The 144,179-nt window shown below is 40.2% G+C and overlaps 3 protein-coding genes, 1 long non-coding RNA gene and 2 pseudogenes across 4 annotated transcripts; 4 read left to right on the top strand and 2 right to left on the bottom strand.

The window, feature by feature from the left end:
• Positions 1 to 144: 144 nt before the first annotated feature.
• LOC123829873 lies at positions 145 to 4,860 on the bottom strand. The gene is made up of 4 exons (XR_006787672.1): positions 4,764 to 4,860; positions 2,334 to 2,402; positions 2,104 to 2,251; positions 145 to 280 (listed from the first exon to the last, which is right to left on the bottom strand). It is a non-coding gene; the product is annotated as an uncharacterized LOC123829873 (long non-coding RNA).
• A 187-nt stretch (positions 4,861 to 5,047) lies between these two features.
• Positions 5,048 to 49,351, top strand: MBTPS2 (membrane bound transcription factor peptidase, site 2). Its single transcript, XM_045855946.1, has 11 exons — positions 5,048 to 5,243; positions 14,148 to 14,296; positions 16,176 to 16,395; positions 24,905 to 25,008; positions 26,657 to 26,784; positions 34,303 to 34,421; positions 35,320 to 35,500; positions 42,317 to 42,411; positions 42,767 to 42,962; positions 44,888 to 44,963; positions 46,410 to 49,351. The coding sequence occupies exons 1-11, from the start codon at positions 5,169 to 5,171 to the stop codon at positions 46,630 to 46,632; spliced, it is 1,566 nt and encodes a 521-aa protein (XP_045711902.1). The 5' UTR covers positions 5,048 to 5,168; the 3' UTR covers positions 46,633 to 49,351.
• Positions 28,484 to 30,732, top strand: YY2 (YY2 transcription factor). The gene has a single exon (XM_045855947.1). It carries the CDS (start codon positions 28,747 to 28,749, stop codon positions 30,262 to 30,264), a length of 1,518 nt encoding a protein of 505 aa, XP_045711903.1. The 5' UTR covers positions 28,484 to 28,746; the 3' UTR covers positions 30,265 to 30,732.
• A 34,519-nt stretch (positions 49,352 to 83,870) lies between the features above and the next one.
• Positions 83,871 to 98,533, bottom strand: LOC123829952 (annotated as a pseudogene).
• Positions 98,370 to 143,185, top strand: SMS (spermine synthase). Its single transcript, XM_045855999.1, has 11 exons — positions 98,370 to 98,630; positions 117,869 to 117,989; positions 121,255 to 121,345; positions 122,332 to 122,396; positions 126,668 to 126,843; positions 127,720 to 127,874; positions 128,562 to 128,651; positions 134,914 to 135,028; positions 136,102 to 136,181; positions 140,593 to 140,708; positions 142,663 to 143,185. The coding sequence occupies exons 1-11, from the start codon at positions 98,582 to 98,584 to the stop codon at positions 142,700 to 142,702; spliced, it is 1,098 nt and encodes a 365-aa protein (XP_045711955.1). The 5' UTR covers positions 98,370 to 98,581; the 3' UTR covers positions 142,703 to 143,185.
• Positions 137,189 to 139,722, top strand: LOC123829885 (annotated as a pseudogene).
• Positions 143,186 to 144,179: the final 994 nt, after the last annotated feature.

Here is a 144,179-nt window from a genome sequence, read left to right as displayed (position 1 = left end):
GCAGGTGGAAAAACTAAGATGATTGGTTTCTTGAAAGCCACATTTTTAGAACCACAGTTTAAAGACAAATTTTATTCATGTGATTGTGTAAAAACAGCAACTACAGGCAAAACACAAATTTATTAGGAATAAAAATGTAAGCAAGGACAATACTTTCAGAAAAGATTTAGAAAATATTTTCTTCAACGAGTACCAGAAGCTTCTATTTGAGGGACTGCTTCAACCAAACTGCACCATCATCAACAACCAAAATGGATATCAATTTTACTTTAATTGGTTCCTATTAAAGAGAAAGGAAAGTTTAATAATTTTGTGGCAGCATCAACAATAGCAGTATCCCATAATGGCAGCACTGACCAAACATTATCTGCTCTTCTACCCTCTTTAGGTGAAAGTGTGGAGGAGGAAGAAATTTTCCTCTATCCTTCTAGGTTCTTTTGGCTTATCTAATAATCAACATGAAACAGATTAACAAGAGGAAATAACCAAATTTAATTACACATATATGTACGGGAACCCCACATACTTGAGAGTTTTAGGGATGAAAAGTAAAGTGTGGATATATGGCATCCCAAGCTAAGGATGAGGTAAGATGCCCTGAGGCTTCAGAGGGGAGGAGGGTCACTTGAAGATAGGTAAGAAGAGCAGATGTTTGGTAATGAGAAATTTGCCCTGGTCATAAAAAGTTATGTGTGGTAATAACTCTTATTATGGGCAAGGCCCTTAATTTAAATTCTTTAAGGGAGAAGTAAAAGTTTCTCTGAGCCCACAGGGTCTCACTCGATTGCCTTCAGCTCAAAATAATCCACATGCCAAAGTAGCACATCTTGGGGAGGCCTCTTCTGAACCCCTTCAAAAGAGAACATCTATTTATGTGGTAGACAACACTACTGTTTATTTCCAGGTATATTCTTCTCTATACATAGGTATAAAGAATTATACGCCTTCTGCCCTGGCTGGCGTAGCTCAGTGGATTGAGCGCGGGCTGCGAACCAAGCATCGCAGGTTCGATTCCCAGTCAGGGCACATGCCTAGGTTGCAGGCCACGGCCCCCAGCAACCACACGTTGATCTTTCTCTCTCTCCCTCTCTCTCTCTCTCTCTCTCTCTCTCTCCCTCCCTCCCTTCCCTCTCTAAAAATAAATAAATTTTTAAAAATCTTAAAAAAAAAAAAGAATTATACTCCTTCTGACCTTAAAGTTAGGCACAGCTATCTGACTACTTTGGGCTCATGAAACATGAGTGAAAGTAACTGAATATCTGGGCCATAGCATTTTGCTGCCAGTGGTAAACACTCTAGTCCTCTCCTTCTCTGCTACAGTGTATGAACCCTGAGCCTCATTTTAAGATATGGGCATAATAAAAAGGGGGAGTCTCCATCAGTCTGCCAGCCCCTGATGGATACATACCATAAACAAAAAAATAAATCTTTGTTTTTTTAAAACTACAGGGATTTTAGGGTTTGTTTCCTAAATATGACCTAGCTTATCCAAACTGGTGTAATTTACTCATAATGTCATAATGTAGAGTAGAATGACCCCAGAAACTACTAGCTTATATCAATGAGAAATGAATATTCCTGAAGGAAATGTCAAACTTTAAAAATCTGAATATTAATATTTTAATAGTAAAAGTGTAATAGTTTTAAAATTAATATCTAATTTTAATATTTCATGTTGATTCTGATATTTTAGAAGTTTATTATAAGATACTGATATTCTGCTTCAGCCAAATACTGATTTTTAACAAATAGCTATTTTGCATTCAGCTAAAATATATATTTGTTGCCCATCTAAAAAAATTCTAAATAAAAGTAATATGAATAAAAACTTGTCTATGTAACCTTTACTTAAAATTGTTACCTGAGGCCTGGCTGATGTAGCTCAGTGGATTGAGTGCCAGCCTGTGAACCAGAGGGTTGCTGGTTCAATTCCCAGTCAGGGCACATGCCTGGGTTGTGGGCCAGGTCCGCCCCCCTCCTGTCGGGGTACTCTAGAGGCAACCACATTGATGTTTCTCTCCCTGTCTTTCTCTCTCCCTTCCCCTCTCTAAAGGTAAATAAATAAAATCTTTTTCTTAAAAATCATTACTCGAGGAAAAATACCTTGATCTTATGGAATTCAGGCATGTTTTTGCTGCCATCTTGCATCCTCTATCTTTTCTCTTCTGCTGCCACCAGCTGGCTTTCACTACTGATAAGTTCCAGAAACCAGCAGGATTCAATTCAATGTTCTGTTTTAACTGCTGGGTCCCTGATGAGAACACCAAGTCAGATGAATAAGTAGATTTTTAGGTTTGGAAGAGAAAAACCCAATCAACTTATTTCCTACATACTTTGGGTAATCAGATAGCCACACAGCATCTGGTACTTGTCCCAGCAAGTAGTCCAGGCAAGGATTCAGGCTAACAAAAGAGAAGACATTTCAATTCTTAAGTTAATATTCTCCTCTCAGTGGAAAACAGTATTAAAAACAATGGGAATTATATAAGAACAAAGATCAGTTCAAATACAATAGTGCACCAGTAGTCTTAATGTAGTTTTAGGCTTTAATAACTTCAGAAGTATAAATTCTACAAACATGCAAAACATCATTGGAAAGTAAAATTATTTAAATTTCTTTCACGCTTATTTGATCTTAGAAATTTTTGAACAGTAAACATATATAAATTTTTATTTCATTCAATGTTTAACATCGTCAATAAGAGGGACTCAGTCTTTGAAATTTAAAATTATTCAGAATTTGCCCTGGCTGGTGTGGCTCAGTGGATTGAGTGCCAGCCCGTGAACCAAAGGGTCACTGGTTGGATTCCCAGTCAGGGCACAAGCCTGGGTTAAAGACCAGGTCCCCAGGAGGGGGGCATGCAAGAGGCAACCACACACTGATGTTTCCCTCCCTCTCTTTCTCCCTTCCTTCCCCCCTCTCTAAAATAAATCAATAAAATTTTTAAAAATGTAATTATTCAAAATTCACAAAATGACTAAGTATAGTCATATAATTTAAGTAAACATAATTTCAGTAAACATTCAGGTGATGCTTTTTGTAAGTATTTAGCATTTATACTTCTGAAATTATCAAAGCCTAAAACTGCACTAAGACTTTTGGGACACCTGTACATGGAAAACTGTGGAGTCATAGGATACTTGAACATAAACTCTTATAATTTCTGCCAAGCTATGTTCAAAATAAATTAGAACATTTCATAATAACACATATACACACGTATACAATAAGATATATCATAAGGGTTCTTGGAGCTAGAGTTACGGTGCTAAATTATTAAAACTCTAGGAAAAATATGGAAAGTGAAGCAAATTAGTAGCAATATCTATAATACAGGTCTCTAGTATTACACTTTATTTTTACTTTAGAGGGTGTTTTGGAAGTGCAGTTTTATTTGGGATACTTGTTCTGAAGATAGTATTATGTTTTCAGTATTTGGATATTTGTATTTTTATTGATGATGCTTTTCCAGAAAAGTTAAAACAAATAACTTTTGAAGACTCGAACATTAAAAGAATGCACAAAAACACTCCATAAATATTACTTTTCCTTCCTATTGGAGACCATCTAGTTCAGTGGTTTTCAGTCTTGGCTGCACAGTAAAATGACATAAGGAGTTTTAAAAACATACTAGTGCTTGGGGAGAAAAAATACTAATGTGTGGGTTCCATGCTTCTATTTTAATTCAATTGCTCTAGGCTACAAAATTTTAGAAATTTTAAAATTCTCCCTAGTGATCCTAATGTACAGCCAAGGTTAAGACCCACTACTCCAAGTCAATATATAATCAGGTATATGTCAACATAAAAACATATTAAGATGTTCGGAGCTCCATTTTTTTTTTTACCATAACACCAATCTTAAATTTTGTAATAGAAGAGGTTGAGAAAAGACCCTAATTTGATTGATAACATGAAATTTTTCTCCCGGTCAAGGAGGAAAATTTTTTCCTCTTTTCTTCTAGATTTCTCTGGCTGGTCAAAGAATTAAATTGACCTGAGACAGAACAATAGGAGCAAAACAACCAAAGTTTAATAACCTGCAGACCCAAGAAAACTAAGTCCCCAAAATAGCTGGAGCCACCACCTTAAACACCACCTCCAGCTGAAAACAAAAGATGTTGGACAAGAAGAGGAGGCCAGTTACGCAAGGCACAGTAAAGGGTAAGGTTGTTATGCAGATTTGTCTTTGCCTTCTCCACTGATAAGAGTTTCCAGAGATGTATTCATCCTACTCTTCCTGGCACAGAGAGAGAGATGCTTTTGCAAATGAAGATGCCCTTTATAAATGTAAATGTCTCTTACAAAAGAGTAACTTCTACTTGGTGTTCAGAGCTCCTCTTATTTCTGTTTATTTTTTTTAATAGTTTAAAATCATATGCCAAAAAAATCGTATTTTAGAGTCGCAAATTCTGCTCCCCTACAGCTCTAAAATACAGGGTTGGGCAAAAGTAGTTTACAGTTGTGAGTACGCTAAAGTTTATTCTTGTACTACTTATTAATTATTGTATTATTTCCATACAAACAACTGTAAAATAAGCAAAAAAGGGCATACACAAAAAGAGTACCTATTGTATGATGCTATTTACATAAAGAAGGGGGGATTGACCAGGAGCGAAATTAATAAGATGGAAATTTTCTTTATTTTGTTTAGAGTACACAGATAGTTATTATGGAAATGAACGGTTGAGATCTGTATTATGATTTCTCTATATGTAAACTACACTTCAATAAAAAGAATAAAAGAAATTAAACCTGGATACCTATTACAATGTATGGGAGGCGCAGACATTTATCTTCAGCAGATTATAAAAACAACAGCAAACCCCCGACCAGAACCGACGAGAATGGAGAACAAACAGCAGGGAGGGACAAAGCCTAAGAAATCGCTAGAGGGCTGGCAGCTTCAGCTGAACCGGTGCTGGAACGACGACGAATCAGTGCCCCACAAAAATAAGCCCCCGCCTCCCGTTCCGGCGCGTACACGTCCGTCTGTGTTTAACCGGAAACGTCCGGTGGGAAACGGCACCACCTCGAGAAAGGAGCCGATAACAGCTTTGTTCCTGCGCAGATGGTGTGATTGTAGGCACCGAGCGGTCGGCTTGTTGCACGGCTCGCCGGGAGGAGGACGCCGTGGCTCGCCTTTCTTCCGCTCCTCCGCTGCTACCATGATTCCGGTGTCGCTGGTAGTAGTGGTGGTGGGCGGCTGGACTGCGGTCTACCTGACCGACTTGGTGCTGAAGGTGAGGGCGACAAGTTGACGGCCAAAGCCCCGCGCTACCCAGGGCCGGGGCTCAAGGCCGGAGGCCATTTCTCTTCTCCTACCTCGCGCCTTCCGGGCTGGAAGCCGTGCGGCCGGAGCCCACGTGCGGCCGTCCGCGTGGCGCGCGGGCCCTTGGAGTAATTTTGGCAGGCCGCGGGAGGGGTGTGGCGGTCTGAGCGGGAGCCGCCGTCGCATTGCGGGGCGGTGCACGGTCCGTAGCCTTCGGGTCTGGCCGGAGAGGCTACGGTAGTGGTCTTGGGAGGGACTGGGTCCTGCCATAGTCCGCGACGGTCCCCCAGGGAGGAAAATAAAATGTCCGCCTAGGAAGGGCATTGTTTCCCCTTCATTGTCTTTAAAGCCACGACCCTGTAGAGACTCTGGCATGGGAATGAACCTAAATCGAGTCGTAATTTAGATCGGTGGTCTCAAACTTTAAAGTACACATGACCATATGGGGTTCCGGTTAAAATGCACCTTCTCTGATACATCGGGTCAGGGCGGAGCCTAAGATACTATGTTCCTAACCGGTTCCTAAGTGCTCCCAATGCTGTTCGCTAGTCTACAGCCCGTACTTAAAAACAGTAAATACTTAGTAGCAAAGGTCTGAATAACTTGTTTCTGACTTCTCGAATTCTAACTTGCACCCTACACTCCTTTTTCATATTAACTCCCCCCACCCACACACACTCTCTGGGTGCACGATAAACTCTCCAGTTATTTAAGAAGAGTAGAAAAAACTATGAACGTTTGACCACATGCTTCATGCAGCTTTTGGAATTGAATATTGGAGGGTGAGGGTAACTGTGTGGAATAAAGTCATACACATTCTCAAATGTTTAATAAAAATTTCAATTATGGATTGAGCACGGGCTGGGAACCAGTGTCCCAGGTTCGATTCCCAGCCAGGGTACATTCCTGGGTTGCAGGCCATAACCCCCAGCAACCGCACATTGATGTTTTTCTCTCCCTCTCTCCCTCTCTCCCTCCCTCTCCCTCTCCCTCTCCCTCTCCCCCCTCCCCCCTCCCCTTCCGCCCCCCCTCTCTCCCCTCCCCTCCCCCCTCCCCCCTCCCCCCTCTCTCCCTCTCCCTCTCTCCCTCCCTTCCCTCCCTAAAAATAAATAAATAAAATCTTAAAAAGAAGAAAGAAAAAAAGAAACGACTTTATAAAAAAAAGTTTCAATTATGAGTAGTAGAACCATGTTGTGAATACTGCTTTAAATACTTTAAATTGTGTGTTTTAGGTTTAATAGTAAAATGAAATGATCCTTTTGGTTCCTTGTTACATTTGAACTTGGAAAGCAAGGGCTGGCTTCTTCCCACTTCCTAGTGGTTGTGACCTTGGGCAAATTACTCTCTTGTGCCTCAGTTTCTTCGTCTTTAATATAGGGATAATAATAGCAAGGACTTCCTGATATTGTAGAGAAGATTACATTAGTTCATCTCTCTATATAAAGCCTTGCTATTCAACCTGAGGTTCAAGGACTAGCAGCACTTGCATCATCTGGAAGCTTCTCAGAAATGTAGCATCTCAGTCCTCATTCCTGGACTACAGAATCAGAATCTTGGATCTTCATAAGATTCCCCACGTGCTTCCTCCACACTTGGCATAGTGCTTAGCCTGTCATAAGCAATACAGGCCACTGCTTTAAACAGTGATTTTGTTTAGAAAACACAAAGCCACATGATTTCTTCATTTTGCATGTGTGACAAAAGTCCAGGATAAAAAGTTTTTTTAAAACCTCTGTAGTCTCTAGTCAAGTGTGTGAGGTGATCAGGACGGCACTTTAGTTTCAGTAACAGCCCCTGGCTCCCTAAGATAGCAGTATTACTTGAGTGAAAAACCTAACTCTCATTCAGTCTGCCTGGGGAATGCAGAGTTTTCAGAGCCTGCACCTTCACCTCCTCTGTTTCCTACATGGTCTGCTGTCCTACTCTTGGTTCTTTTATGCCAGGGGTGTCAAACCCATTTTCACCGGGGGCCACATCAGCCTGGGGGTTGCTTTCAAAAGGCCGAATGTAATTTCAACTCCTTAACAGTTAAGGAGTAGTTACATTTATACAGTCCTAAAATTATTTCGGCCCTTTGAAGGCAGCCACAAGGCTAATGTGGCCCCCGGTGAAAATGAGTTTGACACCGCTGTTTTAGGATTTCCTCAGTAGACATCTGCTGAGTGGGTTTGTTGCTCTCATTTTCCAAGTCTTAGAAACCAAGCAGGTTTCAAAAACTTCACCTGAAGTTTGAGAGCAGAGAACATTACAGGTCCAAAGGCAAACGAATACCTATATTGACTCAAGTCATTTTTTAGGGCTGTGATAGGGGTGAAATATTCTTCTAGAGATGGATAAGTTTCTCAAACGGATGGACATTGATATGACAAAATACTTATTGTACTTTCTGTAACTGAGGTAATAGGGGTCAGTGTCAGTGTATATTAAACAGCCTTACGTTATTTGTAATTTTTACTCAAGGACTTCAAACTTCCCTAAAGATAAAGCTCTTGTGAGGCTGTATATAAGTACTATCCCTCCAACCTTGAAGAAGGTAAGAGAAGTTACTGAGACCAAGATGGCTTTTGATAAGTCTTGTACTTTTACATGATTTAAGTCAGCCTAATTTCTTAGGGTTGCTCAGAAAAGAATAGAAAGCACTGATTCCAACTAACCTGTCCCCTCTTGGATTGATTTGGGTCTTTTAAAATTATAACACAAAACCTTTCTGTGGTAACAAGGCTTCTAGACCTCTCTGTCCGATGTGGTATCCACTAACTTCATGTGGCCGTCAAGTATTTGAAATAGGGCTAGTCTGAATTGAGATGGGCTGTAAGTGTAAAGTTCATACTGAATTTCAAAGACTTAGTACATAAATAAATCAATAGAATTGTAAATTTTATTTTTATTAAATTTATTGGGCTGACATTGGTTAATAAGACTATATAGGTTTCAAGCATAGATTTCTGATACATGATCTGTATATGGCATTGTGTGCCCACCACTCAAAGTCAAATAATCTTGCATCACTATATATTTGATCCCTTACAGTTTACTGCTCCCCCATCCCCTTCCCTCCACTAACCACCATACTGTTGTCTGTGTCTGTGAGTTTCAGTTTTATATCCCACTTACAAGTGAAATCATATGGTTCTTAGCTTTCTCTGCCTGACTTACTCTACTTAGCATAATATTCTCAAGATCCATCCATGTTATTGCAAAAGGCAGTATTTCATCTTATGGCTGAGTAGTATCTCATAGTATACGAGGTCTGTCTGGGAAAAGTCTAGCCATTGTTAATGTAATTAGAACAGTGCACGACATCCATGTTAGCTGATAGCCAAGGAGAGCGGGCTAGAATGTTCATGTGTGAACAATGACAACTTCACTGTACTAGTCAGTGGGGGCTGTTTTGGTGAAACATCAAATCCCCCAGGTGAGTCAGCCCCTCTACGGCCCAGATTTGGTGCCCTGTGACTTCTGGCTTTTCCCAAAACTAAAATCGCTTTTGAAAGGAAATAGATTTCAGACCTTCAACGAGACTCAGGAAAAGACGATGGGGCAGCTGATGGCAATCGGAGAACTGTGTGAGGTCCCAAGGTGGCCTGCTTTGAAGGGAACTGAAGCGTCATCCTATGTACAATATTTCTTGTACCTTGTATCTTCAATAAATGTCTCTATTTTTCATATCATATGGCTGGATACCTTATGGACAGGCCTCATATTTTACCACATCTTTATCTATTCATCTACTGAAGAACATTTTGGTTGTTTCAATATCTTGGCCACTGCGAATAGTGCAGCAATGAAAACAGGGGTGAAAATATCTTTGCAAATAAATTTTTCAAATTTTTCAGGTAGATACCCAGAAGAGAGATTGTTGGTCATATGGTAATGCTATCCTTAATTTTTGGAGGAATCTCCATAGTGGCTGTACCAGTTTACATTCCTACCAGCAGTGAATGAGGGTTTCCTTTTTCTCTACAACTTCTGTGACACTTATTACTTATCTTGTTGATAATGGCCATTCTAATAGATGTGAGGTGGTATCTCATTGTAGCTTTGATTTGCATTTCCCTAATAGCTAGTGAAGTTGAGCATCTTTTAATATATCTATTGGCCATTTGTACATCTTCTAGGGAGAAGGGTCTGTTCAAGTTCTCTGCTCATTTTTTAATTGGATGTTTGGTGTTGAGTTGAATGACTTCTTTATATATTTTGGATATGAACCAGAGCTGTTGTTTGCAAATACTATCTTCCATTCATTTGGTTGCCTTTTTGTTTTGTTGGCAGTTTCTTTTGCTGTGCAGAAACTTTTTAGTTTGATATAATCGTATTCATTTATTTTTGCCTTTACTTCCCTTGCCTTTGGTGTCAAATTTATAAAATCTTCTCTAAGACCAAGGTCCATGAGTTTAGTATCTTATGTTTTCTTATATGTAATTTATTGTTTCAGATCTTATATTTAGGTTTTTGATCCATTTTGAATTATTTTTGTACATGGGTACAAACTGTAGTCTAGTTTCATTATTTTGCATGTGGCTCTCCAATTTTCCCAGCACCATTTTTTGAAGAGGCTTTCTTCTCTCCTTTGTCAAAACTTAATTTGCCCATATAAGTAGTTTTATTTCTGGGCTCTCAATTCTGTACCATTGGTCTGTGTGTCTGTTTTTCTGCCAGTGCCATGCTGTTTTGATTATGACTGCTCTATAGTATAATTTGAAGTCAGGTAGTACACCTTCAGCTTTGTTCTTTTTTTTTTCCCTCAGGATTGCTTTGGCTGTTCTTTTGTCATTCCATAAACATCTGATGATTTTTTTGTTTTATTTCTTTAAAAAATGACATTGGGATTTTGATGGGGATTGCATTAAATCTGTACATTGCTTTGGGTACTATAGCCATTTTAACTATGTATTTCCAATCTATGAACACAGAGTATCATTCCATTTCATTGAGTCTTTTTCAATCTTTTTAGATAATGCTTTGTAGTTTTCAGTATATAGGTTCTTCACATCCTTTGTTAAGTTTATTACTAGATATTTTCTTTTTGTTGTAATTACAAAGGAATTGTTTTTCATTTCTTTTTTGAAAGTTATTTGTTAGTATAGGAATTCAGTGGATTTTTGTACATTGATTTTTGTATCTTGCAACTTTAGTGTATTTGTTTATTGTTTCTAATAGTTTTTAGATGGAAGCTTTAGGATATTCTATAGAATATATATAGAATCATGTCATCTGCAAAAAGTGATGCTTTTACTACTTCTTCATTCCCAATTTGGATACCTTTTATTTCTGTTTCTTGACTGATTGTTCTGGCTAGGACTTCTAGTACTATATTGAATAAGAGTAGTGAGTGTGGACATTCTTGTATTTTTCCTGATTTGGGGGAAAACTTTTAAGTTTTTCACCATTGAGTATATTAGCTGAGGGTTTGTCATATATGGACTTTATTATGTTGAGGTTCTTTCCTTCTATACCCATTTTATTGAGGTTTTTATCATAAATGCATGTTGTATTTTATCAAATGTTTTTTCTACGTCTATTGATAAGGTCATACAACTCTTTTGTTAATGATGTATACATTGATTGATTTGCATATATTGAACTACCCTTGTGCCCCCAGAATGAACCCCACTTGATCATAATGTATTATTTTTTAAATGTATTGTTGTGTTCCATTTGCTAGTATTTTGTTTAGGACTTTTGCATCCGCATTCATCAGAGACACTTGTTTGTAGTTTTCTTTTTGTCTGTTATCCTTGCCAGGTTTTGCTATGAGGGTTGTGTTGACCTCATAAAATGTGTTAGGGTACATTGCCCCTTCTTCAGTTTTTTGGAAGAGTTTAAGAAGGATAGGTGTCAAATCTATGAGTGTTTGGTAGAATTCACTACCAAAGCCATCTGCCCCTGCACTTTTATTTTGGGGGAGGTTTTTGATAGTTGTGTCAATTTCCTTACTGTTGATTGGACTATTTAGATCTTCCAATTCTTCATGATTCAGTTTAGGAAGGTTATGTATTTCTAGGAACATATCCATTTCTTCTAACTTACTGAATTTAATGGCATATAGTCTTTTGTGATATTCTAATGTAATTCTTTGTATACTTGTGCAGTCTGTAGTAACTTTTTTCATTTCCAGTTTTGTTTTTATGAGTCTTTTCTCTTTTTTCCTTAGCAAGTCTAGCCAGGGGTTTGTCAATTTTATGTTTCTAACTTTTAAAAATTTGAGATCGAAACATTGATTTGTTGTTCTACTTACTTATGCATTCATTAGCTGCTTCTTCTGTGTGCCGTGACCTGAGAAGGAACCTGCAACCTTGGCATACCAGGACAATGCTCTAACCAGCTGAACTACCTGGCTAGGGTCTTTGTCAATTTTATTAATCTTTTCAAAGAACCAACTCTTCGTTGTATTAATTTTTTATAGTCTTTTTGTTCTCCATTTCATTCAATTCTGCTTTAATTTTTATTATTTCTTTCTGCTGAGTTTGGGTTGCTTTTTTTCTTTCTTTTTTTTTTTTTAGTTCCTTAAGCTGTAATATTAGATTGTTTACTTGAGATTCCTATTGTTTCTTGAGACAGGCCTCTAATGATATAAATGTCCCTCTTACTACTGCTTTTGCTGCATCCCAGAAGTTTTGATATGTTGTATTGTCATTCTCACTTGTCGCTATATGTCAATCAATCTCACCTTCTATTTCTTTGACCCAGTCAGTTTTTAACAATACATTGTTTAAACTCCACATATTTGTAGGTCTTTTTACTTCGTTTTTGCAGTTGATCTCTAATTTGAAAGCATTGTGGACAGAGAATATGGTTGGTATGATTTCAATCTTAAATTTGTTGAGGCTGGTTTTGTGTTTCAGCATTCAGTCTATTGTTGATAATGTGCTGTGTGCACTGCATAAGAATGTATAATTTGATTGGGATGAAAGGTTCTGTAAGTGGCAATTTTGTTCATTTGGTCTAATATGTCATTTAAGGCTGATATTTCTTTATTAATTTTCTGTTTGGATGATCTTCTGTAATTGTCAATGGGGTATTTACATCCCCTACTGTGATTGTGTTTTTGTCAGTTTCTCCCTTTACTTCTGTTAGTAGTTGCTTTATATATATTCCGGTGTTCCCAGATTGAGTGTGTATATATATTGAGAAGTATTATGTCTTCTTGATGTAGTGTCCTTTTTATCATTATAACATGTCCACCTTTGTCTCTTGTTACCTTTATTATTTTGAAATCTATTTTGTCAGATATGAGTATGGCTACACCTGCTTTTTGCACTTCTTTGGCTTTTCAGATCTCTACAGGGAGGTGGAAAATGACCTGTGTTCCCTGGAAAGGCAGGTGCCTCCCCTGTGATTGGTCACCCCAGTCCCAGGGGACCAGCCCTGCAGGAGAACTCAGTGGGCAATGTGACTCCTAATGTGTGAGAACCCAGTGCTGTCCCTGCAGCCAGATGCAGCTGGCAGTATAGCTGTGAATGCGTGGGGGTGAGGTGAGCTGGGGGAACCCAGCCTTCTCTTTTGCTGCTTTGCCTTCCTGGCAATGGCAACCAGTGGACCTTTGTGGTGTCCCCCATGTGCCTCCATTTGAACCTGAGATTAGTCACAGAATGAGCCTGTCACTCAGGGAAAATGTGATTCTTAGTACCAGTTCTTGGGTTTGCAGATAATGTGCTCTGCAAACCCACACAAAGGGTGAGGGGAAGCGAGCTCTGGCAGGTTAAGGGGAAGCCTGGCTCCAGGGCTTTGTTTCTCTGTGGAACGCTGATTGCCAGATAACTGAGGCCACACCTTTGTGCTTTGTCTCTGCCCCGGGTACTGGGCTCTGCTGCAGCTCTTACTGCCCACTCCTGTAGAAATGCTCATTAAATCTCTTTGCTCCTCCTGGCTGAAGGGAATGCCAGTCACAGCCTGATTCCTTCTCTCTCTGGCTGAAAATCACACTGAGCTCCCGGCTGTAGGGATGCATCTGTGGCTCATCTTAGCTTTTCACCCTTTTGCCTCCCTGGTTCAATCCCACTTACCCGCCTTTACATGTTGGAATTTGTAGATCTCTCAGACATTTTGGTGCATTGAGCAGGTAGTTTTTTGTTAAATTGTTGAAACTTCAAGGGGCGAGACCAAGGGGATCTCTTCATGCCCCAGTTCCTCTGATGTCACCTATTACAATATTTTTATATTGATTTGAGTTGAAAATATATTTAAATTAATCTGTTTCTGTTTACTTTGTAAAATTTGACTACCTAAAAATTTAAAATTATATATGTGGCTGGTATTTGTGGCTCATATTTCTATTGGACAATGCCATTCTAAGCAGAGGTCAGCAGACTTTTCTGTAAAGGGTGAGATATTTTAGGCTTTGTGGGCCACACAGCGTCTGTCACATATTCTTGTTTTTCTATTGTCTTTCTGCAGTCTCTTAAAAATAAAAACCATCCTTAGTTCATAAGCAGTACAAAAATAAGCTGTAGGCTGAATTTGGCCCATGGGCCATTGTTTGCCGGACCCTAACTTCAGCAGACTAGCTAGTCTGAGGCCTTGACTTGAATATACTGAGGAATGAACGTAAAGCAGGGGTGTCAAACTCATTTTCACCGCAGGCCACATCAGCCTTATGGTTGCCTTCAAAGGGCCGAAACAATTTTAGGAATGTATAAATGTAACTGCTCCTTAACTGTTAAGGAGTTGAAATTACATTTGGCCCTTTGAAGGCAGCTGCAAGGCTACATGGCCCCCAGTGAAAATGAGTTTGACACCCCTGGCATAAAGCTTTAAAATTATGAGCATTTGGGCAGTCAGTATCTTGCTTTCCTACAGAAAAGACTATTTTTTCGTTTTCTTAAACATAAATTATTCAAAATTGAATGGTATGAAACTTCCCTTTCTCTTGTAGTCATCTGTGTATTTTAAGCACTCTTATGAAGACTGGCTAGAAAACAATGGATTGAGCATCTCCCCTTTCCACATAAGATGGCAAACTGCTGTTTTCAATCGTGCCTTTTACAGTTGGGGACGGCGGAAAGCAAGGATGCTTTATCAATGGTATGCTTCATTTTTTCTTTTTGGTTTAAATTAAGTCATTGTGATCATGAGAAATGCTCGTTAACTGAACTGTTTCCATCATTTTCCAATGCACTGAGTTTTAAAATGTTGACAGTATAAAAACTTTCTGGATTTATGTAAGCTTATGGGACTGTGTCATTGTGCTTTTGCACACATTAAAAATCAAGGTTCTGTATCTTGATCTGGGTGATAGACACATGGGTGCACATTTGTAGAAATTCAGTGAGCTGTACACTTCAGACATGTGCACTTTATTCTGTATGTTATATACTAGTAGAAAAGCAAAACAAATGTGGAATATTTTCATCAAGAAAATAGCCCTAGAGAATTCTCTCCTCCATCATCACACATAGGAACAAGGTTCTGGGAGTCAAAGGATGCCCACAAATCTGCAGGATTTTCCCTATATTTCTTTTTGGATACTCCTCCAGGGGAAGGATTTTTTAAATATTTAACAACCAGTCAGGCATATGTGCAAACCAAGTGGGAAAATGGCAGCCAGATTGCAGTGCCAGGGTCCTGGAGGTTGTGTAGTTGAGAGAATTTCTAATGTGGAAGTAGGGAGCTCCTTTTGGTCAAAAATTTAGCTCCAAATGAAGCAGAGCTAAATGTAAGGAGTCAGCTCATCAAAAAGTAGTAAATACACCTGCAAATCAAAGCAAAGCAAATCATCCCTGGCTGGCGTAGCTCAGTGAATTGATCGCGGACTGTGAACCAAAGCATCACAGGTTCGATTCCCAGTTAGGGCACATGCCTGGGTTGCAGGCCCCAGCCCCCAGCAACCGCACATAGATGTTTCTCTCTCTCTCTCTTTCTCCCTCCCTTCCCTCTCTAAAAATAAATAAATAAATAAAATCTTTTAAAAAAATTTTTTTTAAAGCAAAAAAAATAATAAAGAGCAGAAATCAGTGAAATAGAAAGTACATAGTAGATAAAATCAGCAAAGCCCAAAGTTGGTTCTTTGACAGTATTAATAAATTGATAAACCCCTACTTTGATCGAGAAAAAAGAAAATACACATACCTAAAGATCAGAATTGAAAAAGGTAACATTAATACAGATTCTACAGGCATTTTAAAAAATGAAACTATTTGAACAGTTCTGTGCCTGTAAATTCAATAATTTAGATGAAATGGACAAGTTCCTTGGAAAACAACTTATCAAAAAGTTAGAAAATGTAATAGGAGGATACCTTCTAATTATTAAAACAGTTAAAGAAAAAAACTCATTAAATTCTACCATGTTAGCCCTGACTGGCGTGGCTCAGTGGGTTGGGCATCATTCCACAAAGCAAAAGGTTGCTGGTTCAATTCCTGGTCAGGGCACGTGCCTGGGTTGTGGGCTGGGGCCCAGGTTGGGTGTGTGTGAGAGGCAACCAGTTGATGTTTCTCTCCCTGTCTCCCTCCCTTCTTCTCTCTCTAAAAATAAATAAATCTTTAAAAAAATTTTTACCATGTTAGTATTTAAACTCAAAATACAGCTAAAATAAGATACAAATAGACTTGGTAGGTGAAAAAGAGTGGATGACTGTAATGTCAAAAGAACTTTGGTAACTAACTGTATGAGAACAAGATCAAAACAATGCTACATAAATGAGAAAAAAGCAGAGGAAGCAAACTTTTTATTGGGAAGCATATTCAGCTGCCAGTTATGAGAGAATTGTAAGTTATTAGAACAGCTTAAAGAGATTAGTGCCATGTGCTTCAGTCACAGATCCGAAGTTCAGGTAGGAGAAAAAACAGAGGGTTATTAGAAGTTTTATACATTTTAAAGCTATGAAATGTGGCTGGTTGCAGAATTTTTTTAGTCCATGAATTGCAAGGAATTGTACATTTGTGCAATTTTTTTCTCTTAACAGGTTCAATTTTGGAATGGTGTTTGGTGTAATTGCCATGTTTAGCTCTTTTTTTCTCCTGGGGAAAACACTGATGCAGACTTTAGCACAAATGATGGCTGATTCTTCTGCTTCTTATTCTTCCTCCTCTTCTTCCTCTTCTTCCTCCTCTTCCTCTTCCTCCTCTTCTTCCTCCTCTTCTTCCTCCTCCTCACTTCACAACGAACAGGTGCTACAAGTTGTGGTAAGTGGCTTCTTTTTGCTTTTAAGTAACTATCGAACAATAGATATAAAATATTTCTTTTGGATTGCATAACTCCTATCTATAATATAAATATGAAAATATATGAAAGGTCACATGATTTTTCAAATTACCTGCTAAACAAAAATATTAGTAAGAATATAGCAAGGAATTGTTGCATTATGTACTAGTAGTAGCAGTAGCAATAATAGTGGTAATAGAAGAAATGGATCGTAATTAAGACTGTTGACAATTGAATGGATTTTGATTTAATATCTGTTGTCGTCTTAAGAGGTTAAATGATTGTTACTATAAAAGAATAAGCATTATTTAAGATCTTTATAATGTTTAAATTTTGTTTTTATCCTGTGCAAAGTGTTCCCTTCCCCTTTCCTCTTCATGGCTTTCCTCCTCTAACCAATAATATCCTTTTAATTAAAGGCGTAAGACCTTTTTGATTGGTTCCTGTGATTTTTTGATGTGAAGAGTAATATACTGAGTTGTACTCTTTTGACTGTGAGCTATTTATAATAATTCTTACTTTAAGGCACATGTGTAGACCCATACCTTATCAAATCATGTCTCCAGGGTTTGGAAGGGGACTCTACTGTTGGCTTTTATTTCTTATTTTTTACAATTTATAGTTTTCATTTCTATGAATCGTGGATGTTATGTTTTTAATCATATTCTTATTAATGGAATAGATTATTTAAGAGTTAGTGACAAGCCTGGCCAGTGTGGCTCACTTGGTTAGAGTATCATCCTGTAAACCAAAAGGTCATGGATTCTATTTCTGATAGGGGCACATGCCTAGGTTGCAGGTTCAGTCCCCAGTCCAGGCTGCATGTGAGAGGCAACTGATCAATGTTTCTCTCCCTCTCTCTTTCCCTCCCTTCCCCTCTCTTTAAAATCAATAAGCATGCCCTTGGGTGAGGATTAAAAAAGATAAAAACTGAAAAAAATTAGTGACATCTTTCTTAACTCATCTGTTTGTGGCTTTTACTATAGGATGGGTCACTAAGGAAAAATTTAGAAATCATTTGGAGAGAATGGTAATAGCTCTTTCTTAGAGGTTAAAGGGATTCTCCAGGTGAGGCCTCAGAGAGTTGATTTGTTTCTTCAGCAAATATTTAATGAATGTATTCTGTGTATTGGCCCTGTGTTAAGGCCTTATACAATGAAATCCAATTCTAGCAATCACGGAGCTTTTAGTCTAGAGGGAGAGCTGCTATGATAGTACTACAGGTGGAGAGAACATAAGGTGCTGTGGGAACAGGGAGAGAAGGTGTGCTGAGATGAGCCTGGCATTGGGGAGAAAGTAGAGTGGCGCTTCAAGGGAGGGGGAGGAGGATCTGCATAGCCTGGGAAAGGAAAATGGCAACTGAGCATCCGTCTCACAGAGGGGACCATATAAAATGGAAAGGCAAAGGAAATAATAATAATATAATAAGACCTAGTTAATATACAATGCTCTGTGAGGTTTCTGTGCCCATTTTATTTTATTCTTACAATAATCTGGAGATAAGATTGACAAATGGGAAAACCAAGGCACAGAAATGTTAAGTCATTTGCCTGTGGTTACAGTTAGTAAATGGGGTGGGGGAGAAGGTCCATCGCTCATCCACCATTGACCTCAGAGCCATTATGCTCTACTCCCTTAAAAAAGACCAATAATTCTTCAACTATAAAGTGGTGTAACTTTGGCCCATGTCTAGGAAGTATATGGTACAAGAGATAAGATGGTAGATATATATAGGTAGGGTCTAGGTTATGAAGGGCCATTCTAAATAGTTCTGGTTTTACCTGCCGGTGACAGGTCTGTGTACACAAAATGAACCAGAGTAGGGTTACATGTAAGATGGGGAGACCATTTAAGAGGGCGGTTGTAATCATTTATTTTATAAGTGATAAAAGATCTAAACTAAATTAGTGGTAAGAAAAATAAAGAGGGTAAATTTAAGGGATCTTTTGGATTGGAGTTCTCAGGCCCTGAAAATTAATTGAATGTGAGGCTGGAGGAAGAAGGAAAAGTTTAGGATAACTTTCAGGCTATTCAATTAGTTATTGTTTGCTAAGAAAAAGTACAGTAGAGACAGGAGCATATGTGGAGGAAATATGATCAATGTCCTGTATGCCTGCTGGGATTAGAATGGCAAAATGTTGTGCCATGAAGAAATTATTTCTTCTTTTGCTTCTCACTTTATTCATAGAACTCACAAAAATACTGACTCTCTTAGGAGAGAGAGTCATGTTTTAGAACCATCAAGTAGTCAACTGCCCTCTGTAGTCCACTGTGTATATTTATGTATATGTTTAAAAATATCATTATTGCCCTGGCCAATGTGGCACGGTGGCTTAGAACATCGCCCCATAGACAGAAGGGTCATGGTTTGATTCCCAGTCAATGCACATACCCAGGTTGCTAGTACAGTCCCTGTTCAGGGTATGTACGAGAAGGCATCCAATCAATGTTTTTTTCTTTCTCCCGCTTTCCTGTCCCTCCCTCCCTTCCCTCCCTTCCTCTATTTCTCAAAGCAATGAAAAAAAAAGTCCTCAGGTGAGAATTTTTTAAAAAAGGACTGTTATTATCTCCTGACCTTGATATGAGCTCTGGTAGCTTGGAAAACGTACTTTTTATTTACTCTATAATTCCCTACAGTCTGATTCAGTATTAATTCCCAAAAACCTGGCACTCTGTTGTTGAGATATTAATATTTTGGTACATCTAATACCCTGTGTGATTATGTCCAAGACAGATGGGCAGTTGCATACTGCTGCCAGCAAATGAGGCCATCTGTTGGTATAGTCACATGTTCAAATCCTTACCTTGTCTCATTATTACATTTATAAAATAATAAACAGAAAGAAACCATGTCCTTTTGCAGCAATTTTCAATGTTTTTCATCCCATAGCACACAAACTCATTACTAAAATTCTGCAGCACACCAAAAAATATATTTTTTGCCAATTTGACGAAAAAGTATATTTTTAATTGATTTACAAAGAAAATCATCCCTGGCTGGCGTAGCTCAGTGGATTGAGCGCGGGCTGGGAACCAAAGTGTCCCAGGTTTGATTCCCAGCCAGGGCACATCTCTGGGTTGCAGACCAGAACCCCCAGCAACCGCACATTGATGTTTCTCTCTCTCTCTCTCTCTCTCTCTCTCTCTCTCTCTCTCTCTCTCTCTCTCTCCCCCTCTCCCCCTCCTCTCTCTCCTCTCTCTCCTCTCTCTCTCCTCTCTCTCTCTCCCTCCCCCCTCCCTTCCCTCTCTAAAAAAATAAATAAATAAAATCTTTAAAAAAGAAAGAAAATCATAATAGTAATTACCTACCCTTTTTGCTCCAAAGTGACTTTTAAAAAATCAGATGCTGTCCCAGCTGGTGTGGCTCAGTGGATTGAGCTCTGGACTGTGAACCAAAGGGTCTCCAGTTCAATTCCTAGTCAGGGCACATGCCTGGGTTGCAGGCCAGGTCCCTGGTAGGGGGCTTATAGATAAGGATTTCTGGTTCCAAGAATTAACCAATCAGACACAACTTTATTATGCAACATGACTGATAAAAAGCAACTCTGTGTTGTGACCTATATATTTATGGTTCAAGACAGGGCATTCACACCAGATGGCTATTGTTGTGTTGGCTGTTGTCATTTTTCCTTTGACAGTCTGAGGGGAAATATGTCAGTACCCCTGACTAAATATCAGGTTTGCATGTTTTAAAATTTCTTGTGGCACACCAGTTGAAAACCACTGTCCTGTTGTATCGAGCCTGTTGATTTATTGACATAAAAGTAACCAGGATACTTTGTGACACAGAATGAATGTATGAGAATTAATCTTGAGTATGTAAATTTAGAGAGGGGTCAGAGAAAAGGAAACTCCTAATCTGAACAGAAAGATGCCTTGCCACTTGGGAATGGAGTATGGTGAAAAAGATATACTGATGTTCTTGAAAAGAGTTGCTTAGAGAGTTCCAGCCAAGATGGAGGCATAGGTGGAAACACTTAGCTTCCTTGCACAACCAAAAAGGATAACAGCTAATCTAAAATCAATAAACAACCAGAAGTGCTGGAAAATCAAACTGCGTGGAATTCCAACAACCAAGGAATTAAAGAAATATTCACCCATACCAGTGCACCAAGACAAAGAAATATGGCCCAAATGAAAGAACAGATCAAAACTCCAGGAAAGGAGCCAAGTGACAAGGAGATAGCCAGCTTATCTGCTGCAGAGTTCAAAACACTGGTAATCAGGATGCTCACAGAACTGATTGAGCTCGGCCACAAAGTGAAGGAACAAATGAAGGCTACCTACAAAGTGAGATAAAACAAAATATACAGGAAACCTGCAGTGATGGGAAGGAAACCGGGACTCAAATCAACAATTTGGAACAAAAGGGGGAAAAAATAAACACCCAACCAGAACAGAATGAAGAAACGAGAATTCAAAAAAATGAGAGGCGTAGGAAACTCGGGGACAACTTTAAATGCTCTAACATCAGAACTATAGGGGTGCCAGAAGGAGAAGAACAAGAGCAAGAAGTTGAAAACTTATTTGAACAAATAATGAAGGAAAACTTCCCCAATCTGGCAAAGGAAATAGACTTCTAGGAAGCCCAAAGAGTCCCAAAGAGGAACACACCAAGGCACATCATTATTAAGTTACCCAAGATTAAAGAGAGCATCTTAAAAGCAGCAAGAGGAAAGGAGAGAGTTACTTAAAAAGGAATGCCCATAAGGCTATCAGCTGATTTCTCAAAAGAAACCTTGAAGGCAAGAAAGGGCTGAAAAGAAGTATTCCAAGTCCTGAAAGGCAAGGACCTACATCCAAGGTTACTCTACCCAGCAAAGCTATCATTTAGAATGGAAAGTGCTTCCCAGATAAGGTCAAGTTCAAGGTGTTCATCATTACCAAGCCCTTATTATATGAAATGTTAAAGGAACTTATCTAAGAAAAAGATGGTCGAAATATGAAGAGTAAAATGACAACAAACTCACAACTATCAACAACTGAACCTACAAAAACTAAGCAAACAACGAGAACAGGAACAGAACCAGAGAAATGGACAGCACATGGAGGGTTTTCAGTGAGGAGAGGGGAAGGGGAAGAATAGTGGGAAGGAAGTACAGGGAATAAAAAGCATAATTGGTAGGCATAAAATAGATGGAGAGCTGTTAAGAGTGGTATAGGAAACAGAGAAGTCAAAGAATTTACATGTACAATCCATGGACATGAACTAAGGGGGGGATGCTGGAGGGTTGAGGGTTACAGAGTGGAAGGGGGATAAAAGAGGGGGAAATTGGGAAGACTGTAATAGCTTAATCAGTAACATACTTAAAGAGTTGCTTAGTTGAGTGTGGGTAAAGAGAATTTCACATAATGAGCATCATAAAAGTGTCTCAAATATAGGAGAGAAATGGTATTAATCAAGGTCTTTTCCCTAACATTATTGTTATAAAGAATTAGAAACAATCACAATAGGCAATTTATAAGTGGCTAAATTATGGGATTTTCATTCAATGAAATATTATGTCTAAATTAAAAATGATGATTATGAAAACTAGGGAAAGGACACTTGGAATTACTAATGAATTTAGAAAGCTGGCCAAGCAGCATGATTTGAATCTCCTCTCCAGTTACTAAAGAGGGCTTAAAAGTAAAATTCCTCTGTTGTGTATAAAAATAAATTCCAGTTGAATTAAAGTTAAAACATGTAATCATAATAGACTTCAAAAGAAAAAAAAAAAAACAGGCTTCTGTTTATATGAACACAGAATGAGGACGACATAAGCCTTGGCTAGTGTTGCTCAGTGGATTGAGCCACTAGCCTTTGAACCAAAGGGTCCCCAGTTTGATTCCCAGTCAGGGCACATGCGGGGTTGCAGGCCAGGTCCCCAGTAGGGGGTGCACGAGAGGCAACCACACATTGATGTTTCTTCCTCTCTTTTTCCCTGCCTTCCCCTCTCTCTAAAAATAAATAAATAAAATCTTTTTTTTTAAGGAAGGCATAAGCATAAAACTAATGGCAGAAACCATGAATATTGATATATTTGACTACATAAAATTTTAAGTATCAAAAAAACTAACAAAAATAAAATTAAAAGGCAACAAAACTTGGAAATACATCTGTGATGTGTATTACAGAGGACTGATCATCAATATTTGAAGTGATCTTACAGATCAATAAGGAAAATATGAACACGCTAGGAGGAAAAAATAGACAAGTCATGAGTAGGCTACTCTTAAAGGACCTATCAGTGGTCAAAAATATGGAGAAAGTTCAGCTTTAATAGTGATCAAAGAAGTATAAATCAAATAATGAGGTTCTTTTTATTTCTCTCAAATTGCAGATTTGAGTAAAATGAGCTTTCCTAAGGTTATGGAAGTGTGTGCTGTGAGAGAGCAGTTTGATGTGTGTCCAAGTCCTTTAAATTTTGTTACTCTCTCTGTAAGGCATAATATTAAACATTGGGCAGGGATTATCATATGTAATCTTAAAAATTACCCTTTTATATGACTGTGGTTGTTTCCATTTTAATGATGAGGAAATTGAAGTATTGGGGGAATAATCGAACTTCCTCCAGGTCACTTAACTCAAGTTAGTTATGTAACCAGACTGTCAAACTCAAGCTGGAGCCTGAACCAACCATGCTTGTCTAAAAATTTATCCCCCTAAAATATTTTGAGTATATGAGTCCAAATATGTTTATTACAGTAGTTATAAGAACAGAAACCTTTAAAATAATTAAATGCCCGTTAATTGATTCCATAGAGTACAATACAGCCATTGAAAACATGTTGAATCAGAAAACATTCATGGGGAAATGTTTGTGAAAGTACTAAGCTAAAGGGTCAGATTTCAAAACCATATTCATAATAAAAGCATAATTTTTTAATGTCTACATGAAAAGACTAGAAGGACAGGCATTAAAACATTGAGAATGTTTTTTTTATTTTATAACAGAATAAAAAGGGATTTTCTTCAGAAGGATACCTTTAGGGTCCCAACTTTTAGACTGTGAGAAATACAGTCGTCCCTCACTATATGGGAGTTCACTTACTGCGGCTTTACTGTATCACGTGGTTTTTAAAGTCGCCATATAGCAAGGGGTGACTGTATACTTCGCTGGTGAGTACCCATATAGAATTTTATATGTTAAAATTACGTAGGTTTAAGCGCATATAAAGTGTTTAAGAGCATATGAAGTGTTTATAAGAATGTGGAAAAGGGCCCTGGCTGGCGTAGCTCAGTGGATTGAGCTCGGGCTGCGAACCAGGCATCACAGGTTCGATTCCCAGTCAGGGCACATGCCTGGGTTGCAGGCCACAGCCCCCAGCAACCGCACATTGATGTTTCTCTCTCTCTCTCTTTCTCCCTCCCTTCCCTCTCTCTAAAAAAAATAAATAAATAAAATATTTTAAAAATAAAAAAAAAAGAATGTGGAAAAGGTAAATAAGAGAGTGGGAAAGGTTGATAGGAGCGTGGGAAGGGTTTATAAAGCCTTAAAATATATATAAATAATAAATATAATGCTGCTATTTCATGGATTTTCACCTATCTCGGGGGTCTCTGGAACATAACTCCTGCAATAGGTGAGGGATCACTGTAGATGCTCAGTATTTAAATAGTACTGATGCCTGGGGTGCCCCACTTAGCCTAATTTATAGACTCTTTCCTTAACAGATGACATAACTTGAAGGGATTACAAGCAGATTCTTAGGTATCTAAAAACAATTTATCACACAATCCTTAAATAGCATACTTCCCTTGTGTATGCAATGATGTATACATACAAACAACATCTTAGGAACACATGATTATAAGACAACTCTTCATTCATTCTTCATAGGTTCTTAATATGTATGTATGTTCCAAATGTACCTTCTGCATTAAATTTCAATTTTAATACAATATTTATGTATCATTTTGCTACTACCAATGTACGAGACAAACTAATAAAATCAAAGAAATGGAGGGCATGGTGTTCCCACACTAACAAGGTGCTTTGTTACACTACTTTTAATTAACTTATATAACTTGAGAATACTAAAGGGAAATTCATTGATGGGGTTCGGGATATTCTGTATAACTCACATAAGTACTTGGAACCTTGCAATAACAATAGGGAGGAAGGACTAGGACTTGTAACAAGAATTCCCAAATCAGGCTTCCAGCTGACTCCTTCAGTGTCACTTCACATTCCCTGGTCCTTGGTGCTTGGCTAGGCCCTCTAATTCTTACCCGTGGTGAAGATTTCAGGAAGCTAAAATTTCAACTTTTTAACCTGGTGTTTCCTGTTCTCTTTAGATTGGTGGTGTGCTTAGTTCAAAAGCTGCCTAAAAAAATTGACCAGTGTTTTTACTTTTATTATGATAGGAATGAAAAAGTGAACCATCAATATTCACATAACCTTTAGTTTAAAGAACTTTCAGCTTGGAAGTTTAAGCTTTAACACAGGGTGAACATCATGGTCTCTTGGTACCCAAGTGTGTATTTGTCATTGTGTCTATGAACAGGTTCCTGGTATAAATTTACCCGTCAACCAACTGACCTATTTCTTCGCTGCAGTCCTCATTAGTGGTGTTGTACATGAAATTGGACATGGGATAGCAGCTATTAGGTAATGATATTTACCTTTTTTTCCCTACTACATGCAAAGAAGCTTTCATTTAGGAGATGTTATTACTAAAATCTTCTACATTTGTTCTTTTTCCTGTGGATACTACCCAGTGCTTATCCTTTGTTATTATTTTAGGCACCTTCTGTTTTGCTGAGGAAATTTACGTATTGATAAATACGTTCAATGAACCATGTACATACTGTACTTATAATGTGGATCTTTCTATCTTTTGCCCTCTGCCAGCATGGTTATATCCTTATGGTGCTTCATGATTTTCATCCATTCCTGAAACTTAATCTTTCTATTCATCATTGGGTCAGAATGATAACCTCTGCACTGCTTCTTAGTCCTTTCTTTGGCTTATCAGCTGAAATACTTTCCTGCTTCTGCTTATTGCCTCTGCTAGCTAGAGTAAGAACACTGAAAGCTCTGGGTTTGTTAACAAATATAGCCTGTTTGGACACCCAAGTGGAAGAAGGTAAGGGAGGGTGAGATCTGGGACTCTTCAAGTATCATGCCCTCTTGTTGTAACTACCTGAATGTATCATAATTATACCTGACCATTTTAAAGGCTCCTAAACCTGTAATATCATGATGGGGGAGATGAGTCACAACTCCCCATCACTCCCACTGGTAATTACTGCCATAGGGAACACATACTGATGGGAATATTCTATCTTGTCAGTATGTGGACCAGATCGTCTAAAGGTTTTAGACGAGAAGATCTAATCACTTACTACTTACCAGTTACTTACAAACAAGAGTCTATATAGACTAGCAATAAACCTTTATCTTGACTGGTGTACAGTGTAGTGGTTTAAGTGAGTAGCTACTTTTTAAAAAAATCTCTTTCACCTTAGCTTCCACATTTTTTGTATTGCAGCCCTTAGGGTTTTACATATAAAAGCATTATTATTAACAGTTTAATGACTCATAGTATGCTGTGGATAATTTGTTAATAAAATCACAACTGCCAAGAAAAAGTGAATTTTACAAGTCATATACATAGTACTAAGTGATAGCACAATATATTAAGATGTTAATTTATTTTAGAGTAACTATTGTCTTACAAGGCTATTAAGTATAATTCCATTTTTAGAGACTGAATTAATAAATAGTTCTCCTAAGGACAGTCTGAACATTATGCATTTTTTATTGTACTTAGTTTAACATTAATTCAACAGGAACATACTTAGATAAACCTCCACCTTTATTTATAATAGCTAGGAAGGACAAATATAAGTATTTAGATAATTTACTTGAATTATATTTCTACTGTGTCCTTGGAAAATAATATACAATAAACCATAAATACGCTTTTCATTTAGTTTCTCATAGAAATAGTAAACTTTTCTTTATATGTGTAGCTAATTTCAAGTTATTTATTCAGCATACTAGTTTTTTAAAACTTTGAAGTTGTACATCTATTTCAGAATGCCCTGTTTTATAAAATGCAATTTCATGGATGACCAAATCTGTATAGTAAAATTATGATAGAGATATATAGATACATAAACTTTTTGTCTGTCCAGAGAGACTTGCTTTTTAAGCAAGAACTTGAAGCACAGTGGGAAGTTTGAAGATTATATACATTATTTGATAAATGTAATACTAGTATTAAATTCCTTTTTCTTATGTGATTTCTTAGGGAACAAGTTCGATTTAATGGCTTTGGGATTTTTCTCTTCATTATTTATCCTGGAGCATTTGTTGATCTGTTCACCACTCATTTGCAACTTATATCACCAGTCCAGCAGCTAAGGATATTTTGTGCAGGTAACAGACTTAAATTATTTTATTCATCTATGTGTTATTAGTAGTTTTATGCAAAGTACTTGTATCACAAATGAAAACATCTCATATTATGGTTGATAAAGTCAGTTTATAAGAATCTCAGTCAAAAGTAGTAGAGCAAAATAATGTACATTCCAGTTTCTTTATGAAAAACAACTAAAACCAACATAATTTTTAAAAGATTAAAGTAAAATGAGCAAAACATACCATGTTAATAGAAAACATGACTAAATCATTAAATGAGACAAAGGGGCACTTAATCATATGGAATATTATCTGTGATGAAAATGTAATCACTGTGAATCTTACTGTATCAAGTAACAAACCATCAAAACAAAAATGGAAAAAGCACAAAGAAAACAACAGGCATCATAAAAGAGACTCATCTCTCAACACATGGCATATAGGTATGAAAAAGTCAGATCACTGAAGCTCTTAATAAGGTAAAAATAGATATGTTAAACTACACCACAATTTCAAGTTCTCATGAAACAGAAATTGTCCAATTTCATTCAAAATCATAATTGCAGTATATTTAAAGATGATGAAATAATGTGTAAAGTTTGGCTAAAAGGAAAATTCACTGCCTTAGGAAGTTTTTATGAAAAGAAATGTAAGTATCTGTTGAACATTCAACTGAAGGAGTGAGAAAAAAACTATAAAATAGTTGAGAAATGATGTAATTAGTAAGGATATATAGACAGAAAAGAAGAAATTGGAAAAAAGAAAAATACAGCTGCTAATTCTAAGAGTTAGTTATTTGTAGAAAAAAGTATTAATGGGTGAAAGCTTTTATAGACAGAATAAGATGTCAGAATGGGGAATTAAAAGTGATACAGAGAAAATTTAAAAAATTATAAAACTATTCTTTGTTCATCTCTGAAAAAAAATTTTAAAGCCCTGGATGATTATTAAAAAATAAACAGCCTAAATCAATCCTAGAGGAGATAGAAAAATATATGTATACATGGGCTAATTATAAGAAATTAAGAAAGTTGAAGAAGGATGCCCCTGAAAGTTTCATAGGTGGGATTCTTTCAAATCTTGAAGAGATTATTCTTTTTAATTCCAATTTAGTATAAACTCTCCAGATTGTATAGAGAAGGAAACTAAGTTTTTTAAGCCAATATCAGATACATCTTTTAAAGCACCAAAAAACTCTACAGACACATGGTGTATCTAAACAAAGCAAGGTTTAACATAAGGTAGTCTTTCTGAATGTGGTAAACATAATTAACCATTAGGGGGCAAAATCCTCATCTCAGCAGGTTTTAAAACAGATACTTAACAAAATTCACCATCTATTAATGGCTAAAAAATAAAAATCCTTAGTAAAAGTAGAAATAGCTGGTTACTTCCTAACAGTATAACACTTAGAAGCATTCCTATTAAAGGACAAGACAAGCAATCCTACTATCTCCTAACACTGGTACTATTAAATAGTCTGTAAATGTGAGTCAGTTCAATTAAATAAGAGGGAAAATAAAAAGTATAAGTATTAGAAAGGTATCCCCCCCCCCCCCCAGATACTGTTACGTACCTTGCGGGGGAGGGGGGGTAGTGGTGTATAAAATAAACAGAAATGAAATGTAGAAAAAAATAAGTAAAGAGCCCGGTTACCGAATCACTGTTCAAAAGGCAACATTTTGGCGGGTGGGCAGAGCAAAGAGGCTGGCGGGAAGGGTGGCGCTCAAAACTTGAAGGGGCTGTCCGTGGGTATGAGCTTGGATATGCGCATGCGTTGGGTACCAGGATGCCCAGAATCCCCCGCGTCTAACGCCTCAATTACTTACGCGCGCGCGGTTCTCTGGCATTCGCGCCAATCTTCAGAGCTCGAGCTTTCTTCTGGAGCTTGCGCTCATATCCTCAGCTTTTCTTTTCCGCAACCTTGCGATTGATTCTACGCGCTGCCCAGTAGCAAAATCCTCTTCCGAGCCTTCAGCCATGGCCTCAAACAACATTATCTACATCGCCACAGAAAACTCGGAGGTGCCTACTGAGTTTGTGGAACTGCGCGGGGTCCACCTGGAGACCGTCCCTCTGGAATCTGTCCCTGTGGGGACTGTTCCTATGGAGGATATCCCGGTGGAGGATATCCCGGTGGAGACTTTCGCTATGGGGACTGTTCCTGTGGAGGATATCCCGGTGGAGACTTTCGCTATGGGGACTGTTCCTGTGGAGGATATCCCGGTGGAGACTTTCGCTATGGGGACTGTTCCTGTGGAGGATATCCCGGTGGAGACTTTCGCTGTAGGGACTGTTCCTATGGAGGATATTCCTTTGGAGACTTACGCTATGGGGACTGTTCCTGTGGAGGATATCCCACTGCAGACCACCCCCATGGAGCCGGTGTCGATGGAAACCCTTGCATATGAGGATATTGCTGGCAGTTGGGTGCAGGGTGTCGACCACAGTTCGTCTCTGATTGCGCTGCACCCGCTCTTTATTAGCCAGAACCAAGGGGACCACAATGAAGAAATGGTGATGGTACAAACCCAGGAGGAAGTGGTGGGCTACTGCGAGTCAGGCAGCCTGCCCGGTCACAACTTCCAGGAGCAGCAAATGGTCGCCTCGAGGGAGGAAGACATCTACTTCCAGCAGGTCCTGGCTTCCCTGGAAGCCTCCGCGTCATCATCGACCCAGAGCCACACTAAGAAGCGCAACCGCAGCAAAAAGCCCAGCATCGGTAAGCAGAGCTCCTCCAGCAGCACAGCCGCGGCAGGGACAGCAGCGGCAGCCGGGATGGCTGCGAGGACCGCGGCTGGGGCGGCGGCTGCGGCTGGGGCTGGGGCTGCGACTGGGACAGTGGCAGGGTCAGGGACCACGGCGGCGGCGGCGGAGGGCTGCAGGAAGTGGGAGCAGAAGGAGGTATTTATCAGAACCCTGGAGGGCGAGTTTTCTGTCACCATGTGGTCCCCACACAATGAAGGAGAACAGGAAACTGAAGGACCAGTTGTGGAGAACTCACCACCTGATTATTCGGAGTACCTGACGGGAAAGAAACTTCCTCCTGAAGGAATACCTGGCATGGACCTGTCAGATCCCAGACAGCTGGCAGAATTTACTAAAACGAGGCCAAAAAAACCCAAAGACGATGTTCCGAGAACAGTAGCTTGCCTTTATACAGGCTGCGGAAAGATGTTCAAAGATATCGCATCTATGAGAAAGCATGTGAACACCCACGGTCCAAAAGCCCACATATGTACAGAATGTGGCAAAGGTTTTGTTGAGAGTTCAAAACTGAAACGGCATCACCTGGTGCATTCTGGAGAGAAGCCCTTTCAGTGCACATTTGAAGGCTGCGGAAAACGCTTTTCCCTGGATTTCAATTTGCGTACACATGTACGAATCCATACCGGCGACAAGCCTTATGTGTGCCCCTTTGAAGGTTGTGATAGGAAGTTTGCTCAGTCAACTAACCTGAAATCTCATATCTTCACGCATGCTAAGAACAAAGATTAGTCAGTAAAAAGGAGAGAAAACCCTTTTATGATTCCTAAGGGTCATGTTTTGATAAATCAGTAAAAAAAAATTTTAAAGGTTCTTTAAAAGGTTAAAAATACATAAGATTACATTGTTAAAATGTTATGTTTTGATAGAGTAGTAAAAAAGGTGAAAAAAGGTTTAAAATGTATATATGAGTACATTGTTAAGATGCTTTATCTTGTTCTGTAATAATTATTTGAAAAATATGGTTTTTTGGTAAAGTTTGATCCTAACAGGAGGATAATTCATGAACCTCACATCAAAAGACTTTTTAATGCGACTAACTGTACTAAAAATGGGACTTTGCAGATTCAATTTCACCTGTTCATACATGTTTAAAGTTCTGTGTTTTCCAAATAGTTATGTTTATACTTTTAGAATTATGTTTAATAATTAATTATATGGGGGGGTTTGGAGGTTGATAACTTTGCTTGCTGTAGATTTTAAGAGAATGAACAGTTATATGCTTACACTTTAGAAAAGGTTAAATAAGTTTTGTTTGATATCTTAATTTTGGTTGTGTTTGATATTAACACATTTTGCATAAATGTCTTTTAGCTGCATTGAGTTATATATGTAGCATTGAATATTAGGTGTGATTTAATAGTGTTAGTCAATTTAAACCTATTTTAGTCATTCTATTTCCCCCAAACACTGCCAAGTAGTATTTAATGTAATTTTTTTGCCCCTTTGTTTAGAGAGTGGTGCTCAGTTATAGTTTTATTGTTTATATACTGACTTTTTTTTAACACTTGATGTGTACACTTTATATAATAGAAAAGGCAAACATACAATACCTGTTCAAAAAAATTGCCTGTAAAAATACTGTAGCTACAAAATAGAGAAAAAGGGGGAGGTTGCCACTGGCATCTGGGGAGTAGAAGCCAAAGATGCTGCTAAACATCCTGCAATGCATGAGTCGTCATCTACAACAAGGAATTGTCTGCCCCAAAATGCCGATAGAGAGAAACCCTGCTGTGAGTAATGTGAAAGTTGTAGTGGATTTCTTTGATGTACTTATAAACATTAATGTATAGAAGTTGTTTAAATAAAGGAAATGTTTGTTTTCAACCACTCTGGTTGCTTCTTAGCCATCGTGGGGAAATCTGGAATGTACAGGGAGTGGTCTAGTAGGTCTGGTACCAGCTGCGTCCCTGTCAAGACATAGTAGTTTGACCAGAGAGTCCAGGAATCACTGCTAGTGTGTGCTACCCTGACTCTTGTTTGGATGGGAGAGTTAGTGAGGATGCAAGCATCTAGGCAGTCCTGGTGGACTGTTTCATCCTGGTAGGGATGGGGGGAGCTGAATTTAGAACATGGTAATGGTGACAGATCTAATCAGTGAGGATGGATTATTTTGTGGAATTGTGTTGGGACTAGCAACTTGGTGGGGGGGTGGGAGTGGCAGGGTTATATCCATATTCCAAAATTAGTGTCATTAGCATAAATTCCAGTGTGCCAAAGAATTAGTGTGTTTTTTTGTGTGAGTGTTTTGTTTTAATTTTGTTTTTTAAATGAAGCTATGAAAGCAGTATAAGAAAACAGCTTATTTTCTATCATCTTGAACTGGAAAAGACTTGATACAAAGGAACACTTTGAACACACCAAAATTTAAAATGTCTGAATAGACAAGACTATAAACCAAGGCAAACAACATACTGGAGGAAATGATTAAATAACTCTTACAAAAGACCAAATTCCTCAATGTATATATTGCAAATAACAATATTTGCAAAGTAGTAAAACAAAACAAAATCAACCCAGTCAAAAATGTAAATAGAGAAGGGATAGAAATAGTTCTGTAGGAAATAGAAATAGCCTTTTAATAGAAATATACATGAAAATTGTACAAGTTCACTCATAATTAAAGAAATAGAAATTAAGACATTTTACTTTTCACCTAGCAGATGTCAAAGTATGAAATTAAGGTAGCATCCATCCAGTGTTGGTTTAGAAAGAAGGTGGGAAAATATGCCAATTATGAGAACATAAATTAATACAAACTCATTGGAGGTCAGTTTTAATACAAATATTTTTTGATATACCAATTCCTTTTCTATGTAATTTTTCATACCCTTACAGATGCATATTTAATTAGTTGCATAACAATATGAACAAAGCTATTTGTTGTAGCATTGTGTGCTACAACAAAGTTAACACAGCCTAAACAGTCATTAGTAGGGAAATGAATTTTAAGTCAATATATTTTTTAAAAATGGGTTACTCTGTTGTGGATATAAGAAATGGGATGAAAAAGCAAAATATAGTTCCTGATGGCTTGATACATTTGGTGTTTTTAAAAAATAACTTAGGGAACAGAAAAGATGATTTACCTATATGTCCTGGACTAGATTTGCTCTGGATATTTTTGGAATTTAACAACTTAAAACACCCAAAAAGGGGAAGGGTTACATCCTTACAATGTGAATATGGTATGTGGAACATCTATTAGCTAAGTATCTGGCAATTGTAATAGCTAAAAATAACATGCTTAAATTCTCATAAATGTAAGTAGCTCAGTGCTATATGATAATTCTATGATTTGGGGGACTCAGGCATTTTCTGTCTAGTTAGCTCTGCCATTCCTAACATGCAGCTTCTATGTTGTGGACTCAGGTTTAGTTCCCACATTCTAGCCAGTAGGACAGGAATATTCCCACCACTTCCACTCACATCCTTTTGTTCAAAACAGTCATATGGCCCTGGCTGGCGTAGCTCAGTGGATTGAGCACAGGCTGTGAACCAAAGTGTCGCAGGTTCGATTCCCAGTCAGGGTACATGTCTGGGTTGCAGGCCATGACCCCTAGCAACCGCACATTGATGTTTCTCTCTCTCTCTTTCTCCCTCCCTTCCCTCTCTAAAAAAATAAATAAATAAAATCTTTAAAAAAAAAAACAACAAATAGTCATAACCATACTCAGCTTCCTGAGAGCCTGGGAAATGTCTTTAGGTTACATTTCTCTCACTATAGAACATTGGTTCTCAACCACTGATGCTCTCACCCTCCTGGGAATGTATGGAATGTGGGGAATGGGAGCTATTCTTTAGTTGTCTGACAGGAGAGCACTAATGACATTTAATGGATGGAGCCAGGAATGCTAAATATCCTGTAATGTAAGGGACAGACTTACACAACTAAGAATTGCACTGCTCATGGTATTAGTAGTGCCCCCACCCTTCCCCGTGGCAAAAACTAATATAAGAAGGGAAGGCTAGGTATGCAGGGAGGGGTTATATAGTGGTGTGCTGGTATATGTTTTAACACCTGACTCTGAAGGGGTAGGGGGGTAGGTAGCTCTGATACGTAGCATTTGCTGGTTTCTGTCTTGTAAATATGTGGTCCCACCATGGCCAATTTCAAGGTGCAAGCTTGGAGTCCCTGAAAGAACTGGGAAGGGATGCACACAGTTGGCTATGACATGCTGGTAGAAGCAGGCTCCAGCACACCACTCTATGTATGATGGAGGTAGTTGTAGTCTGTGACATGATGTTAGATACATACTCTATTCAGCCCACCAATAGTATTCTCCGTAATAGTTTAATTCTTAAAACGATTTCTTTTTTCAAATACCATTTGGATTTCCATACCCCAGTTCAGCAAGAATGTTTATTTCATCTTAGCTTTTATTTGAATAGCTCTGATATTCCTTTCAAAGATCACAGGTATGTTTATGTTAATTATGTATACACTTTCTGAAAAGAGGATATAGTAAATGGAAGACATTAATTCTATTTGTGATATACACATATATCAGGTATATATAATAGAATATAGATTTTATTAGTGTTATATTACAAGGTATTAACATGCTTATTTTACATTTTAATATCTGAAATGAAAGAGGCCTCTAACTGAACATCTGTCTGCTGTACTAATAAGTAAATCTATGTGCCTCACAGCTTCTTCTGGTTACTTTCCTAATTTATAAGAATGCCCAGGTGTTATGAGATCCAAATACCTATGTCATTCCTACCCCTGGTTGAGCTTATTCTTTTTTTTCTCTCTCTTTTCAGGTATCTGGCATAATTTTGTCCTTGCGCTCCTGGGTATTTTAGCTCTTGTCCTCCTCCCTGTGATTCTCCTCCCCTTTTACTACACTGGAGTTGGGGTGCTTATCACTGAAGTTGCTGAGGTAAATGATGGATTACTTAGGCATTCTTTTATCAGATTTTGTGATGTAACACGTAGCATTTTATGTGAGGGACTTTTATTCAAGTTCTCATAGATAGAATGCTCAGTTTCTCCTGAAGAAATTATTGGCAGCCCTTTCAAATGAAATAGTTTGGTGAAACACACTGTCTTTTTAAAAAGACTGAAAATTGTTTCTTTTCTTAGTTACAAAACTAGTATCAAGATTTTCTACCTGTAGTTTGTTGATAAAATGCATCATTTACTATTACTGTTTATTTTTATAAGTCTGCTTTTGAGTCAGATATCTTTACTCATAAGAAGTAAGAAAGATGAAACCTAAGCTAGCCAGCCAGAACATTTTATGGGAGCTTATGTTTTCAACTCTGTATTTCACTCCCTTAGTCAATAACTACTCAGATGGCATCAAGTTTTCTATTCAGATTTGGGGAAGAGAAAAATTAATTTTGTGAGCAAGTGGCTCACATATTCATATGCCGACAGTATCACCTGCATATTTGGGACTGTATCTAAATAAGGCCTTGCCTTACAGTTTTATCCACTGAAGATATAGGAAAATGAAGGCCTTCTGATAACTACTTTCACAAAAAATTTAATAGCAGTTTATTTTAAAAAGCTATCATTTCAGTCTTATCAGCTGGCAAGTGGGTTTTTGTTTTCTCAGTTGCAAAAAACATTCAAAATCTTGGAGAAGTAGTAAAAGTAACTAATTGTTCGGTTTTGTTTTAATTTTATAAGATTATATATCTTGGATTCAAAGCTAGATTATTTTCTGTATTACTCAAAATAATCTACTTAACTCAGTGTCTTTAATTATTTGCTGAAATTAATCATAGCTTGTTTACACACATTATCTGATTTGTTTTTGCCCTCTTTCCAAGGACTCACCTGCAGTTGGACCCAGAGGTCTTTTTGTGGGAGACCTTGTTACCCATCTACAGGATTGTCCTGTTACTAATGTTCAAGATTGGAATGAATGTCTAGATACCATTGCCTATGAACCCCAAATTGGTTACTGCATAAGTGCATCAACTTTACAGCAGTTAAGCTTCCCAGTTAGAGGTATGTATATTTCCCTCAGTGTAATACTTCAAGCAGCAATTTGGTGAACTTTGTCATTCACCAATCTTAGATTATGTGTATAGATTTATTTTATTCTAATTTCTTTAAAACAAATAAGAAAAGTGTGGCTCAGCAGATTGAGCACTGGCCTGCAAATCAGGGAGTCACCGGTTCGACTCCCAGTCAGGACACGCTCGAGGGGCAACCACACATTGATGTTTCTCTCCCTCTCTTTCTCCCTCCCTTCCCCCTTCTCTAAAAATAAATAGATAAAATCTTTTTTTAAAGTAAAATAAATCAGAAATAACAGTAGGCCCAAACTAGTAAATATTCTTGGTAAATCAGGTACTGGTATGTATGTTACCTTTATTATACACTGTTGTGGAACTCCTAATTTTATAACATCATATTTGAGTTTTAGGACTCTTGTATCTAATTACTTATGAATTTAAAAAAACAACAACAACTTGTATACTCTGTGGGGCAGGGGGCGGGCACCATAGAGACCTGCTGCCACTGTGAGAACGCTCCAGCCATGCCTCCATGCCCTGTACCCCTCCCCCACATGCTTCCTCCTAATGCTGCCCTGGCCTTTGACCCCAGGTGCACAGCTGCTGCTGCTGTTTGTCTGGCCATAGCAGCAATGGTGGTGGCAGCAAACAGGCCTAAAGCAGGGTAAGGCAGGACCCGCATGCCAAGCACCTTTACATAGTGGAAGCAGAGACCTTGAATTGTTGCACCACTTTGTTATGTGCCAGGTGAATGGAAAAACTGTGAAAATGCAGGTGCAAGTTGCCTCTCCTGCCTGGCCTTCTGGACCCAGTGTCAAGGAGCTAAATCATGTGGATGTTGCTGAGTTTCAGTGGTGGTTATTCAGAAAGGTGAATGTACTAAGCTTGTGGAATCTTGTGTGTGTGTGTGTGTGTGTGTGTGTGTGTTTTAAGCCAACATACTGTACAGATTTTTTATTAAGTTTCTTTAAGTATACATGTAACTCATGATCCCTTTGCAAACCATTTTCAGTGGCAATCTATCATCCCCTTTAGCTTTTATTGATGAAATCTGAATGGTTTCCTTTGAGACAAAAATAGAGCTGAGGAAAATCAAATTGCTGGATTATTTTTGGCTCCTGAGTTTTATTAGTGAAAGCATCATCCAAAGCATGGTTTTTGAGCTGTCCACAAGTTACAGAAAGTGGCCGTGTGGCAGTATCAATGTTCCTCTGATCTGAAGGTCACAATTGACTTACTAATAATGTGATTGGTCTGTAACTTGGAGCAGATTTAAAAACAAAAACCCCACACCTCTGGAGGTTACCTTCATGGCCACTCCTGGATTTTGTTTCTGTTAATACTTCTCTCATTGTAAGAGGGTTGCCGTGATGCAAGCAGTGGCACTTTGACATGTGCCCGCATAAGATAACATTTATGCCATAATCTTAGGTATGTGTCGATATTTGTCAAATCAGTTATTATTGTTCAAGGGATACTTCTGTTTGTTTCTCATGGGTGAAAGGTTTCATTAGTTATGTTAATATTAAGTCAGAGTCCATGTAAAAGATCTTTAAGATTCAAAATCTATGTTCGAGTCCATATTTAAGACTTGATGTCTCCCATGGAAAATGTGGGCATGGAAAGTTCCACAAGGCTTTTCCTGACTGTTCTATTAACTCATAGAAAGATTCTGGTTATATCTGCCACCTGGGGCAAGAGGACTAGATGAGCTTTTCTAGGTCCAGGCATCGGGGGCCAAGGGGACTTTGTAGCTTCGCTACAGAGCCCTAACTGGTAGCAGTTCCAGTTCTGCTTCTAGTTAGTCCTTTTAGAGACTCGTTGTACACCCTCTGCCTTTGCAGAGGTTGAACCTCTGCTGTATGAAGAGTGGGATTAACTTGACCTAGAAACCAAAGAATGAAGTAGGCAGGGCTGAGTCAGAGCTGATATAGATTGTGCTACCATCAGTGCCATCCTGTTAAAAATGTTAAAAATTAAACATTTCTACTATCACCCTTGGACATAAGCAACCATAGGACTAGGCTCCCCTAAGATAGGTACATGTATGTTCTTTACCATCAATTTGTTTAAACTTTGATACTTTCTAAATAAACTTTTTAAAAAATTGTGTTAAGTCAGCATTTAAGCTCAATCATAACCAATTAAATTCCAATAATTAAATGTCCCTGTGCTATATGGATGATGGCATGTCCAAAGCTATTTGGGGTCGTTATTTTATGTGGCAGACATTCAGTGGAATTAATCTTGTCTTCCAGAAATAGCCCCTGAAGTCAGGTCTGTTGTTCCATGTAGCAGGTGGCAGGGTGAAGCAAGTTCATTCTCAGAAGCTTCCAGATTTGAGTTCTTTCAGCTCTGAAAGACCAGTCTCCCAACTCTTTATATAAAATGATAGGATACCAAATTGTTAGAAGTGTTGGAAAACACAAATTATGCTCATAAACTATATCTTTAAGTCAAGAAATGCCCTGGATACTTGTCCACATTTACTGGGGTTAGGAAATATTATTAACAATCAAAAATAACCTTACTGAAGTGCTGTGTGCAGCAATGATAAAGTAGTAAGAACTGATTTTTAAAGTTTTTTTTTCAAACATAATTTTGCATGTATAACCATTTTTTAGAACTTTGTATTATAAAATTTTTCAAATTTACATAAAAGTCAAGAGAATAGTATAAATGAATTCATGCATCCTTCTTCCAACTTCACCAATTATCAACATCTTCCCAATTTTTTTCATCCAATCACTTCACTTTGGGGTATTTAAAGTACATCCCAGGCATCCTATCATTCCATCCATAAATTTCAGCATGTCTTTAACAGATGGTGACTTTTTAGACATGACCACAGTATTGTTATCAAACCTAACAAAAGTAACAATAATTCCTAATATCCCGTTGGTTTTCCCTGTTATGTTTTTCTCCTTGGCTTGTGTCACTTGGATGGTATGTCTTTTAAGTGTCTTTTAACTTGTAACAATTCTTGGCCTTTCTTTTTTTTTTTTTTTTTTTTTGAGATATCATTTGTTTGTTGAAGAAAACGGAATCATTTATTTGTTTTGTTGTATTTCCCATATTCTGGATTTGTCTAATTATATCTTATCCTTGTGATGTCATTAATATGTTCAGATGTCCCCCAAATTTCTTATAAACAGTGATTAGGTCTACAAGCTTTATTATACTCAGGATCCATTTGAGGGGGGTGGCAAAAATACACCTGGGTAGCACTCAGTACTTCCTATCACATCATGTTAGAAGGCAGTGTCCAATTGTCTCCTTCGTGGTGACGTTGATTAAGTGGGCTAACCTGATTTTTTTTAAGGTTGAAATACTTGTAAAATTTTTCCTCTTCTCCAGAGCCACTTACCATCTTCCAAAACTTTTCAGTTGGCAGAAGGTTGGTATGTAACCTACATTATGCTCTTCTCTAAGAGAAATATTTTATTATTTCATACTTTTTAATGTGACTCAGTAGAGTTCTAAAATAAAATATTTTTAGACCTAACTTTTCTTAAATTGATAAACAGAAATATCAAGTTTACTTCTCACACAGTAACAAGGTATTTAACTTTTTTTGAAAATTCTGTGTGTCATTAGATACTTAAACTTGTCAGGACATTCACAGCCATGGCTTTATGTTTGGGTTGGAAAAAGTCACCATAGGAAGAAGCCGTTACCCGGAGGTAGAAAATCTGTGGAAGCCTAGAGGCCAAATCCAGTCTTGGCAGATGTACTTGGTTTGGCTTGCACTGTAATTTTAAAATTTTTAAGTGGCTGCTAATATTTAAAATTCAAGAGGGTTCAAATGAAAGAAAGTCTAGCTTTCTGATTTCTCTTGAAATGAAATGTTTGAACTGTCGGATCTGGGCCCCAAGTTGAGTGGCCTGGATGCTAACTCCTTAGAATATGGTATATGTTTTTTAATTCATTACAGCCTCTACCACTTTCTGCTTTTCCACACACTATCCACTTCATTTATTTTGTTGGTATTTGCTTGACCCTTTTAAGCATTTGTGTTACCACATACTGTATTAACAGTAATAGCAAATTCTTGACTTTCATTCTATATTGTATACAACTCTCCAAGAAAAGTTAGTGATCAAGCATCAGGTATAATTTTGTTTGTTTGATTGTTTGTTTAGAGAGGAGTAGGGGGAGAGAAAGAGAGGGAGATATCAACATGAGAGAGAAGCATTGACTGGTTGCCTTATGTATGCACCCTGACTAGGAATGGAACAGGTGATCTTTTGGTTTGCAGGACAACACTCAACGAACTGAGGCACACCAGCCAGGGCATGATGTAATTTTTTTTTTAAGATTTTATTTATTTATTTTTAGAGAGGGGAGGGAGGGAGATAGAGAGAGAGAGAAACATCAATGTGCAGTTGCTGGGGGTTCTGGCCTGCAACCCAGGCATGTACCCTGGCTGGGAATCGAACCTGGGACACTTTGGTTCCCAGCCTGCGCTCAATCCACTGAGCTACGCCAGCCAGGGCATGATGTAATTTTTAAAAAATAATTACTAATACAAAGGCAAGTAATACAGAATGCCATTTCAGTGTTCAATGCATATCGAATTATCTACCCTATATAAGATGCTGAGAAACCTTCAAGGAGCTTCTAGTCAAAGAAACAGACCATGGCTACATTATTATAGCACAAGGTTAGATGTAAAGTAATGACTAGAAACACTGGGAGTGGTGGGAGCAATGGCAGTCAGTCTTAACTGAGAAAATGGGGGCAAAATTCATAGCAGTCACCCTTTGAGTTGGTCCTAACAGTGAGTTTAATTTCGGGAGGCCAAGATAGAAATGAACCTCGGCACCATGACTAGAAGATGTTCAAAGACCTGCTAGTAATTTGGTTCAGCAACAGAATAGTATGAGATAAGATGATAAAAAATGAAAGTCTTTAAATTTTAGGCTATGAAATTTAGACTTTATTTGGGAGCAGTGCAGAGTCTTCAGAAATGTTAGATTAGAGGAGTTACGTTCTTATAGTTCTACATTGGCTGGTTAATTTCCAGCATTCAGTATGTAGGACAGGTTTGCATGTGCCAGCTTGGTGGTGAGTAAACAAGGCTCATTAGGGCTTTTTTCAGATGGTTCAGGTGAGAAGGAGTTAGAGTCTGTACTCAAGTGGGAACAGATAAGGAGAAAAATGATGAGGAGGTAAATATTGGTGGGAATTGGCAACTGACCAAAGAGAACACTGAGGGGTTTAGCTGGGATTGATTTTTTTAAAAAATTCTAAACAGCCCTGGCTGGTGCAGCTCATTGGATTGAGTGCCAGCCTGTGGACCAAAAGGTCGCCAGTTCGATTCCCAGTCAGGGCACATGCCTGGATTGCGGGCCAAGTCCCCAACTGGAGGTGCGCAAGAGGCAACCAACCACACATTGATGTTTCTCCTTCCCTTCTCTAAAAATAAATAAAATCTTGGAAAAAAAATAAAATAAATTCTAAACAGCTTTTTACCTTACACTTTATCATTCAGCTGATGAGTGACCGTGGGCACAGGTTTGTCAGTGACATTAGGTATTCCAGTTTGCTTTTGCATTTTAAAAATGATTTGTCACCCAAAATTTAAGTATCTTCAGTTACGCTAAGAAAACAAAACTACCCATACAGCCAACTATTGCACAGGAGAAATAGATGCATTGGTTAGTTTGCTTTACCTGTTTAGTTTTCCACTTTATGTTGGCCAGGGAGTGAGAGCAGTGGTGGTGAGGCAGCATCCAGTGCAGCCAATACAAGGTGTCTTCCTTGAATAACCTAGTTTTTAAAAAAAACTATTTACAAACAAACAAAAAGTGCTTATAAAATCACATTGCATATCAACTAACATTTTCATGCTAGTGTTTCTGAAGACACTTTTGTAATAGAGAAGCTTTTTTTTTTTTAACTGAAAAATGTACTTTTTTTTTTTTTTTTTTGTACTTTTTGTAATGCTGTGGCAACTTTGTTCTTGAGCCTGTCTTCCTCAGCACATCTGAGTATGGTAGTATGGATATAAGAGTTTAAATTTAACTGGTCCTTTCCATATATCAATTTATGCTTTACAAGTTTGATGTGCTAAAAGCAGAAAGTCTTCCAAACTAAAGACATGGAAATCATTTTTCTTGCCATCTGCATCGTGATTTAGCTTCTTTATTCTGCCCCAGGTATCATCAGTGAAGCAGTCTGCCAAAGAACTTGTAAAAAATAAATTAATACTAAGAATAAACAGTTGTTTCTGTTGTCTTCCCAAAAATGGTAACTGGATTATTGGTATGCAGGCAAATGTATACACATCTGTGGGGTCGAATTGGGCTGCCTGGTTTGGAGAGGAAAGCCCCAAGGTAAGACTGGAGTTGAGATAGGTGTTCGATATGCTAAGTATTTCCTTAGGAATGAGAGTCACTTGGGTATCCTTTGGCCTACTCTGTTTGCTAACACCACAGCACAGGAGTTCAGTAGTGATATTGGATCGGTGGCATTAGGGCAGCTAATAGTGGCTCATCAAATACTTGTGCTTGACCAGCTGGAATTATTGCAAAACCCACTGAGACCCTGGAGCTCCAGCTTTATGAGTGGGTAAGTTTATCTGAAGACGGCTAACCTAGGGTAAGTGCTGCTTCTTGATTTCAAACTGAACATATATCTTTTTGTAATGCAAAATCAAACTACAGTGAGTAGCCATTAAGCTGAGCTCTGAGTTATCCAGTTTCTGAATTCATATGCATTTTACTTACTGTTTTTCTCTGGAAAGCAAATTTTTCTTACAGTATACTTCTATATAACAGATTCTCATAAACTTTCTCTTCAGCATACAAACGGCTAGATGGTTCAACAGAATGCTGTAACAATCAAAGCCTCACAGATGTGTGCTTTTCCTACAGAAATAATTTTAATAAGCGTTTGGTAAGTTGTCCTTAAAGCTGTCTTGCTTGTCTGATATAATTACAAATAAGCAGAAAGAGCTAAAATGGAATATATGAAAACTTCTCCCTTTTGCTTTGTATCATTTTACTAAAATCTCTACATTTCACATTGTCACTTTTCATCTGAGATTCTTTAAAATTTTATAGTGGTAATATCTTATTTGGACAAAGTAGGATACTTGAATCTAAATTTATAGTACGTGCATATAAATGGCATTTATTTTACGTGAACTTCTTCCCTAATAGGCTGGGTGACATGAACGATATTGAAGGACTGTGACTTGGTGTTTTTAATCAATCATTTTTAGTATTGACTAATTAACATTTGTTCACAGCATACATGCCTACCTGCCCGGAAAGCAGTTGAAGCCACCCAAGTTTGTAGAACCAATAAAGATTGCAAAAAAAGCTCAAGTTCAAGTTTCTGCATAATACCTTCTTTGGAAACTCACACTCGCTTAATAAAAGTGAAACATCCTCCTCAAATTGATATGTTATACGTAGGACATCCACTGCACCTGCACTACACCGGTGAGTATTTTGGTGGTAGACCCTTAGAAAATCATTAAGATGTCATAAATTCTCAGAGGTAGAAGCTCAGTACAAATCCTTGCATTAGTTTTATTGATTATAAATTTGATCAGTTTTCAAAGCCCTGTTAATTTGTGCTTTTTTAATTTTTAATTTTTTTGACTTTTCAGTTACAGTTGATGTACAATAGTATATTAGTTTTGGGTGTTCCTAATTTATTCTTAAGCATTAAATAAAATTTAGGCAGTAGAAAAATAATCTGGATTTATAAAACAAGATGGAGTTGAATCCCCTGTCTGCCTTTGAAGAACAATATATTTTTCATTCTCCACCATTTATGCCCAAATCACAGAGCTGATCTCTCAGATATTCTGTGAAATTTTATTAAATTTATCCAAGCTCCCAAATCCGTGACAAGAGCAGCATACCCCAGAGAATGCTAGGAATCATAGGGATATGACAATAAAGTAATTTGTGTGTGACACATGAATTTTATGTAAACGTAATTTCAAAACTGGGCCAGCATAAGTATTTGAACAAGTAGCAACACGATTGGGCTAAATATGCAGCTTTTCCATGTGGCTGAAGATCATACAGTCTTAACTCATTTTTGTGTAAGATTCTTTAAAAAGATTTTATTTATTAATTTTTACAGAGAGGGAAAAGAGGGAGAAAGAAACATCAGTGTGTAGTTGTCTCCCATGCACTCCCCACTGGGGACCTGCCCCACAACCCAGGCACGTGCCCTGACTGGGAATCGAACCAGCGACCCCCTGGCTCGCAGTCCACTGAGCCATACCAGCCAGGGCTTGTATAAGATTTTTATGTTCTTCTTTAAATAACTTACTGAAATATAATTCGGCTACCACATAATTCATGCTTTTAAAGTATACAGTTCAGTAGTTTTTAATATTTCAGAGTTGTACAGCCATCACCAAAATCTAGTTCTAGAATATTTTCACCTCAAAAAGAAACCCCATTTCTATTAAGCAATCATTCCTCATTTCTCCACGACAACCCCCAGCCTTTGACAACCACTAGTCTACTTTCTGTTTCTATAAATTTGCCTGTTTGTCACATTTCACATAAGTGGAATATTTTGTGACCAGCTTCTTTCACTTAGCATAATGTTTTCAACATTTGTGTTGTAGCCTGTTCTGGTACATCATTTTTATGGGTGAATAATATTGCGTTGTATGGGCAAACCACATTTTCTTTATTGTCAGTTGGTTTTATGTTACTCTTTAAAGGACTCGCATTGCTTCATAGTCATATCCTGAGTTACAGCCTGGGTCATGCTTATTGGTTGAGTTTTACACTAAGTGACTCTAAAATATAAATATTAAATACATCCTGAACAAATGAGAAAAGGTCCCCTTTTAGGGTAATTCAAAAGAGTGTACTGTGGGTTCTACTTAATTACAGGTATGTTTTTGAATATTTTGAACAACACAGGATTATGGAATCCACAGAGTGGAAGAGGCCTTAAAAATTTTCTAGTCTTAATCCTTGTTTTAGCAATGAAGAAAAAAATGAGACCAGAAAAGTTAAGTGGCATAATAGTTGTAGTGAATGTGATTTTTAGGTTTATACCTCTTTGGAAGGTTAAGGACTCTTGATGTAAATTCTTTATTTATTAAGTCAGTCTCTGTATTTGGTATTAGTATGTGGCATATAGTCAGTTTTTATCTTATCCTTACATCGAAATATAAGTACACCCTAGGACATGAATTTCTGTATTCCACTCTTTTTATTAGATGTTGTTAGAATAATTGTTTTTATATGAGGGGCATAACCTGCCGCATATGTTTGGGAAGGACTTTCTCAACCAATTTAATAGGCTAGCCCAATTTTTGACTGCATGGTAAAATTCATAATGCTATTATTGTTTATGAATAATATACACTATTCCTTTTCTTTTTTAGTGAGCATCACCAGTTTCATCCCACGTTTTAACTTTCTAAGCATAGATCTACCTGTGGTTGTGGAGACATTTGTCAAGTATCCTTTCTGGTGTGAAACTGTTTTAAAAGTTTTATTTGGAATTTGATCAGTCTTACCTTGAATAGAGCATGTATATATCTTGCAAGTATCAATTAATTACTGACAACCAAAAGACATACTTTAAAGTTGAAAAAAATCAGATTGTACCTAGGAGGGAGGAAGTCAGAGGAAAGAGATTCACCAGGGAAGGAGAAAGGTTAAGGGTATGGAAGGGAAGGAACACAGAATACAAATTAAGAATTGAATTATAAAGGATAAAAACTCCAGTTTCTAGTGAGGTGATGAATTCTGCCTCTTCTGAGCCTTAAGCGCTGAGCAAATGGAAGAATGCATACAGGAGAGCAAACTGGTTTCTACTACTAAAATAACAATTCAGAGGACAAAATCTCTCTTTAGTATATTATATGTTTGCATATACAAGATGAAATTTTTTAAAAAACTGATAATTATGTAGAATTTGAATAAACTGAACAGTTTGGAGAGTTTCTTTTTGCCACTTTTAAATCTTTTTAATTTCCACAGTGATTTGCAAAAAAAGAAAGAAATGGAAAACAAATGAGCAGTTACCAAAAAATATGTACAATCAGTATTGTATCTTGTAGATTGTAGCTATGTCTCAGAGATTTGCATTATAACCTTACAGATGATAGTAAAGTTATATTTACACTGTAACTTTATAAATGATGGTAAAATAGAGGTCATGGGGCCAAAATGCCTTATAAGGATCAAAAAGTAATTCTCTTTTATTTCTTTTTAAAAAGATTTTATTTATTTATTTTTAGATAGAGGGGAAAGGAAGGAGAGAACCATGAATCGGTTGCCTGTCACACATGCCCCAACCGGGCATGTGCCCTGAACAGGAATCGAACCGATGACCTGTCACTTTGTGGGATGACACTCAACCAACTGAGCCATACTGTTCAGGGCTCTTTTATTTTTTATTCCTTCTACATTCCTTGTTGTATCATTAAAGACTTAAAAAGACTGCCCTGGCTGGTGTGGCTCAGTGGATTGAATGACAGCCTGTGAACCGAAGGGTCACCGGTTCGATTCCCAGTCTAGGGCACATGCCTGGGTTGCGGGCCAGGTCCCTGGTTGGGGGCGTGCTAGAGGCAACCACATATTGATGTTTCTCTCCCTCTCTTTCTCCTTCCATTCCCCTCTCTCTAAAAATAAATAAATGAAATTTAAAAAAAAAAAAACGAAAGAAAGAAAAAGACAGTCTCTCTAAGAGTCCATTATACATTACCTTAGTTTACAAATGGTTGGCCTTTTTTTTTCTAGTGGGGTTTTGAACTTTGAAATAATAATATGTCATTTGTTTTAAATAGTAGATATCTAAGAAGGAATGGCCTATACTGGTGGGCATAGATATCATCTGACTCCTGGAAATGTGGTTTCCACTCAGACCTCGCTGTTGGCTCCTTAATTGATTTTAACCAGGTACCTAATTTCTCTCTCAGGAGCTCTGGCTATTGTTAATGCAGTGCCCTGCTTTGCTTTGGACGGACAATGGATTTTAAACTCTTTCCTTGATGCTACCCTTACCTCAGTGATTGGAGACAATGATGTGAAAGATCTGATAGGATTTTTCATCTTGCTGGGTGGCAGTGTACTTTTGGCTGCCAACGTGACCCTGGGACTCTGGATGGTTACAGCACGGTAATATTTGTGCTCATCTGACAGAATCTCCGAGTTACAACATGCAATATTGAAAACCATTATTTGGTATGAAATGTAGAATATTCCCTTAAAGTTACATTTTAGCCAACAACTTGTAAGCGCCTCCTATATCCAGAGTATCCCAACTCTGATGGGAATAAACAGAAGAAATGCAAGGTATAGTTCTTGACTACATTTTAGTTTTAAAGACTGAACTTACAATGCTCATGAACTTATAACTGCAGAAGCTCGTAGAACAATTTCTAAACAAGTGCAGGTTCTTATTAAACCATTTTGTGTGACTACAAATCATGTCGCAATAATTTAAAGGAGAATTGAATTAGGTGGAATTAATTGGGGGAACTTCTTGAAAAAGCATCATTAATCCAGATTTGAAGGAGACCAGACTTTGGCCAAGTGGTAGGGTAAGCATTTTCTTGGCCTATATCTCTTGCCCTTTGTCTTGTTTGAAAAGTATTTTAAAACTTAATGGTGTGTTGGTTTGTACTCTTGATAATTGAGGTTCAATTATAATTAAATTAACAAAATTCTATCAAAGAATCTCTTACAGGAAAGGTAAAATCTTTGTCAAATGATACCAAATAAGGGAACAAAGTAGGAAATAGAGCCCACAATATCTTGAGACATTTTTATGCCCCACAAGAGTTACCTCTTTGAGAATGTGTTTCCCATTCCCTTGAAGTAGCACTTAGCCTTGACATTTATAATGAGCTGCAGGAAGTGTCTCCTACTTGCAGCCTGTGGGCTGAGGCAGTTAGGGGTTAACCTCAGAACTGAGCTAGGTCTTCCAGTGGATCACAAGACACATCACAGGACCTCTGTGATCCTGGTTACCATTGTCTACAGAGCTTTGAAGCTTGGAACCCTTCCAGGGTAGATATTTTCTCATGCTGCTGGGGCTATCTGGGCCCTAGCTCCTGGGTTCCTGTCTTCAAGAAGCAACTACCTTAAGCTCAGCTGTGCTCTGTCCTCACCAGCAGCTCCCCATGTTTCTCTGTGTTGGGTAATAAAACATCTAGTCCTGGCTTTCCACCTTTCTCCTAAGCTACCTCAGTGGGTCCACAGAAGACTTGGTAGTACAATGAGAATGGCTATACATGAACGCAAACGTGAATTGGCCAGAGCCTGGGAACCAACTCTCGTGCCTGAAAAACTCAATATATAATTCCCAGGGAGATGCAGCCCTAGGAGATTTGGAAAGTCAGCAGGCCACTGTAGTCTTAGAAGTGTATGGGCATGCTTTTCTTTGATGACAAATGTGTGCTTCTCATACACTCAAGAACACCAACAGTCATGTAGCCAACTTCTTCACTAAGTGAAGTCTTCCATGGGGGTTCACCTTTTGCAGATCAGTGAGTTGCTATTTAGGCACTAAAACTTTTTAATCATTTGTAATTAACAAACTCTTTTTAGATTGTATTACACATTTGCCTGCCTTCTTAAACAAATTATGTATTGAGTATGATTTTAATTAATTAATGACTCGAGATGGTCATTTATTACCACTACTAAAACCATACACATAATTGGTTTATCCCAGGAAAAGGGCATTTGTTCTATTTGTAGGCAGACAGTCATTCAGGATCAAAGTGTGTTAGCAGGATAGTGTTCAGACCTGTTCAGGTAGAACTTGGGGAATACCATGAAATACTTGCATAATGAATTCAATGACATGAACTGAGTAGTTTATTAATGAAAATGCTGTATATGTGCAGGTCAGTTTTTTAAAAACTGAGAAAAATTTAGTAGAGAAAATCCTTCCCATTAATTTTCTTTTCTGGGTGGAAAAAAAAACCCAAACACTTTTTTTTTGTAGCTCCATAGGTTCAAGATTTTGGGAACCATTTCTATTAGGGTATTGAACAGATCAGCCCCATTTGTGTATAAATGTCCTCATCATGTAAGGAAAGAAGGAAATGTTACGTGTTATCTCTTCAGCTTGATTGTGGGCACTTCTAGAGCAAGGACCATGTCATACTCATCTTTGCATCCCTGACACAGTGCATGAGACATCATAAATACTTAATAAGTGCGGTTGAATGGATGATGATTAGTGTTATTTATGGATTAGGAAAGCATGTATCTATTTAAGTAAGCTATAAAAAACTATTAAATATTTACTATATATGTTAACATAAAAAACAACTCAGAAGGTCTGTGTGTCCCTGGTATATTATCATCTTTATGAAAATAACCCATTTTGGTTTCTGTTGAACGATTAGAAAAATGAAAAAAAATGGATTATCTTGAGAATTTGAAGAAGGTGTTCTTTCTGTGTTGTCACTTTGTTCAACAAAATTTTATTTTCAGTGTTCCTGCTCTGCATTGTTTACATTTTTGAGGATTTTTAAAAATCACCTACAGTCTGTAAAGAATGTATATATTCTCTTCAGCATCTCAGTTTTGAAAGACATACAGTTGAACTCAACCTTTTGATAATCAGTCTTGTAGGTCATTGTCTGTTCTAACAGTAAATTGTAAACATGTGCGTCATGGATCTGTGGCTCCCAGTCATCAGTTTGTCCTATGGTATTTATTGAATGTCCATGTACTAATGGTGCACAGAGATTTTTTCTCTAAATCTTTCGACTGTTCTGTAATTCATTCTTAAGGTTTAACTTGAAAATACCAGAGTTGCTGGCATATTGTGTATAGCAATAAAAATAAATAAATGAGTACCAGCATTCTATGTTTTATCATCATCTATGTGTTGTCTTTTTAAAAAACAATTGTATTTTCTATGAAATTGTTCCCTTTACATAACATATGATTTTAGTTGTTTTTAAATTCTTGATTCTAAAAACAGCCTTCAGTTTCCACTCCAGCAGCCCATATGTCAAAGTTGTTGCAGGCTATGGAAAGAAATCTTAAGTAGAAATCCTGTGTTCTTGCTCCTGTTTTCGAAATGGCATGTTTGTGGGTGAAGGGAAGGGGCTATCATTTCCTTTTATTAGTGCCTGACAGAAGTCTTTAAGATTTTATTTATTTATTTTTAGAGAGGGCGGGGAGAAACATCAATGTGTAGTTGCCTCTAGAACTCTCCACTGGGGACCTGACCTGCAACTCAGGCATGCGCCTGGACTGGGAATCGAACTGATGACCCTTTGGTTTGAAGGCTGGCACTCAATCAGCTGAGCAAACCAGCCAGGGACAGAAATCTTTAAGTCAGTCTGTTTATAGGAATTGGTGAAAGAAAAGCGTTTCAACGGTAACATTTGGATCTTCTTGACCTTTTGCCCTAGTGCTTCCTCCCTTGTTCATAGAGTATACCTGTCTCCCATAAGCAAATGTGCACACCTGCACACATTCTCTTTCTAGGTTACTAAGGGCCAGATAAAATAGGCTGGAAATGTAGCCCAGTTCCTGGTTGGCTAGCCTCATTGCACTGCAGTTAAGAGCCACAAGACTAGGTGACTATCTAAATCATCTTTTTTTATTAGCAGCTTTATTAAGATATAATTAAATACCACAATGTTCACCTGTTTAAAGTGTGCAATTCAATGTAAACCATTTTTCCTTTAATGACTCGTCAAGCAGTAATATACCTATGTTTTCATATAATCAAAGCTTTAAATGAACATGTGATAAGAGATGGGGAAGAAAAATGTTTCCGTGATGTCACAGCTATTTCAACTCTAAAGTGGTTTTAAGGATTGGAATAGAGTGGAATAACAAATTTACCTTTAAGGTAAAATATGTGATATACTGTCTTTGAGACAATAAGCCTTTTTAGTCCATGCATTTGCAAACTACTGTTACTGTGTTTAGGCCACACTAATTTGAATAATCCATTGTATATTTTATCAGACCACAACAAATGAAATCTAAAAAGAATGCCTTTATTTCAGAAGCTAATGCTGCAACAGATTATATTCAGTGTGGACGCAGAAAAAAATGCCTAAAGGAAGTTGCAGTTCTGATTGCCAAGCAGATTATATTGTTTGTGTAACTTAATTTCCCATTAAAGAGACAGAAAAACACCCTTATATCTTAGTTTTATTTAGCTAAAAATTGATGGATAGTCAGTAATTGTCCCTGCTTATCAACTCTTTCTCAAGTTTACCTACTAAAGGGTTTCTGACACTGTAGAGGAGGGATAACCCAGGAGGATCTAAGAGTAGAGCCCTGTAATTGGCTGTACATCCTATAAAATTGAAGTCTCACTTTATTTCATGTGAATTTTGTATGCCATTAATCAGGCTTTTTAAAGCCAGTTCTCTTAAAGATATCAAACTCTAAATTGTAAAAGCATTAGACGCTAAGAGTATTAAGATCGTCTTCATGTCTAAAACACATTGGTAGAAAGTAGTGTATAGCATTTGGTTCATAGACTAGTGACAGTCTATATGGTGTTTTTGTTTATTATTGAAATGAGAAAAATTAAGCTAATGTAGCTTATCTCTAATTACAATTAAAAAGGTATTCTGTTTTGCTATAAGGTTGCCTGCTGCCCTTTATCAAAGAGCTCTCCTGTATTTGGAGTACGGAATGACGGACTTCATTTCACTTAGCACTTCCAGATTGCTCTCCAGAATGGCTCTCTATAACTGACACTTATTGGCAAGGCACGAGGGCGCCATGTTTTCCCACACCCTCACCTCTACCTAAGTTATCTGACTTTCCTGTCCTGACAGATCCATGTGGTGAAAAATGGAATTTCTTTCTAATTTGCATTTCTCTGAATATTAATCAAATCACACATCCATATACTTGTTTAGCCATTTGGATTTTTTATTCTGCCAATTGCTCATTGATATCTTTGCCCTGGTTTTCCATTGAGTGTTCTAAATTGTTCTTATTGATTGGTAGGAATTTCTTGTATATTCTACATTAGGGGTTGACATACTACAGTCTGCAGGCCAAATCTGCTCACCACCTATTTTTGTAAATAAGATTTTATTGGAACACAGTCACAGCCATTCATCTATGTCACAGGTGGCAAACACAAGGCCCACAGGCCTAATCTGGCCCTCCACCTTGTTTTATCTGCCTGGCAGCAGCGACGAGCTCTCACTTAACTGCTAAGGAGTAGTTACATTTATATAGAATTACATTTGTCCCTGTGAAGGCAACCTCAAGGCTGACGTGGCCCACGGTGAAAATGAGTTTGGCACCCCTGATCTATGTGTTATCTGTGGCTGCTTTCATTCTACAACAGCAGAGTGAGCAGTTGCAACAGAGAACATGTGGCCCACCTAAAACCTAAAATATTTACTAAATAACTGTTTACAGAACAACCCATATTCTAAATGTCTATCTCTTGTCCATTTAAAATGTTGCATGTAATTTTTCCAAGTCCATCTCCCATCTACAAATTGTATTTATTGAGGTCCTTCGTTGAACAAGGATATTTAGTTTGATGTAGTCCAATCCATTTATTTCTTGATTCTTTGTGTTTTGTGAGTCTTAGTAAAAAAAAGTCCTATCGTGTCCCAAAATCATAATAATAGTCTATGCTTTTTTCTATTTGCTTTAGAATTGTACCTTCACAATTAAATCTTTAATTGTAGACTACAGGTGGGGCAAAAGTAGGTTTATATTTGTTTGTATGTAAAATAATACAATAATTAATAATGCTAAAATAAACTGTCACACACACTTGCAACTATAAACCTACTTTTTGCCCACCCTGTATATGGTAGGAGGCAGGAAATTTGGGTGTATTTTTTGTGTGTAGAGTAAGCATATTCTTCATATGATGCCTGGAATGCTCTAGTTATGTACTGAAGTCACTTATTTTCAGATTTATTTTTCTGTGTAATCAAGTTCATATGGTACCTGGAATGCTCCAGTTATTATGTACTTAAGTTACTTGTTTTCATAATGCAGAATTATGACATAAATTTGCCCTGACTTGTCAGTCTGGTCCAACTGGTGTTGGATCTTGCCTCCTTTTGGTATGCCTTCTTGGCTTCCCGTACCTTAAAATAAGGTTTTTAACGTGTTTATTTTTAATTTGCATTTTTTTAGTTAGAAAAGAAACTAAACTTTTTTTAATGTGTTCTTCTGGAGATTTTTTTTATCAGCATCCTTTGCCCATACTTCACTGCAGTAATAATCATCTTCATACTACTCTTCATCATCCAGGACTCAACAATTTTACAAAGGGTTTCCAAACATATTTGTCCATACCATAGCTTCTTTTAGAGCTCCCTGACTTTCATACTTTATTCCTAGCGTTATTTTCTTTCCTTTCAACCATTTTGTTCCCATCTCTAATAGCTTCTGATTTTCTTTCTAGGCTTTGTGTATCACCAGAAATCTACAGTGGGAGGTAGCACTTTGCAATTTACGGAATGTTAACTTCTCCAGTTCAGGGCATTCCTTTTCTGTTACGGAAATACCTAGGAAAAAGAGGTTGGTAATCAGGAGTTTGCTTGGGAAATATAGAACTGAAACAGAAGGCTATAGATAATGTGATGTTTTGGCCTTTATAGGAAAACAATTCTTCCTGGAAAACAAATATACTTTTATTATAGAAAACATGTTAAAGCAAATTGTAGATAAACTGGTAGCTGCTTTCTAAACTTGACAATTATTACAGGCTTTTTCAATGTTATTAATATTCCAATGACTATGGTATTGCAGTGTTAAATTTGCCAAGTTTAAACAACCCCTATTTCAAATTTTGCAATACTATAAACAAAGCTATAAGGAATATTTGTATAACTAAATCTTTTTATTTATCTGACATTTTTGGATAATTCTAGAAATACTTGATAATCTTAAAAGAAAAATTGCTATATTGAAATGGTAAGGTTTTATTGTATACATATTACCTCATTGTACCCATTTTTTCTGGTACCTGAGTATGCAAAAATGGCATCTCATTTAATTTGCATTTCTTTGATTAGAAAAAAGGTTGGACATTTTTAAATGTATTGGCAATTGTTTTCTTTTTGTTTATCCCATCCTTTGCCCATTTTTCATAGCAGTGATTATTGTCTTCTTACTGCTTTTTACCATATGCTCAGTACTACCATTTGATTTGTTATATGTGAATATATTAAAACTTTATTTAAATATAATCTTGCTCTGGCTGGTGTAGCTCAGGCTGTGAACCAAAGGGTTGCTGGTTTGATTCCCAGTCAGAGCACATGTCTGGGTTACTGGCCAGGTCCCCGGTAGAGAGCACATGAAAAGCAACCACACATTGATGTTTCTCTCCTTCTCTATCTCCTTCCCTTCTCCTCTCTCTCTAAAAAAATATATATATATATAATCTTTATAAATAAATAATCCTTTATGTCTTTATACATCATGGTCATGGTCTGTCAAACTTTGCCTTTGGTGATATATTTTTTAAAGATTTAATTTATTTTTTTAGAGGGAAGGGAGGGAGAAAGAGAGGGAGAGATATCAACCAGTTGCCTCTCGTGTATCCCCAACTGAGGACCTGGCCTGCAACCTAGGCATGTGCCCTGACTGGGTATCAAACTGGTGACCTTCTGGTTTGCGGGACAACGCCCAACACACTGAGCCATGCCAGTCAGAGCTGGTGATATGTTTTAAAAGTCTTCTCAAGATTTTATAAATATTCACAAACAGTTTTATGATACGTTTATGATTTCATTTTTTCAAACATTCAAATATTTAATCTACATGCAATGTATTTAGATGTTAGTGCACAGTAGGGATATAACCTTGTGTTTTGTTATCCCCAAATGATTAACCCAGTCGTGGTTTTTCATACCAGCCAGGAAAAGGCATAAATTTACATTCTTTGGAGAGAATAGATATTAAGTGAACTTTCTCTCATTTGATAAATTATCCTCATTTATGTGAGGCAACTATTTACTTTTTCAATTCAGTAATACAATGAATTGACAATATATCTTGTGTTTAAATTGAATAGAGTGCTTAAATTTTTTTTCTTTTAGGTGTTTCTATTTTTATCAAAATAATATTTTCTCATTCCTAAACAATACAGATTAGCAATGTGGATGTTATCCTTAATATATATCATTATCTATAGGTACTATTTTCAGCAACTTCTTAATTAAAGTATTTTTTTGCTTCATAGATTTTCAAGTTTTAATTCTTCTCTCTGTGGATTGTTTAATATTAGTCTTTAAAGGTTAGAAAAAGGTGTCTTTGGAATAGATATCCTGATTTTAAAGTAAAGTAAGTATCTTCATCTCGTTTAGTTATATAATGATTAAGTATGGAACATTACATTCTGTGATTGCTTGTTTAAATATGTGCATTAATTTTTACTCATAATTTAAGATGGAAAATAAGAGGTAATGAGGATACTATGAATTTGTATTTTATTTCTTGTAAAATTTTAACAGCTTTTTCTATTCATAATAAATGAGCCGTTCCAAAGAAGTTGGTTGAGTGTGCTCCCCCCCCCCCATTTAAAATGCTTTTTTTTTTTTCTGAGATCATTGTGGTTGGTTTTAAAACTTGGCAAATTCTAGAGTATGACTTTTGTAAATATGCTGCTCTAAGAGTTGCTGATTGGATTTAAAAAGTTCTATTTTCTTGCATATCCCCATTCTACAGTCACTGGAACTGATACATATATTTCTTTCTTTTCTTAATATTTTATTTTGTATGCCATTACAATTGCCCCAATTTTTCCCCCTTTGCCACCCTCCCCCCAGCCCACCCCCCACTCCCACTGTCAATCACAGGTTATGTACATTGGTCATGCAGTTAAGTTCTTTTTCTTTTTTTTTTAAATTTATTTATTTTTAGAGAGGGAAGGAAGGGGGAGAGAGAGAGAGAGAGAGAGAGAGAGAGAGAGAGAGAGAAACATCAATGTGCGGTTGCTGGGGGTTCTGGCCTGCAACCCAGGCATGTACCCTGGCTGGGAATCGAACCTAGGACACTTTGGTTCCCAGCCCGTGCTCAATCCACTGAGCTACGCCAGCCATGAAGTTCTTTTTCTAATCCTTTCACCTTTACATCTACTCGCCCCCCTCACCTTCCCTCTTACAACTCTGTTCCATGTTTTTACACCTCTGATTCTATTTTGCTTGTTAGTTTATTTTGTTCATCAAATTCCACATGTAAGTGAGATCAGATGGTATTCGTCTCACTGCCTGGCTTATTTTACTTAGTTGTAATAGTCTCCACGACCATCCGTGCTGTCACAAAAGGGAAGAGTTCCTTTTTTTTTTACTGCTGTGTAAGTATTTCATTGTGCAAACGTACCACAACTTTTATCCACCCCTCTACTGTATTCTTTGATTTAAGAACTATTTGTCGTGTGCCTACTATATTCTGGGCTCTGAGGACACAGAAGTAAGGTAGTTTTTCTCTTTTGTATTTTTTTAAAGCATTTATTTTTAAAACAATAAATATATACTGAATACTACTAAGTGTTGCATGCCCAGGATGGCAAAAGATTAAGGTTAGCAGAGGCCGAGTCTTAGGAATATGTTAAAGGGAGTGTGGACTTGAGCCGAATCACAAATATGAAGTCATTGAAACTTGCCAGCAAAAGAGGGCTACAATCAGATTTGCATTTTGGATAGATCATCTTGACTGAGGATAAAGTATGCATTAGAGAGAAGCAAGTCTGGAGGCAATGAACTTGGTTAGGACAGTTTCAGTTCTATTGGCAAGAGATGTTGGTGATATCGAATAGGATAGTAGCAGTAGAGATCGAAAAAGTAGAGGAAAAACTCAAAAGTAGAATCCACTGTTCTTGATGGTTACATGTCATTTAGATTCACGAAGGAATCAAGAAGACTTAAGGTTTCTGCTTGAACAATTAATTAAATGATGGCAGTGCCATTAATGGGATATCAGAAAATGGGAGAGCAGTTCAATTTGGAACTCTTGACTCTGAATGCCTGGGGGGACTTCAAGTGGGCCATTGGATGTATAGGTCTGGAACTTAGGAGAAATTAGTTGGGAATATCGTGTACTGTATGAGCTGATGCACCCCAACTATGTAATGGAGCCCGTGGGAGTGGATAGCTAGTCCAGGGAGAATGTAGAAGAATGAAAAGGAAAGAGAAAGTGTCCTAGGAAGGAGTTCTCAGGAACACCAGCGTTTAGGTAAAAAGAGTACAAAAGAAGAAGAAAGCTTCAGAAAATTAAGAAAATCTATCTCCCACCTGCCTATTTGAAGGACCCACTTTCCAAAAAGTTACCTGTTTTCCATAAGTTCCCTTTCTTTCCAGTCTTCTAAGAAGTCATTTGTTCTTCTAGAAGTACCCCGTATGTCTCCCTATCCCTGATTTAGATGGTAGATAGGCCCCAAATTCTAAAGGACTTCTCTAGTCGCATATCTTTCTGAACTGTGCTCAGTATGTAATTTGCTTTTTCTCTTGCTGATCTGTATTTTGCTAGTTTAATTTGCAGGTCCCAAATCATTAACCCAAGAGGGCAAAGGAAAAATTGTTTTCTCTCTGACAAAGGCACATGATCTTTGAAACTTAGATGTTTTAGACAGGGGGTGGGAGAGAGAAGGAGGGAGGGAGGGAGAAAATAAAGCAAATATGGCAAATTTAACAGTTGTTGAATCTGGATGGACTTCTTTGTACTCTTGAAACTTCTGTTTAAAATAATTGTAAAATAAATTATTTTTGTTTAAAGAACCAGCTTCTGCATTTATTAATCATCTCTACTGTTTTATTTCCTATTTTATTCTATTTTCCGTTTCAACACTTATTTCACAGCTTCCTATGAGTGAAATGAGGGATTTGAAAGGCAGCTGCTTTTTGGGTTTAAGCAAATTATATCTCTATGTCTCAATTTCGTCTTTGCAGAGATAATACCTTGAAACCTTTGCTACATAAGCTGAGATAAGCACACAGTAGGCACTCTCAATAAATGTTACTCCTTAATGGAGTGACATGGTGGTATTTGCATGTTTATTTTACAATGAACACTTCTCATCACTCCCACAGTAACAACTTGTTCTGTATTGCACCATATATTTAGCTAATTGGCTTTTTTATACATTACCTCTGAATTCTCTCAACCTTAAAATTAATCATTTTCTCTGCCTTATAGGTTAGGACATTTACCATATTTTTCAGACTATAAGGTGCACCCCCCCCACCCCAAATTGGGGGCGTTGTGTCTTATGGTCCCAATAGCTTACCTGGCTCATGGGGGGCGGCTTATGTTATTTCTGTTATTAAATATTTTACCACATTTTTGCTTCAAAAAATTTCCTATTTTCCTCTAAAACCTGGGTGCGTCTTATGGTCCGAAAAATCGCTACTGAAATAAAATTGCTGGGCTCAGATCACAGTCAGGAGAAATGCAAGGATGAGAACTCGGGTTCTTTTAGCCCAAGTCTTGTGTTCTTTATGTTACACCATAATTTGAAATTTTTCCCCAAGTTTTTTTTTAAAGTTGTAGCAAACTACACAAAACAAAAGTTACCATTTCAGCCGATTTAAATGTACTGTTTAGTGGTGCTGAGCACAGTCACATTGTGCTACCTTCACTACCATCCATTTCCAGAACTCCATCTTGCAAAACTGAAAACTTAATGCCCATGAAACACTAACTCCCCTTTCCTCCACACCCCCAGCTTCTGGCAGCCGTCATTCCACTTCCTGTCTGTGAGTTTTACCACTCTAGCAACCTCATACAAGTGCAAGCACACAGTTTTTGTCCTTTTGTACTGTCTTAGCACAGTGTTTTCAAGGTTTATCCTTATAGCCTGTGCCCTACTCAAGTTTTAAAAACTTTTGTGCCCATGACATTCACCTCTGACCTCATGTGCTCTGTTTCCTGGTTTAGAAGCTTTTTGAGGGCCACACCATGTGCTTACTCTTGGTGTGGCCACTCTCAAAAGTGTCTAGTTCCTAACAGGACTCAATGAGCTCTTTTGTGGATGGGTGCGGGCCACTCCAAAGTAGAAAATGATCCCTCCTTACGTTTGTACATTCCAGTTTCACTCCTCAGCTATTAGAGACCAGGGGATAGGTGAGCATCGTTATTTTTTTGTACTCTTGTAATGGGAGCCAGACATAAGTGTCTGCAGGTTGCAAAATTTTAGGCATGTAGAGTTGGCTCCCCACTCACTGTAAAAAAAAGTGTATGCAGTATTTTTCTTTAAGAGAAAAAGGTCTTGTCTTTTAGTGAGAGTTTAGAAATTCTTTTCCTCCCTTGAGAAAACTAAAAGTGACTCATCACATTATGGTAATGAACCTTTCAGATAGTTGGCCATCAATCTTTGGTGCCTGAGTGCGCTAGAAGGCCATGTGCCTTGTCATGCTCTATTTGATTATTGCAGAATTCATGTAGACATTTAAGGATAAAAAGAGGACAAATGGAACAAGAAATATTTGGGGTCCAGATTTTAGCTCTGCTGCCCATTTTGACTTCAGAAGGTGAAGCCTTTCACTTACTCTCACTAGCATGCCCAGGCCTTCCACCTCTATGAAGCAGGGGAGCTTCAAGTGCAAACCTGGCTTTCGAGGCCAACAGGGAATGTGGCCCAGGAAACTCAAAGGTCGTCCTCTCTTTATCTGGCAAGATCAGCTGCACTACATGCCGTGGGTCCCACTTCTGAAGCAGAACATTCAACAAGTGCCCGAAAAGCAGAGGTCACCTCTCCCAAGAAGAAAGGCTATGCTTCAACTGGCCTAAGTCTACTTCAATCAGACAAGGGCGTCTCTCCTAGATGCCACTTGAGGGATTCACCTAAGTGTTTGAGCCAGGACCTCTAATGTAACGGAGTGCAGAGTGGGGGGTCCCCTGAAAATAGGAGAAAATCCCCAAACCTTTAGTTGGGGGGTGGGGGAATTGGATGATACAGCATTTAAGATACTTTGCATAACAGTGGCAACAATAGCTGTGCCCTTTTTTGAAGGGAGAAAGCTGCCACCCAGGGCAGAAGGTGTATAAGGCTTCAAGAGCATATAGTGACTTGTGACATAGCTAGGAGAGTCTGATGCCCCTGTATCATGGGGAACTTTTGTCCTAACGATGGTAGCTGAAAGAGGGTAAAAGATGGAGAAACTGGCAAAAGTAGCACATCATAGGAGGGGCCAGATAAGAGGTCACATAGGAAGTTCTGGGACAAGCTAAAATGAGGACAGGCTGAAAGAGAGGAGAGAGTCCACCACGAGAAGTATCCACTAGGGATGAAGGGTGTAGGACAGGGCACAGTCCACCATGAGGTCTAGTGTATAAGGAGATGCTGTGCAGTTTGGATAAGAAGCCATGCTGTCTGAAAGGGTATAAGGCGAGAGCTGATGGAGCTGTGCAGGGACCTGGCCTCACCAAGCACAGATTTGTGGGACATGCTCGGAGCTGAACTGGGACTGGGAATGCTGATCTGCAGACTCCTGCTTCTCTGAAGGACATACAGAGAAGTCACTCTCGTGGGACGTGTGCCTCCCTGGACTGCACCATGATCCAATGTAACGCGGCACGTGTTTCCCTGAACCACTGCATGGAGGCTGAGTACAGCGCACCCCAGATCCTGAAGGAGAGGGCTGCTGCGAGAGGATGGCGACTCGGAGACCCATAAGAGCACCTTCCAGAGAGGATGGAGATCTGTTTGCGCAGCCAGCCTAAGAACAGATGAGATGGGAAATTTCTTGGCATGGTTTTGGCTTATAGACTTTTCGAGAGCAAAGAAAGTGCTGGGTCTCGTGGGAGAGGAGGACTCTGAGCAGGAGTGCTCCCTGCCCCCTACCCCAAGATTGGAACCCTGTTAATAGAAACCTGTTTCCTTCAACATTAATTGTTGAGTCATGTGTCAAGGTGCCGAGCCCTGGTTTGCTCAGTTACACTAACACACTTTGGAAAGTGATTATATGAAATAACTGGATGCAACCTGAAAAGAAAAGTTGTTGCCCATACTAAATGATTTCTCTCACTTTGTCTGCAAAAATACCATTGGGACATCTTTTTGAACATTGCAAGCCCTGTGGAGATAGAGCAACACACTGAATTTCAAAAGATTACCCTTACTAAAGGGAAATCAGGCTGGCTTTTATTTTAGCAACCTACTTATAACCGTAACCTACTTGTGGTTGTTTTATGTAGTATAAAATATTTCTCTTATAGAGTTGGGTTTCTTGAGCCCATTTTAAATTTTCAAATCAAACCAGGAAATAGAGAAGAGGCAGCTATTTAGAATGCTCTTAGAAAGTTGGTAATATCACAGGTTTTTAGACTGAGAAGCATTCTCCTAAAATATGACTTGGCATACACTTTTGGTTGCTTACGCAAAAGCCATTCCTCTCTCTTCCTTTCTGGCAGGGTCTGCTCCCCATAAGAGAGGCTGAAAATGCCAGACACTCTCTCTCCCACTCTCCTTTGCAGGTAAGGCTGGCTATGTGCCCAGGCCTGGTCAATGAGCCTTTCAGCAGCACTCCTTCTAGAGGTTTCTTCTAGAAAGATTTTCCACCCTGGTGAAAGCAACCTATTCAAGAACTTTCTCTCACATCTCTTCCTTCCTGTCATTTCATAGACTGTGGGAGCTGTGCAGGCCTTATTGCAGCCATTCAGCAGTAGACAAAAGTGAATGTGCTGAGGCTGGCAACGCAGAAGGATGGAAAGAGCACTGCTCACCAATAACACTGGTTAGCGTGGCAGGACTGCCTGCCTCTCAACTTCTTTGTTAGGTAAGACCATATAACTCCCTGTTTTCCGTTGGATATTGTTTTTCACAGCTGAAAGCCTCTTAACTGACCTAAGGAGATTTTAAAATATAGCCCAAAAGAAACCTATTTTATGCCAAATACTTACCAAATTTCCCTCAGATATTGGGAGGGCATGTTACTGAGCATAAGCATATGGGAAAACCCTTATAACATTGGATTAAGCAGAAGCTCCCAGGACAGAGCCCCTAGGGTTGCCCTAGCAGTGTCTCCGGTATTGCAGGGTTTGGAAGAGTTATTTGCCATATACATAGAAAGACATGCTACAACAGTGAAGATGGATATGGGGGGTGGTGGCTAAATTTATTGATACAATTATTAGAATGCAATCCAAAAACAATTGGCTTAAATGGCAATGGCAATTGGCTTAAAAGGGCAACGACAAGAATGCCCATCTCTATTAGTTAATGTTTTCCTTAAGGATTCTTATTCAAATGTGACATTCTGATTTTAATGAGGGTTTTAAATTGTCCTACTTGAAATGCCACATGAATCTTCCAGATTGAAAGTAGAATTCATAAGCAATGTAGCTTTGAAATTGCTTCCTGTAATTCCTTTGAAAACCCAGATATCTGGCCTTGTGTTTTACTTAATAAAACAGAAAAGTCCATTTGGCAATAAAATGAAGTTATCCATAGGAAACTACATAATGAACAAATCCATTTTGCTAAAAACACTATCTTCATTAAAAATTTAGATTTACTGTAATTTATGTGGAACTCACATTTGATTTAGAGATTTGGAACACTACACTTAGCAATCGTCCATTTTACTTTCCAATTTATTTGCTAAGATAAGGCACTTTTCTCAAAATGTTATAATTTTGTTGAAAATGAAATTAATATGACAGTATCTGTTAAAGGATGTTAGTGTCCAAGTGCTCCATATTTTCCATCTGTTACTCATTTGGCCATAAGCAGAGCTTATTAAACACAATTAAACATATCATGTGTACCACACCAGTGGTTCTCAACTGGGATGATTACGTCCCCAGGGACATCTGGCGATGTCTGGAGATACTTTTGACTGTCACAACAGGGGAGAGGGTGGGTTGCCACTGGCATTTAATAACTAGAGGCCAAGAATGCTACTAATCATCCCACAGTGCACAGGACAGCCCCCCAAACCAAAGAATGATCCCATAAAAAATGTTAATAGTGCCAGAGTTAAACTGGTCTACACCAAGCATCTTAATATTTAAAATATAACACAAACTGGTTCTTTGCTCATTAAAATTCATAAGAAGGAAATAATGCATTATTATCATTTTAAAGTCATCTGAACAGTTTCCCAGGGAAAACACTGATTCTTATAAACTGCAAAATATTAGGCTGAAGTCTAGGTTGTGTGTATTGTTTTGTATTATAAATTCCTTCTTTTGATGTTATAATATTTTCTTTCATGCAAAGATAGAACTTAAATGGAGCCTTCTTTCCTGGAACTCCCTCTTTTAAAAAAATGTCATTTATCTAGTCTGTCTGGAGGTGGAGGGGTTCACAACATAGCTCTCCAATGTGTACCACTGTGACATGTGAATTAGTTGGATCTGAAGGGAATTGAGACCCTGTGGGCTCAAGAGAAACTTTTATCTCTCCCTTAAAGAATTTAAATTGGGCCTTGACCAGTAGCTCAGTTGGTTGAGCACCGCCCCACAAAGCAATGGGTCAGTTGGTTCACAAAGCAAAAGGTCAGCAGTTGGATTCCCAATCAGGGCACATGCCTGAGTTGCAGGTTTGGTCCCCTGTGAGGCAACGGACTGATGTTTCTCTCCCTCTCTCTTCCCCTCCCTTCCCCTCTTTCTAAAAACAAACAAAATATTTTTTAAAAAAGATTTTAAATTGGGGCCTTACGCATAATAAGCATTGCCATCAAAAATAACTTTTTATGACCTATCTGTAGAGTAAGGCAAACTTTTAATTACTGAACATCTAGTCTTATCATCCTGATAATAACCTTCCTCCCCTTTGAAGCATGCACACACTTTACCTCATCCTTAGCACAAAATGTCATATATACCTCATTTTCCCTTTCTGTCTCTGAATCTCTCACGTATGTGGGGTTCCCTCTATGTACATATATAATTAAATTTGGTAATTTTCCCTTGCTAATCTGTTTCATGTCTATTTGATTTTTAGACCAGCTGGAAGAAACTAAAAGGGTAGAGGAAAATTTGTTCCTACCCCACGGGTAAATCTGAACTTTACTAACATTGCAAATAGTTCTTCCCAAGAACTATTTTGGGCTATAGATGTGAGTTTAGTATAAATTATATGGCTATAAGAAAGTCACTTCAGAAACTTTTTTGTGCCTCAGTATTTTCTGTTTGTAGAATAGACATTTACCTTGCTTATGGAGATAATGTCAAAACATTTCACTTGGAAAGAAAGTCACCATTCAAATCTACGATAGAAGGCGAAGAACATCATGTCTATGTTAACTTTTCCGTTATTTGTAATTTAAGTATCTTGTTTTTAATTTAGAGTTGGCAAACCTTCCTTATGTCTTTGAAAGTCTGACTTGGAACACAGAGAAGGAAATTTAAAGATCTCTAAGGAAGATTATTCTGCAGTCCCTGAGGCTGTTCTAATATAGCCTATAATTTGTCATGATAAGACATGACACATCATAATGTAGACTGATATAACTAGTTTGGAAAGTAGTTTAGCAGTATTTATCAACTAACCTAAAAAATGTCATGGTCTTTGAAGCAGTAATTTCTTTTTCTGGGACTTTACCCTAATGTAATCATCTTAAATATATACTAGGATTTCTACAAAGAGGTGTTCCTAAAAATGTATTACCCCATTGACTAACTGGAAACTACCTTACTGCCCACCAAACAAAATAATGAAATGGATACATTAAACTGACTAACTTGAATCAGCTTTATGTCCACTTAAAGATATTAAAAATTATATTTACGGTATGCATGACAACATGGGAAAACATTTTTTGTTAAAAAATAAAACTATGCATTACAGGACCCTGGCTCAAGTGGCTCAATGGATTAAATGCTGGCCTGCTAACCAAAGGGTTACCAGTTTGATTCCCAGCTGGGGCACATGCCTGGGTTGCAGGCCAGGTCCCCAGTGCGGAGTGCACAGGAGGCAACCACACACTGATGTTTCTCTCCCTCTCTTTCTCCCTCCCTTCCCCTCTCTCTAAAAGTAAATAAATAAAATCTTTAAAAAATAAATAAAATAAAACTATGAAATTTTGTTCACTGCATGATTATAACAGCACAAGAAAAGAAATTGAGCAAAATGCTATAAATTGGCCTAATCAAAGGTGTTTACCCAGAAATTCCACTTCTAAAAGATAACCCTTGAGAAATATTGACTAAAAGGAAATTAATCACCATACAAAAAAGTAGAAACAGCCTTAATGATTTTTAGGAAAAAAGTGGGAACAAGTCAAATGTCCAACAACTCAAATACAGGGGATTAGTGAAATTAATTATGCTACATCTATAAAATAGAAAAATGAATAGCCAATAAAATGATGTAGAAACATGTTTATTGACCTGACAACATGTTCACAATATGTATATTAAGTGAAATGCATGTTAAAAAGAGTGCATACATTAAAAATTCCTTAAAAGAATAGGAAGAGGGAAGAATGTTTACATGCCTAAATATAAGTCTGAAAGGGTATTCTTCCCCAAAAGTAGCTATGTATCCTTGAATGGTGGGATTATAGGGTGGGGTTTTTTTTTCATTTTCTTAAGTGTATTTTTTCATATCCCTATAGTAAGTATGAATTACCTATGTTTAAAAAGAAACAAAGGAGTTTTGGCTAGTGTGGCTCAGTGGATTGAGTGCTGGCCTGCAAACCAAAGGGTCGCTGGTTCGATTCCCAGTCAGGGCACATGCCTGGGCTGCAGGCCAGGTCCTCAGCTGGGAGGGCACTAGAGGCAGCCACACATTGTTGCTTAATTAAAAAAAAAAAAAGAAACAAAGGAAATACATCAAAATGATAGCAATAACTGGAGAATAGGATGATGGATCTTATTTTCTTTTTACATTTTGTTTTCTGTATTTTCTCCTATGTGTAAAATAATATAAACAGAGCCATTTGAAAATGGAGTCAGAACTGCCATCCCAGAGGAACTGTTTTGCACAGCTTACTCCTCAAGCCTTTGCAATGTTAAAACATTAGGGCAAAATAACCTTTTGACTGGGCGTAAAGCAGCATTGTATCCCAACAACTGTTTGCAAAGATAAAAGGAAAGCAGACATCATAGCAATAGCATGGAAGATTAAAGACATCATTTAGAATTAGCATCACTATGTTAGTGAGGGGAAGCAGAGACTGCAACCCCAAAATATGCCTTTTTTAAAAAACAATATTGATTATTTTAGGTTGCTTATTTTTAAGAAATGAAAGACTCAAGGTGTTCATAGCCACCAGCACCTTGGCTCTCTAATGCCAACCAGTGCAGCCTCTAGCTCTCCAAGCTCCTGCTGAAGGAGAAGGGGATAAATAAGGAGGTCTCTATACCAGGGCTCCTAGAAAGCCAACTGCCCCTAAATTGACCAGTGGTAAACTGCAAAGAAACCAGCTGGCTACAAAAGCCTCTGACAAGAGTGCACCCTCTACTGGAGTGGTGAATCCTCATCTTTACGGGCCTGGTGCTGTGTCACCCAGTGAAATTAGCCATTATCAGAAGTCCACTGAACTCTTGATTCACAAACTTCCCTTCTAGTATCTGGTGCAAGAAATTGCTCAGGACTTCAAAACAGATCTGTGCTTCCCGAGTGCAGCTATTGGTGCTTTGCAGGGGCAAGTGAGGCCCATCTGGTTGGCCTTTTTGAAGATACCAACCGGTGCACCATCCATGCCAACGTGTAACAATTGTGCCAAAAGACATCCAGCTAGCATGCCACATACGTGGAGGACGTGCTTTATGTCCCTGCATTGTATTGAAAATTGTGTGTGAAATTTTAACAATATAAATATAATATAAGCCCTGGCTTGTATAGCTCAGTGGAGTGAGCATGGGCTGTGAACCAAAGTGTCGTCAGTTCAATTCCCAGTCAGGGCACATGCCTGGGTTGTGAACCAGGTCCCCAGTAGGGGGTGCATGAGAAGCAACCACACATTTATATTTCTCTCCCTCTCTTCCGCCCTCTCTTCCCCTCTATAAATAAATAAATAAATAAATAAATAAATAAATAAATAAATAAATAAAATCAATCTTTAAAAAATAAAAATAAATTTAAAAATAAAAAACAATATAAATATAATGTAAATGGATCATTATTCCAGTCAGAAGAACTTAGAAGGTAGGAAGAAGAAAAATTATTTTCCTCCTTATTAATTTATCTGCACTTATAGAAATTCCTTTCTTAAATTAACGCCCATAGATATCTCTTCATTCGAATCCCCTTCTCTTTCTCATAAGTATCCCTCACTTTTTCTTCCTAACTGGAACATATTTGGGGTTTTGTCTGTGTCAGTGCTTCCAGAATAGTTACGATTTTGGATCTCATATGAACAATTGTTGCCTCTTACCTTGACGCTTTTATTTTTAGGTTAACACCTAATTGTCTTTACTTTTTTTGCTATGAAAAAAAAACCATCCACATATAAAGAGATGAGCCATTTGAAGAAAGCACCATGAAGTGTCATCTTTAGAAGAAATATCCTGGGTGAGTCATTTCCCGTCATGAAAGCACCTCTGTCAGATAGGAGAGGCAAAGTTCTATTGTAACAAACAATCCCAAAGAACACGGTGCATTTCCCACTCATGCTACATGTCCATTGCAAGTCATCTGGGAGTTCTGCTCCTCATAGTGACTCAGAAGCCACCAGTTCAAGCTTTGCCAGTTGCCACATCAGAGGGAAAAAGAGCTCTGGAAAGCCACACATTGGCAGCAAAATGCTCCACAAATAGTCACATGGTCCTAATCCAATGCAAAGGGCACCAGCAAGTAGATAGAATAGGTTATATTTGGTGAATGGTATCTAAAATATAGTGAGAAAAGATTGAAAGAACTCTGAGGAGACATCCAAGTAGTTGTACTCTGGTACCTGCTACTGGAATATGCAGCCAGCTTGATCTTGTGAGATACAAGTATTGCAGAAAGCACACAGATGTGTCAGGTGGAGACCAGAAATCACAGGAAATAGGACAATGGTCTCTGTGAAATCAAAAAGTTACAATGCATTTGTTGATTGTGTATGGCAAAAAGAGGACAGAGGAGCATGCGATACATCCATAGGTGGCACCCTTTCAAATTTACTCATGATATACTCAGCTAGGCTAAAATTGTAGCTTGCATATTCCTCTAAGTCTGCTCTGATCTGCCTTATAAGCTCCCATCTTCTAGGTAGAAGTTGGGGGAGGAGACAAAATCAAGTCCAACTTATTAACCTCAATTTAATCCCATAATTTAAAATATCTTTGTAGTTAAAACAGTTTCTACTTGTATGACTCAGTTAAGTGCTCAACAGGTAAGAGTTCTGCTTCTCCCTCTGCTGCTCCCCCCGATGGCCCCTGGATGTTTGACGGAGGGATGTGGTTTCGTGACCTCATAGTAACAAAGGGCGGATGTTAATCCTCCCCCAAAACAGCAGGATCCAGACCTGCCCCCTACTTTCCTCTGCTTTCCCAGCACATAGTTAACATATTTCCTGCCCTAGTACTTTGACCTGGAAGGAGGAGATCAGGACAATTGTGTCTTGAGACCTCCCTCCCAGACTCCATTCCCCCATTATTTTCCCTACAGCTGAGTACAGAAGTGGGGGGAGCATTTTCCCCTCTCTTCTTTACAGCCTGGGGGGCCTCCTTCTATTCTGCACACAGGGCCTATGTATTAAAAAGAAAGCTTTATTATTTAGAAATCCCTTTCTCAAAAAAAAAAAAAAAAAAAAGCCTGGGTTTTATGTACACTGGCTTACAAAAAAGGTCAAGAAAATCAACTTTGACTGATGAATGGCCCTTCTGTGCTGGTTAGCACCTGCCTGTCCTTTCTTTCCTGGGACAATAAGCTTGATGACTCTGTGAGAAGGCTACCAGGAAATAGGATTTAAAGGGTAGAATCAAAATGCATTGGTTTAATTCTTATAAAATGTGTTTCTCAGAGAAGTGAAATTGGACGAACTAAAGTAATGAGACTCATTTTCTTTGGTATCTTGTGAGATCCCTGTCTTTTCTTCATAGAGATACAGTGTAATTTTCAAACCACAACCCTAATGCAAATAGAGAATGAATACATGTCACAGGTTGTATTCATTAGTGAGGGTACCAGCAGGATGGTAAATCTGGTACAAAGGAGAACTCAAAAGTCAGAAATTTATGTTCAAAAAGGAAAAACCTGCTGAAATAAGTTTGCTAAATTAGAAGAAAAACAAGCCAAAAAACACCCCATAACCTTAGGGGTTATCACATCCCTTGCACAGAATTCTTTTGCATCTCCACTGGACAAAAATCTACAAGTCAACAAGTCTGAGCCTTAATCAAACAACAGTGCGTTGCCCTCCAGAACTGAATAATCCTTGGGGTGGGCCTGTCAGATAAAGGCCTTTAAGTAAAGCTTAGTGCAACATTGAAAAGGCAAGTTGTCATCCTTTTGCCTTGTTTTCAAGTGTTAGCTAATTTTTCTTAACATAGTCAAACATCACATGTATCCTACCCATCTTAACAGACATAAAACCCACTGGTGAGAGCCGTGAATAAATTTATCAAGAGCCTAGGAAATAAAAGAGAGGGGGTTTAAGCAAGCCCAGGTTTCTGCCTTAGAGTAGGTATCTTTAAAAACCTAAAACTGTGATGTAGTTGCAAACATACAGATTTTAGAGATATTTTGTTACTCACAAATTACCTGTTCCTTAGAATCATAATCTAGATATATTTAATCAGGCCTAAATGATTCCATTACTAAAGCAAATGAATCTGGTTAAATGAAACCATAGAGGCATGCAATAATTTTTTTTCAATCGTCACAGGTTACATAGGTTACCATAGCCCGTGAAATGTATACTAGCCTATTAGGTTACTGAAGTGACAAACATCATTTCATGGATAAGGCATATTCAGAGTTGGCTTACGTTTAAGGTATTTGGCACAGTTTTTCATGTAAACCACTCTCCAACTGATAGTAGTTTCCAAAAAAGATCTGATTTTTTAAAATCTCATAACAGCTCACTTGTAATACCATCCTCCCTATTCAGGTGGTTTTTCAAGTATCCTCTTGGTTAGAGAGAAATAAAAGAAAACGAATATTATGAAGGAACAAAGCCTGCTCTGATGAGCGCTGTCCCCATGGAATTTCATTTTCTGTGTAGAAAGTAAGATCATCTGATTAAAAAGCTCAAATTTTCTGAACCTTTCTATTAAAGTCTATGCTGTGTAACGTGAGCATGTTTCCATATTAAGGTTATTCAGCTGTGGAAAACACCAGAACTCACACAAATCTTTTCCTTTAAAGGTTGAAGAAATCTAAGACACTGCACACTGGTGCAGAATGAGAAATGTAAAGGTGTTGCTCATAGACAGCTTGGCTATGATTTTTTTTTCTTTTTTCCTGTAAGAAAATAAAGAAAAACATCTGGGAAAGCGTTGTCACTCAAAAGCATGGCCAGAGCTAAGAAATGTAAGTAACTGTGTCACAGAAACATGGGAACATAGATTCTGTTGGCTACTCCAAACAGATAATTAGTCATGCTCCTGACAGTGTGTAATGCAGATTAGCCGGCTGTTTGCCGGCTTGATCACTCAGGCTGAATTTCTTGAATACTGGAATCTAGAATGGCTTGAGTTGTTTGTTTGTTTGTTTGTTTGTCTTTAAGATTTTATTTATTTATTTTTAGAGAGAGGGGAAGGGAGGGAGAAAGAGCGGGCAGAAAAGATCGATGTGCAAGAGAAACATCAATCAGCTGCCCCTCACACACTTCCATCTAGGGATCTGGTCTGCAGCCCAGGCGTGTGCTCTGACCGGGAATTGAACCAGTGATCATTCGGTTTTCGGGATGATTCCCAGTCCACTGAGCCACACCAGTCAGGGCTTTAGTAGTTGTTACGTCAGTGATTCTGGGATCTACAAATTTCTTAGACCAATAACATTTCAAAATAATGTTGAAGACTAACATACTGTTGACATCTGTATTTGGCCAAATAATGATATTGGGGGGAACCTTACTATTTATACTTGCCAACATTTCATAAAGGATACAGCTTCACGGATTCTTTTTTTTTTTTTTTACATTAGTTCATAGATTTACCAATGGATTTGGGGTCAACATATCTTTAGGTAACCTAACTTCTATATCAAATCTTTCCTTAGTGACTGACAGGCACATGAAGCACCTGCCATCCATGACTGATCTAAATGAACGCTGCTCCTGATACAGGTGAATGTAACAGGACTAGACTTTGGTTCTAGATAGGGGTTTGCTTCTTGAGATTTTTTTGTTAGGAACATCTTGTCTTAAAGGAGATATTTTATCAAATGGAGAGGAGATAGAGATTTAAACAGTGACAAAATTCTGACTGAAGCATATGTTCTGCTTTCTCCTGCCCTACCTGACCTTTAAAAAAGAATCAAAATTCCTTTAATACCAGCATGGATGGAACTGGAAAGCATTGTGCTAAGCGAAATAAGCCAAGCAGTGAAAGACAAATACCATATGATCTCACCTTTAACAGGAACCTAAACAACAAAACAAAGAAATAAGCAAAATATAACCAAAGACACTGAAATAGAGAACAGGCTGACAGTGACCAGAGGGAAGTGGGGGGAATTTCAGGGGAAAAGGGGAAAGGTTTGCAGGAACAAGTATAAAGGACACATGGGCAAAAACAAGGGGGGGGTGGAAATGGGAGGGAGGTGGGGAGGGCTGGGATGGGGGAAACTACAAGTACAGAAAACTGTATTTGAACAGCAAGTAAAAAAAAAAAAAGAATGACATGTTCCACAAGGTAAAAACAAAATTCCTTTAATACCTATTCTTAAGAGTTCTGGGCTAGGCTTTGGGGAAATTTTCTCAAACTTGAGTCTTCATAATCATCGACTGAGAAACTATCAAAAGTGCATATTTCTGGGTTTTAGTATCTTGAGTTCTGAATGAAGTCGGAGATGGCAGCCCTGGAATCTCAAGTTTGAATAAGCATGACGTGATTTTTGATGCATGTGGCCCATGAACCTCATGTTTTGAAACATTGTTCTAGGAACTACAAAGAAGTGACACTTCCAATTTTAGTATTTGCACACTAGCTAATTCAGAGCAACCTTCCTGCTGAACGTAATGTATTAAACATCTTTTTAAAAAGCATCAAAAGCTAACAAAATACAGATAAATTACTGGGGGGAGATCCAGCCGGCAGTGGAAATCCAGAGGGGATGAGTCTGGCACTCTGGACTGTTTTTGCCTCAGAGTCACTAGTGGATCCTGAAGAGACAATGGGCAGGGTGGGCTGTCTTTGTAGCAACGTCATGGAATTACGGAGACAAGAGTGAGATCAGGTCCTGACAAGGGTGGAGACCTGGTAAACTGTTCCTCTTTCCATGTGCACACATACATTAGGAGTAAAGGTGAACTGGAAATGGCTCCTTTAGAAAGTTTCACATCTTGAACTTGGACTAAAGTGATTCTGGAAAAAGCAAAAGAACATCTCTGGAGGGAGATTACATCAACCTGGGCATTGAATTATTTCTACAAATAATTTTTCATATATAATGTCCAGCATACAATAAAAGATAACCAAGCCTTAATAAGAGACAGACAACTATGAGCAAGAACCACTAGGGAAACAACAAAGAGACTCCACACTTAAAGAGAATCCAGATACTGCGTAACCCTCCCTTGACGGTAGGTGTGGTCATGTGATCAAGTTTGGACCAATGGGATGTGAATGGAATTGATGTGTATTTATCTCACTAAAGATGAAGCTACTTGCCCTGATTTTCCCCGCACCACTGGGAAATGGCAATAATTGGAACAATTCCTTGGACTCTAATAGGGATGCTGAGGATGGCAGAGATGCCCATCAGCCAAGGTTCCTATATGTCCTCATGGAACAGAGCTGCCCTGTAGGCCCTAGGCTGTTATATAAGAAAGAAAGAAACTCCTATCTTATATAAGTTATTGTACTCTGGGCTTCCTTTGCAACAACAATTTTGCCTGTACCCTAACTAATGCATAGATGTGTTATGGAGTAACATAAAGGTCGGTTGGAAAGGTGGGAGTGAGGAGGAAGCAGCTGTCGTGAGCCTTAATAGCAAAGTCAAGAGTCAGGATCTGAGGGGCTTGGTAAGCTGAAGCAATGCAGGGGGGCCAGGCAGATGGGTGGTGGTGCCATTGGTGGTGATAGGGAAGCTGATGAAATGGCTTCAGTCACCTGTGTGATGTTTATAGTTCTGTATCTCCAGGCATATCTTTCTGCACAGTCACATGCCCATATTTCCAAGGGCTGGCCAGGACTTCTCTCTGGAGGCCAAACAGGCTCCTCAAACTCAACACTTCAAAACTTAGTTTTCTTCACCAGAGAAGCTTTTCTTTTTTTTTTTTTAAATGTACCAATTAAGTCCATTTGATCTAGACTGTTTTTTTTTTAAGATTTTATTTTTATTTATTTATTTTTTAGAGAGGGAAGTAAGGGAGATAGAGAGAGAGAGAGAAACATCAATGTGTGGTTGCTGGGGGTTATGGCCTGCAACCCAGGAATGTACCCTGGCTGGGAATCGAACCTGGGACACTTTGGTTCCCAGCCCGCGCTCAATCCACTGAGCTACGCCAGCCAGGGCTGAAACTTTTCTTTAAAAAAAAAAAAAGATTTTATTTACTTTTACAGACAGAGGAAAAAGGAGGGAGAAAGACAGGGAGAGAAAACATCACCGTGTGGTTGCCTCTCACGTGGCCCCCTTACTGGGGACCGAGCCCGCAACCCAGGCATGTGCCCTGACTGGGTATCGAACTGGCAACCTTTGGTTTGCAGGCCCGCACTCAATCCACTGAGCCACACCAACCAGGACAAAACTTTTCTTGTATTTCCTGTTCTAATTAATAACTGTACACCCTTCATTATCACTCTTCACCCAATTGTCCTCACTGGAAACTAGGGTCCCCACTGATTCCTCCTTCACCACCACACCCAATTTCTTATAAAGATTGTCTCCTGCCATTGTTTCCATTCATTTTTTTCTGTTTCCATTGCCCATGCCTTGATTCGTGTCTCCATTATCTGCATTCTCAAATGTCGCAACATCTTACTTTTAACAGATCTCTCTGATTTCAGTTTTTCCCAGGGCTGTTTTTTCCAAAACACAAACTTGACTACCTCACTTCACCTGTTTATACACTTCCTCCCATTTCCTATAAGCCACAGAGCCCAGGCTCAGTAGATCTGGCCCCTTTTGAGCCCGTATCAAGCCCTGAGCACACTGAGCCTTGGCAGTGTCCTCTCTGCCTGGAATGTCCTTGTCCTCTCCTCAGTTAATGAACTTCTACCTGGCCTTCCAAACCTTTCCAATATGACTCATTGGAAAATTTTCTCGGAACCTTCTAGCATAGTTGCTTAGTTATTCCCACCTCAACATCTGATGAATGAATGAATGAATGTACTAAGAACTGAATCCCAAAGAACACACCCAGCAGAAGAGCAGAAAATTTGAGAAATACAGAATTTTACAACTGGAAAGGGAACTCAGAGATTTTAATAAGCATCTAAATGTATTTATAGACGAGGTTCAGAGAAGTTAAATGATTTCCCCAGGATTAGAAAGCAAAACTGGAGTAAGATATAGGATTTCTAGTTCAGTTTCTGGTGCTTTGCCCTACATTTTTCTGTGAAAGTTTTAAAGAATAGTATTCAGAGAAAGGTTTGTTTGAAAGGTTGAGCTTAACTTTTTGGTCATTTCAGCTTGTGGACTAGGTGTCAGCACTTTGAGGCCAATGAGGAATGATCGAAATGTCAGTGTGACCTTGTGACAGAGATAATTATCTAAATTGTGAGCTATTTTCCCAGAGGGCTGGAAAGAAATCTTGTGTACATACCATCATTGGCTTTGAAAACCCAAGATTGTTCAGTCCAATGGCTTGAAATGTTCTTTTATGATTACATTTTCTTTTTTTAAATATATTTTACTTATCATGCTATTACAGTTGTCCTATTTCCCCCCTTTATTCCCCTCCACCCTGCACACCCCCTCCTACCCACATTCCTCCCCCGCCTTTAGTTCATGTCCGTGGGTCATACATATAAGTTCTTTGGCTTCTACATTTCCTATACTATTCTTAACCTCCCCCTGTCTATTTTCTACCTGCCATCTATGCTACTTATTTTCTGTACCTTTTCCCCCTCTCTCCTCCTCCCACTCCCCTGTTGCTAACCCTCCATGTGATCTCCATTTCTGTGATTCTGTTCCTGTTCTAGTTGTTTGCTTAGTTTGTTTTTGTTTTTGTTTTAGGTGTGGTTAATTATTATGAATTTGTTATCATTTTACTGTTCATATTTTTTATCTTCTTTTTCTTAGATAGGTCCCTTTAACATTTCATATAATAAGGGCTTGGTGATGATGAACTCCTTGAACTTGACCTTCTCTGGGAAGCACTTCATCTGCCCTTCCATTCTAAAAGAGAGCTTTGCTGGATAGAGTCATCTTGGATATAGGTCCTTGCCTTCAAGGCTTGGAATACTTCTTTCCAGCCCCTTCTTGCCTTCAAGATTTCTTTGGAGAAATCTGCTGACAGTCTTATGGGTACTCCTTTGTAAGTAACTGTCTCCTTTTCTTATGCTGCTTTTAAGATTCTCTCCTTATCTTTCATCTTGACTAATGTAATTATGATGTGCCTTGGTGTGTTCCTCCTTGGGTCCAATTTCTTTGGGACTCTGAGCTTCCTGGACTTCCTGGAAGTCTATTTTTTTTTGCCAGGCTGGGGAAGTTCTTCTTCATTACTTGTTCAAATAAGTTTTCAATTTCTTGCTCTTCCTATTCTCCTTCTGGTACCCGTAGGATTTGGATGTTGGGACATTTAAAGATCTCCTGGTTGTTCCTCAGCCTCTCCTCATTTTTTTTGAATTCTCGTTTTTTTCATTCCATTCTGATTGAATATTTCTTTCTTCCTTCTGGTCCACACCATTGATTTGAGTCCTGGTTTCCTTCCTGTCACTGTTGGTTCCCTGTACATTTTCCTTTATTTCACTTAGCATAGCCTTCATTTATTCATCTAATTTATGGCCATATTCAATCAATTCTGTGAGTATCCTGATTACCAGTGTTTTGAACTGTGTATCCGATAGGTTGTCTATCTCTTCATCATTTAGTTGTATTTTTTCTGGGGCTTTGATCTGTTCTTTCATTTGGGCCATTTTTTTTTTGTCTTGGTGAACCTGTTACGAAGTAAGGAGCGGAGCCTTAGGTGTTCACCAGGGCAGAACAACCACATTGCTGTGCTGTGATGCTGTATGTGGGGGAGGGGGTCGAGAAAGAACAATGCCACTTACTCTGCTCTCTGCTGGTTTTCAGTCACTTCCCCCACTACCCACAAGCAAATTGGGCCCTTCTGGTGCTGATTCCTGGGTGGGTTGGCTTGTGTACATTCTAGGACCCTGTGGGTCTCTCCACCGAACTCTCCTGTGAGGCTGGGAATTTCTCACGCTGCTGCCTCAATCCCCACAGGAGTTTTCAATCAGAGGTTTGAAACTTTGTTTCCCCGAGCTGGAGCCCTGGGTTGCATGGTGTGTTTCACTCCCCAGTTGTTCCTCACGGTTTATCTGCACATGAATGTGGGACTGCCCACTCCACCATCCATCACCTCGCTGGGTCCACCAGTCGCCACCTTGCCACGAGTCCTCTCTGCCCAGCTGCCCATCTCCGCCCCTCCAGTGGTCTGGATGAATGTGTCTTCTTTAACTCCTTGGTTGTCAGGCTTCCATACAATTTGATTTTCTATCAGTTCTGGTTGTTTTTTTGTTTTTAAATTTGTTGTTGTCCTTCTTTTGATTGTGCAAGTAGGCACAGTGTGTCTACCTATGCCTCCATCTTGGCTGGAAGTCTGATTAAATTTTTTTTAAGATTTTATTTATTTTATTTTTAGAGAGGGAAGGGAGGGAGAAAGAGAGAGAAAGAGAGAAACATCAATGTGCAGTTGCTGGGGGCCATGGCCTGCAACCCAGGCATGTGCCCTGCCTGGGAATTGAACCTGCGACACTTTGGTTTGCAGCCCGCACTCAGTCCACTGAGTTACACCAGCCAGGGCTGATTAAATTTTTTGAAATGTGTTTTTTTAAGGGCCCAGGAGACATTTCATTTTGGCTTTTCAAAATAATGTTTTTGAATGCATAAAACATCATATATAGGAATGCAAAGAAAACAAATCACATTAAAAATATGGTCATCAAGGTATCAAATATTATAAATGTGTGATAGATGTACTTCTTTATTCTATTAAGTAACAAGATCTAGCAGCAGTTTAATAACTACCATAATTTTTAAGTGGCAATGAGTGTAAATGACATTTCAAGATATCTACAACTGTCATGTGATGTGAAAATATTTGTGATTTCTATTAGTGTTAAGGCACAGGTCCTGCTAACACGACCGTGGTTTGATACTTATATTTGCAGTTGAAGGAAACACTTCTGCTAGAGATCAGTGGAAAAGAAGAGGAAATGTTCTCAAGTTCACTGATCTCCTAAACCCCAGTTTGAGAATCCCTGGATTAATTCAGTCTCTTTATTTTAAACGTGAAGAATCATTAATCTGAAATATGTAAAATGAGTTCAAAGAAAACCATTGATGGAGTCTACAGAGTTGGCATCTATAAACGCAACCAAATTCCCCCAGGGAGCTTGGGCTTAAAAACAAACAATGACTTGGAAAAGGGAGGTTACTTTATTATTATTTATTTTATTACAGTTGTCCCAATTTTTCCCTCTTTGCCCTCTTTCACCCAGCCCACCCCCTAGTCCCACAGTCAAACCGCACACCATTGTCCATGTCCAATGGTCATTTATACATGTTCTTTGTCTAGTCCCTTCCCCTTCTTTTCACCATTCTCCTGCCCCCTCCCCTCTGGCAGCTGTCAGTGTGTTCTAAGTTTCCATGTCTCTGGTTCTGTTTTACTTGTTAGTTTATTTTATTCATTAGATTCCTCTTATAAGTGAGATTATATGATATTTGTCTTTCACCAACTGGCTTAGTTCACTTAGCATAACAGTCTGCAGTTCCATCCATGCTGTCGCAAAAGGTAGGAATTCCTTCTTTCTTTCTGCTGCGTAGTATTCCATTATAAATGTACCACAGTTTTTTTTTTTTAAATCCATTCATCTACTGATGGACACTTAGGCTTTTCCCAATACTTTTTTATTGTAAACAGCACTGCTATGAACATAAGGGTGCATAACTTCTTTTGAATTGGTGTTTTGGGATTCTTAAGATATATTCCCAGTAGTGGAATTGCTAGATTGAAAGACAGTTCCATTTTTAATTTTTTGAGGAAATTCCATACTGTTTTCAAGGGAACCGACTGTTCCCTTGAAACATATTTGCCAAGGACACATAGGACATATGACTCAACATCAGGAAGATAAACAATCCAGTTAAAAAATGGGCAAAGGACCTGATTAGGCACCTCTCCAAGGAAGACATACAGAGAGCCCAGAAACATGAAAGATGCTCAGTATCACTAGCCATCAGAGAGATGCAAATTAAAACCACAATGAGATATCATCTCACTCCTGTCAGAATGGTCATCATTAATAAATCAACAAACAACAAGTGCTGGCAAGGATACAGAGAAAAGGGAAGCCTAGTACACTGTTGGTGGGAATGCAGACTGGGAGGTTGCTTTTAAACCACTCCTCTTTCTAAGCAGTATCCCTGGTCCCTAAGTCCTGCTTGGTGCAAAAGCCCTTAGGGAGTTGAGATATAAGAACAAAATTCAAATTAGTTTCTCAATAAACTATCCTGCACCATACTGAGAACAAGAAAAAAGACAAGATGATTAATTTTTGAATAAATGCCAACAATAGGAAGTTTCCATGTAATATGTACAAATATCAAATGATTATGTTGAAATCTGCAGCTAATACAATTTTATATGTCAATTAGATCTCAATTAAAAAAGAATAATGTTGACTATTGGATTGTGGTACAAATTATATTCTGATGATTTTTAATTTGACTTTTTAAACAATGTCAAATTAAATATCAAAAAAATGTCAAATTTTCCCCCAACTGGTGTGGCTCAGCAGACTGGGCATCATCCAGCACACTGAAAGGTTACTGGTTAAATTCCCATTCAGGGCACATACCTGGGTTGGGGGCCAGGTCCCTCTGGTTGGAAGCATGAGAGAGGCAACTGGTAGCGCATCAATGTTTCTATCCCTGTCTTTCTCCCTCCTCTTCCCTTTCTCTGAAAAATAAATAAATAAAATCTTTTAAAATATGTACATTTTGTAGGCTCTGAAATATTTATTAAACCAAACAATTGACTAAATATGGCAAAACAATGTAGTGAATTCATGTCTCCACCATTAATTTATGATGCTTTCTTTGTCATTTATTAGATTATTAAATGTACTAGTGTGTACTTGTTGAGTATATAATTCTTTAGTTCTTTTTTAAGATTTTATTTATTTTCTGGCTGGCGTAGCTCAGTGGATTGAGCGCGGGCTGGGAACCAAAGTGTCCCAGGTTCGATTCCCAGCCAGGGTACATTCCTGGGTTGCAGGCCATAACCCCCAGCAACCGCACATTGATGTTTCTCTCTCTCTCGCTCTCTCTCTCTCTCTCTCTCTCTCTCTCTCTCCTCCCTCCCTTCCCTCCCTAAAAATAAATAAATAAAATCTTTAAGATTTTATTTATTTTTAGAGAGAAGAAGGGAGGGAAGAAATGAGGGAGAGAAACATCAATGTGTGGTTGCCTCTCGCATGCCCCACACTGGGGACCTGGCCCACAACCCAGGCATGTGCCCTGACTGGGAATCTAGTGGCGCTTTGATTTGGCGGCCGGTGCTTAATCCACTGAGCCACACCAGCCAGGGCCTTATTTCTTTAGTTCTTGTGCCTCTACATTCATGTACTATACTGAGATTTACTTAATTACATCTCTGAAATTTGGGTCATTTGAATAAGAATAACAAAATTTTATTTATATATAAAATCCAAAAGTGCCCTGTTGAAGAACAGAATCCCCAGCCTTGAATTGAATTGAAATTGTCTGGAGGTCCTGGGCAGTTGAATCTTTTCAACCATTTTGAGCATGACCCATGGGAAACAGATTTTTTCATTGGAACTCATCGCAGGCATGGATGGATACATGTATATGTTATTCAAACAAAAGTTTCCCCAAACAGATTTCTCTTAATAAGTGATGGGGCCCACTGATATTTTTTCTTGTTCTATGTCATTCCATTCCATTCAAAGAAATGCTGGCCAGCTATTGGCTATTTATGATCAAGGACTGAGTTACAATCCAAAATTTGATAAACCTAGGGCTGGATGAACTCTGAGGACTTAGATTCTAAGATTCTATGATATATGTGGGGATCATATAAAAACTACAATATTGGGGGGAGAAATATTTTTAAGAAGTGCTGTTCTTTTATTTTTATCTCCAATTCTTTATTTTGAAATTTTTCAAAACTACAGAAAAGTTGGAAGAATAGTACATAAAAAAGTTCTGTAGCATTCATCAAGATTGACATTTTATCACATTTGCTTCTCTCTCTCTAAACATAAACACATACACATGTATTTCAGTTTATTCTTCTTATATTTCCTGAACCATTTGAAAACAAATTGCAGATATTATGATACTTTGTCTTGAACTACAATACTTTAGCTTGTATCTCTTGAGAATAGGGATATTCTCCTTCAGAGTCACCTTATCATATCCAAGAAATGTAACATCAGTGAAGCAATGTTATCTAGTGTACAGATAACACTCACATTTCCCCAGTTGGCCCCTAGACATCCTTTATAATATTTTTCTCCAACCTGGAATCCAATCGAGGACCATGCAGTGACTCTTCCATATGAGATTGGAAACAATAAGTACTCATCTGAGCCCAGTCAACTCACAGAACAACAACAGGTAATTTATATGGAGAAGCTGACATCATTTCAGGCTTATAGGAATGTTGTACGATAACACAATGATTTCCCATGTACCCAAAGTCCCAAAATATGAATATAGTACTTTATTATATTTGTTTTATTCTTCTTTCAGTCTCTGTCATCTGTCTCTATCTGTATCTGCCTTGTTTTTTTCTGAACTGTTTGAGTAAATAGTAGTATGATGCTCCTTTACCCTTAAATATTTGTCTGTATTTCCTAAAAATAAGAAATTATCTTATGTAACCATATACAATTATAAAAACAATTAACATTGATACAATACCAAAGCCTGATCTGTATACCTGATTAAGATTTTAACAATGGTCCCAATGATGTCTTTTGTAGCAAAAAACAGAACAGAAAATCCAAGATGTGTGTTGCCTTCAATTATCATGTCTCTCTCTCTTTTTTAAAGATTTCATTTATTTATTTTTAGAGAGAGGGGAAGGGAAGGAGAAAGAGAGGGAGTGAAACACCAATGTGTGGTTGCCTCTCACATGCCCGCTACTGGGGACCTGGCCTGCAACCCATGCAGGTGTCCTGACTGGGAATTTAACTGGAGACCCTTTGGTTCACAGATCAGCCACTGAGCTACACCAGCCAGGGCTCTCATGTCTCTTTAAGAAGTCTTCTTTAATCTAAAATACTGTCAGATCACTTCTTTGTATTTCATGACACTGATATTTTTTGAACAGTGCAGGCCTTTTATTTTGTAAAGTGTCCTTAACTTGAAGTTTAACGTTCCTCATGATTAGACTTAGATAATGAATTTTGGGAAGGAATACTGCAGAAGTAATGCTGATTTTTTTCTCAGTGCATCATACCAGCAGGCACATCCTGTCAATTAGATCTGTTATTGATCTTAACTTGATCATTTGTTAAGCTGGTATTTGTCAGTAACTGTGAAGTTCCTGCTTTCCCTTTTGCAATTAATAGATGTCTTCTGGAGAGATACTTTGATACTCAGTAAATATCTTGTTACTACCCAAACTTTCACCTACTTGTTTTAGCACACATTGATGATATTTGTCTGAATTATGATGATGATCATGATGATGATAGTGACTGAAGGGTGATTTTCATTATTCCTTCTGCATTTATTATTTGGCTTTCACTGTAAGTAAGATCTTTTTGAAATTATTTATTTACTTGTTTGTTCATTCATTTAAGTGTGGACTCATGGGTTCTTACTTTATTCAATAAATTATAACCTTTCATGTTATTATTTACATTTATGCTCAAATTATTCTACAGTGGGCCAGTGGGAGTTCTTCAAATTGGCTTCTGCGACCTTTTAACATGTCCCTCTAATTTCTTGAGTGCTCCCTTACTTTCTAGCACAAGATGGTCCAGGCTTATCTTTATTTTCCTTGTTCCAGTCCTAAAATCAGTCATTTCTTTAAGGACCCTTTTAGTGAAGAATGTTATCTAGAAACCATGATCTGGGTGCTGGGTATGTTCATCATTACTGGGATGTCATTACTTCTAGACTGTCTGCAGACAGAGCTGGGAAATAGATATCTAACTGTATACATACGCATCTGTGCATATATTTATACTTACACACAAGTGTATTCACTAAATATACACACACATCTGTATCTATTTCTGTATCTATCAATATCTATTTTTACAAATAGATTATTTATTTTTAGGGAGAGGGGAAGGGAGAAAGAGAGGGAGAGAAACATCAATGTGTGGTTGCCTTTTGAACACCCCCAACCAGGGTCCTGGCCCACAGCCCAGGCATGTGCCCTGACTGGGAATCGAACCAGTGACCCTTTGGTCTGCAGGCCAAATCTCAGTCCACTGAGCCACACCAGCCAGGGCTCTATCCACCCACGTATTTATCAATCTATTTATCTATCTATATTAAAACTAATGCCTCCAGTTCCAATTCAGTTTGGAAGTCTTCAATCTATTCTGCCCCCTTTTCATTGTGATTACTTCTCCACCAGTGAAAAACATGGATCCTATTATTCACAATATATTTCCTTAATTGCTTAATTGTAGAATGCAAAGAAAGTAGTTTCAGAATTGCGAACTCATGCTTATCCAAGGCAAGCTTTCTTACTAGAGTTCAATATTTGTTTATTGTTGGAGTTCTTTTTCTCTTTAGCCTAAGGGCATGTGGTCCAAATTATGGGTATTGAAATACTTGATTTAATGCTGGCTCCCCAATGTATGTTATTTTAAAACCACTTCAGTTCATTTGTTTGTTTGTATTCAATTTTAAGGTCCCTTCAGTTGTTATTTATCTTAAGTCACTAAATCCTGTGGTGATTTGTTGCGCAGCAATGGATAAGCCAGCTACCATGACATTACATCACAAGTCGCTTGATGTCAGTTTGTCCTATTATCAGTGACGAAAAGTTGGATCATTTTGATTAAGGTCTTGTATACCAGACTGCTCCTGTGGGGTGTCTCATCTTGTTTCTTTAGTAATTCTTGCTACATGAACTTAAGCCCACTATAGCAACAACAGTGGAGGAACCCTGCTTCAGAGTTCCATTTCCTGTGTGGAACTAACTGCCTTAATGCCACAGGAATACAGAGAGAAGGCGAGCACCTATTGACTGATTACCCAGCAGGTGGGCCCCGCAGATGCTAGAGAAGGTAGAAATCCAGCTGTGATGAAAACACTTGATTCTATTTGTAGTTTAACAACATCTGTGCTTAAATCAGAATGCTGCAAACTCTGGGTAGGTTTGCCAACTTGTGATTCTGATCCCCAAATCACAAGATTTGGAGAAAGGAAAAAAGCAAAGAGCAGTCTTTTTATTTTAAGCCTTTCATGTGAAGTTAGGATCAGGTGCCCACTGAGAAAGAAGTCTATAGGACACTGCTTCTCACGTTCCCAGTAGTGCCTTTGTTTCGTAGTTAGGATGAATGCCCGACTATATAAAACTAGTCAGGTCTATGTTGTCTTCTTGGTTCTATGCCTTTTTTTTTTTTAAGATTTTATTTATTTATTTTTAGGGAGGGAAGGGAGAGAAAGAGAGAGAGAGAGAAACATCAATGTGCGGTTGCTGGGGGTTATGGCCTGCAACCCAGGAATGTACCCTGGCTGGGAATGGAACCTGGGACACTTTGGTTCTATGCCTTTTAATTTTTGCTTTTAAATATTTTATTTCACCATATTCAAACAAATAGATTATCATCCTCTTGTATCCCAAACTTACAGATATTCTAGGATAGATGCCACATAGTAGGGGCTGAGTGTATACATGCGTGAAAAACAATGAATACATTGGATTCCCATTCTTTCATTCATTCCTCATGGATTTATAGCATGCCCACTCTCGTCATATGCCAGGACTTATCCTAGGCGTTGAGCCTCAGAGGTTAACAAAACAGCCCCTGCTTCAAGGGCTCACATTCTAAAGGGAAAAGACAGAACGATAAACAATGAATTCTATAACTCAGGACAGGAGCAAGCATTGATACAAATATGTGCTAGGTTTGTTTTTGTCCTCATCGTTGTATTTATAAGGCATTGTCAGTTGGGTTTTTTGGCGGGGTTTTTTTTTTTTTTTGCATTTTTTAGCTTTATTCAACAATCAGCAGTTAGTTCTCATCCACATTACCTGTTTGTAGATTTTTGAAAGGGGTGACAGGTATGTAGGTGACCAACTTACAGAGCTTGTTCGGTGAATCTTGATCCTCAGTACGTTTTCTGGACAACTGTACCCGGATATGGTGTGGGACATTCCTTATTCCTTTGGCCCAGACAGCTTTGTTGAACCTGGTGTCAATGCGATGCGTACATCTGCAGTTCCCATTTCCTTCATAGCAAATTCTCAGATCTCTGTGAGTGTCCGACGGGCATGCTCCTTGAAACCCACTCCACGGATGCATTTGTGAATGTTGGTGGTGTATTCTCAGGTCACTGCCTTGCTGATGGCAGAACGACCCTTTTGCTTCTCACCACCCTTTTTGGTGGGAGCCCTTCTACCAAGACCAAGTTGGAAAGAAAAAGGTGTTGTCAGTTTATTCACAATTTAGGCACATCAAAATATTATTCACAGGAAACTGCAAAAAAAAAAAAAAAACCCCACAACATCTCAGTGAGCATCTGAAAGAATACAGCATAGCTATAGAAAAAACATGATTATTTGATTATTTTAGGTTATAGAAAAAAAATACTATTTCAGGAAGAGGACTGCAGTCTTCCATACATATTTATTAATGCCATCACCATCATCATCATTTTTTAATGGTACTACTTGAATTAGGTGACAAGTACCTGGGACCACCAGTGTTGCTAAACTCTTTCAGAGTAGTGCACTGGATTTTATAGGAACAGAGAAAAGGAAGGTGGCAAAAGGCCTCATGGAGTTAACCTGAGTTAGAGTTAAAACATATTTTTATGAGAGTTTTCTTAGTACCAACTGTAGTTTTAAAAATAAAGACAGTCAAAAAAAGAAAATTATTTTAAAATAATGCAGCCCTGGCTGGTGTGGCTCAGTGGATTGAGCACATGCCTGCAAACCAAAGGGCTGCTGGTTTGATTCCCAGTCAGGGCACATGCCTGGGTTGCAGGACAGGTCCCCAGTAGGGGGCACGTGAGGGGCAACCACACATTGATGTTTCTCTTTCTTTCTCCTTCCCTTCCCTTCTCTCTGAAAATAGATAAATAAAATCTCTTTTGAAAAGATGACGCATAAGTTTACCCATAGTTGATGGTAAACATATTTACCATATTTTTTGGACTATAAGATGCATGTTCCTCCCCCCACAAATTTGGGAGGAATAATGGTTGTTAATGCTGCTGTTGAGTTCTGCTTACATTTACATGGGTAAAATATTATGTTATTTATGTTATTAAATATTTTATCACATTTTTTGCTTCAAAATTTTTTTCCCTATTTTTCTTCTCTAGAACCTAGGTGCGTCTGTCTTATGGCCCAAAAAATATGGTATCTCCTCCCTATTTTTCTAGAACATTTATACTTTAACTGTTCCATCTCATAGATATTGCTATACTGTACTGCACTGTGTGTCGAGTTGTGTCTAGTATTATACATAAACCCATTGTCTGTCTAGTTAGCATCAGTAGATTAAGTCAATTCAAATTTTTCCTACACACTAATTTATCATTGAAATGTGTTTTTAACAGTTTTTATTTATTTATTTATTTTTATAGAGAAGGGAAGGGAGGGAGAGAGGGACAGAAACATCAATGTGTGGTTGCTTCTCATGCACCCCCTACTGGGGACCTGGGCTGCAACCCAGGCATGTGCCCTGCCTGGGAATCGAACTGGTGACTCTTTGGTTTGCAGGCCCGTGATCAATCCACTGAGCCACACCAGTCAGGGCTGAAATGTCTTTTTATTTGAATATTTTATACAGATAGCACCATTTACCACCATACCTATGTAAATGGTAATTGGTAACTAAAGTGAAATATTTCCTATACTTTAAGTTATAATATAATTAAACCAGTGAAGCTCAGTTGGAGTGTCATCCCTTAAACTAAGGGGTCATGGTTTTGATTCCCAGTCAGGACACGTACCCAGATTGTGGGTTTGATCCTCAGTTGGTACACATATGGGAGGCAACCAGTCGATGTTTCTCTCTAACATCAATGTTTCTCTCTCTTTTCTCCCCCCACCTTCCTCTAAAAACAATGGAAAAATAGCCTCAGATAAGGATTAAAATATGAATTAATTTTAAAAATAAAATAAAAGATAACTATGGACTAACTTTTTAAATTTAAATAGAGGGCATAGTACTGAGGCAGAATTGAGTGGAGATATGGATATTAGTACTAAACCAGAAGAAGGAAAAAAACATATTACAAGAAGTATGTTGTAAATTTCATATCATTTGCTGCAGCAGACCAAAAAAAACAGCTGTTGTATAAAAATTGTTTAAAGGTAATAAAGTGGAGAAAAATAAGGAACAATTTTCAGCAAATAGAGAGTGAATTTGATGAGAAGAGTAAAAAGCCATCAATAAAATTAGCTGCCTGCATCCAAACTGAATGTCCTGTGGAAAGTGTTTAAAATATGATAGCAAGCTCTGAACTTGTAATTTTGGCCAACTTTCAAATTGCTTGAATACCTGCATGTAAAAGAAAGCCAGTTTTAGAAGGCAATAGTAAAAGAAATTTTCGTTTCAGTTATGGACATTTTGTTTAAAAATTATACGGAAAAGACTAAAAATGTTATTTTACAAAAAAGAAAGATCTTCAATTAAAACACAAAATAACTGTTTGTAGACTACCAGACCTTTCTAACAGTATCTAAGATTAATTGATTAAAAATTGAAAAAATTACAAGTACTTTTCTTTAGCTTTGTATGATTCATACAGTGAATAGGACATTGTCTAATAAGTATTTTGGGTATGTTTTGTTTCAAAGGACTGCCATACTTGCAGTGAAATGACCATTCATAGCCTAAAAATCTATGGCATAGATATTTTAAAATCTTTTATATCTTTGATAGAAAAACTTTAGTTAGATATAAAAAATATACCGTAACAGCTGGTGCTCCAACTGTTAGGTCAAGACTCTGGATTTGTTGGAATTTTAAAACAAGAGACTGATGTTTTTCTGGTGACTTCATATCACTTATGATACATGCTGAAAATATTTGTGCTCAGTTTTCCAAAACAGATTCTACGAAAAGTGTCATGGAAACAGTTGTTAAAATTGTTGAGCATATACGTGCAAATTCTATGACTCATCACCAGTTTATGGAACCGTTGAAAGAAACAGACGATGAATTTAATGATCTTGTGTTTGTTGCCAGTGCTTGTTGGTTGAGCCACAAGGAGTTTTACAAAGTTTTACTGTGCTGTTAACTGCAATTCAGGATTTTCTCGGAACAAAAGGAATGCTTGCCAAATATTCACTAATCAAAAAAATGGTAATGTGATTTACACGTCTGCATATGAACAAGATAAATTTGAAGCTCCACAAAAAGGAAAAGCTTATTTGTGATTTAGCTACTCAGGTATAAGAGTTTATGTTGAAACTGAAAGTTTGCATGATTTAAATCAATGATAATGATTTTATACATTTTGCTAACATGGAACAATATGCAGACGATTTTAATTGTAATAGACAGCATCAGGTAAGGTGGCTGTGAAATTATAAGGAAACTTTGAAGAATGCTTTGTTTATATTGATAAATCTAGAATTGCTTCTCAAATAGCACAATACCCTTTTGATTTTAACATTAAAAATACTGAGTTGACACAAATTACTGAATTTATTTAACTTGCACAGATGTGGTTTTGAAACAGACATGTTCTGCTTCAGAGTCAAATCAATTCTTCTAAAAAATATACTAGTTTTAGCAATGTGGATGTAAATATTAAAGGAAAATGATTTTTGGTACCCCATTCAGTTATGGGAAAAATGTTAGGTATGTTAAAACAACTTGGCTCTGTAAACTTATCTTTTTTCCAACTGTAAATTGTATGGAATCTAAATACAGATTAAGTATTTTTCATGAAAATATAGCATCCAATGCTACAAGTTGCAAAAAGCATACAAGGAACTCTTGTACACCCTTTCCCAGATTCAGCCATTGTTGACATTTTGCCCCATTTGCCTTGTCAGTCTCTCTCTCTCTCTTTTTATTTATACATGCATACTTTTTTCCCAAACCATTGATTAGTTGGAGATATTCTGCCCCTTCAGCAAACATGCTGCAGGCTATAATTTAAAACAATTTTTTAAAAGATATTATTTATTTATTTTTTAGAGGGGAAGGGAGAGACAGAGAGAGATACATCAATATGTGGTTGCTTCTTGCACGTCCCTTACTGGGGACCTGGCCCACAACCCAGGCATGTGCCCTAGACTGGGAATCGAACCTGCAGCCTTTTGATTCACAGGCCGGCACTCAATCCACTGAGCCACACCAGCCAGGATGTAGGGTATAATTCTTAAGAACAAGGACATTCTGTTATGAAATCACAGTACACTGATCAAAGTCAGGAAATTTAACATTGCTACAAAGCTATTGTTTAATACACAATCCCTATTCCACTGTTGTCAATTGTCTCCATAAAATCTCTTCCTATGGCTATTTTTCTTTCCTGCTCAAGGATCCAATCCAGAATTGCACTTTTGATTCAGTTGTAATATCTGCTTAGTTTCTTTGCATCTGAAACAATTCCTCAACTTTTTTGTGTTTCTTGACCTTCACATTTTTTGAAGAATATAGGATATTCATTTTGTGGAAGGTCCCTTAGTTTGAGTTTGTCTGATGTTTCTTCATGATTAGGTACAGGTTGTGTTATTTTTGGCAAGAATACTACAGAAGGGATGTTGGGTCCTTCTCAGTACATCACAGCAGGAGGCACATGACACGGGTTTGGCCCGACTGGTGATCTTACCAATTGCACAGCAATGGAACATTCTTTAGCATGATTTTTCCCATTTGGCAGGCATCTTGCATTTCAGTACAATTTTCTTTTTTTGCCCTAATATATTTACTGCAAAGTTTCTAAATTTTGTTTGATTAATTTGCAAATAGCCAAAGTGCAATAACCTGGTATTTTTTTAAGGATGCAAATTTAAAATAACATACATTCACTTTTCACTTATGGAGTTTTAATATCAATAGGTATACTGAGAGTGAACCAATATCTACTGTCTATTTCAGACAAAAATGAGTAAACTATGTATTTGTAAATAATTTGGGAAAAAGGTGATTTAAGATTATTAAAGGACAAACTTTCTGATGAAATGAACATTTTTTATTATTTTTTTATTTTTGAAGATCTGATTGGCTTTATTAAGTGAATCATGAATTGGGCACCTCATCTAGCAACTAGAAGGGTGCTCCCCAAGTAATATATGTTTAAACTATCAATATTAATAGATCCTTAAAGGGCAAGAAAGACCCTTAAGATTAACATGGTAATATTATGCCAGACACTTTCCTATAAAACCAGAAGAAACCTATGGTTTAGTGGGGAGGACTGAATTATCATTTGCAGTGTTGATATTAACAGTAACTACTGCATAACGACTTGGGGCGGATTCTCAGAGACTGAAAGAGGGAAGTCATAAGACTGGTTGTGTCAAGAGGAAGAAGGTGAAAACTGAGCCAAAGAAGAGTTTAAAATAAGAGCTGTGTCAACATGTATAAATTCACGTGCTTTGAATGCAACAGTGGAAAATTGTAACAGTGGGACATTGTGACCCATCCCTGCTCCTGGAAATTTGCTGATCTTTAACTGTGGAGCCACGATGATGTGAAGCTGGGATAAATGTGAAGCCAGGACGACTAAACCAGGATGACACACACCAGACCATCACTTGCCTGATCAGAATGGAGTGTGCTCATTTGCACGTAGAGAGCTTTTCAACCCCCTCCCTTGATCTCTTTGTTCTGTTCCCCTCTGCCTCCTTATAAAAACCTCTGCCTCCACTGAGGGGTGGAGATGTGCTTTGAGACATGATTCCCCCATCTTCTAGGAGATGGGCTTTGTGATAGGAGTCCCCCATCTTCCAGATGGCTGGCACCTGTAAATAAACCACTTTCCTTTACATCAGCACCTGCCTTTCAAGTATTGTCTTTCATAGCAGCAGGCAGGCGGGCCTGTGTTTCAGTTACATGAAGAAGCTGCATTGAGATCCAGGAACAGGAAAAAAAGTATTTATTGTTTTGCCTTTGCATGCCAAAATGTAATCTCTCTTTCTTCTCCCTTTTCCTTAAAACAACAATTGTCTGCATGTAGAATGAGCATGTTTGAAATGATGCATTCAGAGCTTTTTCTCTGCTCTCATTTCCAGTACTGAGTGGCAACTTGATAGATTAGAAATTACCCTGCCTTTGGAGTCAGAGTGACCCACGCTCCAAGACTTGCTCTGCCACAGACTGGTGCGTGGCCTTGAGCAGGCCACCTGGCCTCAGTCTCTATGTCTTTAAACAGGGAATAAACCTTGCTGGAGAAAGGAGGTATTTCAGGTGAGGAAAGAGACCCAAGTGTCTGGCAAGTGAAAGGCATTGTGCCGTCATGCAATGCAAAATGGCGGCTCACATCCAATCCCACTACAGTCAGCTTCTGGGACACCCTCTGACTGTTGACTTGTGTCGATCGAACACATTTTAAGACAAGCGGACCCTATGTGGGCTTTGGGAAACTTTTAGCTCTACTATAAATAGGCAAATGGCAGCTGAAGTGGGAGTTGCCCTCTAAACCCCTAGGTACCCACCATTTGAACTGGGGCAAAGGAAATATCAGTCTTAACTCATCAATAATAACTAATTCTTCCATGGGGATTTCTACATGCCAGGCACCGTTCTAAGTGCTGTACTTCTGTTAGTTTATTGAAGCTTCAAACCAATTGTATGAAGAGGTGCTGTTACTTTATGATACCTTCTTCACTGAGAAGAAACTTAGAAAGATTAGATCATCTGTCAAAGGTTACCTGCAAACAAATGGAATAATCAAGATGAGGACCCAGGCTGGCTAACAAAGGGCCCTGATTGTAATCATTCTGTGAACTGCCTCTCCAGAGACTACGGAAGAAAGGAATCAACCTTATAGAAAAATATACATTTAAAGTAGAACGTACAGTTGAGAATTTAGTCACATCTTCAAGTATCAGCGATAGTAAATGCTGCATTGAAACAAGAAGCCAGGGCATTATCTCTGAGACCAAAGCCCCCTCCATTATTTGCCTTGGTAACACTTCTGATTGTGTCGTTACTTGGGTCATTCGGGTAATACATTGTAACAATTAAGACTTCCTTCCCCACAATGCACCATTCTTTGCTAGAAATGAGAGGAAAAAAGGAAGTACAGCATTTCACGTAGAGGGGTTCATTAAAGAGTCTCAAGAAGAGTTCCTCTTAAGAAAGGCTGGCCTGGTGTGCCTTCTTAGGGGCTGAGTGATGGAGTCTCACACTTCAAATCTTCCTGTTAAGTCAGGCTTTCTCAAACTGGCTGAACCCTCTAAGGTGTGTGGACATGTCTCAGGACACTGAGAGGCTGCAGGGTGAGGAGAGTGTCTGCAGGGTAACAGTGGGAAGCGACTTGTCATCCTTTCTGGTCTGCATGCTAGTTGTCAAAGGGCCGACAGAGACACAACAGAGGAGTATGACTGGTACTCAGGATGCTGTCTTGAAATGTCTTAAGGGAAGCCTTTTTGTCATTTACTTTTCTTAAATAATCCTCCAGAAAGTGCTACCGGTGAACTCTTGTAAAGACCTTCTGAATGGGCTGTGAACTGCCTGGCACCTTGGGGGTCAGGAATGGGAGTGGAATTATGAGAAACAGAATGGGAAGTCATGTGGGCTAGCTGTTACCATCTCTTCCCTTCCCCAACACCTGGCTTCAGAGAACTTGGTCTCTGCTTGGGGTCCTTTGGGGTGTCGAGCATAATGTTCTACCCCTCACTTCATTTCCAAGGACATAGGTATTGGGGGCCTGCAGTGCACTGTGCCAGGCCCAGGGCCAAGCACTGGGAGAACAATGGTGACAAGGCAGGAGTCCTGAAAGACCTTGGTGCCCGGAGTAGGGTGTGCCTTGATAACAGTTTCAACATTCTCATTCTCATCCTTGTAGCTACCTGCCACTTACCAAATCTGTGTCACATGTCAGATAGTCCCCTGTGCTTCTCATATATTTATTAATTTAATCTTCACAATATCTCTATGGGGTGGGTAATGTTATTAGCTTCATTTTACAGAGAGGTTGATGAACCCGTCCACTGTCTCACCGCTGGCAAGAAGCGGGGTAGGAATTCACCCCAGAAATTGGTGAAGACAGGCAATGGCTCCAGAGAGAGGAGAGGCAGGACACTCTCTCCAAGGTCACACTCCCTGACGGGGCAGGGGTGCCTGCTGGTGGGAGGCAGGCAGACTCACACACTTTGGGTTTATCGAGTTGCAAGAAAAGTGGAATGGTGTGAGACAACAGCTAGGACAATCAGATGCTACACCATGAAGAGGTGAATGGCTCGACTCTGGAGCCATCTACCCGGGTTCAAGTCCTGGCTCTACCACTTTCTAGCTACCTAACCTCTTTGTACCTCAGTTAACTGCTTGGTAAAATGGGGACAATTGTACCAATCTGTTTTGGCTATCGTAAGGAGTAAATAAGTTAGTGTGTGAGGCTGAAGGATGCTTTTCTTTGGGAAAACTTCAATCATGAGGCTGGTTTCCCAACAGCCTTTGATTTTCCTTTTTATTTTTTCAAACACCTCACTTCAACTTCCTCCTATTAGGCATGTATTTGAAATTGGCTTCAGGTGATGAAGTACACTTAATAAAAATTTCTGTACAGCCCTGACTGGTGTGGCTCAGTGGGTTGGGCATCATCCCACAAACCAAAAGATCCTCTGTTCAATTCCTGGTCAGGGCACGTGCCTGGGTTGCAGCTCAATTCCCGGGCCAGGTCCCTGGTTGGGGTTGTGTGAGAGTCAACCAATCAATGTTTTTCTCACACATTGATGTTTCTGTCCCTCTCTTTCTCCCTCCCTCCCCTCCCCTCTCTCTAAAAATAAGTAAATAAAATCTAAAATAAATTTCTGTACAGCTTTACCTTAAAAACTTTGTTTTACCTACAGGCTTTTTAAAAAAAAAATTGAGGTAAAATTCACACAACATAGAATTAGCTATTTTACAGTGAAAAATTCACTGGCATTTAGTATATTGGCAATGTTGGGCAACCACTGCCTGTACCTACTTCCAAGACATTTTCATCGCCCCAAAGGGAACCCCATTCCCATCAAGTAGTCACCTCCCTTCGCTACTCCCCAGCCGCTGGCAACCACTGACCCAATTTCTGTCTGTTTGGAGTTACCTGTTCTAGACATTTCAAATGGAATTACACACTATTTGTCCTTTTGTGACCGGCTTCTTTTGTATAAGATATTTTCAAGGTTCATCTGTGTTGTAGCCGGGTTCAGAACTTCATTCCTTTTATGGCTGAATACTATTCTGCTTATCCACTCATCTATTGATGGACATTTGGTTGTTTCCACCTTTTGACGATTGTATATAGTACTGTTATAAACATTCATGTACAAACTTTTCATGAACACCTGTTTACCATTCTCTTGAGTATATGCCCTACTGGAACTGCTGGGTCATATGTAATGCTGTTTAACATTTTGAGGAACTTCCATACTGGTTTCCATAGCGGCTGCACCACTTGACATTCCTACCAGCAATGCATGGATGTACGGAGGGTTCCAATTTCTCCACATGCTCACCAAAATCACCAACGCTTGTTATTTTCTCATTTTAACAATTTATTTACTTATATTAGAGCCACCTTTGTGGGAGTGGAGTTGTATCTATTGTGGTTCACACTGCTTCTTGATTTGGCCATGGCACCCTTGGCTTTACATTGGTATCTCCTGGTTTTGTGTTCGTTTATAATTTAATTTTTTAAGATTTTATTTATTTATTTTCAGAGAGAGGGGGAAGGGAAGGAGAAAGACAGGGAGAGAAACACCAATGTATGGTTGGCTCTCACGTAGCCCCCACTGGGGACCTGGCCCGCACCCCAGGCATGTGCTCTGACTGGGAATTGAACTGCGACCCTTTGGTTCACAGTCTGGCACTCAATCCACTGAGTCACACCAGCCAGGGCTATTTATCTATTCTTAACAAGCCCAATGCCCAGACTGGTCTTTGTGGGCTGGGGCTCAGGCAGGTGTAGGTTTTAAAGCTCCCCAGGTGATCCTATGTGCAGTTAACTTGAGAAACACTGTGTCAAAGATTCCAGGCGCCTCTCGGTTACATACTTTTTTTTAATCAGAAATTTAATCGTGTTTCACTAGCTGGGCGAGGCCTACATTCATCTGCAAAATGGCAGGGGAGTCGTCCAGATTTCTGTCAGCCATTCTAACCCTAATAACTAAGGCCGGGTTTTTAAAGAAAGGAAGTGATTTCATCACAGCTGCACACAGAAGACAGGGAGGTGGAATGTCTCCAAGGGTTCCCAAGTAGACTGGTGAAAAGGCGAAAAATAAAGCAGTAAAACAAAAGGTACTGGCTTTGGTGGCAGGTGCTGCTGCTAAGGGCTGCCAGCCCCTACTTCTCTTTACAAGGAAGGTTGGGGACAATAGCGCAATGACAGCCTGCAGGGATACCCAGTTAGTACCTTGCTTCCCAGTCACTGCCACCACATCTTTCTTCTTCTTTCTTCTCTTTTCTGTTTTGACTTCCTTCTTCCCAGTTGGTAGTTACTGTTGCTAACTGCGCAGGAAAGTGTGGCTCTTTCTCAGAGTTTATAAAAACTCTGTCCAGATGTTCCAGCTGGCCTGACTATAAATAAGCAGGTGGGTCCATGTGAATGTGAGCTTTGGATCAGAGTAATGCCTGGCACCTAAGCATTTTCACCGTAAGTGTTGACATCACCTTATTGTCACTATTGGCACTGCCCGCCAGCCACACCCCCCAGGAACACACCTGGAATGGAACAAGCAGGTTTTCTTCTCCTTGCAGTGAGGGAGATCGTACACCGTGGGGCATCGCAGCAGGAGGGTGTCAGGAAGGACCACGTATAGGGCTGGGCCCGTATCAGGTGCTTATGGGGAGCCTTTAAGGAAGGTAGGTGTTGCTCTGGACTGAGGGCGGAATAGTCCCATGACTGGGTGTCTTTAAATGTCTTCTGGAAGCAGGGAAGACTAGACAGAGGCTGTGATGGGTAAAGAAGGTGCAGTCCCTCATTAGTCAGGATTAGGGGATATTGGTGACGTTTGTGGTTTGGATAAGGTTCACATATTCTGCATGTTCAGACATGATTACGGAGTGGTCTTTGTCTTGTCCCATCCTGGTCATAGGATAGCCTTGTTTGATGTTCATGTTCTGGGGTATTGCTTAGTTTCAACAGCAAACTGCCCAGCCTGCTCCAGGACAGCAGGAGCTGCCTGTCGCTCCCTGTTGACCAAGAGCAGATGAGGTCCATCCAGAGGACATTAATCCATGATGTCCACATTTTCACCATTGCCAAGATGATGTTGACTAGGAGGTTGCTTCCAGAATGCAGCTTGTAGCTGAGTCTCTTGCTTTTTCGTTGCAGGATTTTATCAATTTCCAGAAACCATAATACGAGCAATTCCCACAAACAAAGGGATTATTCATCCTGTAACAAGCCTTGAAGCCGGGGGCCTAGATTATAAAACCCGGGCAATGACAGCATGTTCCAGAATCCAAATAGGTGCTAATAGCTCAGCTGGGGATTTAAAGAAGCCTCAAGCCCTTGGCTCCTGTCCCTGTCCTACCCTTAACAATCTTGGCAGGATTGTGTCATGGGTAGGTGACACATGCACTGAGAATATCCTTAAAATGATAACTCCTAAAGCTGCCCCCCAAAATGTCGATTCCATATCGAGGCCCAGTTATCTCTGACGTTCTGCACATCATGAAGCATTTTTGTTATGGCTGTCTGATTAGTTCGAGGCAAAGCAGCTCAAGGATTTTCACATCCATTTGTTACAGAACAACAAGGGGGGGACTGGGATGATATACTATTACCAAAAGGAACCCCCACGCCTGTTATGTCCGCCGTCTATAGGAAAGATATCTCTCAATGCTAGAGATTCATGAAGAGGAAAGGAAATGTTTATTTAATGCTATACAAACTTAAAGTAGTGACCTAATGTCTTCATCAAAATCCCAAAGTCCCTTAAAACACCCACAAACATACACAGTCCTTCCTTCCCCCTTTGCCCAGTCTGGGGTACCATATCTCAGGAAAAGGAATAGAAGTCCATGGCTCAGGCAGCCCCCGGTTCTTCTCAGTAATCCGTCTTGGCTGGTAGACCTCCCTTGGTTCCTGGCACCCTCAGCTGTGTTGCTGGGATCTCTGCTAAAGCCGGGTGGTGGTTCCCCCTACTAAAGCTGCAGGGGTCCCCACTCTGGCAAAGGCACGAGGTTCTCTCTCCACCGCTCCAGGGCCACGGGAGTCCCCACTCAGCCAAAGCTGCATGCTTCTCTCTCCAATGGCTGTAAGGAGGTTTGGGGGGGGTGGTCGCCACTCTGCCAAATCCGAGTGGCGGTTCTCTGCTAAAGCCGCATGGTGATTCTCTGTCACAGGGCTACGGGCGTCTCCACTCTGCCAAAGCCGAGTGGTTCTCCCTCTCAATGGCTGCCGTGTCTGGGTTTAAATCCCCGCACCAATCTTCCCCGCACCAATCTTCCTTCCTATTCCCAACTCCTCCCACACTCGGTTTCACATGCCAGAACTCATATCCGTCCAGCTCTACTGGACTGCCATCATGAGTCTGGGCAGGTGTGGCCCCATGTCATGGAGCCAATCATCTCCAAGCTCCCACACAGGCACTGTAACTTGGGGGACCTGCCCCCCAGTTACATCTTGGTGGGGAAGTTACTTCCATTCCCCTGGCTCAGAGCATGGCCACAGCTATTTAACATATCTATGTAACCAGTCAAAGGTTATAGATATGTTAAATGACCACGCCAGAGGGTAGCTGCAAGGCTGTTGCTGTACAAAAAAGCCCTGCATGTTCTTGCTCCGTGTGCCCCTTCCCCCAACTCACACCTGTGGGGGAAGGGGTGAACACATCTTAAAATCTCCTGGACACCTTGAGTTCTGGACCCCATTTCAAATGCTCATTTGGGGTCCCCCCTCTTGGCTGCACCCTGTAACACGTTGACTTTGCATCATGCAGAAGCAAGGTGAGGCACTAGCACTGGCCTTTGTCTCCTGTGCAGCAGGACAAAGCTGCTGCTGAGCAGGACACAAGCTGCTGAGCAGGACTGGTTATATAATTTACAGGCCCAGTGCAAAATAAAGACACAGGGCTCCTGGTTCAAAAACTAGTCAGAATTTCAAGACAGTGACAGCAGAGCATTAAACCAAGTGCAGGCTCTTCGGAGCCCTTGACTCTGTGCCACTGCGCACGTTTACATGTCCCGGAGGCCCACCCTGCTGTTAAGTGGGGAGAGGCACACTTGAGACCATTGCTCTGCAATGTGGCAGAGGAGGGCAACTGGCTCCCCCAATGACCTGGCTCCAGAGGGATGGCAAGAACTGGAGAACATCGCAGGAAGAAAGCAGGAGCTGCAGTCTGAACTACAGAGACTGAAAGCTGAAACAGCAGAGTAGCTATTGGACAAATTGAGAACCTGAGAACCACAGAAGAAAGGAAAACAGGCAGAGCAGCAAACAGGTGGTTGTGGGTAAGAACATGTAAATGTAGGTGCTAAGAAAGCGGTACAGTTCTTAAAGGGATGGTGAGTTGAAGAACACTCCTGAAGGCATTGTCCAGTTCTTGTAGAAAGAAGGACTCAGCAAAACAGCACTAGAGGATGCCTGCAGGAGAGATGAGTTGAATACCTAGTTTCTGCCTTTGTGGAGGTATGCGATATCAATGATCTAAAATTTGTAGAGCCAGTACAGCAATTCACGTGGAGTTTCCGAGCGCCAAGAGAGGCACAAAAGACTGATGGCATGATGGAGGCATTTGCCCAGTGATATTGGTGTAACTAAGGAGGGTTTTAATGCACAGCACCTGATGTTCTTCCCTTTACCACATTCTTATTGAACACCAGCCATAATCCCCAAGTCAAAGATCAGGGCAGAGCGGAAAGGTTCACTGCCACGGATGGAGGCATCAATGATGGAGGCGCAGCTCTATAATCTGTAATTTCCTAGATCAACATCAACAACATTATCCCCTCATTGGCTTCTCCCCCATTCCCGTTTTGCATGAAAATGTAGGTAAATTAAATGCCCAAGAGCTTTTCTATTCGGTCCTGGAATGCAAAGCCAACCCTTGCTAATAATAATGGTAATCATTACTATTAGCATTTGAAGAGTTAAGAAAAAGGCGGCAGTACAGTAGTTTTAGACTACAGGGTGGATCCTAGCATTTTATTTTCCTGGCCGGGAATTAAGAGGGGCCTTGGGTTGGGGGCTAGTCTGGGGGAAATACGGGGGGGTGGGCCCCCCGGAAGTCGTGCTGCGCTGTTTAAACCTAAGGTGACCTAACGGATGGCCGTATCGCCGGCCTGATCCTGGGCGCGGGGCGCGGCCATTGGTGACGCACGCGAGGGAGCGCGGCGCCCACGTTTCCACCATTGCTTTAGCGAGGCCTCGCCCCCCCCTGCGCTGTAAGTTCGGGGCTACGGGCGTCTGCGCTTCCTCCCTCCCGGAGGCGGGCCCGACCCCGCCCCTGCGCCCCGGGTGGCTCCCGGCGGCCCCTCCCACCTCTTACCCTCGGCCTCCCCGGCGCGGCACAGTCCCCGCTGGCCGCAGGCTGACCCGCCGTGCGGTCCCCCATTTTCCCGCGGCCGCCTCCCCCAGGCATGGCCCAGGGCCTCGCCTCACTATGGCAGCAGCACGGCACAGCACGCTCGACTTCACGCTCGGCGCCAAAGGTGAGGACATGCAGCCGCCACCTGCCCCGTCGCCCCTGTCGCCTGGAGGGCTGGGGCCGGGCGAAGCGCACGCTGCGGGCCGAACAATGCATGCTGCGGGACCATGTGCACCGGCGGGCGGGTGGAGACCGAGCTCGGACTCGCTCCGCGCTCGCTACCGACCGCAGTGCGGGGTCTGCAGGGGCCGTGCCGGGTCCCCCAGCCCAGCCCCCCTTCGGGCCCGGGTCGCCTAGAGCCCCCTAGGCGGGACACCGTGGGGCGGGTGTGCAGGGGCGGTGGCAAAACGAGGCGTGGATGGCGCGGGGCCACCCGCGTGACCTTTTCCTGTTTTCTGGGGCGGGTAAATTCCCCCCCTGGGGACGGGGACTCCCCTCACGGGAGCTCAGGCTGGGGAAAGGACCACGCTGCGCTTGCAAAATTCTTGGGCGACTGCGTAGGAGATGGATCCCCCGGAAAGGGACCGGGGACGGGAAAAGGAAACGATTATTATTGGTGGGGGGGGGGGGATGAGGTCTGGGCGCGGGAGCCCAAACTCCCCAAATTGGGAAGCCTAAGAAGCCTGAGAGGCGACTAGAATAGAGGGCTGGGGAAGTCGGAACTGTGTGCAGGAACTATGAGGGGGGGAGGGGTATTTTGCAGGCTTTGCTCTGGGTGCTTATAACATGGGGGGAGGGGTAGGACTGCGGGTCTTGTTTTCTGGTGGCTTTTAATTTTAAACCTATGAAAGCTGTAGACTTCAATCTGCGCTTCCCGTACGTCCCACCTGGAGCATCTCGTCAATATCCCGCTCTTGCAGTGTTTTCTTTGAATTGGATGGACCCACCTTTTTTGTTACCATTTGGAACATTGACTTTCTCGCTTTCTCTTCCCGTTGTTTGAGCTTCTAAGAGTACTCACTTTACATTTTCTCCCCCAAGGTTAAAGGATCTCCGGAGGTACAAGACTTAATAAAATGACTGAGGACTGGAGCAAGATCTAGGTTTGCGCCCTGCCCTTCATGATTGGCTCCGCATGTGACTTAGGTCTTGTTTTTCATCTTCCCTGTGGTAAAAGGGGGAAGAACAGTGAACACTTAAGAGGGCTTTTAATCTTTAGGGAGTTGCCGGAAAACACCACAATGTTGTTAAGTAATCTCATTGTATTTGGGTGGTCTGGAAGTGCCTTGGAGAAAACAAAGCATTTTTTAGTTCCCACATTTCTTAGGTGAGGATGGAGGGAAAGGAAACTGGTGGGAAGAATCCGAATATAAAATAGTGATTAGGGCAGCAGCTAGTGGGGTGTGAGATAGCTAGGATTTTGTTGAATAATTGCCCTGCCAGCTAAAGCTATTAGTGGTTGGTGAAAGTTCTGGCATACTCAATTTAGAGGTCAGAAGGGCGAGAAGCTTGAGGAATAGTGGCTCAAGGTCATCTAGCTGCAAGGAGGTGAGTCTAGGAGGTGATCCTGGTAGTAAGCACCTCTGAGCACTCACTTGAACTAGCAGGAGTTTCTAGGCTTTAAGAAGGGTAATCCCTGGATGAGGCCTGAAGATTCTGGTACTCGACTCAGTTTGTGTCACCGCCTGAAGCCTAAACAGCCTTTCAGCTTAATTTAGATGTTGCCTGTGGAAATGATGGGCGCTTCCCTGTTCTGTTGTAAAAATGAGGGAAAATCTTCACATGATTGTGGGAAGAAAAGTGGGAAAACTTGAACACTTCCTTTGGGCACACATGGCCAGGGAGGGAGAGAGAACCGTGGACACTCACTTTGGAAGGGAGCAGGAGGAACTGGCAGAATCAGAATTGGAAAGGTGTGGAAGTGACGTCTAAATAATGCAGTTGGGCAAAGAGCAAATAAAGTAAAAAAAGATTAAGGAGTATTGCCAGCTAGTTATTCTTAATTCCCAGCCTGTTAATGTTAAAGCTGAGAAAGTTTTGATGGTAAGGTGAAGAGCATCCTGCAAAGAAACATTGAGGGGATGTGTGCATATGCATGCATACACCTATGTTAGATCTGGAGTCCCTACAAGAGTGTTTTGGGAGTAAGAGAAGTCTGATTCTTACTGTATTCCCCCATCATTTGATACGGGGGGGGGGGGGCGGGCGGGCAGGGAGGCATGTTACCCTCACTTGTCAGTAGGTATCCACATTTGTAAAATAGAAGGGGATCTGGCTAGACGAGGCTTTCCTGAGTTCTTTTGGTTTTCATTAAGGGGCACTTGGTGAGAGATCTACAACCTGTGAGGTCTCCAAAAACATTTATTTTAATTGATAATAATGAGTCAAAAAACACTACTCTTCACTTGAGTATTGGATTGACTCAGGGGTGGGTCAAATGGCTGCGGAGCCTGGATTCATGTTCTTTTTTCCATTTGTCAGTAAATTTTCCTAATGTTGCAGTTCACTGATGTGATTTTAATGGAATTAAGCTTGAAACATTTACTTATGTTAGTGTGATTCTATATAACTTGGTTAGCAATGCAAGCCAGCTAGTAAGTACACAGCAGTCACTGGGCCGCTAAGGGCAATTTTAAGTTGGGCCTGGTGAGACCTGTTTAGTGCGCGGGTTGATGAGGTAACCCAGTAAATCTTAATGTTTGCTTAAAAAAATCTCATCTTTGGTCATCTTGTAAGTGAAGTGTTGGACTCTGAGGACTCTTGTGCCCAGAAAACATTTTGTGATTTCTCAACCTGAGAGGCTACCAAGACTAAAACATGTCTGGTGTTTGTATAGTTTAAGCATCACTGGGCTGGTGAAGGACCCTTGGTTTGTTTCTAGTTCTGTATGCTAGGCAGTGAGCTTGTGGGGTGTATAGAGGTGGGTGAGATACCCATGCCTCTGCTTGCCCTCTTAGAGCACAGTCTCTAGCTGGCCAGTTAGCCCTGGAAAGGTCTAGCAATCCTTTCGATTTCCCTGGGCTGGGAGCATCTTTGAAGGCGGATCTCCACGGTCTGTGTCCTGGAAACAGTTCTGGAACATCATAGGTGTTTGATAAGTGCTGGTGAAATGGACCCGATCGATGTTATGGTTATAGTGGAAAGCTATTAGTTAAGTCCACTAGGGGAAAACAAGGCACACATTTACTTTTAGAATTGAGGGTGAATCCAGAGTGGGGAAACCAGGCGCCTGGTTGGTGCTGTTACGTTTGTCTTTTGGACTACTTACCTATGCGTTATATAGTAGGGGGGAAAACGACGGTGTCACTCAAATTGATGAATTAATTTTGTAATAAAAACCTTGTTTATATCAAATTAAGAACAGAAGGTTTAGGCTAGGGGTTCTTCACTTCCTGTGCCTTTGATCCTCATCAGGGAGGCTTGTGGAGCTCTCCTGAGAATAAGAATTTTAAATGTATAAAATACCCCAGTTATTTGAAATGCAATCTTCAAATTAAAAAACCCCCAAATATGTGGCGTAGTAATATGTGCGCCTTTAGTAACATGCAAAATAACATGGCCTAATAACGTCCACAATTCCGAAGTAGAGCGGAGGAAATCTGTATAAAAGTTGTGATGTGATAAGAAAAGCTGTGATTTGATTGGTGACATTGGCCAGGTGTATTTGAGAATGTGTGATTTTATAAGTATAATTGAAGAAAATGTTAAATTTCAATTCATAAAAGTAAGGATGTGTATTTTTTCCCGTCCAACTTCACAGAGACTCTGAATTATATCCACTGACCCCTTGGGAGCCCATGGACCGTGAGGTTCAAACCCCTTAGGAGCTAGAGAGAGAACCGGACTGCCATTTCTGTATATTGTTTTTTAGGAGGAGGTTTCCAATCAAGGCCAGAGCTATAGGCAGATGTTCCTCGTTTTTCTTCAAAACAATTCTTTGAAAATGTAAAAGCTTGTATTTATTAAATGCCTCCTTGGCTAGTCATTGCATCACACATTATTTTATGTGATCCTTACAATGACCTTTTGGTTGGTCTTATTATGCCCATTTTAAGATGAATACATGGGCCCACTAAAGTTTTCACCTTATTGGTGGGGTTGGTAGCTGGGATTCAAAGCCATGTCTTTTGGATTCCAGTGCCTTTGCTAATTCAACAACTGGGAAACCTCTCAGTTTAAGGCAGTGATTTTCAACCTTCCAGTCTCTCTTCACACCCCCCCCCCCCCACCGGGACATTTGGTGGTATCTGGAGACATTTTTTGTTGTCAAAACTGGGGACATGCTACTAGAATCTAGTAGACCAGGGATGTTGCCAAACATAATACAGTGCACGGGACCCCTCCACAGCATTGGCAGCCCAAAATGTCCGTAGTGCTGGAGTAGAGAAACCCCAGTGTAAATTCTCACTAGGCTGTTGTAGTAAATGGGGTGAGACATCATCAGCAAAATTTTTCTGGTTGTTTTTGGAAGGCTCCATTATGTACGAATCAAGAGGCACGGAGGGAGGGTGTCTTCCTCTAAGGCTTGCACTGGGGTTGGTGAAGTGATTGGGGGTGACCACCACTTCCTACCCAACTGAGCCTGTGGCTACAGGTGACCCTCCCTAATTTCCTGAACCTTCAGCCCATCTACCAGACTCCTACTCTCCTGTGTCTTTGTTTAGCTGCTTTCTGGTAGAAGCATATCGTGTTCCAGTGTTTTAAATAGCTATAAGTTAAAACCTCAACAATTCAGTTTTCAGTGCATCAAGTGTTTCTGTTCAAGAGTAGAAGATTTCTCCTTCTGCTGCCTGCATTATCATTATCCCTTGCCCACCATTGTGATAACACACCCATCCTTCTCACTGTAACCATGAAGCCTAGGGAGCCATGACTGCGAGTGGGAAATGTCGGCTTGGGCCCCACTCTAGGTTGACTGAATCACAGCTTGGGGGAGGGGACAGAGTTCCTGGAATTTGCATTTTTTAACCAATTTTCTCCCAGTAATTCTGATGTTGATGAAGTATGGAGAATTACTATAAAAAGACCTTCATTTAAAAACAAACAAAATATATCAGAAGCCTTTGGGGCACACACCCACCACAGCCCCAATCAGCCCCAGTCATGAAGTCCCCACTATATAGTCTCCCAAATCCCTTGCTCACTTTTCCTGGCTCCAGTTCTTGGCCTTATTTTTCTCCAGTTTGGGGAAGGCTCGATCACCTGGAACTCAACAGATCATTTTCCCTTCCAGGGGTGTCCAGCCTTTTGGCATCTCTGGGCCACACTGGAAGAAGAGTTGTCTTGGGCCACACATTCAATACACAAACACTAGCCCTGGCTGGTGTGGTTCAGTGGACTGCGCACTGCCCTGTGAACCAAAGGGTTGCAGGTTCGATTCCCAGTCAGGGCACATGCCTGGGTTGCCGGCCAGGTCCCCAGTTGGGGGCGTGCAAGAAGCAACCACACATTGATGGTTCTCTTCCTCCCTTCTGTCTAAAAAATAAAAATCTTTTTAAAAAAAGGTTTTAAGTAAGTTTGTGATGTTGCGTTGGGCCACGTTCATAGCCATCCTGGGCCGCATGCGGTGGGTTGGACACCCCTGACTGTTTACCCATTTGAAAATCCTCCTGAGGGTCCTCATTGCCCTCCAGATAAGGTCGACCCCATCAGCATTTACAAGGTCCATTTCTACCCAGTTCTCATCCTTGAACACACACTTCAGTCTCAAACTCCTGCTTTCATGTAGCCTGAACTCAGAATTGAACAACTTTGGGGAGGCATTTTTGTACCTTTTGGTATGATTTGGTACCTTAATTATGTTTGAAAATGCCTTATGGACTACTTGGCGGAGGTCCACATTAGAGTCTGCCCTCATTTGGCATGCTGTTTGGCTTGGTTGGGATCTTTTTAACTCCTTTCCTCCAACTCTGCAATACAGTCTTTTATTTTAAAGATTTTATTTATATTTAGGGGGAGCAGAGGGAGAAATAGAGAAACATTGGTGTTTGAGAAATACATTAATTGGTGGCCTCTCGCATGCCCCTAACTGGGGACCTGGCCTGCAACCCAGGCATGTGCCCTAGACTGGGAATCGAATTGGTGACCTTTTGCTTCAGAGGTTGGTGTTCAGTCCACTGAGCCACAGCAGCCAGGGCTGCAATAGAGTCTTAATTTCACTGATCATGCTCTATTGGACCGCAGGCTGAATAATTGCGCATTGCTGGAGATTTCATTTTGTGTACTTGCCATTAAAAAATTCTATAAATCATGATACTTTTTTAGAGTATAGTTCCGCAGTTATACCCATTTCTTGAAACCTGCAGAGGTCGAATGTGGTAAAATTGGTTTGTGTTAGTTCTTACCTGGTAGTTCCTATTGTTGTAAATGGAGGAGATAACAGCTGTTTAAGAATTGACTCCATAATCTGGGCATTAAGAATGTTCCCCACCCCAGCTAACGAGAGAGGAACGTTTTTAAGTAGTCTTGAAGCCCTGCATGTGATGTTTCTGAAGGAGAACAGGTTTTGAATTCAATGACCAAGCCCGTAGACAATGTCTTGTGGGTTTTTTTTTTTTTTTTTGCGATTGGGGGGGTGCTGTTTTGTTTTGCAGTGGAGGAGTTACCAGTTTGGAATCTTATTTGCATTCTCTTAATTGTATAATGAAATTGACTGTGTTTGAATGGGCACTCACAGGCCTTTGCTACCTTCTTGGGAGACAGACTGAAGTGCTGTGGTCTCTTAGTTTTGAAAAGTTACAGCTCCTGGTGTCGGATGTGATCACTGAGTAGGACTTTGTATGATTTGAATTTAGACCACCACCAGTTATACTAATAACCCTTGGTAGGTAAGGATTACTTTGAAAGTTACGGTTGGGCGTCTGTTTCAAAATGTGTTCAATAAAGCTATTATTGAGTTTACTTTTTGGAGTCATGGATCTTCCAGGCATTTCAATCCACCATTTCACTGCAGTTGTAACCCAAGCCTGCTGGTGTGCGCTGCGGCTCCAACCACCATTTCATGGTAGTTTAATTACAGGCTCAGTTCTTTTGAGAAGCTGGGAAACCTCCCCAATTGACTCTGCAAACCAAGTATGTAAACCATTGCACAAACGCTCTTTTAAACCCTTACAACTAGGCACTTTTCCAGACCCCAGAAAAAACAACTCTGGGGCCCTAAGTTGTGGTGGGCCTGGATTTCATTAAACTGATACTGTCATCTGTGTTCCGGAAGGAGCCACTGAGCTAGTGCATACTTGTGATCAAATGCATTTATGTGCTAAGCCGCAAACTCAAAAGGAGCTGGTAAGAGCCGGCAGCAGGTAGTGTGTTCTAGATTCCTGAGCTGACTGGACCCTCCGGATAGTTTCACGTGCACCTTAATTTCTCTCTTCGTGAAGGCGCTAATGGTACCAAAATCTCACACACTGTGTCCAGTGAAATGTTTGGAAGAGTGTCAAATGATATGTAGAGTACGTAACACTATTTGCAATACCTACAGCTGAGTACTTTCAAATTGTGCCAGTGGATAAAGGTGCTCAGTTATAAAAAGGTGTGAATTTAACGTACTGAAGTATAAGAAAAGTTCTGCTGGCAAACGACAAGGCAGAAAAAATGGGTGGGCCTGTGATATGAAGGGTACCCTACTTAAATATATATAAAGGACTTCTTTGAATTAGTAAAGCACAATTTTTGAAAGAAACTTTGGTTTTTTAAATATTACTTACATGGATTTGTGTTGCATGATTCCGTTTTTCTAGAATGGGAACTTCTGCAGTGAGAATCCTGACCAATTTCTAGGATACTGTTATATTTCACCAAATTGTGTCTTCCGAAGGACTGCAGATCATAGTGATGAAGCCAGACCAACAGGCTAAAGGGCATTTTGAATTTCTAGAAGTGTATATAGAATGCATCTCGCACTTGTTTCAACATGGAACCCTTTTTCTTGGAGTATTTTTCAGGACCAGTGCCTTGGACCACGCTTTGAGAAAAAGTAATGGTGTAGGTTTTGGAAATAGTTTGTAACACTGAGTTTTTGAACTACGTAATGCTGCAGTTGGTTAATGTGGCCCCATTGGTTTGGGGGTTTTGAGGAAGAGGGTGGTGGATGTATTTATCCAAGTGTTTGATGTTCCTAAGTGTGGTTAGTTTAGGTTGGAGAGAGAAAAGAGCTTATTATCAACTGATTCTCTTTGGTATGAAGTACAAGAATATGATACAACTTTTTAAAAAAAGCTTTTTGTGAGTGTTAAATTGTTAGTGGATTTCATGTGTCTGTTTTTTCTTTGAATAAAGATGTGGCAATTTACTTGAAATTGCAGAAGCTGTTCAAGTAATAGTTTATACATTTGTTTTTTTTACATAACTTTTTTTAACTATTTGCTCATTTTAGACTATGTATAGGGTGTAGGGAAATAGAAAGGGGGAAACCCAGAAATCCTATCACCAGGAGACAGCCACTGTTGATGTTTTGGTTTATGGGACCAATGGCTTATTCTTTTCACATACATAACTGAGGAAGGCAACACAATGTCTTCATATTAAAAGCACTAGATTTTGGAGCATGACTGCTTGAGTTCGAATCCTGGCGGTATCACCACTAGCTATGTGACCTTGGCTATATCCTTCGCCTCTATTCCTTATTGGGCTGGCTACACTTTAGTGACTGTGTTGAATAACAGCAGGGAGAGTGGACATCCTTGCCTCATCACCATTCAGTCTATTATCATAAGTATAGTGCTAGCTGTAGGGTTTTTGTTAATGCTGTTTATCAGGTTGTGGATAATTCTGATTCAGTTTTTGTGTTTTTATTGTGAATGAGTGTTGAATGTCAGATACTTTTTCTTGCATCAATTAATATCATGTGATTTTCTTCTGTGGCCTATTACTATGGCACATTACATAAATTTAAAAAAAATTCCTACCTGGGATAAATCCTGCTGGGTCATGGTATATAATTTTTTTTCATATCGTGAAATATTTACTTGTTAAGGATTTCAGGGACTTTCTAAGGATTTAAGGATTTTTGTGTTTATATTCATGGCAGATATTGGTGTGGTCTGTAGGTTTCTTTTTGGACTGGTTTTGGTTTTGTGTTAGGATAATGGCTTAGTAAAACGAATTGGGAGGCGTTCTCTCCCTTTCTGTTTTCTGGAAGAGATTATATAGAACTGGTGTTAATTCTTTAAATGCTTGGTTGAATTCTCCAGTGAAACCATCTGGCCTCAAGATCTTTTTCTTTTTCTTTTTTTTTTTTTTTTGAGTTTAAAAAACTACACATTCAATTTCTTTATTTTTGGTCATTAACAGTACTGTATTATGTACTTAAAATTTGCTAAGTGAATAGATATTTTTTGCTTTACTTTTCTTCATTAAAAATTTTTTGACTATTTTTTCCATTACCATTTAGTCTCCTTATACCCTGCCCCAGAACCACCCGACTGTTGCCCATACCCTTTTTATTCAATTCCTCCACCCTCCATTTCCTTAATATTGTAGTTGTAGGGCCATTCAGATTATGTATTTCATATTGGTGAATTGTGGAAGTTTGTGTTTTTTTGAGGAATTGGCCCTTTTCCTTCTTAACTTGTCAAATTTATTTGGGTAGAGTTGTTTGTAGGGTTCCCTTATCCTTTTGGTCTTTATAGTGATATCTGCTTATTTCTAATACTGGTAATTGTATCTCCTCTTTTTTTGTCAGTCTTGCTAAAGCTTGTCAATTTTGATTTTTTTCTTGAAGAAATAGCTTTTGTTTCTTTTTTTCAATGTCATTGATTTCTGCTGTTGTCTCTATGATTTCCTTTCTCTGCTTGCATTGGACGCACTTTTATTTTTCTAGGTTCGTGAAGTGGGAGGACAGACTAGTGATTTGAGACTTTAAAAATTCTCATTCTGTACTGTGGCGTTTCTTTTAACTGCTAATGTCATTTTTGTGTATTCTTTTTTTTAAAAAAGCAAGGGTCCGAGTTATATAGCTTATTAGCTTGGTTTCCCCCCCCCCCCACACACATTTAATAAGTTGCTAACTTCAATGTAGGAATTATTCCTCAGATGATCGTAGTCTCAAGTGTTAACACCATTTCTGGAAATTCAGGTTGTAGATTACAGCTGAGTGCCCATACCCCTCCCTGTTGGTTAGGAACTAAGAGCTGAAAACACCTTAGACCAGGAGTCAGCAAATTGAGGCCCTTGGGCCAAAAATCCTGCTTTCTGGCCTGTTTTAGTATGGCCCTCCAGCTGAGAATAATATTTGCATTTTAAAGGGTGGTAAAACACACGCTTTTGTGAGAGACCTGCACTGCCTGAAATCTTTCCTTTGTGGCCCTTTACAGGATGAGGTGGCCCACCCGCTGCCTTTACACTAAGTCCAGTGGCTTGCCTCAGAGCCATCTGGAAAATTTTACAAGTACGGATTCCCAGCCCCTGCACATGGCCTTTTTCTCATCTGGAATCCATCATCACACACACCCCTCTCTGTGTCTGGGAGTCTTGACTTGTGTCTTTTGTCTTTCATCTCTGTGCTGTTCTGCCATCACACTTAGTTTTCCAGTGCCTTGTAGGTGCTGAGTAATCTCCTTGGAGGTCCCCTGCAGGGGGCATATCTGAACATCTTCACGGAGTCTGCCCTGCTCAGAGGCAGAAGAAGGAAGGTGCCGGGGCTGCCTGAGAAACAGCTCTGTTGGAAAGGTGATTTCTGACATCACAAGGTCCAAACTCCTTTATCTCTGAAAAAGCTATTTTTGATTCACAGCCTGTCACAGATGCTTGGGCAGAAAACCCTAGAATTGTGTATAGAAACATAAAAGGTACGAGGTCTGACCTGTAAAAGGATTCTGCCCACCTACACTTACTGGGAAGAGAGCTAGGTATTTCCCATACTGGCTAAGTGCTCCTGGATGAGAAAAGTGGTGATCACACAGTTAGTTTGGGAAAGAAATCTTGTTCTCCTGGGTTGAGCTGAAGGAACCATTGCTGTCCAGCCTTGGGCCAGCTTGGAACTTGTTCTCATCCTGCTGCTGTGTGACATGAGGGAAAGGGGGAGATGACAGATGGCAGCTGGGACCCCTTTCACACCTCTTGGTGGACTGTGGATGGCAGTTTTGAACTAAAGGTAAGAGCTGGTTATTTTTACGGGTTCAGGTTCCTTAAGTCTTTTCCTGTCCTCTAACCTCAAACCCTACAAGTCGTATCTTGCCACCTGGCACGTCCCTTTTCTGATGCTGCTGGGCCTGGTTTTGTGTCACTCCTTTAACTTCTTCCTGTGCAGATGACTGCAGCCCGCAGAGGAGGCTCTTTACGGTCCTGACCTCTTCTCCATGTCCGCTGCCTTGGTGGTCTTCCCCTTTCTTCTTCCACAGCTCTGGCCCAAGTTGACTCCTTCCTCGTCTCTGAAAACATGTTCCCTGAGCCCATGGAGTTGTAGGGTGCCTTACAATCGTTTAAAATGTTTCCTTCTTGAAAAGGGAAGGTGGCCCGTTGTTTAGCATCACATAACCACAAACTAAGTGTTACCTTCCCTCCAAATGAGAGCCAGGCCTTTGCATAAGCTCCCCTTTCTGTGCTTTATTTCATAATTCTTGGTTAGCCTTTCATGTGCGCTAAGTAACAATGTGAGGACCAGAGAGTTTGAGCCACTTGACAACTAACTCCGTGGAGGTGCGCCCTCTCTGCCATTTGAGGCATGTGAGGGAAACAGGTTTACCAGGAAGAAGATACAATATTGTATTAGTGTTTGGGTTCCTACCTAAAGATGGATGAGGATTGTGTCACACAAATTATATTTTAATACACCCTCTTTTAATTTTGTAAGGAGATTAGCTCCTGGAGGACCTGGGCTGGTGGTTAATTTTAAAGTAGAATGAGGCTCCTGCCCTGTTTCCAGTAGGTGTTGGGGGTGATGGGAAATGCACCTTTTTAACTGCTCTTCTGCAGCGTGGAAGCGAAGGCCAGGCAGTGAAACCATTAGCAGCACATTTGCAATATGCCAGGTATAATGGCATGTGAGTTTCAAGAAGTAGTCATTGTGGCCGGTACTGTAAACACTCCCATATGGTTTTCCTTAATGTGTGTTTGTCTGAAAAGAGCTGGGTTACTTCTATGTTGTGTTGTATGGCTCCCAGTCCAATTTTAGTAGGTCTTTTTCTTCCTTTCTAGAGTTAATTTTTCCTGGTTAGGTCGCTTTTCTCTATGAACATCAGAAACTGCTCTGAAAACAAGCTCTCCAAATTGTTTCTCATTGTTCCTCAACCCCACTTCACTGTAGTAATATTATTTTTTGAGGTATAATTGACATTTAACATTATATTAGCTACAGGCATACAACATAATTTGATATTTGTATATACTGCAAAATGATCGCAGCAGTGAGTCTAGTTGACATCCATCATCACACAGTTACAATATTTTTCTTGTGATGAGAACTTTTCACATTCACTCTCCCAGTAACTCTCAAATATGTGATGCAGTACTATCAATTCGAGTCACCATGCTGTACATCACTGCTGTGATTGGACCCAGGCACTGAGATTGGCTGCAGGTGCACCTCAGTGGCTGGAAGCCATCTCCAGCACCTGGGACAGTGCCTGCACACAGCAGCCACTCAGATACTTGCTATTTGGACACGGATGGTGGTTGGTGGGGATGGGTAGGAAGACCACCCCTTGAAACCACCTTACCCTGGCGCCTATGGCCTGGCTTATGGTTGATTGCAGGAGAGAACCTCACTTCTGGAACTTTCCGTTGCTTTGGTTACTTCACAGTACCTGAGAATCCAAAAGAACAGTTTGTATATGGGTTTTAGGGGACAGCTTTATTCAGATGTGACTCAAATGTCATACCATTCTTTAATTTGAAGTAAATATTTCAGTGATTGCCCTACGCATCTGCGGATTCAACCAACTGCAGATAGAAAATATTGCGGGGGGCAGTTACACTGTTGCTGACTGAACATGGATAGACTTTTTTTTCTTGGAATTATTCCCTAAACCAGTGATTTTCAACCTTTTTCATCTAATGGTACAAATAAACTAATTACCAAAGTTGTGTGACACACCAAAAAAATGTATTATATTTTTGGCCGATCTGACAAAAAAAATAGGTATAATTTTGATTCATTTCACATCAGATAGCTTATTGTTGTGTTGCTTGCTGTCATTTTTTTATTTGATGATCTAAGGGAAAAGAGGCCAGCGCCCCTGACTAAGTACATAGTCAGGTACTGAAAGTTAAAAATTCTTGTGACACGCCATTTGAAAATAGCTGACCTAAGCAATAAAGTATAACGACTATGTAAATATAGCAAATGTAATGTAAACATAGCATTTACATTATGTTAGGTATCGTAAGTAACCTAGAGATGATTTTAAAGTATATGGGAGGATATGCATAGGTTACATGCAAATACTGTGCCATTTTATATACGGGATTGAACAGTCCTGTATTTTGGTATCCATAGGGAGGGTGGTCCTGGAACCAGTCCCCTTTGGATACCAAGGGACAATTAATTATATATTCAGAGTTGTGTGACCATCAAGACAATTTTAAAATGTTTTCATCACCCAGACAGAAACCTGTACCCCTTAGGCATCACCCCCATTCCTCCTAGCCCCTGGCACCCACTGATTTGCTTTCTGTGTTTAGGGATTTGCCTTTTCTGGCTGTGTCATAGAATGGAATTATGCAATATTAGTCCTTTGTGACTGGCTTCTTTCACTTAACGTCACATCTTCAAGGGCCATCCATGCTGGTAGCAAGTGTCAGCGCTGTGTTTCTCCTCTGGCTGAATAATAGGTCATGGTATGGATATACCGTGTTTTGTTTATCCATTTATAACTTTGGGCTGTTAGGGTTTTGCACATTTTGATAATTATGAATCATGCTGCTCTGAACATTCCTGTTGGCTTGGGTTTTGTGTGAGGACACTAATCATCTTGCTGCTGTTACATAAACACAACTGGATGAGGGAATATAAGACCAAGCTGTTGAAGGAAGACAGGCCTGAGAAAACTGCCTACTTGACCTTCACTTTAATCCATGGAAATTCATTAAGCCTTTTTTGTTTAAAAGATTTCATTTATTTATTTTTAGACTGAGGGGATGAGAGGGAGAAAGAGAGGGGGAGAAACATCAATGTGTGGCTGCTTCTCATGGGTCCCCAACCCGGGATCTGGCCCGCGACCCAGACATGTGCCCTGACTCGGAATCAAACCGGCCACCTTTTGATTCGAGGGCCCCTGCTCAATCCACTGAGCTACACCAGCCAGGGCTAAAACAACCTTAATGTCATTTTAAGTTTAAGGGTTAAGCTCTGTGAGAAATATGTAGACTCTGTATATCATTTGATTTTGGACTTGCTGCCTGGCAACATTCATGTGTTTGGATACACCTAGCATGTCCTGAGTGACTGCAAACGATGTTCTCTAAGCCTTAGACAGTTCTGGGCAAGCTGCTGGGGTGAGAGGGAGTTGTGAGCAATGGTGCGCTCTTTTTTGTTAGTGTCAGAGTGGCTAAGCCGGTGGTGGTGGGAACCCTGGAACAGACTTGTTTTAACCTGACATAATTTACACAGAGCACATTTTAGTGTACAGTTTTGAGTTTTGACCAATGCAGTGGTCACGGAACCATACCCTACTGTGAATGTTAGGACTTCTGAGCGGATTTTTAAAGCAGATGCTGGAATGACTTCAAACTGTATTGGAGTCCAGTTTCCTTTTCTTCCTCTTTTATGTTGAGAGGTCTTTCAGGAAAATCAGAAAGCTGGTTTATGTGGTAAGGGAAACTGCACAGCCCAATTCTAGCTCTTAGGTGTTCTGACATCAGAGCCTCGAGCTTTGAGGAAAGGATAAGTGAGTCTGTGCTTCCTCTTGCAATGAGCTGCTCAGGGGGGTAAGAGGGAGTGGGGGTGGGCCCTGCACTCAGACGGGCCCTCCGACCAGGACTTAAAGGGGAAGTGTGGGTGGGGAAGGTAGACCTGAGGGAGTGGAGAATCAGGTAGGAGGAGAGCACAGGGCTGTGGAAGCACTAGGGTCTGGGGGAGTAGGAGATGAGCTGGCCACAAATTGCCTATTCCGACCCCCTAATTTTGCAGATGAGACTAGTGCAGCTGTGGCCCATAGCCCGGCAAGCTGGTGCCAACTGATGGCCCTGCAGAAGGGATGGCGTCCAGCATGGCAGAGACTCAGGATTGGGTAGCTTAAAGAACGTCCACGCATTATTTGTCCTAAGTTGTCTTGGTGGAAGTTTTTCAAGTTGAAAAAGACTTCAAGGCACAATTCAAGGTCACTGGTGGAGAGTCAAGAGTTTTTCTGGAATGCGTATTTCCCGAGGGCAGCCTGTAATGGAATCCACGTTGTTAAGGGAGTTACAGTATTTTAGCCTCTTAAAGCTGAGTGAGTGAGAATATAACTGAAACACATTTTCCCACAGTTTTGCCAGGGTACTTGGTGTCTTAGGTTTTTGTTCAACGGTCCCTCAACTTGTTGGGCTACTGAAGTTGGATTGGTACAGCTAATCTTCTTAATTTAATGCCCATCACCAGGGGGATCAGTGATGGAATGGCAGTACCAGACCACAAGGGATGGAGGGAATGAGCACTAGTGCCGGGTTCCTTAGAGGACAGTGGGTGAGCAGCTGGGCGGGAGGCAGGTTCCAGCGGATGTACAGGGTGGGGATTTGACCATCTGAAGCTGGTGGTCAGGGTCGGAGCGCTGAGGTTCATTCTCTAACACAGGCCTGTAAATGGATCCCTGGGAGAAAACTGAGGAAGGGAGATGAAACTTGGGCTTTCGTCCTTCCCTCCCCTGCCCTCAAGTTGATTCCTTTTAAGTCATTGCTGAAGAAATATATACAGAGTAGGCAGTGATCTGGAAGTGGGGGCATTAGTTTTTCAGCGGATAAAGGACACATTTTACCCTGGGGCAGGTCACTGTGGTTCTGAGCACTTTGGAAGGCTCTGAGTAGTATGCTAGTTATTACATACTCTTCTTGCCTGGCTAGCCAGAGCTCTTTTAAGAACTTTTGCCAAAAAAAAACAAACCCATTTTATTAGCCTGGTTTGGATTACCATGTCTACCTAAAAACGGTGTGGTTATATCTCTTTTAGCATTTGAATCAACTTTTGAATTTTCAGATTTGGAAGCATTTATGACACTGCTATCTTATGTTCCCAGAGTTCGGTATGCTGTGACCCCAGGCTCATTTTCACTTGTCTGTAGAGCATCCAGTGCTTTTCAAGGGTTTCCATCCCTGGGCAATTGGGTTATGAGGCTTTTTTCCCCCCATAAGAGTGGGGTGGTGGGGACTACTCACATTTAGTGGGCACGACTCGTTTTACCAAAGTCCTGTGAGGCACAGGACTGTCACTTAAACCATATTGTCAACCTCAGTTTAGGAACCCTGAGAGAGCCTCACTTTAGGAACCCACATTTTGCTCGGTCGTGTTACATGCTCCCTGCTAGGGAACCTTTTGGTGGCTTGAGTGTAATTAGTTTGGAGATCATGGGGATTTCCTTTTCTTTTTTTGTGTCTATTGGTGTGGGTTAGTGGTTCTCAACTATGGCTGCATATTGTAATTTCCCAGGGATCTTTAAAAAAATACTGATGCCTGCGTCCAACCCCCAGATTTTCATTTTAATTGGTCTAGGATGTGGCATCAGAATTTTTAAAACTCCCTCGGTGATTATAATGCACAGCCAGGATCGAAAACCACTGGTCTACATGTTCTAGAAACTGTGCAAAGTGGAGCTTATGTCTTTGGCTTCCTCTTTTCACTTTAAAACCATGATTGTGGAAGAGAGATGATGGGCAGTTATTTCAGCTCTGGCTCCCCTTTCTGGAGTGTTGTCCAAGGGCTGGGAGTGGGGTGGGTGACAGGGGAGTCCCCAGGTCAGTGGCAGGGCTGGCACAGTGCCCATGGGGACCAGGAAGTGGAGACAGCCAGAAATAACATTCAGATCTGACCTATTTCTGTTGAACTGGGGGGTAACCCATAGTATAAAAATAAGTGACACACCCTGGCTAGTGTGGCTCAGTGGATCTAGTGCCAGCCTGGGAGCCAAAGGGTTGCCAGTTCGATTCCCAGTCGGAGCACACACCTTGGTTGCATGCATTGCATGCCAGGTGCCCAGTAGGGGGCACGTGAGAGGCAATCTCACCTTGATGTTTCTCTCCCTCTTTCTCCCTCCCATCCCCTCTCTCTAAAAATAAATAAATGAAATCTTTAAAAAATCTTTAAAAAAAGAAATAAGTAACACATCAAATTGAATGTCTGTGTATTGTGTTTTTCTTCCATTTCGAACCTGGCTGGCGGGTGCTATTATCCCACTTGGTGCCTTTGCTAATTGTGCCAGTTAGAAAAAAGCAGACGATCTCCACGCTGGGCTTTGCTGGCAGTCAGGGGCTTTGCGAGTATCACACAAAGTAAACCCCTTTCTCTCATCCAAGGGACGGAGTTTGCCCCAGCTCAACCTGTGGGCTGAGACCCTCACTCACTGCCCAGCCCGGCCAGTGGCACACAGGGTGGTCCTGCCTGGACTGTCCCCTTCACCAGCCCAGGGGATTTGTGTTCTGTTTTGTAATGTGCCAACAGAACCCAGTCTTGAGGCCCTGTACCAGGAGTGATGAGTTGTTTTATACACTTTCAAAACAGAAAACATCTGTTCTAGCCAAGGAGGATTGAATAATTACATAGTGGCTTTCCTCGTCTTCAGGGTAAGTACCGCCGGGGGGTGTGGACTCAGACGTGCCGGGCGCACTTGTCTTCACCACTCTGCCCTTCAGTCGCTTCCCCGGCGGCCTGACCTCGCCGGGCTTCCTTGGCAAACGCACACTGAACAAGGTCGGATCTTTTCATCAAGCTTGAAATCAGAACTTTTTTTTTTTTTAGGAGGTGGAATTCAGTCTTAAAACCACCGTTCTGAGGATGTGATTCAGGCCTCCTCTTTTAATTTCCTGAGCCAATTTCAGAATCGTGAAGCCAGCTAGATCATTTTTCTGCCAAATGAGTTTCCCAGAGGCACCGTTTCGCTGGGAATGAGTGAGACTGTAATGGCACTCAAAGTCGTTGCTTGTGTTGGTCGGTGCTTGTGTCCCCATGGGTGTGTTCTGTGGATTCTGCTCCAGTAGTTTCTCCCTGACATGGGGCTTTTTCCTGGAAGTGGCCTCAGTTCAGTTGGGTTGTCCAAAGGGCACCCTGACACTCTCGGGTCTTGCCCAGGTCTCCTGCTGTCCCTCCTGTGCTCTGCTTGGCTGTTATCTCCTCAAAGGGAGGAGACCCCTTTCTTTGTGGGTAAACCACTGTTTTTTTTTTTTTTTTAAAGATTTTATGTTTTAGAGAGAGGGGAAAGGAGGGAGAAAGAGAGGGAGAGAAACGTCGATGTGGGAGGGAGACATCTATAGGCTACCTCTTACAGGCCCCCGGCCACGCCTCCAACCACAGACCTGGTCCACACCCCTGGCATGTGCCCTGACTGGGAATGGAACTGGTGACTTTTTGGTTCACAGATGGGCGCTCAACCCACTGAGCACAGCAGCCAGGGCCTATTGGCATTTTAATGCAGGGTTTGAAGTCCATTTGCCTTCCCAATCTCTGTCTTCCTCTCCACAATTGCTGGTACCACGTAGGTGTTTGGGCTGTGGCTCACTTCTCTCCGCCTACCCTGTCTTAGGGTTTGGGGCTACAGTCTGTCATCTAGTTTTGTTCTAAATGGTGTCTGAGTTTGGGTTTTGGTACCCTAATTGCTCTGTGTTTGGGGATTCAGAGGATTACAGTCACTCCTTTACTGCCATTTTTGCTGCTCTATTTGCTCTTGTTTAAGCAAAGTTGAAAATATGAATTTTAGTGGATATATTAGTCTGTTGGGGCTACTGTAATAAAATAATACAAATGGGTAACTTAAAACAGAAACTTATTCTCTCCCAGGTCTGGAGGCCAGAAGTTTGAAAACAAAGTATGGGCCAGGGCCACTTCCCTCTGAAGGCCGTAGGGGGAGGGTCCTTGCTTGCTGCGTGTTCTTGGCCTGGGGTGTATCATTCCAGTCTCTACCTTTGCCTTCACATCACCTGTGCTTTCTCCCCGTGTCTTCTCCTCCTCTCTCTCTCACAAGGACACTTGTCATTGGATTTTGGATCCACCTGGACAATCCAAGATGTTTTCAGCTCTATATCCTTAAATTAACTGTGTTCTATTGTGTTACCTGCTAATCTGTGTAGCCTGTGCTTGGCAGGATGGAGAATGTTTTACAGCTCATGACAAAGGGGATAAGTGACTCTGGCCACTCTTTTTGTTCAGGTTTTCTTAAAAAGTTCACTCATCAAACTGTGCCTCACTGGCTTTCCTTCTGAACACGATTCATCTGACCGTCTTGCTTTCTCTCCCCGCTCTAGCTGACGGCGAGACCATTCTTAAAGGCCTCCAGTCCATTTTCCAGGAGCAGGGAATGACCGAGTCGGTGCATACCTGGCAGGACCATGGCTATTTAGCGACCTACATAAACAAAAATGGCAGGTAAGCTGTCCTTGAGTGCTTGTCTTTGCATCTGAGCATTTCAGGAGTGGGAGTTGGGGTGCTGCAAAGGGCAGTAGTTGGGGGTGTCTAGGTATTTTTTTCCCTTCTTTGATAACTTTTGGGAAGGGGCTAGAATTCAGTGCTTCTCAGCCTTAGCTTCACAGTAGCATCTCTCCGGGGCACTTCCACAAAATCTCATGCCCAGTCACTTCCCCCACAGAGACTGAACTACTGGACATCATTTCTCTGAAGCCCCCAAGTGATTCTACTGTGTGTCCGGGACCTGGAAGCCCTGGGCAGCATAAGCAGTGTGGATTTTGGTAGGCAGTGATCTGCACGTAGTTAAAACAGGTTCCTGGGCCCTGTGCAAGAGTTTCTGACGTGGTAGGTCCGGGGCAGTGCCCCGAATCGCATTTCCAGCAGACTCCCAGGGGATGCTGATGCTGCTGGTGGGTTGACCCCACTGTGAGTAGCACTATTATAAGTGATTACCCATTCCTGTAGACCATTGTCAGATGCAGGATGAAAACATGTACTGGAAGCTTGCCAGGAAGCGGAGGAGATCCAAGAGTTCAAGTTTTTTTTCCTTAACACCTATAGACTATCTGGACTTTATGTAATCGAAATGTAGATGAAAGTCAAGGTGTTTTGAGAATGGGAATGTCTGTACTACATCTAGACTGGGTTTAGTATGCTATTAAGATTCTTAGTAATTTACACTGTGAATTTAAAAGTGTGAGCCCCTGGGTATTTTTGATGGCTTTCATTCCATTCCCCCAATGAGTACAAAGTCCTAGAATTCCACGTGACTTCATTAATATCCCATATTCTCTCCTTTGTTTTTGTTAACCGCCCCCCGCCCCAACCATCTGACAGAGAGGCCCAGAAGACACTGCTATGAGATAAAGGAAACTTGCTTTTTGAGACCACCTCCTCGTCCACTATTCTCTTTATAAGTCTAGTTGGTCCACCTCTATGGCAGTATTTGGCATTCCTTCTCCTGGCCTCTCAAAGACATCCTCACCCCTTCTCCCCAAGCCCAGATTTATATCTCTAACTACATGGCAAGCCTCCATATATGTGTTTAGCAGATACCTCATATGTATCTGAAGTTATTTCTTCCTCAAGGGTGATCCAAAACAGTGTCGCCACCCAACCCTGTTTGCCTCTCCATCCTCTCTCTCCATGGTCCGGCCCAGTTACCAGCAGGTCTCCTGGAAGCAGAGGCCTGAGCTGTCCCCAAGCCCTCTGGCTCCTGCAGGAGCACCTTCAGTCCCTCCCTGCCCTGACTTCTCTGCTCTACCCTCCCTGCCACCATCTCTCACTGTCCTTACTGTGGCCCATCCTTTGGGGACCTCAGAAAATCAGACCTTGACACTCTGTCACCTTGGTAAACTCCTGCACTCCCAGTGCAGCCTGGCATCTCTGACTACCTATCTCCTCAGGGCCTTTGCAGCCTGGCCCTGCCTGTCTCTCTACTGCAGTTCTTGAATCTTCTGCCTGATACACCAATTCCAGCCATCCAGAGGACTTAGAATTCTTCCTGGAGGGTAGTGTTTTAGTGCAAGAGCTGTTTGGAAATCACTTTTATAAGCAGCAAAAAAAAAAAAAAAAAACCCAAAACCTCCAGCATGCTTAATTTTAAAAAAACTTAATTTTCTCCATTAGTTTTCCAGTTTCACTTGAGCAGCTGGGACCCATCCCTGTGGTTCGTGTTCTGAAATCTTCCTGCCTAGGCACCTAACTGCTCGCTGGAAGGAAGCACTGTAGCTCCACACTCGGCCTCCGGCCTAAGCCTCTGGTTAATGGCCCCCTGAGGTCCTGGTCCTCAGCCACCTTTTTTCATGTTCTCCATATTCCCCCTGGTGAATTTTCCTTTTTATTTCTTGTTTTAATCCCTTGAGGTTGGTACTTGAGACCCTACCTTCCAGCATTCTATGCACCCCCGCCCCGTTCTCTGGGAAAGGACTCTTTGCCAGGACCACCCAGGTGGTTAAGGGGTCCCATTCTTTTGTGCTGCTGGTGGTGGTGGTGGTGGAGGGGGAGGGCAAGCTGATCAGCTTATTCGGATGTAGCTGAGTGTGTGGTGTTCCAGACCTGAACTTGATTTTGAGGCCATCTAAGGGCTGGAGGTGAAAATAAACTAGTTGCATTTATTTTTAAATTCAAGCACACTGCCTGTATTTTCTGAACAGAGTTCATCCTCTAATTTAGTATATTTCAAGTATTTCTTTAACCATGACTAGTAAGAGGTAACATCAATATCGTCAGATACACATCTGTGAAGAGACAATACACAAAACAGTATAATTGAAAAAAAAAAAGCTTCCTCAGATAATTAACTCTGATTGCATGTGTTACTCTCATCTTTATTTCATGAAAACAGCTGCTCAGATTGACTAAATTAGGGGGCAGAAAGCTTTTTCTGTGAGGAGCTACATGGGGTCTGTGTCACATACTCTCCATTCATTAAAAAAGCTCTGTAAAAACATAAAAACCATTTTTAGAGTGCAGGCTTTGCAAAACATGCTGCGGGCTGGGTCTGGCTCTCGGGCTGCACCGAGTGTGCTGACCCTGAACTCAGTGAATTTAATCACCACCTGCCTGCAGGAGGAAAAATCTGGCTCTGGTTTTCTTTTTTTCTTTTTTTAATTCAATTTATTGGAGTAACCTTGGCTCACAAAACCATAAGGTTTCAAGTGTATAACTCAATAAAACATCACCTGCACACTGCACTGTGCGCCCACCATCGCCCCAAGCAAAGTCTGTTTTCCCCTCCCTTTTCCCACCTCCACCCAGCCCTCACCCCCCTTTCCCTCAATCACCATGCTATTGTCTGTGTCTATGTGTTATGTATATGTGTTTTTTGGGGGTATGTTTTGCATTCTGAAGTTTAATTGAGAGAACCTAGTGGGCCCCTCCCTACCCTCCTTTCCATTAATTACCAAATCTGGCTGAATCACCTGCTGGGCAAGCTTCTTAAAAAGCAGATTCACAGAATTGGCTGCTGAATGATATTCTGGGTCCAAGAACCTCTTTTGAAAACCTGAGCATTTGGTGACTCTCTCTAAATCTTCCCTGAATGATTGATGGCTTCCTTGTCCCCAACAAGTGGCACTAATAAGAAAGCAGCAGGGTCAGGTATGTCATTTAGGGGGAAAAAAAGAGAAATGGCCTTTCCTTTGAATTGGGTTGCTGTCTTTTCCTTTTTCTTTTGAGTGCCACGATATAATTCCTAACCTTAAAATTATGCTTTTGTTTGTAGCTTTGCCAATTTAAGGATTTACCCACATGGACTGGTGTTGCTGGACCTTCAGAGTTACGACGGTGATGCGGAAGGCAAAGAAGCTGAAAGTGTCAGTTTTTCGCTTTTTTCAAAAAGATTGTATTTATTTATTTTTAGAAAGAGAGGAAGGAAGGGAGAAAGTGAGGGAGAGAAACATCCATGTGTGCCAGAGGAACATGTATCGGTTGCCTCTCACCCCCAATTGGGGACCTGGCCTGTAACTCAGGCATGTGCCCTGACCGGGAACCGGCAACCTTTCTCTCTGCGGGAGGATGCCCTGCTCACTGGGGCGCACTGGTCAGGGCCAGTTTTTTACTTTTATTGACTCAAGTATTTGAAGATCACAAGACCATCTCTGCTTTTTTAAAAGATTTTATTTATTCATTTTTAGAGAGGGGGGAAGACAAGGAAAGAAATATCAATGTGTGGTCACCTCTCATTCACCCCATCCTAGGGGCCTGGCCCACAATGCAGGCATGTGCCTTGACTGGGAATAGAACTGGGAACTCTTTGGTTCCCAGTCCACACTCAATCCACTGAGCTACACCAGCCAGGGCACACAAGACCAGCTCCGCTTAATAATGTTAAAATTACGTCACGTAACTGCTGACTTTCCAGTTAACTGTAGACTGTCTTCCCTCCACAATAAGTGATTTTAGAACACAAGTAATTGTTCCTCAGTTGTTTTGAGGAACCTGGCTGCCATCTTTCCCTTGACTGCTTGAGTACCAATTTTACTTTCCACTGAAGGGAATGGAATATAAATGTTTAGCCAGGATGTTATATCTGCATTACCCTGGGGCCTTCCCCTTTCCCATTATTTTGTTGGTAACTTAAACTGAGAGGTCAGGTCGGCCCTTGAGGGCTAGTTGGTGTGGGAGTGCAGAACTGGCTGGGCCTGGAGGCTGTGGTGTGGATGGGGGAGGCTGGGGTGTACTGAGTACTTGCCTGTATCACACAGGTCTGTCACCACAGCCTCACCGTCCTGGTCTGTACTTTTGCTGTTCTGTTCAGCCCATTCCAGAAACCCATTGATTTCTTTTCTTTGAATTGTAGCTTTTGAACAAAGTAGAAGAAAGAATGAAAGAACTGAGCCAGGACGGTACTGGGCGGGTGAAGCGGTAAGTCCACTCTGGAGTGCCCTTTTATGTTTGGTTAATTGATAAAATAGTTGCAGCCGTGGTGCTGCCGCCCGTCTTGTTTCTGCTGAAGATGTGGCAAAAAGATCGAAATCAACTTCTGCTTCTGGCAACACGGTACGCTGAGCTAGTGGGCCCCTCACACCAAAACAAGACACTAGGCTAGTGGCTAGTGACTGCTATGTTGCACAGCACAGAGGGATTTGCAAGTGGTATCAGATGTGTACAGCTTTGATAGAAGTACCAGTGTTAACACATGTTGGAAGGGGTGGAGTCTGATAGATCCTGGGAATTACCAGTGGAATTAATGGATTCATGGCAAGTAATTCTCAGTAAATTGCTCTTGCCTGCCTGGGTAGCTCCTTATCAGGCCCCACAAGTTAGGAGGCTTGTCCCTTGCTCACAAAGGCAAACACATCGATGTAGAGGCTCAGAGGGACTCGACCAAGGTCACACCATCAAGGATGGAAGCATTTGGAACACAGATTTTTCTAGTTCATGGCCCTTTCCAGAAGAGGGAATCCTTGTCAAGAGATACGAAAGTTATGTACTTAATGGCTCAGTCCATAGGAAAGCTGCAGGGCCAGGCAACAGAATTAGGAAGTTGTTGAATCTCTCTGGTACGGCAGGAAACTGCAAGTGAAAAGAACACGGCATAGGAAACTGCAAGTGAAAAGAACATGGCACGGTGCGGAACTGCCCATGTGTTTCATTTCTGTCTGAGCACCTGGATGTGTTTTCCCCGCCCAAGTTCAGTGTCTGCCCAAGTTCATTGTCTGCTGTGTTATCTGCCCCTTCATCATCATTGAAAACCACAGCCACGCCCATGCTCCTTTGTGGACTTTTCATCTTCCGTTTCCTGCTTGCAAGAGTTTTCCTCATCTACACTGGTTTGCATTGAACAGGTTCGCACTGAGTTGTAAAGTGTCTAAATTTGGTGATGAATTGGCCAACATCACAATGCCTCTGAGTTTTACTGGTGTGGTTGTTATCCCAGCTTCTGGGCATCTGGAAACAGATGGAATGAATGTCTTTAGGGGCTTCAGCATTTACAGGAAGTCTGACTCTTTTGTGTTTTTCTGGGATAGAAGTTTCTAAAGTGACAGTGAAGTTAGTTTTTAGACGTTCAGTTCCAAATGCAGACCTGCTCTTTGCTGTCACTGTCTTTGCATCTTTCCATAAAATCAGGGTGGAGCAAGAAGTGGTTGAAACTACTTTGCTGTCGGCCCTTCGTTATTGGCTTCAAAAGGCCAAGGATGGTGCCCCTTTTGTCTCTGGGGAGTGACATGGTTAGAGATTCTAGTCATTAACAAATAACTCAGTGACATCTGAAATTATTACTCCCCTGTAGTTGACAAAGTAAATGTGCATTTTCATCTAAGAACTCATGGGATTTCTTTGAAAAATTATTTTTGTATTCTACTTTTCCAAAGAAAAGGAACAGGAAAACAAGTTCATATCAGTTTTGTTGAAAACAATTCTTGCAATTTACATGCCGTACATATTCTCCCCGGGCATGTTCTGCCTGACTCTCTGCCGTCCGGGTTTGATTTGCAGTAGTGAAGCTTGAAAACCAGAGTTGTGTATGGTTCCAGAATAGTCCCCATAGCCCATTGCCGGGAGACAGGTGCACGTCATGCTAGGATGACTACTTTGTCAAGATTGTGGCGTCTCCATCCTGTTGGAGATCCTTGTGTCTTTGCCAGTCTGTGCAAACCACTGTGTTACAATGGAGGAGAGACCTCAACCTCAGCCAAGGCACTGTTGACACAACTGAGGATGGGCATTTTTCGTTTTCAGTGGGTGTGTGCATAGTTCAGTAAAAGCCTATAGCTTGGCTGGCTGGCTGTCAACCAGGAGGTAGGTTTTTCTCTCTGAAAGCTGGGACGTGATATTTGTCACCTTCCCACCTCACTCCAACCCCTCCCCCCATCTGCTAGCGGGGCGGGGTGGGGGGTGCGTTGTGGGGGGAGAGGCTTCCCCCAAGTCCTGTTTGCCTGCTCTTGAGATGGGGGAGGTGTTTTGATTGGGGCTCTACAGTTTACAAGACAAACCTCTGGTCTGCCTAACATTCTAACAGCTGAATTTGTTCACCTGAACGATGAAGTGGTTAAATCAGGAGCTGTTAGCATTAAATGAGAGTCTGTAAATTTGTGTTCTTTACAGTTGTTAGTACTGTTTTTTCACTGGAAGCCTCATTGACTTACAGCAAGTCCAAACTGGACTGTGGGAAGCAGGTGAGCAGGAAGGGGAAAGAAATTCTTCAGAACAAATCAGGGGTGGCATCTCCCCGCATTTTAGGTGTCCGTGCCATTTCCTATCAAACACCGCTGTGTCTGAGAACACAGGACTTGGAGACAGTTGTGCTGTGCCTGCAGTGAGTTTTTGTTCTGTTTGAGTTCCAGTTAGGTTTGCTAAGCCCCTTTTCCAGGTCTGTTTTTCCTTGTCATTTAGTGTCCTCTGCTGGTAGTTTTGAGTATAGTCACCCTATCTAAATACTGAGCAGTTCCTGAAGAATGGAATCAGAAATTCATCCGTTTGCAGCTACTCTAGTAATATTTGGTTTAGGCAAGAATGTTCTAGATGCCAGAGCAATTGGTGAAGGCATGTTGGGAGATCAGGACCTTCACCCAGTTTTTGAGGACTACCTCACAGCTTGCTTAGTAATTTCAAATGGGGAAAAAAGGTACCTTTGCACATGGAGAGATCTGGTGCCATCTACTTCAACCATGCTTAACATTTAACATCACCAATAATACAAGGAGGGGCAAAAAACCCTGGAATTATCTTCTGGGGGGTGGGTCCCTTGCAGTGCAGGTTTCCCTGCTAGGTGAGTGTTCTAGAAACCCATCGGTATCAGTGCACCAGCTGGCGTTGTTGTGAGAGGATGGGTTTGGCTTTAGTGAAATGTTTTTGAAGAGTCTTTCCACGTGTTTGCTTATTTCCTGATGGGTGATTACACATGCACCTGCCCACACTGTTTTGAGAGTTCAGCAGGTTTTGACCCAAACCATCATGTCCCCTGTGCCCCCACCCCTGTTCACCCGATCTCACCTAGAAGATGAGAAACAAAAAAATGGCAGAAGCACTAAAAGGCACCAAAATCAATGCATTCAAAAACTGTTTTGAGTAGTGGAAAAAAACATTTCCATAGGTGTATTGCATCAAATGGAGAGTACTTGGAAGGTGACTGAAGATTAAACATGTAAAAATAAATACACAATCTTTTACAAACAAATTCCTAGGTGTTTCTTGCGGGGGTCCCCCCTTGTAGAACAAGCATACATCTCTTGTCCCTGACGTAATGCCCATATAACAGGATCCAGCAGAAGCAACGCCTGCTAGAGTGTGTTTGGTGTGGTAAGAATATGCATTTAATAATTTATAATTGTAATTTGAACAGTTCACCTTAAATATCATATGGTGTGCTTGAGTGTGATATGGTTATGTAACAGAATTACATGCTTATGATTTTGTAACAAAAGATTTTATCCTAAAAATTTTTTGCCCGACCCTGTATGTCAACCTAAGGAAGAGATAATCAGGCAAACCCACCTGAGCGGTTTTCTTCAGAACACCTGGTCTGTACTTTTACAAGATGTAAATGTCATGAAACATACAAGAGGAAAAAACTCTTCTAGATTAAATGAGGGTAGAAAAGAAAAAACAAATTACAGTGTATGATCCTTCATTCAAAAGCGGGACAGCTATAAAGGACATTATTAGTACAATCGGAAACACTCGAATGTGGAATCTGAACTGCATAATGATAGGAACACCCACGTGCACTTGCAGGACTGTGGTAGCGGCCCTGTGCTTATGCAGGCAGCCTTAAGAGATCCCTGCTGAAGTGTGGTGTCTGCAGCGGCCCTTTCCTCCTTCAGCTTTTTATGAGGAAATTCTGTGTCTTTATTGTTTATTTTTATTTATTTAATTATTGTATTTTTCCATTACCATTTATCCCACCTATGCCCTTTTCCACTTCCACCTACCCTACTCCCCCCTGTTATTAGGAAAATTTAAATCAGGCCGGGAAGGTTTTATAAAAGTTAAGTCCTTTTTGTACAGCAGTTGTTGAGATTTGGTGGTTGCCATGTTTGCTAACCCTAAAAGGCAAACATTACATCTGTTGGGTACTATTCAGGGGTTGCATCTTTTGTACACTTTTGCTCCCAGGTACAATTTTAAGGCAGCCTTCACCATAAGCAGCGAGCGTTCTTACAAGACTCATTTCTGTTTCCCTTTTTTCCCAGGTTACCGCCCATAGTTCGAGGAGGGGCCATTGATAGGTACTGGCCCACTGCTGATGGCCGCCTGGTTGAATACGACATAGATGAAGTGGTGTATGATGAAGATTCACCTTATCAGAACATTAAAATTCTGCACTCGAAGCAGTTTGGAAATATTCTCATCCTTAGTGGGGATGTCAGTGAGTATTCCATCCTTACCCCGATTGCATAACAGTGACAGCGTTTTGGATTATGTTGTTTTCCTGACAAATAGCAATGCTGTGGATTCCCCCAAGTCTGTCGTTGGCACTACTGGTTTTTGCAATGAACATTTCTGTTGTGTTAACCTGTGGATTGTCTGGGCCTTCATGTTTTATAGCAGAGCTATAAAAACTTGGCTATGACATTCCTTTTTTTTTAAATTTCTTTGTGATGAGTATTTGGACTGTATTTCAGTAAGTATTATTGCTTAGTTACAAGAATCTTTTTATTATGGAAAATGTCACATCTAAATAGACAAAATACTGTATTTTGGTGTGTATAATGCATACTTTTTTGCCCAAATTTTTGAGGGAAAAATAAGGATGCACATTAGACATGGGTATAATGATTACCTACCATGGGTATAATAGTCCCATGTGTAATGCTCATCCACGTTTACAGGAGTATGATGAACCCATATATGCTCACCATTGAATGTCAGCAATTACCAGCTCCTGGCCAATCTTGTTTCCCAAAACCCCCAGACCACTTTTTCCCTCATTTTAGAGCAACTCTCAGATGTTGTATTAGTTCATCTGGAAAGACATAATTGCTTTTAATTATTCACATCAGTACATCCTTATGACTGAGTTTTCTTCCAAATGACTAATGTTTCTATATATGTAATCTGTGTATGTAACCTATTATATTGGGGTTGATTAAAACTCCACCATCCAAAAAAATAAATTTCTACATTTCTGACAGTTCTTAAAGATGGAAAGGGAAACACCTTGAGCTAGAATCCAGCACTTCGTAGTGGTGTGAGTCAGGTGGTTTTGGATAGAGTCACCATTTTGGACCTGTTTCCTCCCTAGACCTGGCGGAGAGCGATCTGGCATATACCCGGGCCATCATGGGCAGTGGCAAAGAAGACTACACGGGCAAAGACGTGCTGATTCTGGGAGGCGGAGATGGGGGCATTTTATGTGAAATAGTCAAACTGAAACCAAAGATGGTCACTATGGTAGAGATATCCTTTGTTATAAGAGATAAGTTCAGTGGGCTGCTTTTGTTTTCTTCCCTTTGTCTTAAGACTGCAGTTAAAAGTTATGAGGCCAATGTGGGGTCAAGAGTCCTGAAACAACCACTTCAATTTCGTTTTTAAACTTTTTTAGATTTTTTAAAATTTATTTTTAGAGAGGGGAAGGGGGTGGAAGAGGGAGAGAAACATCAACGTGTGGTTGCCTCTCGGGCGACCCCCATTAGGGACCTAGCCCACAACCCAGGCATGTGCTCTGATGGGAAATTGAATGGGCGACACACACCCCACTCCACTGTTCGTAGGCTGCCACTCAATCCACTGAACCACACCAGCCAGTGCAAACACTTCAGTTTAGTACCAATAGCCTTTGTATGTGACCACCACCAAAGAAGCAGAGATAATTTAGTTGCAAATTAAAGAGCAAATGACTTTGGTACCACATCTGCTGCTTAGCCGTTGCTGAAATGGCTTCTTCGTGAGAAGAAAAAATCAGTTCCTTTTCAGTGTTCTTGGTGCAAAAATAAAATCATTGTCTTATTCATCATTTTGTAACTTGGGATACCCAGAGTAGTGCTATAAAACTTTTGTCTTAACCTTTTCTTTAAAGTATTACTATTTCAGAATTCTTTGATACATCCAAATTCAGGGAAAATTTGTCCTTAACCTGGTTCGAACATAGACCAAATGGTGATTGATGGATGCAAGAAATACATGCGGAAAACGTGTGGTGACGTCTTAGACAATCTTAAAGGAGACTGCTATCAGGTATATTTTCCAGAGAATGTTTTTAAGTGAACTGATAATATACCATAATACATCTGTTACTGACCTGAATAAAACAACTTTAAGTGTATTTGCTTAAGAAGATAAATAGATCCTTTTGTAGAGGAGAAGAAAATTTCCCTCTACCATTCTAGTTCTTGGCTAAGACTCCTGTAATCACAGATTAACAAGAGAAGAACAGACGTTTATTAGCATGTATTATCATGTATACGGGGGAGACACCCAGAGAAAAATGAGTAACACAAAGTTAGGTCTAGAATTTAGGCTTAAATATCATCTTAATAGGAAAAGGGGATGTAGATGTTTTAGGGGAGAATAGATGACTTTTAGGAAAGAGGAATGGACCCTTAGAAGAGTAGGTAAGGAAGGAGGTATGATAGTTTGTGCAAAGTTTGCCTGAGTCCACATGGTGTCAGTCTGTTCTCCGGAGACGACAGATGATCTTCCCTGGTTGAATCCCTCGTAGAGGGGAATCCATGACAATTGAGGTCCCTTTGAGAGGATCTGTATTTAGGCAGATAAAGCAGAGTTCAGAGAAAGCCTCTCTCTGTAAGTGCTGTTTTTCAAGTGCCTGCAACTCAAAATAGTCAATATGCTAAAGTGGCATATTTTGAGGTGCCGTGTTCTCCCCTTCATTCCCTCTGTGAGTTATACGTATGTGTACTTGCAATAAGGGAGAATTCTAGAATCTCTGGATTTAATAACATTTGTTCCTTCTCATCCAAAAGATTTCATGTACCTTTTTCTGACCTAGCAACCACCACCTTTTGTGTCTCTTCCGTGGATAACCTCTCTCTGTCTGGATCTTTCAGAGAGAATGTACTAGTGAGCAAATCAGTGTCTGTCCTAAATTCTACTGTGCTTGCAAGTTCACCTATCATTACAGTTTGTAGGGTCTGTTTTGTATTGTATTTTGAGGAAGCATGTTTGATGTCCATACCTACAGTACCTGTTAGCACAAGATAACCAAGCAAATTCTTATTTTATTTGAATATCTCCAGATGTATAGACAATTTCAGTGAGAGCTTCAGTTTGTTGATATGTAAATTACTTGCCCCTACCCCATCTTCCCTGAAGTGTGTGCATCCAGATTTGATTTCACAGGACATGCATGTTGATTTTTTAAGCTGAGAAAGGAATCGATCATACCTACATTAAAATGCAGTTGTAACTGTTTTGTGGGCAAAAGGAAAAGATCTATGTATTTCTCTTTGTACTATATGAAAGTTTAGAAAGGGAGGGAGCAATTAGGTTCTCTAGAGCACGATGGATTTTTTCACAATGAGCTAAAAGTTACCGTTGTCTACCAATAATGTTTGCATTGTTAGCTATACTCTCTGCCCCGGGTGTTTTAACATTTAATGCTCACACCTGTACCAAAGAGGTGTTATTGCTATTTTGTGGATGAAGAAGATTAAACTTAGAGTTTAAAGAACGTTTTTATTCCAGGTTTCAGGGTAACCTTAGACAAGTGATTCAGATTCTTAGTTCCTTACATGCATTAAGAAAATATGAACAGATCCCCAGCTCAAACGTGCAGTACCGTTGAGTTGTGCATTGTTATAATTAAAGATCATATTTCAGTGGGAATATTTACTAACGACTTGGGGAAAAAAGCCTCTCCACTTGAGTGTCCATCTGAGGGTAGAGCACCAAAGGCAGATGGTGGCATAGAGAGTCGGACATTTTAGGGAAAGGAAAAGTAGCGTTTTCTTTGAAATGGCTGAGCTCTTGAGGAAGTTGGTTGCCTGAATGCATCCTTTTCTCCCGGCCTTCTTTCTGGAAGAGAACAACCACCAGGGGGAGCCTGGAACATTCTTCTGAGTTTGTAGGGCTTTCAGTCTCCTGGGCAGCAGCAGACGAGCCCCTTAGGCATTAAAATGCGACAACCATTAACAACACACCAGGTCTTTGCAGCTGTTTATCATTTGAGAGACAGATAATTACTGTGTTATCCTTTTTCAGAAAATAGAAAATGTTCCAAAGCACTCTTCCGTTGCTTTTATAATGATGGAATAATTTTAGTACTAAAATCATTGAACGGGTACAAAAAGAATATGTATGTATGTACAAGATAAAATAGTAGTGAACTAAATCTAGCAGATTATTTAAAGAATTATATATTATGCACAGGACAATTTGAGTTCATAAATAAAAACATGAATATTAAGAAATCAACATAATTCATTACATGAATAATTTAAAGGAGAAAATGATATTAATAGATGATAAAGCATTTGGGAATATTTCATCATTCTTAACGAAAACTCTTTAGGTAAAATAAAATTGCAAAAGGAGGGAAACTAAATGTAGTGGAAACTATCAGAAACCTACAGATAATATTGTATTAAATAGTGTTGATGCAAGAAACATCCAAACCTGTAAGAATTTTTATGAGTTCACTTGAGTCCAACTGATGACAATTGCCAGGAAGCAAAATCTGAATGGATCAAGAAAATGCTCCAGAGTTTGGCAGTTTTGCAGTTTATTTTATACACTACTGTCAAAGGAGGAGGTGTGAAGAGTGTTATATAAAATCTGTTGGTGGTAGATTAGGGAGGCAGGACAAAGCAAAGTGGGGAAGTCTCTGAGGTTGGATAAAGACTAGAAGGGATAGACACATACTTCGTTTACATTGGTGGGTATAGGATAGTTAACAGTTAACAACTAATTCAGTAACAACTGTGAGGGTTCCCTGGTCTGTGCTCTGGTGAGAGATTGTGCCCCAAGGGGCCTGGAAAAAGGAAATGACCCTGACATTCCAAAGATACATGATCATACTAGGTGCAAAAACACAGCAGACAGGCTCAGTTAAGGTAAAGATTGACCTTGTTAAGGATGATACCAGCTTAGGACCTGACTACCTTCCATGACTTGCTTTTAGTTAGGAAAGTATAATTTCAGACCATCCCGTGTGGTTACTTTCAGTCTCTGAGTTTGTAAGGCTGCCATGTGGGCCCGCCCCTCAGCTTGTCGGGTTTAGTATGTGGCCTCCTTTTCGCCCACAATGGCAAACCACATAGGGCATTTCCACTAAAACTAGGAACAAGATAAGGATGCTTATAACCTTTATTCAGCAGTTTTTGAGGCATTAGCACTAATTCAGTAAGGTAGGACAATGAACAGAGTATACATATAGAAAGAAATTATTTGCAGACCATATGAATGCTTCAAAGTTCTGGGAAAGTCGTCTACAAATCTAGTTGAATTCATGAGAAATTTGGTAAAGTGATTGGATAAAGGCAGATTAAAAATTTCTTCTGCTATGCTAAATGCAAAACAGTTTGAATGGGAAATTGGGGGTGGAGGGTAGGCTGGAAACTATTCAAAGTCGTGACCAATTCTTAAATACCTAGGAATAAGTTTAACAAGAATTATGAGTATTTTGAGACTGGTAAGAGTTATGTTAATATCTTATTGAAACACAGCAACTGAAGTTTGAATCCGTGGGGAGAGAGATTGCATTTCTTGGATGAAGGTATCGACATAGTATCTTTCTTCCTAATTACAATTAATTCTAATCAGAATCCCAAGGGAGTTTAAAAAATTAGACCAAATGATTTTGAAGTTCATTTGCAACAATAAACTTCTAGGGATAGCCAAGGAAACAATTTTAAATAACCGTAGTGAATGAAGGGAGATTTGCCCTCTTGTAATCAAAGGAGAAGTACGATGTTGACACAGGAACAGACAAATGGAAAGGAGGAATGCCACTGAGGCGTGAACACAAACAGCTAGAGTGGCCTAATGTGTGTTGACTCAGCTCGAAAGGGTAGGAGGCTTTATCTAGAAATAAATGAAAAGGCTAGAAATAAAGGACAAAGGTTTATTCAAGGGTGTCTGTCGATTAGGGTTTGCAAACTGCAAAGTGTCCCAAAGTGGAAAGAAAAGCTGAGAGTGTTTATAGTACAAAGTACAGTTTTTACAGTAAAGAAGCACATTCTTGAGAAGAAGCAATCCTGCATTCTTAGCCCATTGATTGGTCCAGGATAGTAAGCCTCAGATGGCCGGCGATCTGGACAGTGGAATGGTTTCTGAAGGTCATTCGGATGGTCATCTGGGGGTCTGATGGATGTCCAAGCATTGACATGCAACCAGATGTGCATCCAGGCATTGACGCAGGCCTGGAGAGTTCAGAAGTTTAAGTTCCCAGGCTCGTTAAGGCAAGAAAGAAGAGAATCGTTTCTTCATGCCTTGGCCTACATTTTACAAATAATTTAGCAGCTTGACCATAGCGATTCCATTTCATTTCTTCACTCTGATCCTTCACCCTGTTAATTATTTCACTTAGGAAAAGAAGATTTAGTTGATTTAATGAGTGATGTTGGCATAATGGGCTCTCCATCTGCATGAGAACCAAGTTAACTAACCCTAAAAGCAATAGAGAAAGTAATTTCAGATGGTTTAAGCTCTAGATACAAAAACAAACACATTCAGGAAAATTTAGGAGTTGACAAACCTTTAAAGAAAGGACAAGAACCCCAAACTGTAATGATAACACACTCCAAGCCAAAGGCAGACTGAAAACAATACTGCCAACAAACATGACAGGGAGTTTAATCCCTTTAATAATACAAAGAGCCCCATGCACCTTAAATTTTAAAATTAACTAAATAGGAGAAGGTATTAAGGATATGAACTGGTGCTTCTCAGAAGGTGGAAGTCAAATAACCTGTAAACTTAAAAGACGCTCACCCATTGGTTGCCAAGGAAGTTTGTGTGAAAATGTTAGCAAGGGATTTGACAAAACTCTAAGAAGAGAAACAACATCTAGTGCTGGGAAGGATGAAAGGGAACAGTTGTTCGCATGCACTGTTGGTTGGAGTGTGAATTGCCATAAAAACTAAAATACATGTGCCTTCGTCTGGCAATCCCGTGTTTCCGGATCCAGCCCACAGACAGACAGGCATCTCTCTGAGAAGGTTTATCATGGCTGTGTTTGTAGACGCGAAGGCCTGAAGATGATAAGTGGAGAACCTTTTTAGTGGAACTATACGGTTTTTACATACATCATTACCTGGAATGGTGTTAGGTAAATATTCCCAAGTTCAGAACAAGGTGTGTGACCCTAGTTTTGCAAAAGAACAAGCACCTGTGTTTATTTGCTGGTGAGCGTTTCTAAGAATCGGCATGAACATAGGGGGGAAATCTGAGCGTATCTGATGGGATCACTAAGTCGATTGAAGGCAACTTGGTGTGAGTGGCTTCTATGTTTTTGCATGGTTGGCGCCTGAATGATGTTTTAAGTGAAGGCCATGATAAACATTAGGACAGTAAGATTCAGTTATTTTAAAAATAGGTGACTTTGAGGATATGTGTAAGAACATTGACAGAAAAAACATGGAATAGATAGATTATTTTAGGGAATATTGGCAAAGTTTGGTTTTTGTTTTATTATATGTGATTTTTGTACGTAAATATGTATTTCACCGCTAGAAAAACAAAAGACAGAGAATAACTCCTGTCTAGGTCAGGATGTTGCCTAGAGCCAGATGGGTGCCCAGCGTATAGGCTTTAGTACTCCAAAGACAAGGCAAACCCCAAGCTTACTTAGTTCCTGAATTTACGGTAAAGGGTGTGTGTGAGAGTTCCAGCTCTTCGCTGCGGTGCTTCCCTCACCAATGACTCTGTTGTGGGAGCTGGTATTGATGACACGGCTTTATTTATTACCAGCAGTGCTCGAAAGCATTAGAGGAAACTGAAAAACCATACGTTAAGAGTTTGGAGGTTTTGGTGGGTGGGGGGGGGGATGGAGACAACTGTACTTCAACAACAATGAAAAAAATAGTTTGGAGTAACACGCAAATATACGTCAATAGACAACAAAGTTGTTCAGTACTTTGTGTAAAAGAAAAACTAAAAGTAAAAGAAGATACAGACAGTAGGAGAGGCAGTGCAGATTAGGGTTAAGAGCGTGAACCTGTCTGGTAGCTCTAGGTGTACTTCTTGGCTCTTTTATTGGGTGCCCTTGGGCAAGCTTTGTAAGCCCACAAGTTGGTTTTCTCTATTTGTAAAACATGGATAATAGTCCCTGGAGAGTTGTTTAGATTAAATGAAAAGGCACATAAAGCGTGAATTAAGCACTGAATTTTAGCTCTTACAGGCATGGGTGGAAGTCCTTTTTGTTTGTGTGGTAGGTGCCCTGGATGTCAGCCCCAGCCTGCATTTCCCTCTTCCTCTTCAAGTGTTTAACTACTTCCACATGTGTGGGCTCACCCACATCTATTCCTGTTCTTTCTGGAAGGTTCTAGTAGAGGACTGTATTCCAGTACTGAAGAGGTACGCCAAAGAAGGGAGAGAGTTTGATTATGTGATTAATGATTTGACAGCTGTTCCAATCTCCACATCTCCGGAAGAAGGTAGATTTTGTTTTGTTTTTAATCAAAATAATGTTCATGGAAATGTTTTTATGGGCACCATGTGAGAATGAAAGGATCTTAGAGATCATCTAGTTAAGTTCCTTCATTTTCTAAAAGTAAACTGAGGCCCACAGTGGAAAGATGGGATGTATGTGGCTTTGGTGAAATCCTGTCCTGCCCCTAAATGTGGTCAAATTAACTGAGTCACTTGAAACAAACATGAAATAAAATGAGTCATAATCATATCATTAAGACATTAGTTTGTTTGATAATTTATTTGCATTATGTGGTTTTTAACCTGTAATGGGACAAACTGGTGACCTGCCTAAGCAACACCAGAGGCAATTCCCTGCTGAAACTATACATTCGAAATCACTGCTGGGTTCGGATGTCAGTGTTAATGATTTTTGTATAACCTTGTCTTCCTGCTGAGTTCGCACACTGGGTCCCTACCCAGTGACCCTTGCAGTTTCATTCTTGGAGTGTTACTGCTTTCCTCCTTACTTAAAGCTGTCGTCTTGCAGGTTTCAACCTCTGCTTTTGTGTTGAAGCTTTATTGGCCCTATGAGAGCAGTGCTAAGTACATGCATGTTTGCTCTTTATAAGAGTTTTTAAAAAGATTTTATGTATTTTTAGAGAGAGTGAAAGGGAGAGAAGTAGAGAACAATCGATGTGAGAGAGAAACATAGGTTGGTTGCCTCTTGCAAGCCCCTAACCAGGGACCTGCCCGCAGCCTAGCCATGTGCCCTGACTGGGAATCAAACTGGCAACTTTTCAGTTTGCAGGACGATGCCCAAACCACTGACCCATACCAGCCAGGGCCATGCACGTTGGCTTTTGACCTTACTTGTATATGTGCCCATATGTATGTAAGACACTACACACATATGCACACATATATAAATACGAATTTATTCACACATGACAATACATTATTAATAAGCTCTCAAATATTGTCTCAAATGAACTCATGGCTCATTTTTGTTATTGTTGAGTATTAATGGTTTGACTTTAGCTATTGTTTCTGATGCATGCAGATTGTATTTATAAAACTTATTTTTTTACAAATCCAGATTCCACATGGGAGTTCCTCAGACTGATCCTTGACCTCTCCATGAAAGTACTGAAACAGGATGGGAAGTATTTTACACAGGTAGTCTACTTAACCGTTCTTTACCCCCAAACTCTCAATAGCATTATCTATTTTGAAATGAGAAAGCATAGGACAGCCTAATTATGCTCTTGGAAGCAGTAAGTTTGTAAATAGCTGACCGGTCATCTATTGGAATTAATCAGTTCTGTTGTGTCCTGTTACCTTAACCTTCCTGATTTGTCAGCCATGGGCTTTGGCTGTAGTATGAGCTGCTACCAGGAGATGGAGACACAGACCATGATTTTTCCATTTGTAGGAAATCTACAATGAAACCTGCTCAAACAGAGTCAGCTTATTTTTGTAAAAGGAACCCAAATCCGTGAGTTGGGGAATATTCACAAGTGAAACTAGCAAGAAAGTGTGACTGTTTTCTTTCGTTGAGAATATTAACCCGGTAAACAGCCCTCTTGGGGACCTGCTATCTCAGTATGGTGAAGTAATAAAAACACTTCCTTAATAGATCACCACAGCCTAGCCATTAAATATTAATGGCCCAGGCTTTGACAGCTTGCCTTGGTCACCTGAATTTTACCATAAAACACATTCTATGCCCAGGGCTGTGCTAGTTTCCAAGAATTGTCCAAAAGATGTATTGGACATGTTTCTTGTCCTTGCGTTCATTACAGTTGGAGACCTCGGGCAACCTCACTTGATCATACCCAGGCCCGCACGGTACACTCAGTATAGACGGAGGAGGCGTAGGCCTTTGAAGAAGCAGTGGTCGAGTCAACAGCGCAGAGTGCTTTGATGCTGGATGTACTGCTGTGGTTGCCACAGGGCTACATTTTTTTTAAACTGTCAGGCGATGTGCTCAGAAGACACCCTTGATTTACACCTACTTCCCTTTCCCAAGTGTGTCTCTTAGAACTGGAATAAGGTTAAAGATGGACTGAAAATGCTGTGTGGCCTGTTGCTTGGTGACTGACAAAAGCTAGATGATCCTGCTTAAAATTGCTTGCATCACAGGAGCGAGTGTATGATGGCCCTGTGGCTGCTTGACGACCACCATGTCGTGCCACAAAGCCAGGGAAGGCATCACGGAGTGCCTGGGACTGAGTCCTGGTGTGTGGGGGAATTTGAATCCGAACCTGGGAAAGAATTGCTTTCACAAGACTGTGAGGCAGGTCCCAGGTGTTGACCTCCTTTCTTTCCCCTTTAAAACTGGGCTATTTGCTAATGTATGTGGCATTCATGTCAATTATGATGCAAAGTATTAGCAAACCCCGGCTCCCCTTAGCTTGAGAATTGGGCATTACCAGTACCTACCTACCTCCCTAATCTGTGCCCACCTTCTGAAAGTCACCTACCTTTAGTGTTTCTTTTATTCCTGTGCTGTTGTTTATAGATGTCTCATCTATGTGTGATATACCAAATCATATTGTTTACTTTTGCTTGCTTTTGAACTTGATAAAAATGGTGTCCTTAAGGATTTATTCTTCTGGACCTTATTTTTACATTATAAAAGTAATACATGGTAACTTAAGTTTAAAAGATACAAACAATGCAGAAATTTAAAGTAAAAAACCAAATGTCACTTACCCACACCTAACATGGGGCAAGGAGAACTTTCTAGAACCAAAGCTACTGAATTGGGATTTACCCTCTTGGAGTGCTCTCCTCCTTGTCCCGTTCGTTATTCCTTTTCTCTCATCCTTAATAAGTGCTTAATCCTTTGCTATTTGATTTTTGTTCTGCACTTCCCCTGTGTCTTTTCTTAAGAAAAAGAAAAAAGAAACATGGTTATTTAGATACACAAGAAAGTGGAATGCATTACTTTTTTGGGTAGATCTCTATTTGTGGTGAGTTTTTTCTTCTTTTTTTAAACTGCTTTTTGACAGGGTTGGGGAAGGACAAATTGAAAGTATCCTGTTTCCTTACCACATTGTCCGTAAGGAGGTCCTCCCATATACCCTCTATCAAGAGAGAGTGTGGTGTCAGTTTTGGGATGGCAAGGGAAATCATGGAGCTGTGCACCTTGGTGGCATTTCCGCTCTACAGCTTCCCCAGTGGTGATGTGCTCTAAAAACAGCCAGGCGGTGTTTTCTATTTGTGAGTCTTAAATTACACGTGTGGTGTTTATATGCTCTCATGGTGAACTTGATGTTGAAACCAAATTATATGCTGGCCAAGGGTACTTTGGCCAGATCCCACTGCAGGACCTTAGAATGATGGGTTACTAAACTGGCTGGCATTGAAGGACGACGTCATGTTGAGCGAATGTGCAAAGTTAAAACCACCGAGGCCTGCTCTCAGAATAGTTCTGTCTACCCGCTTGCCCGTGGCTGGCCGGCTGGCTGGTTGGATTTGAAATACCAGCCTCGAAAATGCTTACATCACAAACTGTCTTTATTTGTGAATAATTTTCATCTTACCTTGTACTTGGTTATTTTGAGGCAAATTGATAGTGGAGTTCTTAGAAAGAAATAGAATCAGCACATACGCGCATTAGCCCTTGGAATGTTAAGAACTTCAGTGGTTAAAAGAAAATAGGTGGCCTCAAATGCCCACCTAGTTTTCTAAATCGGTTATGAAAGCTCAATCGTGCTAAAAAGATAGACTCTACCCCCAGTCTATTTAATGATAATTGGTATTTTAGAAGATTTAAAAAAATATTTTATTTATTTATTTTTTAGAGAGGGAAGGGAGGGAGATAGAGAGAGAGAGAGAGAGAGTCATCAATGTGCGGTTGCTGGGGGTTATGGCCTGCAACCCAGGAATGTACCCTGGCTGGGAATCGAACCTGGGACACTTTGGTTCCCAGCCTGCGCTCAATCCACTGAGCTACGCCAGCCAGGGATAATTGGTATTTTAGCATGATCACCTGCAGTTCATATGTACATTAAAGATTGAGAACCACTGCTTTCTGGTGGCGGTTCTCCTTCAGAGAAGGCCCGTAGGCAGCAGCCATAGTGCGCTGCTGAAATGGCATGATCCTGAGGCCCCAGTTCCACAGGACTGGCAGCGGGCATGTTGCCATATGGTTTAACCAGCACGCTTGGGAGATACATGGCCAGCCAGAGCATACCCTGTGTTTGGACCCCTTTGACCCATAGTGAGATGCCCCACGGTGAGGTGAGGTACCACACCAAACTTGGAGCCGGCAGAAGCTTCAGCGTGGAGGAGTTAAGGATGGCTGGCATCCAGAAAAAATGTACTCCTTCAGCTTGGAGGAAGGTGGAACACACCCCTCCAGGCTAACCTGCAGTAGCTGAAGGAGTACTGCTCTAGGCTCATCCTCTTCTCCAGGCTCATCCTCTTCTCCAGGCAGCCCTCCGACCCCAAGAAGGGAGAGAGTTCTGTTGAAGAACTCAAGTTGGCCACCTAGCTGACAGGAGCGGTCATGGCCATGTGGAATGTCTACAAGACGACAGCCAGGGTCATTGCAGAGGAGGAGAACTTCAAGACATTTGCCAGTCTTCACAAGGCTCATGCCAATGTCCGACTCTTTGGCAAATGGGCAAAAAGAGGCAAGGAAGCTGCAGAACAGGATGTTAAAAAGAAAAACTGCTATTGGCAGCTTGTGATTAAAAAAAAAGATTGAGAAGCAGAGCTGTAGAACTAGGCAGAAGTGGTATACATTCAGCCGCTTTACTGTGACTTTGGCCAGCATCTCTGATTCTGTTTACCCTTTTTTCCTCATTGACACAGAGTGGCTGCTGTAGCTCCAAATGTTACTTCTAGGTTATAGGCTAGAAGAAAGTTGAAGGGATGGGTTGCTGTTTTTCCTTGATTGTCCAGAATAAAAAATGCCTTTCCAAGTATTCCCGAGGCAGATGTCTTCTATATCTCATTGACCACTCTGATCTGCTGGGAAAGCAGGCCAGTGGAGGCCAAAAAGGGACAAAAGAACAGTGAGGTCAGGAGGGAATGCTTGATGAGGAGTAGAACTGGGCAATATCCTTAGTCTCTATATCCTGAATAGACTTAAGTTCTCTTATGCCTGAATTGAGATTTGGGGGAGAGTGTGAGGGGTGTGGATATAGTTCTATGCCAGTATCTTACAGTTTTATATGAGGATCATAGTTTGAGCTCTCTTTGATACATTATTTTCAGTACAGTGGTGACTACTGGGAAACTTATTTTGAATGGCTTATGTGTATGAATTTTTGCTAATTGCATGGTGTTGATACAATGGCTGTGTCACTAATGAGAAATTGGTCTCACTGTTTTCCATTGCTTCATACTCTAATCATTTGAAATGGCTTGGTAAATGAGGTAGAAGGATAATGAGCTAATGGATCTATAAATAGAACTCAGTACAATTTGTGAAAGTACAGAAACCTTATCCCATTTTCAAAGGTGAACTTTTATCTAAAACTAGAATTGTTCTCATGTATTAGTGACCTTCAGATGAGTGGGACCCTCAGTGGACTCAAGTACCCTATTGTTTGCTTTTCTCTCTTTGATTTAGGGGAACTGTGTCAATTTGACTGAAGCCCTGTCACTCTATGAAGAACAGCTCGGGCACCTGTATTGTCCTGTGGAGTTCTCAAAGGAGATCGTCTGTGTCCCTTCATACTTGGAATTGTATCCTTTGACCATATCATTGTGTTGCCAGATCAAAACACCAAGTGAATCCCATGCCAGTTTAACATTTTTTTTAAAAATCGCTCTTTAGTGTATTGTATCAGGCCCCAGCTTTCAAACTTGGCTGCACATTGGAATCCTCTGGGAGTTTAAAGCAGTACTGACTGATTCCTGGATCCCACTCTCAGATTCTGGGGTGTGGCCTACCAGAGCTTCCCAGGTGATTTTAAAGTTCAGGCACTACTGGTTGTCACAGGCAGCCTCCAGGCCTGCAGCATCATCTGGGGACTAATTAGACATGCAAATTCTTAGGCCACACCCATACTGCTGCCCAATGGCAAACGCTGGAGGTGGCGCTGGTGACCTGCCTTTAGCAGCCCTCCAGGGGATGTGCACTTGAAGCTTCAGAAGCCCTAGACTAAGACACCGCCCCAGCTGTAACAGGCAAAAGGACTGAAGGCATGCATTCAATTTTTACGTTAAGATGATCTTACTTTAATATTAGTTTCTACACTTCACTTGATTCTGATATGCAGTAGAAATTGAGAGCTAAAAATACTGCTTGGGGATCTCAAAGATAATGTTGGTCTCCATTAGTGCTCCTTAGTAAAGTTAATCTAGAGACATAAGAAAAGAACCAGGGGAAAAACCAGAATGAGCATTGTCATTAGAAATTTATAGTGCGTTTCCTCCTTCTGAAAGATTCTATTCTGCGAACCAAAGCTTCCTTTCTTGAGGTGGCAGTTTCCTGTGACTGCTGCAGGCCTGCTGAGCCCTGGCAGTAAGCCCCGCCACCGACCCCAGGGTCCGCCCTGGGATGAATTGAGTGCTGTGTGCTCTCCCGGTGGCCATGTTCTTCCTTGGCATGTAGCAAGCTTAGACACTTCTCCCCTTACCAACTGCTCACCTTCATCGGGGTTCCTCTCCAGAGTAGGGTTTTTTTTGTTTGTTGTTTTTTTTTTTTAAGATTTTTAAAAAAGATTCTATTTATTTATTTATTTATTTATTTTTAGAGAGGGAAGGGAAGGAGAGAGAGACAGAGAGAGAGAGAGACATCAATGTGCGGTTGCTGGGGGTCATGGCCTGCAACCCAGGCATGCACCCTGACTGGGAATCGAACCTCCGATGCCTGGTTTGCAGCCTGCACTCAATCCACTGAGCCACGCCAGCCAGGGCCAGAGTAGTTTTTATAGTCAGGCCTGTGGTTATCTGTGGAAAGACTTTAGAAATCAGTTGATAACATTTGGAAAAGGGGTTTGGTCTTCTGACTTGCCTTCCACTCTTGTCCCTCCTTCCACCCTTTTTGGCCTTCTTCTCCTCCCACCTCCTGCACTCCTGCCACCCCATTTCTCACCACCCTCTCGTTTTTGGCCTCTCCCTCTTACCCTTCCTTCTTATATGAATTCGCTAAAACATCATAGGAGATCTTGAAAGCAGTACTGTTACTGAGAGGATACGTGCGTGCCTTTAGCCCTTTTTTGTGTTTGATTCCTGCTCCCCAGTGTCACAGGTGGTGAGTGTCCAGGCTGGAAAGTGGTTTATTTAAGAGGCCTTCGTTCTCATTGCTACAATGCTCTAAGCCAGCGATTTTCAACTGGTGTGCTGTGAGAATTTTTAAAACGTTAAGACCTCACTATTTATTCATGGGCAATGACCTCTTTTTCCTTAGATTGTCAAGTAGAAAAAATGACAACAGCCAGCACAATAGCCGTTTGGTGTGAATGAATCAAAATTACACATATTTTTGGTCGCATCAGCCAAAAATACATATATTTTTTGGTGTACCACACAATTTCTCTAATTTATGTGTGCCATGAGATAAAAAAAGTTTGAAAATCTCTGCTGTTAAGCTATGAAACTTGCGTCAATCCTTCAATCTGTAGGCCAGCAAACACATTTTAAGTGATGCTTGTTCTTTGAATTACCTGCTCTTACTCCTTGACTCCGTGTCCAGGTGGGTGTTTTACACCGTGTGGAAGAAAGCTACACCTTGAAGATCAGCTTCCCCTAATCATGTGTGCTTACGAATAGCCTTCCTGACCATCACGCGCTGTACATGACATCCAAACAAGGCAGGCAATTGATTGTGAATCCCTCCCAAGTTTTCTTGTTTAATTATTATTTTTAATTTAAAAAGGCAAATGGAAAATGTATATTTTGATGACCTAGGGTGTTATTTTTTGAAAGTCAACTGAAGGATGATTAGATAGCATAGCAAAAGGCTGCTAAATGCACTGAACCCCTAGAATGTGATTTTCATTACTTGTTTTCCTCCCCTGTGTAGGTCGTTACTGTTTTTATTTTCATAGACTTTGAATTTGGTTGTTTGGAAGAATGAGCATCATTGTTTTGTTCTGGAGGGGAGTTCTTGATGGTGTTTCTTTCCCCCAAAATTGACTTAGATGATTAAAATTTGGTGCTTACATGAAAATTACAAAATAATTAGAAATGCTTTGATTAAAATTACAAATGAGAAATTTCATGTGTCTGTTCTTTTATTTCAGTTAGGTCCTCTCTTTCTTCTGACCACACCACACAGTACAGAGGTATCTCCTGGTCTTTTTTTAGTTCTCTTTATATCACTTGGTACCATTTATCTTTTTATAAGAGGATGGCCTTAGGGCCTTTTTTGAACAGTAGTAATGACTTCCATTTACCATTCTGGTAAATGATACACACAACCTATTACATTCACCAATTCTTCATTATAAAAGTGACCTGAGGAGAGGAAAAAATTTGGCCTCGCTGTAAAGTTGAAAGTCACAAGTTTATTTCTGTTCCCTCTCTTACTGGTATGTTAGATGTGGAAATAATGATCATTTTGGATCGCTCCTGTGAAGCTTTTAGAAGATTTTTGGATGCACAAATAGATGATAGTTAGTAGAGAGGCCTGCAACAGGAGCAACTGAAACTCACCTAAGGAAATGTTTTTAACTACCAGCTTGGTGTAGTGTATTTGTGCAAAACAACCCACATTAAAGGTAAGACTGTATTGATGTGCATTGTTAGACAGCACTGGGCTATTTTACTTTTTTACACAAGGTTTCTGCTTTATCAATGGAAAGAGTTCATTTATGGTGAATTTGCAGTAAGCAAATCATTAAAAATGAAATATTCACTGTCTCTTTTGAGATAGAATTAGGGGCAACCTAGAACATTGTTCTTCCCAAGATAGGTTCATGTATCTAGCAGATTGTTTTTAAATATGAGTATATGCATATTATTTTCTTTTTTATTAGATTGGCGTGGAAGAAGAAGCAACATAGGAGTTGAAATCATGTTGGAACTAGATTGTCTTTCAGCAAATATTTTTCTTATGCATAGAAGTTAAAAATGGCATTGGAAGACATTAAGAATCCTAAGCACACTCCAAATGCTACTATAATGCTTTACAAAGGCTCTGTAAACTGTAAGATTACAAAATAATGGTACTACTACTGCTAGAACACTGTTTTGGGTGACTAGAACTGG

The sequence above is a fragment of the Phyllostomus hastatus genome, unplaced genomic scaffold, assembly GCF_019186645.2.
Source record: "Phyllostomus hastatus isolate PE091 unplaced genomic scaffold, TTU_PhHast_1.1 phas_scaffold_12, whole genome shotgun sequence".
NCBI lineage: Eukaryota > Metazoa > Chordata > Mammalia > Chiroptera > Phyllostomidae > Phyllostomus > Phyllostomus hastatus.
The sequence above is the reverse complement of the archived record's forward strand: the minus strand, read 5'-3'. Positions and strand labels throughout refer to the sequence as shown.

Coding starts and splice junctions, on each gene's coding strand:
- MBTPS2 (XM_045855946.1), top strand. CDS start 5,169: ATGATTCCGGTGTCGCTGGTAGTAGTGGTGGTGGGCGGCTGGACTGCG. Junction 5,244..14,147: donor TGACCGACTTGGTGCTGAAG/GTGAGGGCGACA, acceptor TTTCTCTTGTAG/TCATCTGTGTATTTTAAGCA. Junction 34,422..35,319: donor TTATCACTGAAGTTGCTGAG/GTAAATGATGGA, acceptor CCTCTTTCCAAG/GACTCACCTGCAGTTGGACC.
- YY2 (XM_045855947.1), top strand. CDS start 28,747: ATGGCCTCAAACAACATTATCTACATCGCCACAGAAAACTCGGAGGTG.
- SMS (XM_045855999.1), top strand. CDS start 98,582: ATGGCAGCAGCACGGCACAGCACGCTCGACTTCACGCTCGGCGCCAAA. Junction 98,631..117,868: donor CTTCACGCTCGGCGCCAAAG/GTGAGGACATGC, acceptor TCCCCGCTCTAG/CTGACGGCGAGACCATTCTT. Junction 127,875..128,561: donor AGATGGTCACTATGGTAGAG/ATATCCTTTGTT, acceptor CCTGGTTCGAAC/ATAGACCAAATGGTGATTGA.